General features: G+C 39.2%; 1 protein-coding gene across 3 annotated transcripts; it reads right to left on the reverse strand.

Moving 5' to 3' along the window:
- Window positions 1-3,825: 3,825 nt before the first annotated feature.
- LOC108878550 (EGF-like repeat and discoidin I-like domain-containing protein 3) lies at window positions 3,826-106,118 on the reverse strand. Of its 3 annotated transcripts, none has more exons than XM_018669380.2 (10): window positions 105,682-106,118; window positions 79,681-79,707; window positions 70,510-70,638; window positions 49,846-49,959; window positions 41,100-41,281; window positions 32,457-32,612; window positions 31,185-31,329; window positions 30,775-30,959; window positions 14,698-14,853; window positions 3,826-7,104 (listed from the first exon to the last, which is right to left on the reverse strand). In XM_018669380.2, exons 1-10 carry the CDS (start codon window positions 105,746-105,748, stop codon window positions 6,955-6,957), a joined length of 1,311 nt encoding a protein of 436 aa, XP_018524896.1. In that variant the 5' UTR covers window positions 105,749-106,118; the 3' UTR covers window positions 3,826-6,954. The 3 variants fall into 3 exon arrangements, with proteins under 3 accessions (XP_018524896.1, XP_018524895.1, XP_050930903.1); XM_018669379.2 differs by having other exon boundaries at window positions 79,681-79,710; XM_051074946.1 differs by lacking the exon at window positions 79,681-79,707.
- Window positions 106,119-144,179: the final 38,061 nt, after the last annotated feature.

The raw sequence follows: 144,179 nt of genomic DNA on the forward strand, positions 1-144,179 counted from the left end.
TAAGTTATAAGTCATCCTTGATAAAGACTTTATTAATGGCTGACAAATTATTTACTAATGGTTAATAGATCTGTTAGAAGCCATACATGAAAACAACTTTAAGGTTATCAGGTTGTGAAAATCCCTCTGGCTGTTTCAAATCCCTCTTTAGCACGACCCTTGCTCTGTTTTCAGCTGTGTGTGTTTTTTTTTTTTTTTTTATCAGTTATGTTTTTGTAGCAATCTAGAAGCCCCCTCCCATGCACCGCTTGACTTATTTTCTGGAAAAAGGCTACAAGGCATCTGGACCAGAATCCTGAGTTGTTTATAAAAATGTTACAGCTATAGATCCATGCAGGGTGGTGTGGCAATTGGACAACTATACTGCAGACTGTCTAGTTGTCCAAAAATAGTTGTTGAATTCATTTGGTCAGGAAGCAAGACTTGTGTGATTAATTTAGTAAAGGGAGTTGGTGGTGAATGCACAGAGTTACAGTGCCTCAGTTAGTGCATCTCCATTTCTCTAGGCCACTGGTCAGAATGATACACTAACATCAGTGCTGGAATTCATTTTGTGTGTGCAGCATCTGTGGTGTGAGGCAGGGATCTGCCAATTGTAGCTGTGCAGTAAATCTTGTTAAGATAGCTGGCTTGACCAAATGAGCTGCATCAGTGAGACAATAAATTGACCCTCATCCCTCAGTACTGTATATTCATGTTAACACACCCCTAGACAGGAGAGGACTCATAATCACAAGCTCAGAAGCATCCAAAGCTGGATTTACAAATGAATGTAACCTATTATAGCATCAGCATAATGTTATCCATCATGGATCAGAGTTGGCTTATTCATCCTTGGCAGTGAATGGCAGATTGCAACACATACTGACATGGATCACAGCAAGTACAAGATTTTATAAGCCTGAATTCGTTCACAGTATAGTGCACATACAGTGATATGTACAGTATCTGTTGTGCAGTATCTGCCTGACTAATATAAGACAAGAAGAGCTAGAGCTTTCAATCAGATCACAGTTTTCATCAGTCAATGGATATTCCCCAGTTGTTAAACTCTCCATTATCTCATTGTTATTCTGTTATTTTGCCTAGAATAATGTGAAGAATATCTAGAACTTTCTGTTACACTGAGCAAACTTAAAACATTGCAATACAGTCAAAAGCAGTGGGAAGTAAGTGGATGTTGAGTTGACATTATTTTGTCAAAATAATTCAGTTTTTCTCTTGCCCAAAATAACAAAAACTGACTTAATAAAAGACAGAGATGTAGAAATCGTTTCAAAACAGAATATTTTCAAAACATTTTCTCCATCTGATCTGTTTTCTGTATAGGAAGAAGGGTATGCTCCTGTTACACTTCCCCTTAGCCTCCTTTGCCAATCCTGTCAGTCAGTTACACATTGGAACAGCAGAGGAGCATTTAATGTGATCCAAGCCCTTGTCATTTCTGCTCACTTGATAATGCAGTGTTTACAGCATAGGGGGTGGACACGGTCCTGATGGGAAGAAGACCTCTAATCGCGACACGTTTCTTCAAATAGCTTTTTGTGCATTCTATAGACGAGGCAGTCAGGGAGACCCCAGTTTACACTGCACTCTCTGTGAACATTTTTTCCCTCGCTCTTTGAGCACCGCCTTTTAAAAATAACCTCTCTACACCATTACATGCTACTCTTAATATATCCCGTATATCGTATGCAGCATCAGATATAGATAGATAGATAGATAGATAGATAGATACTTTATTAATCCTAAAGGAAATTTAAGAAACATGTATCATGCTTTCACTTTAAAAAATCAGAGAGAAAAGACTGTTACATATTTGATATTAAGTTCTATGATTCCACTGTGCGATATTTGGACACTGTTTTGTTGTCTTAAGTTTGGTATCTGTGAAGTAATTTTTAAGTGAAGCACCACCACTCTGTAACAGTAACATTGCTTATAGTTAATACAGATATCCATCTATTGATAGAATAAGATAAAGAACAACAATCTCTCACTCATACAAGGAGCTGGTCTCAAGTTTTAAAGAATTTGCTACTCTTAAAAAAAAAAAAAAAAGGAGCACAGTTAAACCATCAAATTTTTTTATCTCGGTGAGAAGAAAAAAGAAGCCTTTCCTCACAGACAGCCTTTTTGTAAATGACTGTGTCTTAGCCTCCTTCCACCTCAGGTTTACACAGTGCAGTGATGCTTTAATCTGGAGACTCATTTCATCAGTTTGCAAGGCTAAATTTAATCAGTGAGTCACCAGAATAAATATGACTTCCCTTTTGATTGTGGTAATAGAATTATGCTCCTTGCATGAGAAAAGATAAAAGAAGTGAAATTGGAAAGGGAATGAAAAGGTCAAGGAATACAGAGGAGTCCAAACAGCTACACAAATGTTGAAATTAAGATGGCAAACAGCGTGGCTGCTTTATTATAGACAGAGCCTCTCACATAAAAATGACAGCTTCTTGCAACCAGATGAAGATACCAGGAAATGCTGTAGATGTATAGATTGGGGGTGAAGTGGGAGGTGAGAAAACAAAGAAGAAATGAAAATTATAACAAAGTGTTGAAACTGATCACGAAGACATTTCTTAGCCAGGTCCTCAGCATGTGTGCAGCAACAGATAGCAAAATATATTAATAATATTGCAAGTATTGGTATAATATATTGCTATATATTATTATCTTAGTGTTTATTATAAGTACTTTTTAGGGTGGAGATTCTGTTCTAACATCTTCATGTCTTCCTGTCACTTTCCTTTGTTCTGCAGGCTCTATTGAATGTAATGAAAACCTCTGCACATAGATAACACTAATAATTCCAGTCTAACTGCTTTGAATACAGTATCTCTTATCTCTTCTGTCTTGGCAGCTGTACCAATTACAGTCCAATTTAACAAAGTCAATAATATTATGTTTGTATAATTTGCATCATTGGAGTTGGAGGGAATTACCACACCTTACTGAAATGGTGCTGTAAAGTGAGATAAAAAAGTTCCAGAGTGTTTAAAAGACTCATGCAACTTATTTAATCAGACACAATGAGCAGATCACGGTGTGTGACAGAAAATCTATATCGAAATGCCTTGTGTTCTGCATTGATTTGATGCAGGTAAAATACCACCTATAGGAAACATCCATTTAAAGAGGGAACAATCCTTAACCAAAAAGTGGTTGCTCTCGCTTTGAATGTGGAATCTTTGCTGATCAAGCTTTAATGGAAAGGACAAAAAGACTAAACTGATTGTTTTCTAATTAGCTTTTAATTGCCAAGTAACTTCATTCATTCATTCACCTGAATTACGAGGAAATTGCTTACCCCTGCACGGCCACTTTGATAACAGAATCATTAATGGACATTTCATCTGCCACCGTTGTGAGTCGGCCCCCGTGACTCACTTTGATCCCCCGCCACAACCATAAAAACTCACCTGAGAGACACAAACTCTGGCAATGGAAGGAATGCGGCGGCCCTGAAGGTCAATGTACAGCTGCATTTTACAAATCACAACAACATTTTGAAAATTTGTTTTGGCCTTCAGGGCCACTGTACAGGACAAAGAAAACTGATGAAAGCAACTTAATGTGGTAAAACTATGTTGACTCTGAGCCAAGCTTGATGGAGTAGAAGGCCAAACCCTGCAACATCATCTTTATCTGGTTAATTAATTAAAACCCAAAGTCACAATGTATTATAATATGCATATTGTAATTATAGCTGTTTGAACATGATGGAAAATAAATCTGTGTCCATGTTAAAGCTCAGGTTATACAACCTGTATCCATATGTTTCATACAGAAGTATTAACAAAAGAAAACAAGGCAACCATGTCATTTTCACAGATATGTTTTTATTTGTCAAACTGAAAGAGCTTTTGTTTGAAGCAACATCTTTTTTGACTATACACAGTTTCTCACTCTCCTCTGCAGGCTCCAACCTAACCAGCATTATAATAGGTACGTTTTCTAGATAGTGATTGACACTCAGACGAAGGAGGTAAGAAATAATTTGTGAACAGCTGACGCAGAAATACAAAGACAGAATGAGTTCCCACTTTGCACCCCCTGTTTAACCCGTGAGATGAAGTTTTACAACGCACAAGACAGATCGATGGTGAGTACAAAGTAAAGGCTATTAGATCTTTATGATATGCAAGAACATAATGTGCCTGTGGACATCTTTGTTATACTGTACTGTTCAAACTCATACATCATGCAGACTTCCTCAAAGCTTTGTAGCCAGCCTGCACTGTGATAAGCACTCACAGGAAGCAAACCACTAAGATCAATCGGAGCAGATGCTGGCCAAGATAAAGCTATTTGGCAAGAAACAATTGAAAAAATGTTCAGTACAAACATTCCGTGAGAAATGATCTATTTATGTTTATCCTGTGTCCATGAACATATGGAATGACAGTTCACTGATTCACACCAATGACAATTTTCACATATTTGTAATCTACAGCAAAGTGTTTCACTGTAACTTACACTGAAGTACAGACTGAGTTTGGCAATAACACAGGTACACTTCTCCAGGATATCCCTATCTTCATACACATCAGGGCTGTTATAGTATACTATATCATATACTGTATATTATACAGTAATTTGCCAAACCGGAATACAATTGGCTATACTCAGTTCCAGTTACCCAGATACCGATCAAAACTTTTCTTTTGTTTTCAGACATCATACGGTTACTTGTCAACTACAACAACAACCATGTCCATGGCATGACAGCTGAAAATGCCCTGGAATGCAACAAAACAAAGTAAGCTCCAAAATATTTGGATGGTGATACATTTCTTGATGTTTTCTTGCTGTGCTTTTTATCAGTTAGTAATTCCAAAAATGTTTGATTCCAATACATTTTTTATTCATTAAATATAAAGTGATGAAAATAACAGTGGCCCGCTTTTGTTTCCAGTCTGGTCAGGCAACCAAACCTGAAAAAGCTAAATATGGTTTTCCTGTAAATGTCTTACTTTCTCTTTCAAGCTGTGCTGTGATCTCAGAACAAGAATACTCCTACAAGTAATCCTACAATATGAAATGACTGGTTAGTTAAGTGACTGAAAGCTGACAAGTCATAAGTGAAGCATGAAGCATAAAAGTGGACATGGCTCCTTTCAGCTCTTATTGGAGCACTTGAGAGCTTTGGGGAAACTAGTCAAGAGTGAAACCCAGCAGAGTAATCCAGGCCTCTTTTTTTAAGATGTGTCAAGCGGGCTGTAAGGTTTGACACTGCTGCAATACCTCAGGTACTTGTTTACTTCTATTTATTTTAACCAGCCAAGCATCGCTGTTCATTTACTGCAGGATGCAGCCAACAGCAGGAGCCATACAGTGAAAAACCGCATTAACTGAATGTTTGGATGCGATTAGCATAACGACATCTTTATCCCCCGTAACCTTATTGTGGCTAAATATTTTTACCACCGTGAAACCATTTGAACACGCAGTGGGCTGCTGTCATGTCATGTGAAAATACCCAAAAGTTCTTTAAAATTTCATTACTATATTATTTTAATCCATTATTATCCCCAGAAAAAAGACGTTCATATTTAATTTACAGCTCTGTACTGTACTGGTTCATCATCATTGGAGATTTGAGATAATGACACGTTAATATATTATTAATCTTCGACATCTGCTCTCTTTTGAAAATAAAGAAATTAATTATCATTTATCACGTCAAAGGGATTCAAGAAAATAAAAATCTGCCTTCAGTATTTGAATTATGCATATGTGGATATTATTTAAATAACTGCTCTCATTCATTTGACATTTTCTTTAAATAATACACAGAAATCTTTAAATAGGTGGCCAAAAAGTATACATTTGTGGGATACTATAAATGACATCTATCCTGAGCTTTTTAATTGATTCAACTTAGATCTCCAAGACAACACTAAGACATTAAACATACATTTGTATGCATCTGACAGCTGAGGCTGACAAATCTAAATAAATTAAAAAAAAGCACAAACAGTAATTCCAAATATCTTAGAAAAGGTGAAGCGATAATCAAATAGATACAAAATAAAAAAATGGAAATTCCTTATGAGAGCATTAAGACATTTCAACTAGAGACAGCCTCTAAGCCTCAGTGTCAGTGCTGCAGTACCACTTTTAACTGCAGTGCTTGTTTATTGTCTCACATATCAGTCATCTTCAGTAAGCTTTTGCAGTGTGTGTTAATGTTTCAGAACGATTTAAAAATGCACATAAAAATAGGTCCCTAAATCAAAGCCATTTGCTCTCAGGGCTAGAGGTTTTAAATGATTTGTCATAGTATACATTTATAATTCACGCACCATGCAATTTCTTAGTCTTTTACATATAATACAAGAGCATTAATAGTGTTTTGATTGATGTAATAATGCCAGTGTCCATTAGGGTAAAAGCATGGCTTGAGGAAGTGTAGTAATCCAAGTAAAAATATATTCAATAATGTGATAACATGTGATCTCTACGTTGTATTTTAGACACTTTAGTTATGGTATGAAGTTGGTTAATCATGTCCAATGAAGCACGGCAGACAGATTTCACATCTTTGTTAAAAAGTGACACTGTACAATAGCTTCCATGGCAACAAGTTAAAACCACAGTGAGACCCCCCTTTTTGGACTCCACCCCCTAACCCCACCCCTCCCATATATATTACAGAAGTTCATTCCAAACAGGATGGTAAATCTTGAAGAATAAAAAGACAAAGATCACGCTTTAAAGAGGAAAACTAAAAGACAAAAAGTGGACTGGGGCGGGGGGCAGGTTTTAAATCATTGTACAAAAGAACAAACAGCAACCCACCACAACCGAACACTTATTCTTGAAAAATCCATTGGAAATCGATTTTCTTTTTACAGGTTGCACAGTTTATTTTTGAAATACTGGGTAAGATACTCCAGTACGCCAAGGGACAGGGGGACGATGGCAAGAAAGATGGAGGAAAGGGCTTCACTCTTCTTCTGTGCATCCGAGTATTTCTGCGCGCAAAGTGATCCTGCCATACCATGACCAGGGAAGGATCCTGATGAGCCGGGCATAGATGGGTGGGTCTATCACGTTCTTTCTGTGCGTGTCGTTGTCAAAGTTCCCTTGGAAAACCTGGAAAAGCAGCAGCATGGAGGAATTAGTTTTTTCACACAACAAAAACAGAAACTAGAGTCAAACCACCTTGAGAGCCCATTCATTAGAAAATCTAGCAATATCCAAGGGCTATTAAAACACAAAAAGGCAACTAAATGCCTCAGCAGTCAACATGTTGTAGAAAAATATCCTCAGTGAAAAACCACAGAAACTAACATCTGATTTCTTTTTACAGGGAAGCAGGTGTAGAACATTGCCGGTGCATTTCTTGCCTGATTTCTCTAGACTCTAGTTACCTTGAAGGCCTCATGCCTGAACAGGTTAATGAAGTGTAGCCAATCACAGCTTCAATTCAAATGCTGCCAATAAAAAGTGCATTCTCTGAACTCAGCCCCGTTTTTGGTACTTTTCTTTTTATGTGCCACACATGTGAGCACATCAGCGGTTTCCCCCTGGAGAAAAACTGTGTGTTGTTAGTGCAGGCACAGCTGGAAGTCCCCACCTTCACAATTAGTGACAGACGCCTTGTGTTGTTTTCTCCTGCTCACTGAGTGCTGCTATTAACATGCACCCTGTGCTTGTTGGTCTTGTTTTCTTTCAATTTTGTCATTCATTTTCTGGAATTTCTCACCTCAGCATTTAAAAGAGAGGCCTTGGTGGATGCCAGAAATCTTGCTATTAAAAAAAGCACCTGTTTCTTTAGTGTTGGCTCAGTAAAACTCATACATACAAACTCAACATATTGTACTATGTTACAGACTAATGCTTGATCTGGATTAACTCACCTACTCTGTTATCATGTAGCCACTGACATGTTTGCACCACTTTTGTACTAATTCAGTGACATTTAAGAGCGTTTAGATAAGCATTGAAATTAACCAGCTGCCACATACAAACAAACGTAATTGTCATACTGGGACGAATGCTCTGTTGTTGATTATTAGAAGCTTCCTGTTGGTGTGTGCTTAATAGAGAGTAGAAAGACGTATATTAGGAAGAAATGTATCTACAGGGACTGCTTCATTGAAGGATATGATCATTTAAATTAAACTGACATGATTATGCCTGTGTAATTGGGATGTAATGGGATTCACTGTTGTGTAGAATGGAAAATTAGCAGGCTAAATCCAAGCAGGTAATGGAGATGAGGGGGTTGACCTTTTTTTTTGTGTGTAAAGCTCCAACTAATGCCCTTTCAAATCATTGTAGGTGTCCTGAATTTAGACAGTCAAAACATGACCTCAGTTTTATTATAATAAGTGCTACATGAATGGCCATGTGCCAACAATCACATGAAGGAATTTGAAGAAAGCTCAAACTTTGTGTGGTTTGGCCATAATTTTCAGACAATATATAGCAATTTATATCCTAAAATAAAACGTCACAGAAGAGATTAGAAGATTTAAGTTTTAAGCCACCCAGCCTCTGTGTTTGGGGAGGGACACCATTCACCTAAGCCTCCCAGTAAAAGCAGGATAATAGAAACTGACAGTAGGAGTTGGTCAAACAAATTGCATTAATACCTCATTTACACTTACAGAGTTTAACAACAGAGATGGAACAGGAATTCTTCCATTGTGAACTGAACCTTGAAAAACATGCTCACGGCACTCATTGCAACTTAAAACTCAAAAGGTGCAGTGTGCAAAGGCAGAGGAACATTCAGCTTTGTTAAAATGTTCTCTGCAAGTGACAAGCTATTGTGCTTTTTCTGGCCTATTGTGCTCCACTTAATTAGATAAAAATAACTTCAAACAAAAGGGATGAACATCGTTGATTGAAACATGTAATAAAATGTACTATTGTATTTACTGTACTTATACAAAAAATTTTGATAAATTTGTCCATAGACGACCAGAATAACCAGAATGTTTGAGACTGGTAAATCCTCCTTTTAAATGGCCTATGTAAACATAATTTTAAGCATTTCATAGATTCATTTGCACAACTAATATTCACCCAATCTTCTGCATTTTAATGAACATGCACGTCCCATATTCACACATATATAATGGCTTCTCTAGAAGCTATGGCATAAAACATATAGTTTACATGTGTAGTAGAGGCTTTCGAGAGCTGTTTGGCTATCTGGTAGCAGCTGTACATATAAAATGTAATTGTCCCTGATCAATATTCAGTAATTTGACAAGATACCAACTCTCTGCCTCCTCTCCCTAGCATGTGTCTGTGTTTCTATCAATATGACTATTACTGTGTACTCATGTTGTTGTTGTTAGTGCTTTTGTGAGTTACTCTTACTGAGGACCAAAGCTGAAATCATGTGACAGGTGTACACTTTCATTACTCTCCGTATTTCACATGTCTAACACAAACGAGGAGGCCACCTTTTCATCCGGCATTCTTTTTCATCATTCTCTTCCTGCAGTGAAAGCCATTTTTTCCCCAGTCTTTCTCATCTATATTGTAGCATGAAGCTTAGACTAGTCAGACAAGGTTTGTATCTACAGACACGCAAACAACGCTACATCACATGCCCTCTCTGGCATCTCTCCTTCTTCCTCTGTATGCCCTAGCTTTAATCCCCATGAAAGTACTTAATAATCAGAGAAAAATCATGCAATATTTGTTTCCTTATCTTGAAATTCTGTGCTTTTCATATATTTCTATATATGTACAGTTACTACGTGACAGTTAATTTAATACATGTTTTTAATGCTGATGAATATGAACCTGTATACAACGTTACGCCAACTACAACTCACAGAATGTAATGAAAAGACTTTATAACCGGCTCTGAGTTTCCCTAACCCTGTGTTATAATAGACTGTTATAACGTCAACACATTTTTGAATAAACAACAACTAGCTCTAGCAATTAAACTAATAAATAACTGCAACAAATAAGAGCTTACAGCTCTGATGAAGTCATGTGCAGTGTGGTTAGCCTCTCCTATTTGCTCTAGCCCACACCTGTTTAAGTGCTTTTTGATAGTCACTCCCAACAGCATACTTCCTTACATTGATGCTTGATAAAATAATGAATCTACACTGAAGAAAGTCAGTTTTGAAAGCTAGGACTCCCACTCTCCCATTTTCTAAAGCATTCTGTGCATACCTCTTCTTTTCACCTTCTAGTGTTCCTCTGAACAATACTATAAACATTTGACATTGGAGAGAGAGAGAGAGAGAGAGAGAAATGTGTCAATTCCTGGAGTGTTGCCACAACTGTAATGTGATAACCAAGGCACATGACAGCACAATATAAAAGGCAGGACAGGGAGGCCATAAAAGTGGCAGCTGATTGAAATATGACAAGAACCTCCTCTAGACTGTCTGGGGACCTGCACAGTGTCAGAGGCAGTGTGTCTAAAATCAACTGTCTGGAAACAGGAAGTGTGAAGAATCTCAATAAAAGAACAAATAATTTTGGGAAGAAAAGAAAAAAAAGAAAGAAAAGGGATTAGCAAGGTGATGAAAGTATCCTAAAGAAAAACATAGATCATCAAATAACTTCCAGTGTATTAAATAATTCAGAGAATTAAAACAGGAAAATAAGAATCCATTTATTCACCAGGTGTGGACCAGAGTTGTTTGTAAAAATATGCCAAAATGATACATTTTTCAGAAATCGTAATGTTTACTTATTATTCCAGCTTTTGCTTTGGCCATTTAAAACTTAATGGAAACAGACTGGGTTTTCACATTCAGTGACTTAACTGGACCAGAATCAAATTACTGTAACTACATTTAGGTTTCATTAAGCAGAGGAAATAATAGATTTTATTTGTGTCCCAATACAGCCATGAGAAAATAAAAGACAGATAGAGCAGAGTACAAATGAGGCAACTCCTGCAGCTGAAGCCCAGCCTGCTGTGTCTGACCTGTGGTCAGTCTGCCTGACTCTAGGAAAACCAAGGAAGAGCCTTTGACAACTGACAGGTGGAGGATCTGTGCTAGCTGCCAACTACTGGCAACTGAAATACTGTAAGGTAGTTTTTCCACTTTAAATTGTAGTTTAAGTTTAAGCACCACTAATGGTTTCATAGAAAAAAGCCCTGCACTTGAGAGCCAGCAGCAACTGCACAATAAGCCCATTGGCTATTTAGAAACACACACGTCCTAGGTGTTTTTACATCTTTACAGATTGAATTTTTACTCAAATATGTGAGAGCTAGTTGGGGATAGTTTTCACTTCATTGCCTCCAAGTATCAAGAATAATTATATTATCCAATAGTCAAGACACAAACATGCAGGGTGCAATTCTCTGTCTGTCTTCAGACTGACCCAGGAGCCACAACTCTGCTCCCAACTATTGATTTTCCAGCCTGGTAGAGTCACCGGTGCGCATTACTTAGGTCGGCTCCTGTGTGCCCCTGGAGATACAACACTGCCTGTACTCCATTATTCAAACCTGCTGCATGGGTCAAGGGAGCAGGTCGCTCAGATCTCTTTGCTCTCTGCCCTTTTGTTGCCTGAGCCGGCTGCAGCAATACTAGGAAAACTCGGCCAGTGTCTTCATTGAAAGGTCAAGGGTGGCGTGCCAGCTTAGAGGAGGCCGTTACACTCAATCAAGCTGAAACGCACAACCAGTCACTTCTTCTGAGAGGCCGGACAAATGTCATCTAGTTCTGTGAAAATATTGTCTGCGAGGTTAGAAAAACAAAGACTGTAGAAAAAGGAAATATGACTACTAGTGGTTAATCTTAAAATGATTGTATTCACAGCTATCTGACATTCAGTTACCCTCTGACCTAGAGGGAATTTAAAGCTCTAATGGCTAATTAACCCTGTGTCACCTGAGTGAAACACTATTAAACATAAATCAATTACTTTTGTGCTTGATTGCCCCCATTCAACTGTGTTAATATTGACACCCAGGAAAGACCAGAGGTACAGGAGTAGGCAACGTAGTGACCCAGGTGTGGAAAACCTCTTCAAGTGGGAATGCAGCCGAGCCAATCTGTATAATTATGGAATGTATCCCAGTTTAATTATGTTTAAACAAAGGACTTTGCTGTTACTTGTCAGTTAGAAGTGCAATATAATGGTATATGGGATTTGTGTGTGAAGACATGGCACTCTATGGATTTTGTAGAGGGATACTGTGATGTGTGTGTGTCACCGGCCCCGCTTTGACAACATCTGTATTCTGACAGAGCCTCCTCTCTCAATCTAGATCTAACTGCCTGCAGCCTCTGCCACACAGGAGCTGGAGGGGGGAGCTGAGAAGAATACTTACAAGCCTCTACCACTGTGCCCGAACCAGACACCCAGACATACAGACACACACACACACACACACACACACACACACACACACAGTATATCCCTGCCAAGTCAAGCATTGTGGTGTGGCAGGAGGACCCTCGGGAGTCCAACAGCCAAATGTGTCCTCTAGCATTAATGGCTGCTTCAGCTGACTGAAGGGGGAAAACACCTTGAAGAATCATACATCTGAACAGCCCCTTGGCTCCGTCTAGGGACAAACTGATTGACATTTTCAGAAGCCTTGCTAAATACGCCTGCCCTCTAATACAGAGCACACACGCACTCTGATTGACTGCCTATCTGTGGTTCTGCTCTGAATTACACATGGGGAAGGCAATAGATGATCAGAGAAATAGCTTATGTCTGGTATAATTTTTAAACTCACTTGTAGCTGGATGATCCTGAAAATGAGATTTAAAGATAAAACATAATAGATTTCTTGAGATGTTACCAGTACTTCTCTCTCCTTCCTGTTGCTATCTCAGATGATGCTTGCCAGGCCTTTGGAAGCTATCCCAGTGCTCAGTATTGAGACTGCTTGAGTGAAAATCATGCTGAGTCCGCAGTGGCCCGCATCCAAAGATCGTCATGGTTGTTGAAATTATAAACTCCTCAAGCAAGGAATTTGACTGCATAAATGGAAAAATATTTCCGACCATCGACTGCTGCACTGGCTCCGCAACAAGGATAAGGACGTAAATTGATATCTGGCTGTTGAGGGGTATTATTTGCTTTAACAAGGTACTGTCATATTTCAGTGTTGGATCTACCTCACAGAGCCAAACAAAATAAAAATCTTATTTTGGAATGGCAGTTGGAGTTACCACATAACCTCTCCAAACTGCTCAGTTTTTATGAGAAAGCCAGGCTTCACAGTTGATGCTTTTACGTGCACAGACTACTGGGCATGGACTATAGTAGCACTATGAAATCAGGTATGACAGAAAATTAGCCACACAAGGATTTTAAGCAGTTGGAAACTTATTCACAAATGTTTTCTTACGGGACTATTATTATTTATAAATGCGTGGAAGAAATTTGCATAAATAAATGAATGTGTACCAATATGAATTAAAGACTAAATCAACCTATCTTCAATTACTAATCAAATATTATGCCAAACATGGGCCTAAACTTGCACTCATATTCTCACATGTAATTGTTAAAAGTTAGTAGTTGCTCAGCCACAAGAAAGGTTGCACTCAAGCATGAAGATGTTCTCTCTGGATCTCAATATCTTACAAGCACTGAGTTTGAATTATCTGTGCAAACTTCTCCATGTGCTTACAAAATATTATGCACAACTACAAATCTTTCAGAAATGGAATGACTTTTACACATTCAAACAGTTACATTTTGTTTCAGGAGATCTTTTACATGCACTCACTGTTATTTATTCATGCAAATGTCTTCCACAAGTTTAAAAATTACACTATAAGGCATTCCTCATGATCATATTTTTGTTTCTTCAAGACATAGATGAAGAACAGAACATATACAATAGACTATTTTCCATGCTCTCAGTTTATAACTGATTTCAACCACCTCTGCACTATTTGCTTTTTTGTGCAATATGCATGTATGAATTCTGTTGGATCTCTGCCTCTTGATTTTCCATAGTCAACACATCACCAGTACATGAATAAGAAGAAGATGTAGGGCTTATCTTTCAATAACACAGCAAGAGAGAAAAGTAAACACTACCTCTCTTTGCCACCGGTATTTGAAAGACAAGGGGCTTCAGCTTTAGCTATAACCTGGTGCCTGCAGCTCTCCTGATATCAGCAGAGAAAGCTGCTGCAGCCCCGCACCGTTTCTGTTGTCGTGGGCGATTGGAATGGACATGTGTACTCTGTTGAAGGGCCGTAAACAAGATTTTCAGCACAGCACTAGCCAGGCCAGGTTGACAGCACAGTCTTATCTGATCCCAAACCAGAGAGAGGCAAAAGGACAGACCAGGCAAGCTCAGTTTGAGCCACAGATAAGGAGATGCTAAAGGGAAGTGGAGAGGGTAAACAGGCAGGTACCAAAACTGACATTTTCACACTTAATACTTGTCTTTTTGACATTTGCTGTTTGTATCTTTGACTGCTTCAGGTTCTCTGTCCTTTCCGTGTGTTTTTCTGTTGACGCTATTTCTCTCTACTCAGAAATGCCCCTTGCCTTTGTGGTGTGATATATAATTCAAAACTTCAGTACTCACAGTACCCATAGGCATGCATTTGTGATTCGCACAGTATTTTTTAAATATATTTCCTTTGTGTACTTGACAGTAAAAGTGTGTTTTATCTGGAAACGCAATCTTTTCCATCAATATGTTGATAGACCTGTTTAACTTTGTGTTTGTAATCCTAGTCATTATGTGGTGTGAAGGAAACTTACCTTGTCCTTTCCCTGTTTCTCATCTTGATATACATTCCACCGCTCTCCATCATTACTGTAAGCCACTTTGTATGAGCCAACAAACTGGACGTGGCCAAAGTCTTTTGCTCCCTGGGTGATGATACCTGTGACCTTGGTTGGCACAAGCAAGTCCACCTGGGGAGGGTGCAGGAGAGAAACAGAGAGAAAGAGAGTAGGATCATGAATTTCATTCCTCAAGAAACTTTACTGGTGAAAACGTTTCAGAGATGCAAAATTTTAAGAATCTAGTCAGCATCTTTTTTTTTTCCCCTTTAGATGTTATTAGAGGATTTATTGTATAAAGACAGAAGGCCCAAGAAGTCAGTTTCAATTATTCACAGAATATTGAACAACAAGGCTAAGTCCACAGCCTCGCCTCAGCAAAACAGAAATCACATGCTGCAGCAGCTTCCGAGACCCAGGCTGCACCATTTGGGTTAATTTTTAATATGTTCTCATTTGTTGCAAACTATTTGCAGCATAAGGGTGCTAGGCAATCGACACACAAACTTGTTATTTTTATTGACATTTTAGCGTTCAATTATGCTTCATTATTTAGAAAGGTGCGCTACACTGTTGGGATGAGATTAAGCTGAACCCCAAAATGCATGACGACAAGAATAAACATTACAGCTCCACCACAGTTACGCAGCTCAGTCCGCTTCAGCAAAAAAATGTTCTGCAGTTATGATTAAACAGGCAAAGCCTTTTCTGACTACAACTTTACCACTGTGTTAATTACGTCAAATGAATAATGTATGTCAACAATCTGAAGTAGATGTTAAAAAGGAGGTGGTGCTCACTAACATGGGCAGTGCAAAAATATAGCTCCTATCGTGAAGGAAGATTAAGGGTAGTATTATAGAATAAGTCACTCCCACTGTTTTTTCATAAGCATAAAGCAGTGGGTGTTTTGTAATGTGAGAGTTCATTCAACATAATGGAAGCTGTGCAGAAACTACCTTTTATAGCTCAGTAGCACATTCAGCAAAATGTTTATTGTTGTTTTGTAAACAATAACTTTCTTTAAAAGAACATGTTGTCTTCTAATAATGGAAAAAGATGTAAATAATGGATAGCACTGTTCTGTGTATATCTAAATCTTCAAAATGCTAATAGCCAAAATATCAGTATAAAACTGTCTCACACATTCAACTATGCAGCCCCGATTCGCAGTCAATACAGGATGAAAAACAGGGTACGCATTTTGCTGTCACATCGGAAGACGGTGGCAAAATTTAGAAGTGCAGAGAGAGCAAGAGAGAGGAACATAAGCATGCAGATTTATTTCTTCTGCTGAATATACACAACATTGAGACAACCATACATCACACTAATTGGCCTGGTCATAGGCCAACATATACTGTGTCAGACTGGTCTGACAAAACAAAATAGGGCCCTGTGTAGATTAAACAAATGAGCAAACAAACTATATAGATATATATAGATGGATATGGCTAGAATTTCATTCTACCTCCTGGTCTTGACACAATGCGAAACACCACGGTGCATCTCGGCACATTGCACCACACTTTTATTGCCTGCAATATGTCACAAACCCTGAAACAATTTGTTTTTTTTTTCACGAGTTGCGATGTGAATGGGCTCACTCAAGAGTTTTCATCTTTCATAAGGTTTCAATGCTGCTCGAGAGCTTCTCTTTCCTCCCAGCTACTTTAAGACTGAGGACTGTTCCCTGGGTATTAGAGTGGGCCCTCTTAAATACAGACCCCCTGCTGTGTACATTTGCAGGCATAGACCTGGGTCCTGACACACATGTAGACAAAGCCAGGCCTTAGTGCCTACCAAGCATACTCTTGGCTCTCTAAAAAGCATCCAAGTGGATAAATTCCCAGTTCTCCATTTGTGAGATGTTAAGCTAATGAAAGTAGGACAAAAAGCACTGAAGTTTGCGTGCAGACATAATTCAACTTTTAACAATGCTGTGGTTACAGGTATGCAATTATGCAGATGCTGCACACAAATGTATGCATGCTTCATTTGTTGTGAATACACTATTCATGAAGTTTCTTTTTCAAATGGAAGCTGCCACTGGCTCCCCTTTTTGTATAATGTAGTGCTCATTTCTGTTTCTGAATGCGGCCATGTGAGGAATATTTTCCTGTGATATACATGAATACCTTTAAATAACAGCTCTGTTATAATGACAATAATGCCACAACAACCCCCTGGTTAAAGGGGCCAGAAAGAAACAGTGGCATGGGCTGTTTGGTTGATTTAGAGGGGCATGACACCTCGCTTTGTGAGGTTTTGATTATGCTCCAGTTGCAGAACGTTGAGGTAATCTCGTTCTACCCAAGCAGTCAAGTCTGCCACCAAAACAAAGGCATGCTTGAAGGGGGAACCTGTAATTGCTGTCACAGGTAGCGGTCAAAAAATACGACCGCCCCTAGCGACGTCAGCTCTCAACACTTTGATGGACCAAACTGAATTAGGTAGCGAGATAAGCTTGTTAAAGGCCTCTCCTCCAGCCCCCCTGCCTTCTGTTCTTTTTCCATCACACTCTCAACCCCATTCTCTCCTCCATGAGCTGTTAACCCTGACAAACTAGGGAGTGTGTGAAGTCTCTGAATGCTTGTGGCGTAGATGTTCCATAGAAATAAAACACGAGAATCAATTTTAGGATTTTTGCTTGCTTGCGTCTGAGATTAAAAAATAAGATTCATGTAGCTCTAATCTAAGATTGCCAACAGTACAGCTGCTCATGGAAAATGGAGACAGGGTCAATTACTTATTTGTACTTCTCTTTGATGGCAGCGTGTAAAGGGGTGTGACATTTGTGCATCTCCCCTTGCTCATTAAGACAAGAGTTGGTGTGTAAATCTCATGTCCCCATTTGAAGTGGCTTTGTCATCGCAGGATAAAGAGATTAATGTAGTGAGAGGCAGCTTTATAAGGAGCCAAATGAGGCCCAGTTTCCTATTATACGAATACAGCACATGCATACATAGCATCCTGTTGACATTCTCCCTCCAACTGGGCTAATTTAACTATATGTGTTGAAGACTCACTTAATCTTTGCAGCCTGCCTGCGTGTTTGTGTGATCCATACTTTGTGTATACTCTCCTCGGAGGTCACAGTGCAGAATTCAGAATTGCGCGCACACAACTCACAAAGCCATGAGGACGACGCTACGGCCCATTAACCCCACAGCGGGGCAGCTATCATTAACGCTGGCGTGAGAGCTGCTCGTCTCTCTTCAGGAAGTCTTGAAAAACCTATAGCGGGTCATTTTCTTTATCACACACTGAAACCCTAAAACATGCTAAAAATCTTAACAATTTAAACTTCATATAGTATTGCTTAAAATGAAATAAAATGCTGCCCCATATCAGATGACACTGACATTGTCATGCTGAATGTAAAAGCACAAGGTCTGGTTAAGGCTCCTAAGAGGAGACCATGTTGGCATCAAAAGGCTTGAAAGGAAGTCTGCATTAAAAACTGGATATGGGTTTTGAAAGAAGTGGGCAATTTAGGCGGTATAGGGAGAGTCTCCTCTGCCTCCTCTGCTTTGATTTTGACCTTCTTTTTTAAAAATCTACCTTGTGTGTCCCTTTAACTTTATGCAACTGAAATGCTAAATCATTGTAGAGATATCCATATACAGTTACAGTGTATTTTGTGAGATTCATTCGCAGCGTGCATAATAAACAGACTAGACACTAAAACTCAAGTGAATGTTCACACACCATCACAACTGTTGGTTGACATGGAGGGGAAAGCCACAGCAGCCCCTCAGTGTGTCTCTGGCCTTAGGAGAAGTGACCTAACTCTGATTCTGACTCCCATGTGCATGGACCTTTACATGACATGTCAGATCTGCCTGCTATCTGAACATAGTATTACTTGTCACATACCAAAGCAACAATATTCTGTGCTGCTGCTGCAACCCTACCATCTCCAGTAAAACCCCTTAACCCGAAAAGCAAACTGAAAATGACAAGAAAAGAGGGATGAGGCTGACTGAGTACATCTCCTCTCTACTGAGTGCAAAGAAAAGCTGGTTTGTGTCGTGACACCTTTCTGAGTTTAAAAGTGTGCCATTCCACACACAGGCGATTTGCTGAGCCAATTCTATATGATGAACCAGCTTTCAGTCTCACTGAGCTTAAAAGGTTGTCATGGTATGTTTTTTTCTGTCTCAAAGCACATTGTCCCGGTACCATGAAAGTAAAAATGAAGAGATGTGCAATGGTGTGCAGCATACTTAAAGCTGTACTCAGCAATCACATTGGCCCAAATGAATTAGACTGAAACTTGTATTCATTAATTTTGTTTGTTTTGTTCATTACTGCAGCAAATAAATAGCCTGTAGCCTTTCGTAAACTCAGCCTGTTGGACAAAGAACCCTAATGACTTATTAAAATGGAAAATCTAGAGTGCTGATTATAAATAGCTGCAAGTCAAAATGAAAAAAAGAGAGAGAGATAGAGAGAGAAAAGTTTTTAAAAGCTAACAGCTTGTTCATGGCCAAATCTAGATATTCTGAGAAAGCACACCTTTACACCTTCAGTTAGCCTGTAACATGAGGCAGCGCTGAGCATGTTTGCTAACACTCGGGAAACTGTTGTAAGCTGAAAATCCACACATCCCACCTGACCCAGATAAAGATTATTTCTTCAAACTGTTAAAAAACAAACAAACAAACAAAAAACAAAAAACAAATATAAAACACATCTTAAGATTCCACAGCAAATAGGTTTATGACTCAACATGATACAATATTTTTGTGTGCCTCAGGTTACAAGTTAATTACATGGTATAAATGAGCACAGTGTTTGGAAATGTACAGCTTAATTTTAGGATAGAATGATGATGTTTAAATAAATAAATAAATAATAAATTTCACTTACTGTTGTTGTCACCACAGATTATATCATTTAATTATACTGTTCGACTAAACACAACCTAAACCTTCACATACCCTTCTGTTTACGTTGTCTAAGCGAGGAGTCCCACCCTTCACCGCAACATTATGACTCATTCTCTCTTGCTGTATCTCAGGGATACACCCACCCACACACAAACTCTCAATAAACTTTATCAACAATTCTCTTCTTGTTTCCTCTTCTACAGTACAGTGTGATTTATTATTTTTTGTGTTTCTGTAGCTACCTACCTCACTCATGGTTTTTTATGTTGTGTTGGACAACATGTTAACAGGCGGTAACACACAGTGAAAGACCCGTGTTTGACATTAATGTTAAGTCCTCTTTTTAATTGGCTCTTATGTAGCACACACATGTTGCAGGCACACGCACGCGCACAGAATGAATCTCCTTTCTGACACTTTTTGTGACCGGTGTATACACATGGGGTAGCAGAATGTCAGAAGGTATAAATGCCTGCTGAGTGCTCACACAGTGAAAGGAAGGTGTGTAGACAGTCTGAAGTGTGACTCAGTTGCCTGGGAGCACTGAGGATAGTAAAGGCAATGTCATAGAGAAAAAATGCCATACTGTGTTAGACTGGTCAGTCTGTGACCACATACCAGCATCAACTTAAACCTTTTCTCTTTGAAATTTGACTTGTGTACAGCATTTTTTTTTAAAAAGCTACTAAAATGTAGAATGTGAGTCAAACACACTGCTGAAAGAAACATCTCCATGTGGAATGAGCTGTCCTGACATGAGGATAGATGTCTTTGTTACAGAGCAAGATGACTTATTTTGGCAGTGCATTACAGAGTCAGCTGGTTGGCTGGTCAAGGCTCATCTTACAGCCAAAATGCTGGAGATATAAATAAGGGGAAAGCACTGTGCAGTGACTGATAGTGAATTGCAAAATGGTGGCAGGCACACAAATTTGTCAATAGTTTTACATGGCATGAACATTGCTATGCATTAAACATCCTCTCCTCTCCCCTGTACTCTAGTCTTCGTGCCAGCACACTTGTATGAAGCAATGTTGCATGAAACTGAAATACAATTCTTTCTTATTCTCTCTAAAAATGTCTACAGTTTCCATCTTCACAGTATGCCTATTTAAACACATAGTGAATAACATCTGCATGTACATAACTACAAGCAATCTGCAAAGACCAGAATGCATTTCTTTCAAAAACAGGATGCTCACAGTTCAAACATACAGATGGTTTGGCAATGAAAATTAGAGCAGATATTTGTGGTGCCCAGAGGATGAATTCTACTGATTTTAGTTGATCCCCTGACTTGTCATCTCCAAGTCCTTATTTTCATTAAGCTAGTGTAATATCTCAGTATTTACTAGTACAGTTGTTTTTTTGGGGGCATTCATGGTCCCAAGAAGATGTATCCTAATTACACTGGTTATCCCCTGACTTTTCCTCTAGTGCCTCTGTGTGGTTGACATTTGGGGTTTTGCGTGAAATGCCTTTGTAGCTGTTACTGTTGTGAAATTGGTACAGACATTTGTGCTCCCAAGTGAATGAACTGTAAAATCGTTAGTTATCCCAGGACAAAGTTTCTGCTCTCCAGCACTTTGGTTTATGACCAAGTACCTTCAAAACAAATGACATTACCATGAACCTCAGACGTAGTTTGTCTTAAGTGCTACTTAGCAAATGTTAGCATGTAAGCACACTAAAACAAATGGTGAACATGGTATACACTATACCTGCTAAAGATCAACATATCAGCATTGCCATTGTGAATATGTTAGCATGCATTTAACTCACAGCACTGCTGTTTCTAAGCATAGCATCACAGAGCGGTTAGCATGGCTGTGGATCTATGGCCTGTTTATTAGTAAATCATACAAACCAGCGTCCTTAACAAATGCTGCTTGTTCAATCCCACTGATATGAACTGGTAGAAGAAGTACAAAAAATTAATTGGTGAGGCTGTATTATGTGCGGCTATAAATGCTAAAATTTTACTGTCATACAGCCTTGATTCAAAAGTGACCCTTTCATTTAACAGTATACAACACAGACACCTGCACGGTCAATTTTGTTTTGTAGACATCTTTGTCCCATTCATAATTTAATACTATAACTTGAGTGCTTTGAAATAGAAAGTGCACATTACAGTGTTATTTAATTCCTATTTCTTCCCTCCAAAACAAAGGCAGCCCTTCATCAAACCCAGTGTATTAAAGCACAAACATCACTACCTGAAATTCTAATAGGCCACTCAAGAGCACACAGCCATAAAACAGATGGAGGAGCCTCAGTTCAGCATGTCAAGTTAAGTCTAAATGGTAACAGGAACCAAGAAAGGGAATTGGCCATGGCAAAAGGAACAGGAAGGAAATCAACCATGGTGGTCTGGATCATTTAGGGCTATTAGAGCAAGGAGAACAGCATCTGTAGGACCAGCGAGTTGCATACTGTGTCAGTATGAGTGAAGTGAGGGATTCAGATCCATATGCGTAAAAAATGGGCTTGACGCTGCACTAGTAAGGGACTTGGGGGATTTCACACTCTGTTTAATGTTCAGTGTGACTAGACATGTGATGGACACTAACTGATAAAATCTAAAGTAGTCTGTCTCTCTGTGATCTTGTCTGGAATCAAATCTGTAATTCATGCTGGAGGAGAAAAAAAAAACTCCTTTCTGTTGGAATATTAAGCAAGTGTAAAATGGGAAATGGTTTAATGATCTACAGTCTGGTGCTTCTATTCTAACAATGATGGTACAGGTTTTTAAAAGGTCCTACAAAATAGGTGAGTTAAAAATAAAATCTTTCACGACACTGGCAACTGCACTACACAGCTCATCATACCACCTCGCTCCTCTCTCCCCTCTCCTGCTTCTCACATGGTATATAAAATATTCATATCAAATTCTCACACGTGTGCGCTCTCACACACACACACACACACACACGAGCGTGCTCTACACAAAAAACATGGTGTGCTTCACATGCAATAAAAAACCTAACCATAAAATTACAAAACAGATAGCAATTAAGGACATGAATGGTCTCTGCACGACAATACTCATCCTGGAATGAAGTAACGTCCAGTTTCTCTCACAGAGCCTTAGCTTAACTTTGGACTATTCTGAATTAATCATAATACTATAGCATGTAGCAGTGCAGTCCATTCCCCCCCCGGGGGGCATAACATAAAGATGTATGATTTAAACCTATGGAAGTGAGTGGGGGATACCCTGCTTGTCAAGAGTTGGCTTAGAGACACTCTGAAACCACAAGATACACATGCAGAACACATTGGAACCAATCTCTGCTGCACTGATTTAAGCTTTGCCGCCTTCACTTCTGACAATTCCTGCAGATCCCACGATTAGAGCTGGCGCTGCTGCAGACTCATGAATCAATCATACCAAGATAAAACAGATAAATGCATCCTATGTTAGCTGAGAGGGGGGAAGAGAGAGAGGAGACAGAGGTGGAAAGAGAGGGAGATGGGGATCAGGATGTGGTGTTGAAGGATAAGATGGCTTCCTTGGATAATGAAAACAAAAGAGTGCCATTACAGAGGTTCCAAGCAAACCTGTACATTTAAGGATATAGTTGGAGGGAGGGGACACTTAAAACCACCCGATTGAATCAGGGAAGCAGACGGATTTATCATCCCTCCCCTAACTTCATTTGGAAGCTAATTGAATCAGCATACTAGCTGCAGGGAAATTGAATAAAATAGAGCAAAGAAAGAGCCATATTGGACAGAATTAAAATGAGGCTCTGACGATAATGCCTTAATGAAATTTACATCAGCCATGTTTTCAAATTAGTGTGAATTCTTTCTAAGTTCTTCTTGAATTCTTGGATAATGTTTCCAAGATGATTGAATTAGCAATAGCTGTGGGCAGAATTTTTCAGGCATCACACTGTATTCATATCTATTCAATAAGAATAAATTTTGTAACATGACAGTCCAGTCTCTAACTGGGTAACAGGCATTTAGATATCTGGTATCAGACGGGCCCCATCTGACATGCTTCTCCATCGAAGACCAATAATTACCCAAAACAATCCCTCTTAATGTGATCCTCCATATTCTAAAAGCTTTCCAAGTCTTATCATCATGCCCACTGTACATGGATACATAATGCAAATTTGATCTCGTCTTTCTGAAACTGGACTGGCACATCTGTAAAAGCAAGTGCTGGCTGAGGAATTAGCAGCCGTGGTTACATCTGTTATCTCGGCTTCCAAGTTTTGTATCAGTGCGCTGTGCCACCGCTCAGATCTTGTCAACAAAGACATAGCTTTATATCTGATAACTGAAGGAAGCAGGGATGTGATGTGGTGTTAAAACTACAAAACTGATTCTTGTTTTTATTTACACTGGCAAATTGTTAGCTCAGCTGAAAATGCCTAAATCACAAAATGTTATTGCCTGTGAAGGTTGAATCAAGATGAAATTTACATGTACAGAAGTGTAGTTGCAGCCTGACAGATTAGAAGGTACACTCAAGCTAGTGTTTCATACATTTCATACTTTTTTCAGTATCACAGCTGTGGCTAAATGCTTGTGTGCTTCTCACTGATTGCAACAGAAACCACCTGGAGACGTTGTCCCTCTAACATTCTGTTTCTATAATTAGTTCAGCCAGAAAACTTGGCTGCAGGTGCTGTTCTTATTGATTCAGCTGTGTGTAGAGTGGTAGGACAAATAATGATAAAACACTGAGCAGCCAGTAGAATAAAGCATGTATTTACCATGATAAGAACTTTGAATAGTCAGATCTGCAGGGACAATTTTAGCCTTTATCTATTTTCAACCAGATCAATATGGCAGGACAGTAATAAAAATGCTGGATTTAAGATGATACCCTCTGTACCCTCCCTAACAATTCATGGTTGTAAGGACTGTGTTCTCCGTTGGGGCGGGGGGGGGATCATGCTTGAAGGATACAGAAAATGGCTCACCCTTGAAAGTTCTTACAGTCCATTTTCCCATGCAAGTAATTTCAACAAAGTACTAGTCTCTTGTTCTTGAAATAAAGACATGATCATTGCCTTTCCAGATGATCAAAATCCCTCTTAAATCCTTTCGTGCAACAATGCCATTACACTCTCCGAGGCAGCCTTTCTGTTTTTAGAAAGGATGCGCTTCATCTCTGCAGCATAAACACTCAAGAAGAGATGATAGTTTCAATGGGACAAATTAAAGCCATTCTTCTCCGTGGATGGATGAAGCAAACACCCAGCTAATTCTATTGATTAAAAGAAATAAGAGTTTGTTGTCAGCAGTGCTGTATTTGAGGTAGCAATTTGATTAGGAAGCTGTGCTTGGCAAATTTCGTGTAATGGTAATACCCAGTTTGATTACAATAAATGCATGCTCGCTGGCACTGAGTGGGAATCAATCTCGCATTACGTCTACTTATTGTTCTTTCTAGCCTGTACTCCACATGGAACAATGCTCTATGTGAAGTGTGAACATGCACTAAACCTTTAGTAACCATTGGCAAACAGCTGAGGTAATTTACATCTTTAGTTTATTAATTTATGCAATTTGAATGACATTAAACAATTACAGTTTTTGTAGCCATGACTGACACTATCAAATAAAATATACATGAAAATGCTTAGAGTGTGATTAACTCTTTCTAACACAATTAACAATAAACACAATTAATCCCAACTGCAGAAAAGCAAATTATGAAATGCATTTGAAACACGGCTGATACTGAAACTGTTTTGCCATTTTAGCTATGAATAATAATTTCTATGACAAGATTATATTGTTTCAAATTTACCATATTTTTATTACTTGAAACTTCACACAATTATTTTCGGTCGTAATTATTCCAATAATTACTGTTTCTGAGGCAAATTTAATGATGTTCAGATACATCAATGTGATAAAACAGATTCTATGTTACATATTTAAGTAAAATAAAGACAGACTAAATGGCTCTTGGGTGCTCCCCCCCCTCCTGAAATGTAGTATTTATTTGATCTAACTCATTATCGTTTCAAATCTCAGGAACTGTCAGCACAGTAAAAGCTACAGCTACACGTGAAATCCATTAACACTGCTTTATTCAAAATTGATTTCATTTAAGATTTGCTCTCTGCAAAATGAATTTGACTGACTTTAACTGAGCTCTAGAATTCTGCTCCTGTCTCTGCATCGACCCATGCCTTTCCTCAACAAAGGGAATCACTGATGTCCACACATTCCAGTGCCTCACCTCCGGCTGTCACTCATTAGTTCATTGCTGGTCATTTGCTGGGCTGTTACATGTGCTCTGATTCGTTCTCCTACCTATGCTGCTGTATCTTAGTCTGCATTTACTCAAGCTCTTGTAATTCTACTGATCTGAGTTCAGATGAGGGCTTATCAAACTGAACTATCACCTGCTCCCTAGTGTTTCTTTACAATGTTGTTTAAAATGTATGTACATTTCATATACCTATTTAAGGCTAGTCAGCAGACACAAATCTACTTCACTCAGTTAATCAAAATCAACCACTCATAAGCTGCTGTGAGTAAATCACTAAATCAGATGTTGGGTGGCATCTGTCCTGTGCTGCTTGTATTGTGTCCAGTCTGAACATTACAAGCCTTTGCCAGTCTATACTGGTTAAATGCTTGTGTGAGCGTAACTGCTATTTGTATGAGTATTTTCCCTTGTCTCTGTGACCTTGAGGGATCACACAATAAAGATCAAAAAAGACTGAGCACTATTTCCCATAGACAGGTCTCTCAAGACATGTATTGTTACAGATGTTTTAAAAACTATAACCATTGAGAACCACCTGCTGTTTATCTCCTCAACAACAAGCTCCTGCAGGACACCACCATCCTCACAAAGTTTGACTTGTGCATGTCTATCATCTCATACTCGGGGAATAAGTGGGTGATGACATTTAAACTAAGTGATGCCATCTGCTGTAGAATCTCTTACCTTCCTGCTGTGTTCAAACCTCTGAACAACATGAACATGTTCTAAATCTCTGCCTTTTCTGCAGACCCCTTCAAGACCAGGCTCAACGTGTCTCCAAGGTCCTTCAGTGGTGGAGAATCAGTTCTTTTTTTTTTTTTTTTGATCAAAGCCACAAAGTATTAATTCAGTGCTTCAACCACCTCCCTGCTGGGCTACAGCCAGGTACTGGACAAATGGATTTTCCTGAAGTCAGGAAACAAATGGCCGCAACCCAGTTCTGTCACAGTTTTCTGAAGATTGCCAGCTTCTACCAGCTTCCTACACCTTACTCGCATTATTCACAGGGATTCGTGAGGTCAATACAGTGTGTCTCTAGGGCTCAGGCAAAGTTTCATCATACCACCTTCTGTTTATTGATCCACCCTGACCAACATGTTGGGGGGGGCTCAGGCTCAGGCTCCATTACTTTGCAATTGGCTCTAACCAACTGTCACCAGTGGAAAGAAACTATGATACTGGCAGTCAAGAAATGCATGTAGGTAAACTGGCGCTAGAGTAATAACACTGGCAGGAGCTTGTCGAGGTCTCTTACCAGTGTTATTACAGCAACAACTGTGATAGGCCTCATTACTTATGTCTCCCCACTTGTCTTTGTCTCCCCTGTCTTAGGTTATGGTCTCCTGCTGTGCCTTCTCCTTAGCCCTGTGTGTTCCAGCAGAGAGACACTTTTTTTTCCCCCCCGATGTGCAGTGCTTTACCTGCTAAGCTGCTACAGTTTACCTCATCAGCATCTGCCTCTGCAAACCTCCCCTCTCACAGTAGTCATTTACTTAATTGTTATGTGTGCTCTGCTCTACATTTGTTAGTCTACATATACTCAAGTTCCTGGGATCCTGTGATTTTACTGCTCTGCCTTCAATAAAAAAAAAAAAAAAAAAAAAAAAAAGCTAAATTCTAATCCTGCCTGCAGCTGGGTTAGGGTTTCCTTTTGGGTTCCAACTCAGCTTCAAAACCAAACAGTGACAATAATATTACTGTTTGTAGAACATGAAAAATGTTATATAACAATAGAAAACCCCAGAATCCCTGAATTTGTGTTCTAGCATCCACAGATCCGACAACACGGGTAAAGTTGTATGTAAAAAAACACCATGTGCAGGCCTTCGGTTTATTTATCCATGATGATTTACATTACCTAGTCAGGCATATAAATGACTTGTCAGAAAAAAAGGATGTTATCTTAAAGCTGCATTACCGCCAGATTGTGCACTGATGTGTGACGATGACTAGAAGCTTTAGCTTTTAACATTAACACCAATGTACCATTTGCACAAGGTCTACTGTAGTTCTTTGAAAGTTTTCATGTGGAGGTTTTAGCTCACTCTGCATCATCAGAGGCAGAGGTGATTATCAGGGTGCCACAGTCACACACCACACATATTTATCACTTTAAGAAGATAATTGGGTGTGAAAACCTTGGAGACGGGGGATAACAAATGAACCACCAGAATGGAATTACTTTCATAGCTTGTTTTGTAACCTTTGCAGGCCACAAATAAATATAACAAGTTGCAAATGAGGTGACGAATGATCAGTGTCTACACAAGGCCATGTCTACACAACACCATACATTAGTACATTGCATGTTGGGATGTTAGAACATGTCATTGTAGTGGTACCACATTACACTTATAAAAAAGATGTAGGATGTAATTTCATTAATTTTTATAAATTTTGTTTCAGATAGTTGAATAAAGATGGCCTCAAAAATCATGCATCAATGTAACAATCTGGCCAATAAGTGGTACTTATCTGTATCACAAAGCATGGCAAAATGAGAGGACGTGGGAGTCTAGGTGTATCAGACTAGAGTACTTGTTCTCTGCAGTTTAGTAGACAACACGAGACAAGATCAATTTCAAGTTGTCCTACTCGTCACTTTCTATCAGTGGAGATACCACCTGGAACCTACCTACACCTGCAGGAGAATTAAGAGACATGCTCACTCTACTAAAACTTTCTTTGTTACTTTGTCTCAGGATTTCTTTATCATAAGCGACAAAAAAAAAGAAAAAAAAAAAATCTTGCCACAGTCCCGGAACAGTACTTGTCAGAAAATTTGCAGCACACATGTTGGATTGACAAGGACACAGTGAAACTGAAAAGTAGTTACAGTCTCTCTCGCAATTTCTCTTTGCTACGTGGACATGTTAATGTGCACAATTAACTAATCAGCCTGGAACACTTGGCAGTTTGGTCTGACAGCTTCAGCTCCTCTCTTGAAAACATCTTGAAAGATTCTGGTTGGGCCTCCCTCTGTGTAATTTTATTTCCTGCCTGGCTAGAGTGACTTGCAGCTTGGACACTCCAGAAACAGGTCCAAAATTTCAATTCTGAGGTATGTCCTCAACATGTTAATCAAAATAAAAAGATTTGAGCTGTCAGTTGCTATGATAGACATAATTGCTCTATGGAGAAATTACAATTAAAAAAGAATGCACAGTCAATGTCTTGTCAAATATACATGCTTAGTGTCTGTCAGTCTAAAATGTCATGGGATTACTGTGACAAAAAAACATAAAATACGTAAAATGTATATTCTAGCAAACACATAAATACAACAAAAAATTAAAACACAGGATATAGAGAGGGAAAATCCTACTTGATAACATGTTCAGCCCAAGCAAAGACAGGTTCTGTGCATGACTGCTATAGATCTTGCCTAGTCCTATGCATCAGAGAAATCCAGTTTAATATTTGGTGTCTGTAAAGAACTTCCCACTGCTTCCGCTCAGAGCAGTTGTCTTGATTAATAGGAATACTTAATTTGTCATTAAGGCTGATTAATTCCATTAATCTGTAAGGTTTAAAGTCATTCAGTAATGTCACTGAGAATCAATTATTTGCCATGGCAACCATTATAAGGAAGACACTGATTGTGGGAGTTTAACAAATGCATATAAGATGATCACTAAATATATAAAAACTGGTCAGTTCCAACAGCTGTATCAATATAAATGTGAAACAGCACTTTACAGTATATAACTCTTAATGTCTGGTTTTCAGTAGCCAGATATTGTATATGCCTCTGTGTGCAGAAATGGGCCTTGGCAGTGCAAGCCATTGATTTTCTCACTGCCTCTGTATAGCATCTCCCCTTTCCTGCCGGCACAGCATGTAATATGAGACCACAAGTTTTCCTTTACCCACAGCAATCAATTTTGCTTAGCCGAACTCCCTCGCCTGGATGGGGCCTGGCTAAGTACCTGTCTCCTCCGACACACAACCCTGCATACACTCACCTTCTGCAAAAAGCTTTCAGCGTAATAAAAAACATATCTGACTCAAGACCCGACCAATCTAATAACGGGCCAGACAAGTCAGTGTGACTACACAGCGCCAACTGTGTCACTGCTAGGGAGGCGGTGTGCGTGGAGCACGGGGTGCAGGAGAAAGGCCAAGAAATCAAAGAAATCACTCTGATCTTCAATTCCCTGAGAAGATGATCCACATCACAATTTTCTTCAATGCTATCAGTTTTACAGCTTGAAGTAAGACATGATTTTTCACTCTAAGAGCAAAGAGCATTTATCGCCTTTTATCTTAAAAGAAAAATCCAATATATGATATATACGTGAGGGCACACTGGGCATGGCTGAGTCTGATTGATATGTATCTTAAACTCCCTCAGCCTCTATCAGTCTCACATATTGTTAAGCAGTAAGACTGGGGAGTAAACGTTCACTTAGAGACGTGCCTTGTCCCTTTCAGGAAACATTTTCAGCCATCAGTTACTGTAATGAAAACAAATGGATTGGCTGGTTTCATAGAGATAGAAAGTCTGGGCTGTGGCCAAAGATAATAGGGCTAAACTCTTCCAACAGGCAGGCAGCGTGGGTGTTGGTTTCGAAGAGACTGGCATGGAAAAAAATAGGAGATGACTACCTATTACTGACTGTTTCTAAGAATGACTGAGAGCTAGCTAATAGATGTAGGATTTTAATTCCATTCACAACGGACACTGCACCCAGTAATGAAGTCTTTTGCTATAAAATATAATTGAATCTACTGGCATGCCTTACCATGTACACACCATCAATTACTATGCCAGGGAGGTAAGAGCTAATCCTTTAGCAGAGTGATGTCAGCTATCTGCAAGAAGATTGTTCTTTTCCCTGCTAATATATCAATGTGATCTCTACAGTAACTATACAGATAACAGATTTAGGTCAGATAACATCTCACCTGTAGCCACTGTGATTGGTCACTGTGTCCAGCTGTCCAAGCATTGACCTTGCCCTGTTTGTCCAAACGGGCTTTCCCTGGCTCCCAAGTGAACATGTCCATGTTGAGCGTCCTGAAGATGCTGGAGGCTGTGACCTGGTAGTCCTGGATGTGGCCTGACTTCATTCCCAGTGGTTCAGAACAGCCTGGTAACAACAAAAACAAATGTGCTCTAACCGTACTGACTGTAAAAAAAAAAAAAAAATAATAAAATAAAAAAAAAAGTAAAAAAATATTTTCAGTTCTGATGCCACAGAAAAAATGCAGCATGAAATAACCGTGCAGGAGGAATACTGCAGTGGATTTTCACATCATTTTATAATGAATTTGTGTACACAGTTGGATGAAACAACAAACTCCGGCTCACTCACCTGTTAGCTCACAGCCGAGCAGCTCCATGCGTAAGGTACAGTGCCTCCTGCAGACTTGGGGGTAAATGCGCACGTACTGGGCTTCAATGGGAGGGGTGAAGGAGTTGGCTGAGGGAGCGTTGTTATCGACATTTCCTCTGAAAATCTGTTGCAAGGGATGAAATAACAGCAGATGGGGGCGGGGAGGATGGTGAAGCAGATCAGTTTTGCCATAATGTAGCAGTCTATCTGGCGCTGTCTCTAGTGTCTACTCCACACTCAACAAATTGCTGTCATTCAAGGTCAATGAGCTAGAATTGCAGGGAAAAATAGACAATTTCCCGCACCATTTGAGCCCGTAATTCATAAGAACAGTGGTGTGTTTTAAATTAGTCCTTCAATTATATCACCATACCTTCTGGAGTGTTTTATCCAAATGACCTGAGATAGTCTGACAGAAACTCTCTGATATGAGTGACTGATGTACTGCATGTGCGAGGTGCAGAGAGAGGGGATAGAGGCAGAGGAAAGAAGCGAGGGATAGAGTGGTGCGTTCATGCGATACAGGAAATAGGAGCTGTCACTGGGTGACAACAGGTCAAAGTGGAAAAAAAAAACAAAACGTATATATGGTCAAGGATCAGGGTGCATAACTGCTTCAAACATACTGACAGGTCCTATTATATAGGTTTGTCCCAGTCTGCTCGTACAGTTAGAACTTTCACCTACAAGACTACTATATACAAATTTACACTCAGTCATGCTTTCTGTGTGCCAAATTTTGACTGACAACTACATGCTAAAAAAGGCAAAATACGAGACAGATAAAAAATGAAGACAAGCTCACAGAATATTCCAGTCCAGGTTTATTCTTCTGTGTAATAAATTTGGGAAGAAGTTTGGAAGTCAGGGTCATTCGGAGCTCGGCCAAATGGAGGACAGCCGTGGTTTGCTGTCAGGAATGATAGAACACTGTGTGGCCTATTTGGTGGCTGTTCATCCCCAAATAGTATAAAAATTCAATCTAGAAGTCATAAAAGTGGAGGGGGTAAGGGGCAGCAAGATGGGCCCGGTGTGTGCTAGCTAATTAAAAAGCCATCTCATCACGTCCTCCACCCTGCCCTTGACTGAGTGAACAGTCTCTCGTCGCCGCGTGCGCATGTGTACGAGTGCGTGTGTTTGTGTGTTACACCGTGAGACGCTACAGGGAAAGGGCGGAGAGATGACAATGGGTGTGCGTGCCTGTGTTTGCGCGACCATGTATGTGTGTGTGTGTGTGTGTGTGTGTCTCACCATATCCTCATCTTTGCCCTTGACTTTGTACGTTCTCCAGGTCTTCCCGTCATCACTGTAGGCTACTTTGTAAGACTTGACGTACTCTGGGCTGCCGATGCGCTTTGCACCCTGGGTAATTAGGCCTGTGACCCTCATTCTCCTCTGCAGGTTTATCTGTGGAGTCCCAAGAAAAAAAAAATCAAGAAATTATTTTTCATACAAATCATTTTCAGACAATATAAATGTGTGCATTTGTGTCTGTCTGTGTGCAGGAGCAGTGTGCGTATGCAAGTCATGGGAATCAATTCACCCCCTTGTATCTCTTCTGTCAGGGCCATCCATCTTATTCAGAAAGTCTGTGATCACATAGAACATTTAATCAATCCTCACGCTCCAGATCCATTCTGTCAACCTCGTGCAGACTGTCAATATGGTGCCAATGTAAAGCGGCTTGAAGAGCCAAGACGAAAAGAGAGAGCTTAGAAAGAGGAAAGTGATGAATGTTTCGATAGATCCTGTTTAGCACGCACATCGCAGGATCATTATTATCTAAGCATGGTGGATGTGTTACACAATCATTGTTATGGTTTGCTTTGACACGCTTTTCACTGACAGGTCACTTTGACAGAATACATTCTAGCAAAATTGCAGCTTCCCTACATATTTCCCTCTGAATTATTTGGTTCTTAAAATGCAAAAAAAACACTTTAATATTGCATACTTGCTTTTATTGCTTTATATCTTTAAACTGAGTGGGCACCATACTGTATGGTCAAAATTGAAGTCAGTGCCAAAGAGTCAAATCACTAATGGCAGCTACAAAATGACTCCTAAAGGCTCCTTCCATAAAGGGCCAACATCTCTCCCAAAGCTCATTAAATTGCAGAGGACACAATGATCTCAATGACTAGTTTCACGTCTCCAAACATATGTATTTGTTGCAATTTAAAAATAATGTCAAAGTTCAAAGACTGATATATTTAGAAGTCGTCTTCCTTGAGTGACAGGAGTCTCAGCCTATCACAGTCATAGTAGTTGGTGCTTCATCAGTCTCATTCATCCTCCCACATATCTGGGCAAAATTCTAGTAACAGGATCGCAGCAAAACTTCAGAGACCTACAAGTAATATTCTACGTGCCACATCCATGTTTTTCTTTTTTCAAAAGTGCCTCTCTTGCCCTGTAATTCTGGTGAACTTGTTTAAAAAGAGAGAGAGAGAGAAGTCCCCAGAGTTATTTTGTTATTTTTCTTAACAGCTGATGGCAGCTGACGACAGCTTCACAGACAGATTCACTTCACTGGGACGACATGAAGAAGCCTGAGGTGACTAAGGAGTAGTGCTGTGTTGGGTTACTCACACACTGTATTCATAGGCGCACACACACATGCAACACACACGCACAGAGTTTTTTGTTTGTTTTTAACAGTGAATTTTAATAATAATATTGATTTTAAAAAAAGTAGGGCAGGATAACACAAGGCAGTTTTAGAATAATAATACTGCAGTGCACCTTTGATAGTCTGTGACAAATAAGATGAAGCAAATAAATGCTGATGACAATTATTCATTAATCATTTTGGCACTGCATTCAGACCAAGCTGCTTCATTTTCAGGGGGAAAAAAGACAGTTTGGCTCATCTTGCTCACCCTCTGACAAAATATAAAAAGCCAGCTGCCTATTCCTCTGTAGCTGCAGAACAGAGGGGCAGCAGTAATACAGTACAGAGTAAGTATTAAGCAAAGGACTATTAATCTGAAATGGACAAATCCAAAAAGGCAATGCAGAGTAAAACAGAATTAGAATTATTCCTATGACCTGTACTAGTCTGGCTCAGGGTCGCACTTTTTCTCAGTTTCATTTTTAACATCATGCCCTCTTGACAAAAGAATCCGTAACTTAATGTGATATTGCAAACAAACAAGTCTATATTTCTGTTCATGTTTGTGAAGCTGAAGTGAGTTTCTATTTAAGAACATGAACCAGAATGTGAACCAAAGCTGATCCACGAGAAATGAAAGTCTTAACTTCACCGACAATGTTACCACATTCAGGATGGCATTCCGGGGGCTTGAGCTCATTTTCCGGTACAGAAATGGTGGCATTACTATGAAATAAGGCAATTTACAAGTAAAATATTTGAGAGCAAAAGCTCAGAAAGATAGGCAGAGCCCACTAAGTTATACTCTCCTTTTCTGTTAATGAAAAAACTCTAAGCTGTGTCTCCTGTGGACATTAGAGATTAGAGTATTGGCTCTAACGGATCCAGCACAAGAAAAGAACTGTTTATGTTCACTAACCTTGTCTGAACTGTCAAGAAATTACTTGAGTAATGTATAATAATTCTATTGCAACATAACTTTCCTTTCTAATTTCCATTTGTAGCATCAGGACTTGTTCGTGCATATTTTGTCACCATACTTAAAACCAATGTTATCAAGTTAATTATACATAAGGACTCCTCTTAGAGCCTCAGAGCTGCAATGACCCACTCTTTCTCATTCACAGCATTTCTTTGCTCTTCTCAGTTTTCTCCATAGAGATAGATACTTCTTGCACTAATTAGAGGCCCTGTCACTAAAAGGCCACTGCCTGGGTAATTGGGGTGATCCCTCACATTTTTAATGACCACTCAGAAACACATCTCTGTCACTTCAGTGCTAATAGTGATGCATTTATTTGTTTGAGTGAGGCATCTTTGGAAACATCCTCAGTTTGCAGACCTTTGTCTATAGAGTTATATGTGTCAGTGTGAAGGAAAATGCCTCAGCGTGAGAGACAATTAACCTAAATTGCTTGAAACACACACAGGGGTGTACAAAGACACTGACAAATAACACCACAACAAATTTAGTAACATAAAATTATTGTGAAAAAGTTAGGAATTTGTTTCTTGATTTATCATTTTCCTAAAATGATTTCACAAAATCTGGCATTATTATTCGATGTATTGTGCAGTTATTGTTCAAATTTAGATGACACAAGCACCTCTATATAATTGCCCTATATATAGAGCAATTACAGGGTGGTAATGAGACCAGCTCATTTCAGATTTTGCACAATCCACCCTCATACAAAGACGTAAAATGGCCATGCTTCAGACATTTTTCCAAAATCAGCATTATGTTGTCTACCAATGTCTGTGTATTCTGAAGCATCAAGGTTTTTTTTTTTCTATTATTACAAAACAAGTAAAAAACAAAACAAACACAAAGTTGCAGAAGTTTGTGTCCTTAGGAAACATGCACTCTCGCAGTTTGGTTTAGAGATTTTGGGCTAAAGGGAGTTAAAAAGAACACCGTAAAGATAAAACTGCAAGGCAAAGTTTAGAGTGAACTCTTACCCTTTCACCATTTCACCCTCTTCCTTTTTCCACACACACACGCACACACACACAGTATCTTGTGTCTGAAGTGCTCTGGGTAAAACGCATGAGCCTCCGAAAAAAATGAACTTCTACATCAAACCGTTTCTGTTCTCGAACTCCATTTGTAACACAAAGAAAATACCATTTGTTTGCATGGTGCGATTTAACCTGTTTTTTCTCTGAAAAACATTCTCAGTTGTGAGGAATTGTTCAGCGTGTAACCATCGGCAGCATCCTGGAACTGACTATATCCTGTAGCTGTAATTCACACACTACCTTCAGGAAACAATTTTGAGGCTTTCTTGATATTTGTGGAACTGTTTATTACTTTAGGCCATGGTGCTATTGACAAATATATCTTTGATTTCCCATTGGTCCTTTGAGATCACAGGTATGGTTATACTATTAGCAGCAAAAAATAACTGTAAGAAGGCAGATTGTGAGTTACAGTGAACAAAGCTGCAGGCTGCGTTAAGATGGCAAGAGGATCCTGATTTTAACATTGCTTTTGGTCTTTGATTTGTACTTTGATTTATGTTTTCATCTAGAGCCCATTACCATGAGAAATGTACACCAGAAGCAAATCTGACTTATGCATCATACCCATAACTGAAACAAGAAGTCAGTTAATGGCAATCAATTAATCATTTCAGTCAGTGTTCAAGCAAAAATGCTAAAAATTCTCTGGTTGCAGATGTGGGGATGTGTTGTTTTTCTTTATCATAAATGATCATTAAGTAACTATTTCAAGATTTTTGGATTGTTGGGTCTGACAAACCATGCTATTTGGTCACCTTCAGCTCTGAGGAATCATATGGCCATTTTTCACTATTTTCTGACATTTTGTAGATAAATTGGCTAAGTGATTATTTGATAAAATGACCAACATTATAATCGCTGATGAAAATAATCATTAGTTTCAGCCCTAATCTTGTCTAAAGTGTGTAATTGTGATCTTGAATGCTTATTGTTCTGTGGTGCTGCTGTTAGGGACTGCTTCGCAATCTTGTGCCATATTACAGAAAATCTGAACATGAAAGCCCCCCACTAAATAATGAAGAACCACGTGAAATAACTTTCTTACACTTTCCATTAAATGCTCTCAACGGCTCATTAGGCTCTATTTAAACAGAAGAAAACACATTTATTTACAGCAACACCCAACGGGTGAAAATGGAACTGACTGCACACACAGTGGCCAGCTTCCAGTCATTTGTATTGCTACGACCACTAATGATTACCAAATATAATCATACCGACAAGCAAGACCTCACATGCACACATATACAAAGGTCAAGAACATATAAAATGAAAAGATAGCCTGTGTGATTGCACACAGATCAAAACTGTTAAGGGAATTACAGCAGTAATATAACAATTAGACTGTCCTTGAAACTACCAAAGAGCCCTGTGGCACTAAAAAATTGCGTTTGAGTACATTTTGCACACACACACACACACACTTAAAGAGTCTCTCATTGTGCTCTCTTCATTCATTACACATATGTAATTATTCCAGTATTCTGTTTTTCTTTTGTTTTTCATTGATTTATACTCTGTTTGGTGTATCGAAGTAATCAAACCATATACTCTGCATATTGTACCTAACCACAGTCACATGTCAGAGAAAGCCTGAGATAAACGTGACTCTGTAAGAGTGGCCACTCAACCAATATCCCTCCTAGAGTGCAACATAAAAATAATCCAGACAGTGTCACAACCTCGGATATGCAAGCATGTTATCCTTGTGTTTGGTCAAAGTAGCACTGCAAACGTCTCGATGATTTTAAATGGTATGAACAAAAAGCCCAAATCCAAACCCCACTGACATGTTGTGGCAGGACCAGAAAAAGGCAGGCCCACCACTGTCAGCGATTTGAAGCAGTTCTGCCTGGGAATAGATGGCCACCACAGCGATGTTAGAGACGCATATATTACTCACAGTAGGCATCGGTTTATAGCTCTTGGTGCTAAAGGTACTGCATTAAGTTTAGGACTCATTATTATCTAAGAATAACTTTTGGTGGGAAATGTGAAAGCGTCAAGTCCAAAAAAGTCCTGCAAAAATACAGAAAACACTTTTTATATTGCAGTGTATGTATCCAAAGGCTTTATTCAATTACGGTTGATTACTGTCATGCTGTGATTATAAAATAAACTGTGATGGAAAGACATCTGTCGGGGTCACATCCCAACCACATAACAGACAGTAGAATGTTTTAATAACTAAGGTTACACACTGGAGTGAGAAGGGAAAAAGCTCCCTAGGCAGACACAGAATTAAAGTCTAAGCTAGTTTTATAAATACATATGTGGCACATCCCAGCAAATGTGAGCAAACTGACGGGGATCTGCATCTGAACATTATGTTGTTAACTGTTTAGCTTCCATTAAATTATGTATAGACCCTCTTAGCCTTCACTAGTGATTTGGATTGTTTCATTCTCTCCAACACAGCCGGCTGCAGCTATATTTTGCTGATAGTGGTCAGACCAGCAGCATATTTCCCTTGAGTGTTCAAATGCAATTTTATGTGTGAGCTAGAAGTGGCGAGGGCTGTGGAAAAATGATATTCTCGCAGTACATAGATGTGTGAACAGTGGCGAGCTGGCACGCGCACACCATTCACACACACACACAAACTGACATAAACACAAACAAACACATTTACAGTGTTTGTATGCTTTGTCTGCAACTCTGTGATGTATTATTCAAAGTATGTTGCTCTATGTTTGATTCATTTGTTGGGGTTTAGCGGGAGGGGAAAGAACTGAAGCTGGCTGATATCCAAAGTTACATACTGCGCAGGAGAAAACCTTACAGATAGCCAGGCAAATCTGATCACGATCCCGATAGGGTTGTCATCTGTCAGTGTAACCTGTTTCACACGACAGACATGCAAACACAGTCACGCCACATCACATCACTCCGCACTACAAAAAGCACACCACTGTCTCCTTAGCATAATCCCAAAACACTGACATGACTGTACACCTCTGTACTCACGTCCCAATTATCTAGGCCCTCTGTAGAAACACACAATGCCTACAGCCTCCCGCGCAACATCCCACATGGCATCATTAAAGTCAAACAAACCGCCTGAATGTTTTATGTTCCGTTCTCTTCACCCGCTCCATGTGCCAGGCTCCTTTTCTCTCACTCATGTCGGCTGTTTCTTTCTCTCTCTTTCTGTTTTCCCTTTTTTACAAATCCATTTTGCCCTGTCTTACTATTCTCTTGTTGTTAGGTACAACCTCACTGTCTCCATCACGCTGTCACTGTGTAGTATGCTTTTCTATTATATTTTGTTCACGGTTCACTGTCTGTGTATCATGTATCTGATAACAGCTTGCTTCAAAGGTTGCTGTCAGCATTTCTGTCATCAGAAATGACTTAAGAGTGAGGGAAATATAAACAGATGAAAAAACATGATTTATGTAAGTGTTAATTAATCAATCAGATACAAAATGAATAACTATAATTAATATTTATTATTACATTTTTCTATTTGGAATACAGTGGAATCTATGGGACAGGACCATGCCTTGGAAGAGAACTGGAGTTGAGGGTAAATTTATATAACATAGCTATACATCATCTGAGAGTTGTTTTATATGCCACAGCCGTTTCAGCACAGGGTCTTGATGTATGACTATTTGCTGAACATAAATCCAGAAAATCAGTTCTACACAGGTCTGTGTTCATACAGTGGAGCCACATCATTTCAGATGAGGGAGGTGCAGAGGCTTCAACATTATCATTTAAATCATTACCTAATGCAATGAGACTTACTACACACCTAGGATTGAAAATCTGTAATACTGCCCATGGAAAATAATCATTTGGGATTAAAATAGGTCCATAGCACTTGGATATTAGAAGGACAGGGTTGGCAAGGACAGATGCTTGTAAAGTGATTGAAGTTATAATTCTAGACCACCAGGCAATCTATGGCATTGATCTGTCTATGTAGGTCTTTGACAATAAGCACCAATAATGGCACAGCAAGACTTTAACAAAACCTAAGTAAGAGGCGAGTTGAAAATATTATTGCTTTGCTGCTATGAGCATCTAATTTCTTTTCATTTCAAAATTCATAGGTTGTTACAGATGAAGGCCCCTGGGTGATCACTTAAGTACTATTTTACAAAAGGACAAGAGGAGGCACTGAATTGTTAAGCTGAATTCAATCTTTTTTTATGAATAACAGGGTGATTACTGTTAATAGTACTGTTAAGTGTAGCGTAAGAGTGTTGTCAGAAAGCGTCAGTGCATTGAATAATTACAATAATTTGCACCATAGTTTTGTTGCTAGGGAACCTCTTTTGCCAAACTCCAATTATGACACAAAATACAGCATGCATACCAATGCAGTTACGACTGTGGGCATGTCACAATTAAACGCGAAAACAAGAGACACGGTTGAGTAACTGTTAGCAATTCATCATTGCAAAGTGAGACACACCAGGCACTAGCTGAAAATAGTTATGCCCTTTCACATTGTTCCTCACAGTTGACTACACCTGCATCTGTTCTACCCCCAGCTTACACTTTTATGGCTCTTTATTACCTGTACGTGAGCCATTAATTTTACAGTATGTGTAATTAATTCTAAAGTTAAAACTGATGCGTTTTCACAGTCAACAGTTCACAAACTACACAGCAAAATCGCCAGTGGTAAATTAACACTAGAAAAGTGTCTATATGTTTCCACTGTTTTCAGTGTTAAATGAGCACTTTTAAAAGTGTTCATTTAACTAAATATTTATCTAAATTTTTTTAACACTCACGCTGGGTTATTTCAGCACTGTAAGAGTTGAAAAATTAACACTGGCAGTTTTTGCTGTGTATGGGCAATTTAGAGTCACCAATTAACCTAACATACATGTCTTTGGACAGTGGGAGGAAGCCGATGTACCCGGAGAGAACCCACGCAGGCACAGGGTGAACATGAAAACTCCACACAGAAAAGCCCCGGGGGAACCGGAGCTCGAACTGGAGCCTTCTTGCTGTGAGGTGACAGTGCTAACCACTGCACCACCGTGCCGCCTGTGTGGACATACCAAGATCCACACCATCCACACACTTTCAGGAATTTACTCTAGGGGTGTTAGTTTTGATAAATCAATTGTGAAAATAACATTGAGCACCATTTATATCAATAAACACTGAAAATTTAACACTGGCGATTTTGCTGTGTACAAACTGTCAACTGCAACGTTATATGGTAGGTAGCTTTGTATCTGGCCCTGGCCTGGCTGTGCGTGCTGTCTGTCCTGTGACTGTGACTTTACCTGGATCCACGGCCATCTGTCATTTTCGGCAGCAGTCCAAGCATTGACCAGGCCCTTTTTGTTCAGGCGTGCAAAGTACGGGTACCACTTCTGCAAGCCGAAGAGGGCGCGGTGTGTGGAAGAGGCTGTTATCTGTTGGTTGGAAATTATACCGCCCTCCATGCCCAGTGGTCCAGAGCATTCTGAGTGAAGAGAGGGGAAAAAAAGACAGATGACCCTCCATATCATTCCAGCATTAAAAATTGTGTGCAACTCAGTCTATGGAATGCATATAGATGTTCAAAAATGCCACAAAGACCACATTTTGTAATGCCATTTTGTCCTCCACATCTTTTTTTTCATTTTTCTCTTCAGTGTCTCCACATCAGAGTCAATGTCCTTGTTTGTCTCTGTAGCATGAAAACTTCAATCTCCTCTACTTGTACTATGACCAGTCACGCTCATGAAATCCCTCTGTTATATCTTTGTGATGACCTTCTATGGAAACCTTTTCTTTGAGGTCATCATCATTTCTTCACCCTGACTCCTTTCTCTCTTACTATAATTGTTGTTTTCATTCATCACAGGAAAACACCTAATATTTCCTTTATGGAAAAATCCCTTTTGAGTCACAGCCATCAGCGAGAGGGCTCCCCTCTGCCTTCATGCTGGCCACATCTGAGGTACTAACAGGTTGCTCCTCCATCAGTGTCAGAGCCCTCAGGCTTCCTCCCAAGGAGCCGTGGCCACTTCTGGACAGCACCATCCCCAAAGTCAAAAAGCTTTTCTAACAGCTTTAAATATCCTACAGGCTGCAGCCTTCAAGTGAGGAGGCATAACAGCAACTGAAATGCACTGTCCTTTCATCTTTAAGAGGCTTGTTTTCCACTTTTAATCCTAATTTGTATGTCCAGGCACATCAAGAGCATTTTAATAGACATACCTGTGGTGAAAGGAATTCTGGCAATGTTTATCCAATAGAGAATTTATTGTTCTGCAAAACAAATACTTCTTTGTCTTTCCATAAAAAAAAGCCAAGTGGGAAATCAAATAATAATAGAAAACATGTGAGAAGGTAAACACAATGTTGAAACAGATGGGAAGGGAACATATATACAAATATGGTATGTGAGATAAATATAGTACATACCATAATATATACTTATATTGCATAAAATTGAAAGTCTAAAGAAGTTGCCATTGCTCCCCAAATGAGATTTTCCTAATTGCTCATTTACACACAAAACATCTGGTTTTCTATCAAAACATTTTGTGAGATTTAGCCAGCACCAGGATGGATTCAATTAGGACGTGAAATGTATGCAAATTGTATACTTTGCCTCTGCAATTATAAGATAACTCAGCCTGTAGAAAAGCATCATCACTGAGGACTCAGGTGTGCCAACAAAACAACCTAAACATTTCAACTGTGGTTGTTCAAATTGTTGTCCCAAACAGCTGTGGGATATTGCCACCGAAAATGAATCGGATGTGATTGCAGGTCTTCAGGATCCTTCAGCCTGAATAAATTGTGCTACAGAGTTGTGCAGCTACAATGAAATTGTCTCTCCATTGGATATAATTCAGACCTTAAGTTGTAATATGCAACTTGTTCACAGAAAAATAGCTTAGAAAGTGCTTTCCCATGCTGTGCAATTTGAGGAAAACAGCTGAGAGGTGACACAAAGATGTTTTGAGTTCTGCTCAGCAGTCAGGTTGCAAAGACCCCCGCATCATTACATTTCTTCTTGCCCACAGTGACTTTTAAACACAAACAGCACTGCAGCTGTATTGAATATGTGCTAAATTAGTTATGACAGATGCTTGAATTTTAATTAGTCCTTAAGTCAAGCATATAGTATATACATAAATGCAAGGAAATACAGCTGTTTTTTTTCAAACATCTTTCCTAATTGAACATGATGGCAATGAATACTGTCTAAGTCTGCAGCTACCACCTTCTCAACTACAGTACTTTTTTTTTACTGTGTGAGGAAAAGTGGCTTGACAGTATTTCAGTTATTTATGGTCTAACCCAAAAAAGAGTATATCTGCACTGCACTTCCCACTTACAGTGGCTAAATAGCCTAACTAGTCTGAAGAATAATACTCAATGTTTACTGCATGTCTTGACGTCCTCATTAATGACAGGGCAGTGTGTGTTACACAGGGAAACCACCTGAATCTCCAGTTTCAGGGGGGCATTTGATTCTCTATCAGAATTTATAGTCATGAGGTTAAACATAAACCTCAAATGTGTAGCAAAATTATTTCCAACTGCTTTTCTTATTGTGTAAGTAAATTGTGCAGTAAACAGGAAGGGATTCCACCCCCTCTGTTCTTGGTGTTTATTTCTCATGACAACAGGGATAAAAGTGATGAGCGCAATAAACCAGAGGACACACAAAATTTATTATACTTCTTTTTGTGAACACTGGTGGATCTGATTAAAATTTAACCAGCCCATTTGACTTCTCCTGTTAGCGTATGTCTGGTTACAGATGATGAAATAGCTGTGTGTAAGAGCCTAAAAACCACAATGTAGGGAAGGCACAGGGAACTTGGAAGTGCCCCAAAAGAATGAGGACATATCAAGTGAAGAGTTCAGCCAGAGGCACTGCTTGCTCACGCCGCCTGAACTGTAAGTATCCGTGTAAACCAGCCTTCGGGGGAAGCCTGGAGCAATGGTCACCAGAAGGCTGTGATGCCATCTTCGCCATTTAAGCAAAACACCTAAGCATCTCAAACCCCAGCACTGACATGCAGACAGACAAGTCACACGCACACATAGCAGCAGACAATGAAACTGGCAGTGCTGAGAGCTCCAAGATGACTTTTACCACACAATAAAGCAAAGAGTGAGAGAAGAATGGTACAATGAAAACAACCCTAGCACGACTTATCCAGCTGCTAAAACAGTGGGGTTCTAGTCAACAGGGAGCCAGGGAGACAGTGAGTAATGTCTGAGGACAGTCCAGGGGGATCGACTCGAGGAGAGAAAAGAGCAAAGAGTAGCTGTGTGTGTGTGTACTGACAGAGATGTGTTTATATATTCCACTATGGTAAATCAATCCTGCTTCACTAGTTTTTCCTTGTGTGTGACTCACCACTTCCAGACTGATGAGAGGATGGTGTAGGTGGATGCGGTATCCTACTGCTGAAGCTAAAAGAAGCTTCTGAATTTCCATTATCTGATGGATGAACTTAATTTGGTCATCTTAAAAAGTCTTACAGAGGATAAACAGCTTTTATCACAAGAGATGGTAAACCACTTTAAACCAAAGGCTTGGAAGAGAGAGTGTGAGATTGGGACTTTCCAAAATGACCTAGTGTGATTGATATATCGTGTGATCCCGGTGGCATTTTCATTTTAGCACTGTAGTCCTACTCCTTGTAATTCAGAGCTGATGGATATCTCTGTATCTAAGTGTCTTTTTCTGCTTAACATGGAGTAAAAAATGTGCCACAGCTGAGGAGGTTTGTTGGTCAGCAAGATATGAATGGACATCCACAAAATTGGACAAACACATTCATCTCTCCTGCTGAAATGACACTATAAGCTGAATATGATTCCTTTTTGTGTCCTCATATAAAGCAAGATTAAGAGTCTACAATTGTGCTAGTGGTTCTTTAAGGCTGTACACAGTGGTGCTTCAAGCTAATGCTAATGCCAGCATGTTAAAATGCTCAAATGTCAATGCTAACATGCTGACCTGTTGATGGACCTGGAGAAAAGGCCGTGGGGTCACCAAAGTCACTGAGATTTGTCCTCTGGGGACCATGAATATCCATGCAAAATTGCATGGTAATGCATCAAATAATTGTTGTGATACTTACAGTTTGGCGGTAGACTAAAAGACAGCCTGACATAGCCTTCCCTATAGAACCATGTTATTAGTATGGGTAAAAACATGTTTCAATCCACAGAGAGCAACATATGATTGAAATATCATCACATTTCCCTAATATGACTGACATAATTAAAATATTTTTTTGTGCAATTGGTCAGACCCATACATGACTAATTTAAGGAGTGTGATATGTCCTGATGAAATGTAGAGGATGTAGAGAGAGCAAATCAATAATTTAAGTTTGTTAGGGACCCTGTACAGTTACACATGCTATTCTAGTACAAGCACCAAATGCCATATCACCCTGATTTAACCCCTGAGGGTGAAATGGAATCAACTTTTTCCTCATTACAACCTGACGTTAAGGCCGAGGTGCAATGTTGCAACAACACACTATCATATTTGTCTAGATGTTGTACTTCTTGGGCAGGCATCTTGTAAGATATTCTATGTGGATGTTGTGGTGAGACACTGTTGCAAAGCCGTGGTCCCTCTCACCTTGTGGCAATGATGGGCCACTCTTAACGAGCTGCCTGCCAGTCGTCCGTCAGAGCAGCAGAGGCAGCCAGCCCCCGGGCCTTGGCCTGCTGGCCCCTGAGCATACATCAGCCCTGCGACAGCGCACATCACTAACACCAGCACTACCATGATGTGACAGCTGAATCCATCTCCCACAAGCCCTACCTACAGCCTAAACAAATTAGAGGCCCACTGAAATTAATGCCAGTACAACAATACTAATGAGCATGCGGTGGAAAGAGGGGATGAGGAAAAGAATAATAAACACACAAGATAGACGTCAGCCATACAACAGAGGCTCCACAGGTGACAAATGAGGCTGAATTAAATGCACCTGTATGTATAATATGAGGTGTCTGAGTGCTCCAGGGTATGTCTGTCCACATGTTCATGTGCAGTTAGTTTAAATATGTGCAAAACAGCAATCAGAGTCTGGTTGGTCTACGGCATACTAAATAAATAGTGCAAGCATGTGCTTGAATAACAAGAACAGTCAAAACTGGGTGCATTAAGTGTGCTGAAATATTTCTTTACATTTGTGTACACAATGCAGAGCTATTGTAGAGTGAATCTTACATTACGGTATCCCTCATGGTCAAAAATTAAAATTGCAAGTGCCAATGGCAAGACATTTTTGAACAGTCTACTATTCCAACAGGATTTTATCTGACCCTTTCCATGTGTTGAACTCTGAGTATGTGCTAATGAACTATGGAAGGAGGTACAGGGTCCCTCTGTGTAAGCACAGCTGCTATGAAAATGAATTTGTACTTCTGTCAGTTCAACTTATATGTGTGTAAATGAGCGGTGTGTTACTGTAAAAGTTATGTCTGCAAATGTGTGCCTAATCTTGAGAGTATTTCACATTTTTATTGTAATGTTTGCAGTGTTTGTTTGATGCAGCACCTTAATAAATCAAAGCACCATGATAACACCAAATATAGATTTATGCTACAATATGTATAACATTTGTATAAAAAGCTCATGGTTGCCAGTTGTTGAGGCAATGCACTGCATGCCATACAAGTGTTCTGGATACACAGCAGTCAGAGACAGTGACTGTCAGGAGAAGTGATGGAAAGATGGAGGTATGCTTAAGATGTTGTTGTACTTGGATCGATTTAGCTTCTGCTCAACTCAAGGCAGATGTTTCTACAATCATTTTAGCTTTAAGATACTTTTGGGAAATGGGGCCCTGAACAGCTACCACCTTTCCTTAATACTGGATCTTTAACTGACCATTTAAACTACATTAGTGTCTGTAAGTGTGGATGTAACGCTTATAGCAGTAACAATCCCAAATTAGTTCCAGCAGAGTGGCTGAGGCAGCTTGTTCCATGTGTTATCGCACTGTATTTCATGCTTTCTTGTGTGTTTTGCTGGGACTCATGTTGGCAAGTGACAGATATGATTCTTCCTCTCACTTCTCACTTTCCAATGGATCATGGGAATCAATACTGAAAGCACTATAATTATTTCGGTAAAACAGGATAATCGCTGAACACGCAGGCAATGCCCAAAACCTCACTACTGCTTTCACATAATATTCTCACACTGATTTCAGGTATAGTACAGTATAGCTAGGAAAAGTACAGCTGCTTAATCTGCAACAGCCAGTGTGTGTGTGAGACTTGCCCACACACACAATGTGGGCTGAAGGAACAAGTCAGAGGAGATGAAGAGTCCTTGCATAGAGGTGCATTCCAGGCTTTCTACGTTTCTCTGTGTGTGCTACATTCACTGGGGACCTGACTGTACTTCTCATGATAAGACTGCAGCATATTCACCAAATAATGTATTTAAATATCTTAAGTCTAGATTCAAATTTAAAGGGGTAGTCCACTGCTTTTATACACAAATATCTGTTTACTCATCACAATGAGCTCTGGGGTGCTGGAGAAGCTTTGTCAAATTTAGAAAAAAAAACAAAAAAACAAACAAAACAGAGTGATATCACAGAGATGGCATCAGAGTTACCTAAGTTTGGAATTGAAGACAACAGATTTTTAGCAGAACATCTGCACAAATGAGCATGTTACTCTAAGTTTCCAAGGTGGTGGCCACCTTTACCTGGCAGGGAGGGTGTATGCATTTAGCAGCACTATAGGAAATGTAGGTTTCAATGTTTTTGGAACCTGAATCAAAAATCTGGATATCTAGGCCTGTGCTGCTTCAATTTTGACAATCATTTTGTCATACATAATGATACGAATGATGGTTATCATCAGTGTCATTATTTATTGTTTATTCCTACTCTCTCTTGACACTGTATTACTTTTCCACCTCTGTATTGCAACTGGTGCACAGCAATTTCCCTCGGGTTAAATAAAGCTTCTTGAATCTTGAATCTTGATTTGTCCACTTCAGAAATGTAACTGCAATTTCATCACGTGGAGTATTTGTCTTTGTAATGTTTTCAGATTCTCCTTCCTCTTCCTATCCAGTGAACCGGTCTCTTGTTTCTGGCTGTTTTTTTCTTCCTGCCTTCAGCAGGCTTATCAAAAAATACATACATTAGGACTATGGTGTGTCTGGCTCTACCCCAACACACTTTATTTAAAAAAAAAAAAAAAAAAAAAAAACATAAAAAAAAAAACAACCAAACAAAAAAACAACAACAACAAGGTTATAGTGGTTATAGTGCTGACTTTTAGCTTTAGGATTGTATGGGGTTGCTAACATCTATGTTAGGGTAGGCATAGATGTTAGGGCCCTTTTTTTCCTTTGGGGGTATGTATAAAAAGGGCTAAAATTCCACACAGTTCATCTGCTGCAGATGTACACACCATCAAGTTAAAAGTGAGAGTCAGCACTTTCAAAACATGGTCATTGTTTAATTTCCAATCTAATGTGTTGAGGTATAGAGCCAACCGTTCTAATACTTGCACTGCACTGCAACAAGCTGAGTTAATAGTTGTCTAATATACTGTACAAATATTGAATTTAAATGAGGAAATGGGAAAATGAGCATCATTAAACAAATAATGAAGCTTAGCATATGTTCAACCAGCAAGACTAAATCTTTCTTCTTATGAATGAGTGTTTCACTCACTACACAAACCTAATCAGTCAGGCTGTGCCTCTTGACTCTTTAAGTCACAAATTTCCCTCTGCTTTCTGTTATTCAGTTTTTTTTAAGCAACTACCTAAACATAGTCAGAATTTCTGACTGTAGAGGTCTAGTCTGTTGCAGAGCAACTCTGCTGCACCTCAGATAGAAAAATCTGATGAATTCATTTGTGAGTAGCAGTGGAGGGGTGGCTCAGGGCTCCGTGTCCACTGATACATTAATCCTAATATGTTCACTGACTGAGCAGACAAAATCCCCACAATAGCATAATAAACACATGAAGCCCCTTTGAGCTCTCCAGCGTCTTGCAAAAATGAACGCCAAGTCTGATAAAACAGAGGTTCTCTCTCTGTTTCCATAAAGCCACTGGCAAAAAAAATGAAATGAAGACTTGCATGTGCAAAGTGACTTCTCAGCATTCACGTGTTGACTTTTGTTTTTTATTATTGTTACTATTGTGCTTTAGGGTTGTTTTTGTCTGAACATGCAGCATTTGAGCACTTTTTCTTGTTATTCATGTTTTCTATTAAACTCATATAAGGAAAATATTGGATTTACTTTAATTAATGAAATTTGAATGAATGGACTGTGCGTACTTGTGCATAACTTACATTACCTATGATGCATTTAATTCAGACAGCATGAACATTGTGTGAAATGTAAAGATTCCAGGTATTCAAGTTTAAAAAAAAAAAAAAAAAACACAATAACTTAGCAGGCTCCTCTAGCTATATCCAAAAATATACAGAGATGAATTTCAGTTTATGTGTGTACTTTGCATGGAATCCGTCCTGTCCACTATCAGATAAGATCAGCTCATAAACCATTATGTATTTTCAGATAGAATTGAGGAAGAATTATTTAATAAAAGCTCAAGATTTTCCTTTATTCATTACAGAAAACCTTGAACTATGTACTAAAACAAACAAATTTATAATGTAATGTGCAGTTTTCTTATGGCATCATTCAGAACATCTAGATATATGAACAAGATAAGATCAATTGTGGGTTACATGTTAAAAATAAAATAAAATCAATCTAATAATAACAACTGATATGATGAAACATATCCAAAAGCAAAAAAATGTCCTCAAGACTTAATAAATTTGTTTAAACTCTGTAAAGTTTTCATCAGTGCACTATCCACTGAAGCATGGTTGGATATTCTTTATGGGAATTACCTGCAAACTGTCTGTGATCGATCAGTTTGCTTGGCTAACACTGCCCCCTGGGGAATTACCTGTGGCAACAGGTATGTTGTTAAAAATCAGCGGGAAGTTGTAAAGGAGTTGAAAGACAAACATAAAAAAGATACATGAGCACTTACTGTATTGACAGTTCCTCCCCATGTACTCCCCCGGGCATTCGCAGGAATAGTTGGCAACCTGATCTGTGCAAATGCCCCCGTTCTTGCATGGGTCCCTTTCGCATTCGTTAATATCTATAAGAGCCAAGAAAAAAAGAAAAGAAAAGGTGCATTAATTTATTTGAGGCAGACATGTAGGCAATTAGAAAGACCTCATCCTCATTAGAATGCATTGGTAGGGAGCATATATTGAATTTTCCCTGAGCGTTACTTGATTCTGTCTGCCCATAGAAGCTCTCACAAAGACACTGGCTTCTTGAAACTAATAAATCAAATAGCTCCTTTAGAGGCCATTAATGCTGAAACACAGGCCTAAGTTCTCAAATGTTAAGAACAATTAACCTAGTGTACTTTCTTTGTAGTTAAAAAAAAATTATCATACTTTCCAGTGTGATTTCCAGTGTGTAAAGTGCACAGAAGTTATGTTTGCTCAATTTTAAGTGTTTTTGTTGATGTTGGCAAGTTTCCAGAAATGCTAACTTAATGTTAATGGTAAATTAATGATGTGTTAAGAATTCAAATTGCAGTATTGATGGTACTTATTGGGGTATTTACTCTGGGGTTGGAACCCTCTTATGTATGCTGAATCAGTCAAATAGCAATTGTTAAACAAAGGGCTACTCCGGGACTAAAAACAGTCAGTTAAAAATCTGCTAAGTTGGCCTATTTGATTCTTTATCTGTTTACACCAAATCTTGCCAAAGCAGTTGAAAAATCAAATATCTTTAATACGCATTATTCATAAAATCAGACCATTTGAATTTTTTTTTGCCAACATTATGTTCTTTAACTAATATTTCCTCACAGACAATGTTTGGTGTACAAGGAAAAAATAGGTTCTGTTTATTAATATTCCAAGTTCAGCAGCTGAAGAGACTTATTTTTTGTGCCTCCTTACTTTCCAGACATGAGCAAGTCTTAACCAGCCAGCATCATATTTATTGTATTTCACCATTATTTAGTCACACTTGTGTAAATCAGATGCAGAAGCTGGAGTCACCTACATCTGTAGTGTCAGTGAATACCTATATTAAATGAAAGATGCAATGACACACATTTTGCACCACTGACAGTAATTTCTACTTAATTTGTGAAAAGTAAAAATCCTCACTCTCTTCATTCAAGTATTACAGAAACACAGACAAGAGCAGGAGAGACAATCATTATGACAAATTGTCACAGAATTATTAGCTACTGTACAGCCACCTTTGCTCTGTAATTGCTCTCTGAAACAGCTCTTCTCTGATTGATTCATCTAACAGATTACAGAAGGTGACAGACCCCAACCCCACCCATCACACCAATTTTCACACTGTTATATTATAGATACAGTTAAGGGAGAAAGAGATTATGGGGGTGGTTTAGAAGGGCAGGGAGGAAACAGGGTGAACTTTTGAGCAATTTTCAAACAAATTTCTAATGATTTCCAAACTTGCCTATGGCAGCTACAAGACTTTTAATCCTCTAAAACATACCCTGAGTCATCTGAGACTCATAGGTATATTTTGCCCTCATGAATATGTAACTAGGCTTGAGATTTGGAAAGCTTAAGAAAGTGAAACATGATTAAAGTAAGTCTGTTACGGTGCTTTATCTCTCTGAGGTTTTATCTATAAAATCTATAATAGTCACTTGGGCACATTCGTAATATCTCAAAATATATCTTTTTTCTGTGAATGTCTTATGAGAAAGTATCCAGAGAAAGTTATGGTCTTCACACATAATGGTCACTGAGGTACTGTGACTGGAGCAGTAGCATGTTTAATCTGCAGCAGAGCAGAATACTAAAAAATAAATGAATGAAAAGAGTGAAATAAAAGAGAGGAAGAGAGGCACAGAGAGAAATAAGAAACATTTTGTGATTCACCTAAAAAAAAAACATCCACGGGGGACCCGCATGACAACTATATTTGGGTGAAAAGATTTTTGATGAAATTGAGCTGTAAAACGTTTCCCAAAAGACAATAAAAAAAAGTCACGCAGGTTGAACCTGAAACACACCTCTATTTTGTTTTCATTTATCTGGCATGCATGAGGAGACATTTTGTTTGTGTGCCAACCTGTATGTGTGGAATTGTATATAATCATGAATACAGTCTAAAACTGTGTTTCTATTTATTCATCTATTTGTTTATTTTTTGTGTGAGCATGTAGCTTGCGCATTTCAAGACGAGGCCATGCTGTGTCTTGTAATGTGAGGGAAGATCCTGATAAATCAAATGTAATGTAGGTGAAATAAATAGGTTAAATAAAGCAAAATACCAATGCTGCGAATGTGCTGCAGCTCATTTTGTGTATTTGCAACATTTTTGGAGGGACCGAAAAAAACCAAACAAAAAAAAACAACTTTTACTCGCCAGCATGTCATCTTGTGTCTCACAGAGCACAACAAAAGGGCTGATTTTCACAGTTGGCACTAAAAACGCTACTCTTGAAAGACAGAATGCATCAACACACGAATATGCTGGACACACAGTAGGTTGATCAAATGAAAAACTGCAGGGTCCACTCATGTTTGATTATGGTGGAGAGAAGTGAAACATATTTACACAATTACTTTGACTGTCAAGCTGTGAGAATTCATGCATGTGGCATTTGTTACGACGGGTGTTGCATTATTTTTGCATTATGCCATTGCACAGATGGTTTGTGACTATTTGACTGTCTGTGCATGTCTACGTGAGGCTGTTTTTCAGGGTCTGTTCTCCAAGACATTTTCAAAGCCATTTAATACAAAGCCATTAAAGCCCCAATTCGCAGTTGGTGCACAGTCCCAACCTCCCCAAAATCACATCAGCGTTAGATCAGAATTTGTCTACAGTCCGCCGGGGACCATGTTGTTGAGTCTACGTGGTTTGCATCATAGAGACTCAACCTATATGTAAAGGCTGGAGAGATGTGTTGTATAGTGAATGTGGACTGGGGCTTCATTCTGAAGCTTAGACAGGGACAGAAACAATCTCATGATCTTACTCAAACAACAAGAATTCCATGACATTTTCAAAATCATTACAAAAATGGAGTACGAAAGGAAGAAAAGAAGTTTTTAAAACCACTTTGAGGAGCTTAAAACAGGTCTGAATTTGGATGAAAAATTGTTTCGTTAGGTATTTGTTATGATCTAAATCCTGCCTGATTGGTGCATGTAAGAGAACTATCACTCAAAGACTCCAGGTCTGTCATTAATGGGGTGGATTTGGATGCTTTTGGGTGTTCTGCAAACTTCTAATCGCTTTGCTATAATCAGATGCAATCTATTCAGTAATCAGCTGTTATTATCCTGTACTTCTCCATAGCTAATTCCACTAACTATCATATTTCACATGTGATTCGGAATCACATTTAAAGCCATTTTCCACACGTTTGCCTGTGTTTTTTTTTTCTTTCTTCCACTTCCGCTTTGGCTGTAACTGTGCTTTGATGGGATAGCACAAGACAATCTGAGATAATTACAAATCTAATAACAGCCAGCATGACTAATATGAGAAACTAGCCTCCTACTGACAGCACGTTATTAGCAATAAGATGAACAAACAAGCACTTGTCAGAAGGAAACATCTTGATTATGGGAGGTTACTGCAATCAAGGGGGATTATGCTTTAATTAATTCCAGTTTGAGGGGCCTTACAATCCCGTTAAGGACTATTACCCTGAAAAATGCCAACTAGAGTCCGCCTCTTAAAGAACAAGAATGGGCAATCCTCATTCGACAATTGTGCTTTTCAGTTATTTGAATGGCTGTAATCCTCAAGAACCACTAATTGTTGGCAGCTATGAAAACAATAAAATACTAATGCAGTTATTAATCAGGGGTACAGCATGCCCATATGAAACATCATTCATGCACTTCACAGCAGAGTAAATTGTATAGGGAATATTTGGTCTTCACTAATTGCCTTAGTGGAACACTCAAATGGAAATATGATTTTATGGCCACTTGTGAATGTTGAGATATAACAAATTCAATTCATTAACTGAACTGTAGATCCATCTGTGAGCAAATGCTGCTGCATTAATAGGAAAACTGAATGAAAATAGAAATGAAATAATGCTGCTTTAGATTTTATTAACAGCTTTCTCTTGAGTATAAGTGAGCAATATGTCCTCTATAGAAGCTGTTTATTTAAATCTCAATGGGGCAAAAAGCATATAGAAACAGGTATGCAGCAGATAAAGGAAAACACATAACAATTATTCTGCTCACATCACAATCTACTGTTATTTCACCACCGCAATCACACCACTTAGGTAAGTAATGCTGTTGTTACCCTTTCAGTTCATATCCTGCTTTGCTGTCACCAGTAGGTTCAAATGTAGAGGTGAGCCTAATGGGCAAGTGACTCAAATAGCCTGGAGCACAACATACCATAGAGAGACGAAAACACAGGCAGCCCATCTTACGATTCGCCTCCCTTTTATGAGAGGCCATCAGCCCCTGGGAGATCAGCGCAGGGAAAGTGAGACTTAAAAGCGGTGTATTGCCAGTAAATCAGGTGGGAGAAAGGGGATTACTTCAGGGGATGCAGTTAATCCACTTGGTAAAAACTAGAGAAGGGAGAGGAGAAGCATAGAGAGGATGGGAGAGAGAGTGAGAGAGAAGCTGCGAAAGTAAGAGAAGAGAGGGTGGAAGAACTATACAGAGAAAGAAAGATGTGCTAGCCCTGTGGTCAGGTAAATAAACTCTGTTTACACAACTTCTTTAACACAGTCACAGCTACAGGCATGAATCCAAAAGAGTTCCCCTTACTGATAACAGTCCAAGACTACCATTATACATTTAAATGTCATTAAGGCCTTAAACATTGTAAAACAACATTTTGTAACTGATGGCTTCAGTTTAATGAGGATGGTGCTATCTTGGTTATGACGATTTAACAAGCCACTTTGAGTAAAGATTTCTACAGTGAACGGAGACAATAAAACTACCAGGCGTTTTAATGCAATCCAACACACTGGCTCTTTAATAACACTACTTAAGTGATGCTTTTAATGTCCAGTTTTTGTTGAAATAGTGCCAGAATGATGAGGTTGGTTTTTTACGGCATTCCACTGGATTGTAACACTCAAGGTGTTTGTGTTATTTTGTTCACTCATTGTACATACACTGATTGGCAAAATGGAATGCAGATCAATAGGTAATAGAACTGAATTAAATTTGATCTCAACAGAAACTGAGCAGAATCATCAAACGTACTTCAGAATGACTGTTGGTTTCATATCATCTATCCCCTGTATTTTAGTTCTACATTGATTAATTTATTGTACGTCACTGAGAAATTTTAATTGGCTGTTCATGTGAGACATATTAAGATTAATAAAAAGATCATGACATTAACTAGACTCAGTGAGTTATCATCATTACCGTCATCAATCTCTTACTCTTGCACAATGCCTCCCCTAAAACTAAGGCTCTCCCAAAATATATTCCTCCAGTTTCTGGCCAGACTCCCACTCTCACCGGTCCACTGGAACGTCTTGCTCCCTGGCTTTGCCCCTCTACTGCTCTCTAAAAAGTGTCTCAGCCGGACAATAATGAGAGCAATGAATAGTGCTATGTGTCAGGAACTGATACTGGCTGTGAGCGCTAAATTGGCTATGGTGTGTCCAGGGAGCAGGAACAAGGCCTGCAAAGGGAGGGGTCACCTGTGCCCTCTCCACTGGGCTGCGCTGACCTCTACAGCGCCTGCACCTGCTACAGCCACACAAAACGTACCGTCTGATGAATCCGCTTTCCAGTTCATTCAACAGTAGAGGTATTGTGTCAAAAAGATATAAATATGTCATATATATATTATTATATGTCATATAAAGTTAAGGCAAACAAAGTGTTTAAGAAATTGTGCCATAGTAGCAAACTGACACCAAACAAAATTACAAAACAGGCACAGAACAATTTAGCATCTAAAGTGACTGGTGCTGACATCTGTAGATATGTTTTTATGTTGTTCAAGCTGCTAGAGCTTAAATCTAGCCTGCAGAATGAGGTCTACCAGTACACTTTTCCCTTGTGGATGTTTGTTTGCTGGCTTGTTCAACAAGCCAAGGTGCAAAACAAGACATGTGTCAATGCTTGTAGATAAGAAAGAGACATTACAGCTTGGCTTGTCATGCTGCAAGGTGAACATTTGTGTGCACTCTAGAGGAGGTTTTCTTTAAGGACCTCTCTGTATTTGGCTGCATTCATCCTTCTATCAGTTCCAGTCTCTTGGTCCCTGCCACTGAGAAACCTCCATCCCATAGCATGCTGCTGCCACCATCATGCTTCACCAAAGGGACGGTATTAGCGGTAGATTTTTCCCATGTCTGCAAGGGACTTCTGAAGTCCAGTTAGAGTGATTGTTGGGTTCTTGGTCACTTCCCGGGCCAAGTTCCTTCTTGCCTGGTTACTAAGTTACTCTAAGAAGACTCCTAACTTAACTCCAAGCTTTAGGAAATGGTTTAAAACCCTTACCCTGATCTTTGCCTCCCTGCAGTGGCTGAGGTCTACAGATAGTTCCTTGAACTGCATGGCTTGGGTTTTTTTTTTTTTTTAAATGTGAACTGTGGGCCATTATATACACAGGTGAGCGTCTTTCTAAACTATGTCCAGTCAATACAATTTGCCACAAGTGGACTTGCTAAAACTTTGCAACAGCAAAGGGCCTGAATAGACAGAGAGATTTCCATTTTTTTTATTTTTAATTATTTGCATTCTACATTCTAAAAACATGTTTTCACTTATTTTTACTATACTGGATACTGACTGTAGACTGAAAAAAACAATAAAAGCTTTAAAAGAAAAAAAACAAGAACAAAAACTAAATGCACATTCCCTATCCGTGGTACTGGTTGTTGTCCTCAATAAAGAACAAGGTGAATTTAATTTAGAGAGTGGGTTTATATTTAAATAAGAACTGTGATTTCAGTTGGACTTGAATATACAGTATATACAGTCACATCAGCCTAAGCCTAAACTGGCCCCAAACAACAACATAAATCACACAAATCACTGAAATGAATGCATGCTAATAGCTTGTAATCCTCTCACACTTGTAAAGCCCCCCAAACTTAATTAGTGGAATGAAAGGTAATGTCCCAGCAGTATTGCCCCCACATCTCACCCACTTCCTTCATTAAATTACAGTCAGATGTTGGGTAAAACTGGTTAAAGCCTTCTTTTTTCTCTGCCAAGACACTGTAAGCCACACAATTGGAGGTTAGACAAGACTTTGCTTTCAAGAGGAGATGGTGTCATCGTGTTACATCTCTGCATCTGGATTTGATTTAGCACTCATGCGGTTTTCCCCAGGGGAAGTTTCATCTTATCTTACCTGTTTTTATGTCAGAGCCAGCAGACCTACAAATGTGTGGTACGCAAGCTGATGCTCTTGACCCCTCTATCTAGGCAAAGGGCAGTGGTCTGACCTATACGGTCAGTGATCGACAGGAATGAAGTGGACAACCGGTTGTTTATGCCTACCACATAATTAACCCCTGACCCTAAACTAATCATCTTTTTTTTTTAATACAGCTGTTATGCTTTCCCCTAGGACACACTGCTGCTGCTGATGCCCTGTGCTTCATGGTAGTCCTGCAGATGCTGGATTTGATACTGAAAAAAGACTGCAATCTGTGGGCACATAGAATGAGGTCATGTGGGGGAAAATGAATCATTTACATTACTTGGATGCTACTCTGAGTAGAATATATATCATTAGCTTATAAACTCAGTGACAGTGCACTTTATTAAGGAAGTTATGAGATCAAGAATTTATGAGAATTCCATATGGGAGGATAAAGATCATTTGGTATATTTATATTGGGTCCACCTCAAGGACATAATATACAATAGTTCTAGGGTAATATACACTGTACATACTCAACAGCATATGGTGTTATTATTCAGTGACCACCCAGACACATCTAAGGGAGTAAAACATTACAAACGACTGAATGTTTTTCATGCTCAAAAACAGCATAAAAAACACAGCACAGTGTGTTTTGCTGCACATACCACATCATACACGTAACACTGTATTAACACCATGGGGAGATATAAACACATGTTCAGCCAATGACAGAGTTGCTGTTTTGATAAGAAGAGCTTATATCATGCTGTCCTGTCTTCCATTCCCTCTGTGATTAGTGTGCTCATCAATCTTGTGATACAATCCTTGAGCTTATTTATTTCTTTTGTGAATATTACTTTCCCCCACTCATTTTTTTGGCAGTTTTGATGTAACACAGCACCCTCTTGAAGGAGGCGGAGATAAAAGAGCCATCTGCTCATATCTCAGTGGGAAAGACAGGACATCTCAGTAGGTTGTGTGGACTGAGTGAGGGTTTTATTCCCAGTAAAAGTCAAGATGCATGCTATGTTTTTTTTTTCCACCTGCATTTCATCACGTCATATCTAATCTCATATCCCCTGTACATACAGTATCTATGAGGAATACATTATTGCTTGCCTATATAAATTCCAGTCAGGTTACTTCTATAAAGCTACTGTACTTCAAGAAGTGCTGACATGCTCTCAGAGCAGCATCTTTGTATGGGCGATCAGCCTTGGATGTTGTGTTTGACAGGTCCTGGTGCAGTGAAATGTGTCTAGTCCACGCTACACATGGCCAAGACAAGCCCTGTCTCTCCAGGTTGAGTCAGAGATGGAAGATGGAACAAGGAAGTGCCTGTCTCCACTGTCAGTCTACCATGTCAGTCTATCCTTGTCTTACCCATGCCACTGAAGTGACTATCACCACATAAGGCAGGATTCCTATTCACTGTCTGATGAAGTCACACAACCAGTCGAAAGAGAGATTTAACATTACCCGATGTGCCCTTGAAATGGGTTTTCACAGTGATATATCTAAGCCTCGGTCATACGCATCTAGGCTTAGCATGAGCATTGATTTTATTGATCTCCTTTACAGAATTTCTCAAATCTCATCTCACATGCAGGTTCGTTTTCACAGCGGTACATGCTGTATGTTTCAAGGGATATGATGATGCATGAAGCTGTGAATGCAGGATTAAGAATAGTGTATTCCAAGGACATGCTTTTTGAAGTGGGATTAGCCCACTGAGAAGTTATTCACAGCTGCACTCCAGAAGCCCTTGGAAAGGTATCTTAGGATGCATTGCAGAGAGGTTTGACTATCGGAGAAGCAAAACACTCATCATTTTGAAAACATGGAGACCGGGCGGCTTCGCCGAAGCTGGGATGTGCAGAATGTGAAGAGCCTTCAGTTCGGAGGCAGAATGGCACTCGGAGGAAACCCTTAAGTGTCATTTTAAGCTTACAGATGGAGGCTCCACAGCAGGTGTGTGAGGGGAATACTGATCCAGCTTGGAACAACAGAGTCTGATCCACAAGCTCTGTAACATCACTGAGGTACACTTACTAGAATATTTAAATGGAATGCAGATAGAAAGCGGAAGGGAGGTGATGGAGAAAGAGCAAGCGAGGACTTGATTTGGGGGAAAATAAGGATAACAAGAGTCATCAACATTCGAGTAAACAATGTTTTTAATCAAATATCAATAAAATATGTTGGTTTATACGTTACTGACAGACTAGTTACATTCAAGTGAAAAATGTCAACAAGGTGGTAGTATGACCTAACCAAACCCAGGTGCAGCACTGAAATCTGTTTACCATTTTAAATTAGTGTGATAGCACTAAACACAAATTGTAGCTGTCTTTCATTAGACTGCTAGTAGTTTTGTAGTTTTTAAGTCATACGCCATTGGACAAAAAGAAATGTTGACTTGATTATGGCAAAATTGGGCCAAAGTTATTAAAATTCTCCTGCCAGTAAACATGAATGTATTTTCCAAATTTCATGGCAATCAGTCCAACAGTTGTTGAGATATTTCAATAACAACAAAATGTCAATCCTGTGGTGGCCTTTGAGAAAAAGTCAGGGAATGACCAAAGTCATTGGAGTATGTCATCTAAGGACCATAAATGTCTGTGATAAATTTTGTGCCAATCCATGATGCACATGTACATGTTTGACCTGATGGTAGTGCTCAAGGAAAGGATAATCAAAGACATTAGAATATTTCATCAAGGGAACATGGATAACTGTACCAAATTTAATGGAAATCCACCCAATAATTTCAAGATGTCTCTAGAGCCAAAGTCAGGGAATCACCAAAGTCAGTAGGATTCATCCTCTGGGGACAATCTGTCTGCACAGGATTTAATCACAGTCAAGCCACAAGTTTTGAGATTCTTAAGTCTGGAAGGTAGTGGACTGATTGACCAGTATTGTAGCCCAAAAGAAAAAAAAAGTCATATCGTGATGTCACTCTAGGGCATGGCATGAAAAAAGCAGGCATAAACGATTTATTTAAAAACATAACATCTGAAGAAATAGTTGCATCATGACCAAATATTTAAAATCATATTCACTAAAAGGAAATGGTCTTGATTAAGGTCAAATTCTGAATGACTCAAGCCAAGTTTAATATTGATAGTGCTGCCAAATTAAGATGCATCAGTGGTTTCAGCAGAGAGTAATTTCACACTGATTTTATTAATTCATTTCCTTGCCGACCCTCTCTCTGAACTACCCTTTTCTGTGTCTAATAAAGACAAGAGGAAATTCCATGAAAATACTAAAGTGCTATCATTCACCCATCTATATCATTTCTTCCATGCTGAGTCATATTTATGATTAAATCATAGGTGAAATAATGATATACACAAACATCTCCCTGCTAGGCACCAGCCAAAATCCTATGTCATGGTTTACAAACTGCGCATTCCCATCACCATCAACCTTATTCTCTTTTTTTTTTTCTGTCACACCAAATGAACTCAGTTTGTAGTAAAACAACAATGATACTAATTTGGCCACACACTGACCATCCTGAATTAATGCAGCTCTGTGTAGTCAAGCTGAACATTTATCAGTGTTCTGTTTTTGCTTGCAGTGCCGGCCAAAAGCCCTGGGCAGGACTGAGTCTAACTCTTTTTCCGCCACCTGGGATTTGGAAATGCATCTCTATTTATGCTTTGGCCATCTGCCAACTGGTCCATCCTTACTGCAGAGGCCAGGAGGTGACAGCGCAGCTCAAGTGACCGAAGGGGCCTTACACAATTAGGCCCTGGTAACAGCTTGTTCCCTACGACTCCTCCACAGGAAGGATAAACCAGGTGACTGGGTGCTCAGGGACTGGGAACAAGGGGGGAGGTTTAAAAAAAAAAAACACTTAAGTGAACAAATATAGGCTACTTTTTTGGCAATTCTCATTTCATTATTTTCTTACTGTTTTTCTACATAACATCTTTTGTTTCTTGTCATTTTCTCTTTTAATCTCAACAAATATAACTGAAGAAATCCAGGCACTAGCAAAACCTCTTCTGAAGCACTTCTGCACATTCAGACTCTTTCAAAAGTGCTGGCCTTTCCCTAGAAGACTATGTTTTGCTAACAAGATTGCAGACTGCCCGTCTGCCCATTTCATATAGCTTCAAATTCCTGAAGGAATTATGTGCCATTATTATTGGTTTTAACAGCAATGTTGCATTGCAAAAAAAAAAAAAAAAGTGTCTCGTCTGTAATTTTGCTAGGAAAGCACCACATTGCCAAAGACAAAAGGTCATCATAAAGTATGTTTCTACAGCAGTTTTTATTTGGCAGGATTTGCAGAACTGAGTGCTTACTGAAGGCATATGAAAAGGTGACATTCATATATATTCACTTTCATATTATATATGTCTGTTGTCATTCTTTGTTTTCAATAAACTTGAGAACAAAAAGGTCAGTTTTTATCGGTCAGGCAAAAGGCTCCACCTAAAAGGCTAAATAAAATATCCATGTCAGTGGCACAGAAAAAGTGGCCCTAAACACCTTGATTCTAGCTTGTTTCCCTGGCTTGTTATCCTAAATGCCCTCTAACAGAGGTGAGATAGGGTCACCTCCTCCTGGGATGGCGAAAGGAGCAGCAGGATACTCGAGAAAATATTTGAAGTACAACACTGATCTTTGACCAGGTCTCCTTCACTTTGTAGATGCGTATATACACTTACATGCACACAAAGATGCACACACAGACACCGAAAGCAAACAAAGCCATATAAAGCTGGTAAGATATATTGATATTAATAAAATATTGTATAATTATTATAGTCTACTTTACCATACTGTGAACTGCAGGTGGGTCTAGTTCAGGCTGGTTCAGCTACTGTCCAGTGCCTTTATGCGTTCTTTATTCTCAAGTAAACAACAAGTTTTTAAGGCAGATTCAGCCGACTGAACAGGGGAGTATTCTAAACTATCGCTGCCTCTTATTAAGACCAAATGTCTTTATGTAAAAGACATAAAGAGACATAAAAAGTAAAAGGACGAAAAATTTAACTTGCATATAAATTTGGACCCATGTCATTGCACCTTATCTACAGGATTACCATAGGATTTGACCTATTGTCAATACAAAGCTGAATTCTCTACTGTGTATACAGTACAGGGTACCTGTTACTCAAACCATCTTTTCAAAAATCCACGAGACAATTTGCAAGGAGACATGAACAAAGTAGTGTAAGAGAACTAAGACTTTAAAATGAGACGGCATATATGTATATACACATAGGATGTCAAGCACTGCTAGATGCAAGTGCTGCTACATCAAGCCAATTTGTCAGGTGCTCCCACAGTGTTGCCAGACACTAAGACTGAATCAAAGTGGCTGCACATGCCAACCAAAAGGATGCAGCTGACTGGAAAAGGTAGGTGGTCATCCCTCGTCTGGGACCACAGATTTACTGACGTCCATCTGGGGAATAATTAAACTTTATCTGCAGGTGGAAACACCAGCGTAGCTGCCTGAGAAATGAAGTGTAAATGTGGATGGGGCAGACAAAATGGCAGTGATGCATATCACAGTAAAAGTGGCACCATGCCACAATGCCTGTGATGCCACCATGCCACAGATAAAAGAAACCCTAACACCTCCTTCAGCGACACACAGGCACCCATGTAGGCCCGCTGTTCAACATCCAGAATCTAGGTCAGAAATTCAGGCCTTTGACCATGAAGCCTTTGTGCATGCGACATGTTACTCTTTGTTAGGGCAACACGCCAGACACACCTTTACTAGTCTCTCCGAGCCAGAAAGGAGCTGAAAACTGTCAACAACACACCACAGTCAGTGTGGGCGAGAGCTTCCTCCACACTCTGGATTCAACTGAAGCCTCCTTGCTTGCAGAGTACATATCCCATGTCAGAGTAATATGCCAGATATGCCTTCACTAGCCCAACAATGGAAATAATTATGCATCTGTCAGGTAACCCAGTGCTGGCTACATTCTGCAAACAGCAGACATCTGCTTCTACTACATCATTTTTCACAGAAGCCCTGAAAGTAGCCAACTAACCAGCCACCCTGAGAAACAGCTGTAGCATTCAGTAAGCCTAAGAGAGAGCTAGAGTCTACTGCAGGCTTGCAGGCTCACACGCACACACGCACACACACACATCCATTTAACCCTGCTCTTTTGGAATGATGTAAACAAGTTCCTTTATACCATCACCTCACAGGCAGTTTGTCTTAATCATCACCTAACCCAGACTTCTGCTCCTTTAGCATCCTCACAATCATAAAGTGCTCTAATAAACTGACTTGCTTTGATTATAAAATGAGAAATACTTTGCCTAAAGAACTAACCAAACTAACCCAATGAGACAATTTGGTAAAATTAAATCATTTCTCAGTTGTTTGAAAGCTTTTTCATTTTTTTTAAATTCTTTCCCATAATTGTTTCCTTCCTCAAATATATTGACGCTCTGTGTAGCCAACAGAGAAAGTAGCTGAAATGAGTGGTAAAGCAATTAATGAAGTATGTTAAGTAAGTATGGATGTTATATCCCATCCCATGATGTCTTCAAGCTGTTTTTAGACACAGATCTCTATTTCTGCACATACTGCAGATAAAGATGGCAAAAACATAAACCTCAACTTAAGGTTGGATTGACTGACCAGATTATAACTAAACCACCACATAAAGAGGTACTCTGCTGTTTCCAGTGAGAGGAATGTGTGGTGCTTTGAAGGAAGAAAGGACCAAATGTGCAGTGAGCTAAAACAACATGACTGCTGGCCCACAAGCATATCCATCTTTCAATTTTGATCTGAAGAGACTCCTGTGAGACAAAAAGAGAACGCAGCAGACACACTCAGTGTGTCCCCCACCCCCACCCCCACCCCGAGCTGCTGATCATTGGCGTCTGTCGGTTTTGGCCGTGTGATTGTGGTGGCTTCTTTGGATGTTTGGTGGACTGTGGACCCCTTTCCCCCAGGATTCTCTATACTCATCTCTTCCTGTAAATGCAGCTTTCTAGCCACAGACTGCGAGCAGTGGGTGGGCTGTGGGATTGTGAACGTAATGTTGAGAGGGTGTGTGGAAATGGCCCTGTCCTCCACACAGCTCTACATCACAGTAATGGTGCAGCAGGGAAAGCCTTGAGGCTGCCACTATTCATAATAATTCTGGGGCCACTTCAGGTAGTGGGCCACATTTTTAGATCTGTGATACAATGATGACCTTGGGAAACTATAGCAGGAGCTAATCTATACTTGCGAGATAAATAATGTTTTTTTGTTTGTTTGTTTTTTAATAATTTCACAAAATACCACACTGTGAAGTACAGTGGAGGCTCTTGAGTTGCCGTATTGACATGCTACTACACACTGTTACAATGCTACAAAATCAGCAGGTATATGCAAGTTTCATTATTCTGAGAAAACAAACCAAGGCTAAGTTATTCATGCTAATTTATGCATATAAAAATAAAACTGGTGAGCAGATTAGCATAATTTCAGTAAAACTTCTCAACTCTTGTAACCCAGAGGTTGTTTAGACAAGACAGATTTATACCTACAAGAACAGACCTCAGGCGCTATGACTAAACTGATGCCTCTTGTTTATTTTGAAAATAGGTTGCTTTTCCGTGGACACAGTACTCATTCTGCCTGTTTACCAGTGAAAAGTTTTTACTTTACCAAACTTTTTCACTAACTTTTAGAGGTGCTTAAATCTATCTTAATCCATTTAGCTAAGCCTGCCCCCAAAGCTTAATTTTTTTCTAATACTCAAAGTGAAAATCTGCCCTAAAACAAAATTCTGCTATACTGTGCATATGATCTAAGACAGTTAGTGGATTTCTGTACATGAACAACTTAACCCCAGAGCTATGAGAAAAATAGCAACAGCACTTCTGTGGAGCTTTAGTACTAATATGAATAGGAAGCTACTTTTGTGGACACAGTAACAATTTGCAAGATTGTTTGTTGGAAATATGGGTCCATTTTCTGGGCCGGAACTATTATTGTTTGACAAAACATTCACTGTGGACAGAAGGAGCAAACAAACACTCATTTAGTCCACGTGTTCACCTTTCTGTTTACTGTCAGAGGAGAAGCTGTAGGATAGCGATAGCGCTAACATTGTTGATGAGGTGTAAACTCCTGGCGTTATGTATATATAAACATATGCATAGGTCTGGCAAAAAAAAAAAACTGATCTTGATGCATGCTCATATGTATTATTTTATCAATTTAATTTAATTAATTTTTTTAGGAGTGATATATCTATGTTTAAAACATATAAGAATGCTGTCTAAAAAATCACTACATTGTTAGAAAAGAAAATTTCTACTACTAACTGGGAGGATCTAGGATTTTTAGGCCCTGGTGAGATGCCCTTAATGTTTAAGAACAGCTACAAAAGGAGGAGAAAGTCTTCATGCTTCATCGTGATCTTTGCTGGGGTTACTTTAACAGTGCAGCCTCACAGTAAGAAGGAGATAACAACTGCTTCAGTCATGGTGAGAGGGAGCATAAAACCACAAGCCCACCAGTCTCTCTCCATCTCACCCACTGTCCTCTCTTGGTGGCCTCCATGGGAGGAGTGGAGGATATGCCGGCTAACAAGCGCTGTCCCCCCCCCCCGGATATCATAACATCCTGAAGATCTGCTGTAGTCTCCTCCTGTGCTGCAGTGGCTGGTTTGAGAAGGGCGAGTCTTTTTTCGCTTGAAGAGGTGCAGGTAACCGCTCAGAGGTGCACTGCTAAAGTAAAGTGCTGGGTGTTCACGGGGGCGTGAGGGTTGCTGTGAGAAACTGTCGGACCTCTGCCTCTGCCTTGTGCCTCACTAATAGAGTCTATTGTTGTAGTCAGATGTTTGAGGGTAAAGACATCCTTTTGATACTCAATAGTCATGCTGCCTTGGACTGTAGTCCTGTTGTCTATGCTATCATCTTGCTCTTAAGCAGTAAATTGAGCACAACAAAGAGATGAGAGTGGAAAATAAAGCAAATCTCTAATTTTTTTGCTCACTGAATATCATAAAAATCATCATAAAAATCCATGCGAAGGCGAGGAGTCAGATGGCCTTATGGAAAAAAAAAAATAAACAAGAAAAGGAAGTGCCACTGGATATCTTCTTACCAACCGCAAAATACACTTAACAGGTCACTAATGCAGCTCTAACTGTGGTACCAAAGAGTAAGCACAGAGAAAGTCCTCATGGAGTCTCTTTCTTTCTCTTGTGCTGATGAAAAGCAGTCTGTGATCTCCCCCCGGTGAATTGACTAACAGTAATGGCTCCTTGTGGCTTTACATCAGGCCGCAGTCATAAACACTGGCTGATTATCCCGCGGTAAGATGCTGTGGAGGCAGCAGGGCTAATACGGCATCATAGTGACTGTCAATACATGATCAAATACAGGGGCCACGCTTTAAAAAAATCTCACACATCCTACATTTAGCCTCAATCAATGCTGCCCTGCTGGTGTGTTTCAGAAAGAAAGGCAAAGACGTGTATTGATCAAAGAGCAAGATGGAATCTGTTCAAAGAATCTGCAGACCATGGAAGGATGGAAAGAGACTGAGTTAGAAAATGAACACCAGTTATATAGGAGATAATTTAGCCAAATGAACTTGTTAATTTGGGAAATTAACTTGTTCATTTGGCTAGTGCAGATATTTGTTTCTGCACAAATAACCATCAGCCTGAACACACTGGTTTATACTATTTGGAAACATTTTTTTTTTTTTTTTACTCGCTTTAATTTTCTCTTTGATTTGCAGTCAGCTCCGCATACAGCATCACGTCTGAGTGAGAACGTAGAGAGAGAGTGAGGAAGAATAAACAGCAGTAACTTCTCATCAAGCTCCACTATTCAAGGAGAAAAGAGGGCAACATATCGTCATCTGATCTGACACCTTTCCAAGATAGGATGTAGTATTATTGCATCAGATTAAATTATGTTGTTCATATCAGCCTCAACACAAGGTGGGCCTGTTACACAAGGCTGTTTATGCTGAGATAAGAGTAAAATGCAGTGTAGAGAAATAAAACACTTCCCCATTGAAAATCCCAAGAGTTTATACTTCGTTTGTTCTTGATAGACTGAGAACATGTGACCTAAAAATGACGACTGAGGCAATCAGTCCCAATCTTCACACTGTGACAGTTCATTACAATGTTTGGCTACTCGCCCAATAACGTGGCTCTTGTTCTCCTGTCACCACAGGGACGTGACGCCACACTATTCAGAAGATGGATGACTTTGTGATAATAAGGGCTCTAATAATAAAAGCAGTGACACCTGACCCTGGTTTTCCGAGGTGGTCTTGAAAGTTAGACCTGGTGCAACTAATTTAAAATGGGTTTAAAACTGTTTCAAACAGTGTTTCTGAGTAACAATTCAAAAGTAAAAATGTAAAATTACATTTTATATTACGAATGCAAAGTGCAAAAGACACATTAAGACTTTAACAATTAAGTGTTCTTTAAAAAGCCTGAAACACGATACTGTGAGATTTAATTGCATATAAATATAAAGTTGCATATTAAGTGGCTGAGGGAAATCAGACTTAAACAGAAAAACTTTCACTTCAATGAACTCTTGCTGTGACTGTGCACTGCTGTCACCTTCAGCTGTGATTGTCTGACATCTGCTCTGAATGTGGAAATATCAACACCTCACGTTGAGTCATTGACAGCTGCGTTCCAAAAAAAAAAAAAAAAGTAAGAAACATTAAGTACTTACAGTACCTGCCCATCAAAGAAGTCTGAAATAGCTTGTACTTATCCTAGCTGTCCATGTGCGACATCACTCCTGGCTGTGCTTCATAAAACTGGTCTAACAAGCAGGATATGTAGTGCATGTATTTAGGATAACGTTCAAAGGTGTGAAATTGGATTTAGCTCTGACTGAGCGAGGAGATAGTAAGAGCAAGAGTAAAAAAAGCCAGGGCTGGCCTACACATATTTTATGCTACATCTGTATAGTACACAGTATACAGAGCTAAACAGCAGTCAGTCTGGGGCCAACACTGATTTAAAACACTGGATTAGATATCACATAAGCTTAAAGATAATCCTCCATCACAATACCATCCTAAATCCAGCACCCTGAATCCAACTTGAAAAACTTACTATAAATATGCTGAGTGGAGGGTTTGTTCTCTTAAGTATTTGGTTTAATATTTTACAATAGATAGAAATATAACAGCAGACATCCATTCTGTTGCAACAGCTGTGAGCTTATTAAAACAAAGACTAATGAATGTATTGATGAATTTATAGTATCGGCAGATGCAATACTTAAAAGTTATGTGACAGTTTGAACTGTCATCAGCAGTGAAAAGGCTTACATCATCATCTACCCACACAACAGGGTGATATTCATTAAAATAACATATTGATTATAAGACAGATTGTTAAGCAAGACCGCCTTGTTTCTGTTGTTTCTTGTATCTTACAGAATTCCCAGCTTAAACTTGCAATCCATCCAACTGCCAACATCGTTCCACAACAAAGCCAGCTAAGCTGTCATCCTAAAAGAACGATTATTTATGTCCCTTTATCATTTAATTGCAGGAATTATCCAGACGCTAGATTTGATTATTAACATACAGAATTCTCCCTCTCTCTCTCACCCACTCTCTTCCATTCAACTGTAATGACCGTGAGGGAAATTGGCAGACATTAATGTGTATTCAGCCTATATCGAATCAGTTTCTTGCCACCCTAAGGGCTTAATAGGAAACAATAACTGAATTATGACATGAATGCTAGCCAGTTGCTCACAATTCTGGCTGGAGACACACACAATGACATAGTGTTGATATAGTGACTTGCTCCATTTCCTTTTATGTTTTGTCCATTTTAATAAAATAGGGGGAAAAAACAGCGACGTGGAAGCAAATAAATGACTGACGCTGTCCCCCAAAAAAGGGCATTTCTTATTTTTATTTCCTTGTTTAACCTTGGTGTAAATGTGGCAGAGTCATGAAACAGATACAAATGGTTTGTGTTGTGTATTGGTTAACGTCTCTCTCGCTCTCTCCTTCTGCCTCTATCCCTCTTTTTCTTTCAAACCAGTAAGGATCCATCTCACCGCACAGTTTGCAACGTGACACATTAAATCCATTACTTAGAAGCACACCTGCGATGAAGGACAACTGTGTTGTGCAGGCTAATGCAATGCTCAGCCAAGCACACACATGCAGGGTAGCCACAGGCCTTGGCCCATATATTATACTGCAGGATTAGCAAGATTTAGCAGTTGACGACACAGCTACATGCTATTTCCAACTCCTGGGATTCATTCAAAAGACAGGATATGAATGTATAGGTTTAATGCTATACTTGTGTATTTCTACTGCTGGCTAGTTAATGTTGATCCCACCTATTATATGATAAGTATACACTGAGTAGGTTTCACTTCCTGACAGTATACAGCAGACTTTTTTGGTTAGTGGTGCTGCAAGTAATACTGACACAGCAAGGCCTTGAAAGCATCTAGTATTTGCTGTGAAAGTGACTTCCAAATGGCTGAGAACAGTAACTACTCCAGTTTACTACTTAAAAGAAAAAAAAAAAAAGTAACTTTCTGAAACATCAAAACAGCTCACTGCTCACTGCTCCTCGTTGTTGCTGTGAACAGTTATGAAACTGAGCAGCACAGTTGTTGTTGTGGAATATAAGGAGAAAGGACGGAGAAATCATTTGACATTTTTTGTTGTTTTCAGAAGAGCGACATTATGCTGGCTACACACAATTGAAACGTTTCCCATGTCCACATTTTTATAGGTGCCGACGTTGGTTGCACCCCCATGTGCTCGTACCACACGTTTACATTAGTGATTACCCCTGTGTCCAGTTTCGAGGCATCAGAGGCTTTAGAGTTCAGAGAATCAGTTTAAAGATAGAGGATAAATTGTACTGGGGTTGAGAACAATGCTCCTGGACTAACAGAGAGTATTATTTCATAGGCAGCAAAAACCCTCTGACACTAACCTTTATTAAGAGCGTGCTCAACAAAAGAAAGCGAATTCAGCACTTCTTTTCTCTACCAAACCCACTATCATTTTGCTGAACTTGTCTTTTCAACAGCGATTTACCTCCTGTCGCCTGCTCAACTTTTATTCACTGCTCAAGGTCGTTATTTGTGTCAGAAAATCTTTCAGATCAGACAGACAAATCATACTTGATGGAAATGTATAAAAAGAGGTGCATAGGTTTTCCACCACCTTTCAAACTCTTTCATCTAATATTTTATTCATTGAGAATATAAGTGTTTTTAAGGTTCCCTAGAGAAACAAGGAAGAGAGAGAGGTACAGCTTACTGTGCTGGCAGTGAACTCCACTGAAGCCTGGTGGACACTTGCAGACATAACCAATGAAGGTGTCTCCCCTGTAGGTCTCACTGATCTCACATGTTCCTCTGTTGTGGCAGGGGTTTGGATGGCAAGGGCCTGTGTGGAAAAGGAGGAACACAGTGTTAAGAAGTCTGTTTTGTGCTATTACAACAGTGAGACACTGATAATGGGCTGCATCTTTTACTTTCTAATTTACTGTGTATACAAGAACAGTGTTCTAGGTAATAGATTCAGTCCGGTGTAGCGCACTGCTTTTCCAGTGTGTGCATGAATAAAATGAAAATCACCATGCCAACTGTGACAAAAAACACTCTCACAAAACCTTACCCAGCCGGTGATTTAGGAAAGTAAACAAATCAGAAGCGTGTATTGGCTGCGCATTTGAAAACATTTACTGTGAAAAAAGTTTGAATGAATAAATTACACCGAGTTGGACCATGTGAGATGGTGTGCAAGTGAAACAGCTTGACAGGCAAAACTGAGGATGACAGGAGAGCGAGGGAGAGGCTGGCTTTTCGGTGGCTGCTGCTGGTCTCTGTGGTCTGGAGGGCAGCCCACGGCGCCGTCTAAAAATCATTGAATATGTCCCCTCCAGGAAGGCAACACTTCATCCTTGCAGTGCCAAGTGGAGAGCACAGACTATAGCTCCAAGGGAGAGCACTTTTACCTGGCATATGCACCGAAAAGTATTTACGCCAATGCACATGTGCATATATCAAAACGCTTACACATGAGAGTGCAGGGGGAGAGTGACGTGCTGAATTCTAAGTGGGGCAAAATAAATTTGAAGAAACAAACAATGATATCAACAAAGCCTACCTACAAATAAGCAGGCAGAACAACATTTCCATAATACACACTTTGGAAAAAATAAAAATAAAAGTGGATACTTATTATGCATAATTCACCAGTTAAACAGGCCAAATTGCTTGGTTTTGTCCTTTGCATCCCCTATTTATGAAGCCAATTATCAATATTGTACTGTATTTATATTCCACAGTGCAAAACATTTGTCTCTGCAACAGTGTTTGCTTGAGTGATTGCATAGACTTTTCCTGCTCCACTGGACGTGAGGCACAGGCTTGCTGGATAATTAATAACTGACCTTCTGCCATCAGTGCTGCTATTCATTTTTTGAATAACAGAAGGTGCCAGTGTTGCAAAAGACCCTGGACACTGCAGAGAGCTATCACGCCAGTATTTGATTTTTTTTTTTGGGACATCAGTCTGGATAAATAAAAATTCCAAAGACAACATTTCAAGGGTAAATGAAGAAATAAATCAATATCAGCTGGATTACAGAAACATTCAATAGAACTCTTAAGATATTGTATATGTGTATATGAGACACAGTATTTTGAGAGTGTTTAACTAGTGTATAGCCTCTGTGTGATTAGCAAATACACATGCTCACTGCAAATCCTTTCATTTTATATGATTTTTTTCTCTGGCATTTCATTAAATTTGTCCATTTATTGAGAAACCTCATTAAGTAGCCAATCATACACAGTCTGAATGTAATAATAAGCTTACTTTATGAGGAAGGCTTGCCCCTGATCGCTTTCAGTCACATGTAAATGTATCAATTTTAATTATTAATTAAATAGTTATAGTTTTGGTGTATTCAGAAACTCTGATTACTGTGAATCCTGGCCTTTGCAAAAGTTTCCACATGTTGCCGCTCCACACCAAAGTGATTACAACAGTTCAGTATTCCTACTGAAAATCAAAGGGTGCTTATGCTGTGCCCTGTCCGAGGGTCAGCACAGCTCGGTACAGAAAAGGCCCTTGTTCTCCAAACACTAATTTGCAAGGGAATTCATATTCATAGCCTCTACACACGTGTTTTTGCTGTGTACGCAATGCTCCATTCATCATTACCATTGTTTAGTCTTCAATATTTGGGTGTAGTGAACATGGGGAAACTTTGCAGACACTAGTGAATTCACGCTTTGAGGGTTTAAGACACAAAGGAATTTCAATCCAAAAAAAAAAACAAAAAACAAAAAAGGAGAAAAGTTATGCTGGAAATGATTAATAACAAAGTTGGAGCTCTTTTGCTTCATTTTAATTTTTTCAGTTCATGCTCATTATGTTATTTCTTTGGGACCAAGAATGATAACCAAGGCCCTAATTCAAAGTTATTATAACTAAATGCACAGGACAAAGCAATTTATTACTTCATTGGCATTGCCCACAACACAGTGCCATATTACTGCCATCTAAAATCTCCTACCTAACCTGCAGTGTGGGGCCGAATGTAAATAACAAGCCTTTGGGCCCATGGTTATTGGTTTCATAACTCAAGGGCCTGCCAATAGCTGTCTCATCTTTTAAACATCGAGTTGTACAACTGCACTGAGGCTGTCAAAACTTTGTGGATTGAGATTGGATGGGAAAACTTTGGAAGTCTCCCCTTTGGATATTAATGCAAACTTGGCTGAAGCTCAGCACGCGATGAACATTAGAAGATCAGTGCAAAAAGAAAGTCAGGTGGTTTCTGTCATAACTTGTGGTTAGTCCAAAGCTTGTAAAAGTCTGTTGACATAAGAACCTGAGGAAGTGAAACTAATTTGTTTGCATGAGCTGCTTCCTGCCTCTTTTTATTCTAGTGTTTTTATAGTCATAGCTTACCGTTGACAGGTAAACTGGGCTTTGACAGGTCTCTTATTTCATTTTAAGTGATAAGCAACAAGAAGAAGTCTCAAGGGTGAGACTATCATGCCCTCTTAAGTTGACAAATGAACAGCCATGAGAACGAAATTTGACAATGTCACGCAAACGGGTGCGGCCTTGAATTGTATTCCACATCATCTGCTCAAGCATGTAAGACTAGCCCCAGCCTCTTTACATACAGTCTTTGGCCCCAACCCAGAACACGCATGGGTTTAAAATGAACTCAGTATAGAAAATAAATAAATAAACACCACTTGCAAGCTTATTATTGTTCTCTCGTTGGAATTAGCAGGCCTCTGGATATGAATTACAAACAAGGTAATCCTATCGAAGTCATGCCATTTCAAAGCCAGGACCTGTATCAGTAATAATGAGAGCGGTGGCTAATCAGTTGAACAGAGGAACGTATAATAGCTTTCACAGAGGCCCTGCTCTCTGTGGGAGAGAAGGGGTGGGGGGATGGGGGTGACAGGTTTCAGGGCTGTTTTGACGTGACGATCTATAGTCGCACCAAAGCGTACTGACAGCCTCCCTAATGGAGAGAGCATAAAGTGGAAAAAAAAAAAAGCAGGGAGGAAAGGAGGTGGAGGGAGGGAGAGTCAAAGTGAGCTTGTGAGAGAGATAGAGAGAGAGTGTTCTGTATGACATCTACGTTTGAGTCAAAAATGTGGTTTTTTTTTCTTTTCTTTTTTTGGATATAAAAGGCACAGAAACATTACAAAGCAATATTTCAAAAATATCGATTCACCGATACTTTGATTTATGAAGCTGGGTGACAATTCTGAAGCGAGCATACTTCAAGGTGAGGGAAACACTGCCTATTTTCATACCCTGTGTGTTGAAAAAGTGTCAAAACTTGATGGACTGTGACAATGTTGTGAGTCAGGATCAGATGCCACAGTCACATTATCACACACACAAAAGATCTGACATTTACTCAGCATATTATATCCAAAAATATTCCACTAGGAGGACTCAAACTAGTCCTGTTAAATGGGAAAACACCACGTCTAATTCCTAATTGCTATTGCTACTATCATGTCATCAGTGGGTTAAGATTTGCTAAATTCTTCTAAAACCTATTTGACAAATAAACAAATACCAAACAATATATATATACATTTGCAGCTGCTGGACTACAAAAGTCTTCTTGCTTCACAATAGCACAATATTTTCCATTCATGTATTTCCACTTTGGGAAAGTGTTTTAAGGAAATAAATTCACTCACTCACTGCACCGACTGACCATCTTTAGTAAAGCATGGATGCATAGATGAAAGACAGGTGCAATAGGAGCAGCAGGGAGGAATGGGCACAACACATCTAAGAGAAAACAAGCAACTTTCTCTTGGAAAGCCAAGGAAACATGACTTTGTGTGTCATCTGAGAAGATCTCATCAGGTTGTCAGCGGATGCTCACTTCACCCTGCGTTCAAGTTGTGCGATGCGTGTCCAGAGGAAACATTGGCAGCTTTTCTTGTGTGAATGTCAGCTGCTGCTCTGCTGTACGAGCCAAGGGCTTGCTCTGTGATTGATGTGAGCCTCTGTTGTGTCCGGCACGCGCGCGCACACGGCTGTGATTTCTTTTCTGGCTGCAAAGAGAAGCCAATCAATCAGCTGTGGAAACCTGACCAATGGTTAAACACGGGAAAGCATCCTTTGTTTCCCTGCAGATCAATCACAAAAATGGCCTGACATTTTCAGCGTTAAGACTACGTACTGTAAGTGCTCTTACATCTTTGCTGACAGCTGTCACAAACATTGTAGGAGAAGGATAATGTTGTGTGTTCTGTATAACTTATAATAAAGCCCCTTACATAAATGATATCATTTACAACACTAAATTTTACAATGCATCACTGAAGCTTAGAGGCTTGAGGTATTAAGACTCACTTGACTTTGTAAGAGGGATGTAATTAAATACTGAGCCTCTTGGTCACTCTGTTTTTCTATTATAGAGACTCAGAGAAAACACTTCTCTGTAAAAACAATGTGAGCAGTATATTACAGCTATTTCACAAACAATTAAATGCAGGGGAAGAAGTCTTGCTACCCCCCCCCCCCCCGTTCACTTAATCTGAATTGTGTTTCTTTAACATGATTGTGTGGGGGGTCATGAGGAGGTCAGACAAAGCATTACTGACTGCTCCTTGATTAAGATTTCTGCTGATCCAAGTGAAGTGGGTCATGTTGTGGGGCCAGCTGGCCATTTACTGTACAGCAGCAGCAGAGGGAGTGCCTTTAATCTAATAGTCGTACTAACCACAAACAAGCATCTGCACACAGGTTTTGATCCTCCACTGACTGCTGCGCTGGGACAACATTCCCCCAGTCACAGCCACTACCTTTATTTTAAAAAGCCTTTATTTCAAGGAGATTCAGTAGGATAAGCTGAAATGACGGTCAGCGACAGTTCTGAAAATGAATTTCAGCCCTAATTTCTCCATCTTACACAGGACTTATCAGGAGAAGTTAACAGCGACAAGCAGACCCATCAACCACCTTGTTAACCTTTCATAAAATTTTCAAAAAAACACATATTTTACCTGCCTCATGAGTGCGAAATTTACATTCTATCTCCCCAGCTCTGAATGTACAACCACCCAGCCACATCATAGAGAAATCTGACATGGCCTAATTGTGTCAAATCTATTTTAACCCAGCCTCATTTTTTTTTCTTTCCGTGATGGCTTCACTGGTTCAAGGAGCTCATGGTCACTGCACCCATCCTTCACCTCGACTGATGAAAGCTGGCACCGTACCACCACTATTACATCAGTGCTCTCAGCGTGAGCCGCCGTAAGGGTTGGTGCTTTCAGTCGAGTCCTTGGCCTCCTATCCTCCTGTGCCCTTCCCCGCTATGGCATTTCGGCCGATCAGCATTCAACGATGTCAGGCAAATGCACTTAGAGTCAAAAGCAGTAAGAATCACGCAGGAACAAAATGGATTTGGAATACGTCAAATAAATATCCGAAAGGGAAGAGGTCACGCTGAAGATCAGCAGCATTCCAGGAAGATTCAGAGAAAGGCCGAAATGGAGGTTGTCTTGTCAGAGTCGAAATGCCATGAAAATGTCAAAGCAGTGTCCCTGCCTCCCAAAGGTCTTGTCTCAAAAAGGCATTTTCCTGATTCTAATGGTCGTGGGCAATGACAAATTGTATACAGTAAAAGGAATCAGCATTAATCTAGTTAAATTCCACATAATCAGACAGAGGCTGTCTCTGTCCTGTTCAATGAAGGACTATTGTTCTCTGTTCTATTTGGAGATTTAGATATCCACTTAACCTCAAGGCTTAATATGATCTGCAGTATTTTGAGTGCTTATGGCCCAGAGCTGTCACACTTACAGTGGCACTCAGTTGAAATTCATTTCAGAAAGTGTATATTTCCTGATTACCTCATCCCTGACCTTTTGTAACAAAATGACTGCATATATTTGTGAGAAGTGCAGCCTCTGCAATGGGCTTTGTGAAGTTTTCATCTGTGGCTGGCGTGCAGAGACCAGAGCCTGCCCTTCATGGAGCCTCCTGAAAGAACTGAACCCTGCATACCACAGATGCCACTGTAAACATAAAACAAGCTTTGCTTTATCAATACCAGGAACAGCGTGGGTCTGATGGACTGATGTTAGGCCAAACATTTGATAAAAAAAAAAAAAAAAACGAGCTTGTGAAGCACATTTCACACTAACAAAGAAAGCCACAACAAAGTGACCCTTAATTTTATCCTATTTCAAGCAGACAATTGAGCAGTTGAGATGTTCATTTACTCTTTCATTCAGTGTACGATTAAAACATGCCTTGATGATAGAAATTCAGTCTAAACGTAAGTTAGCATGTATGGCAGGTATGTGTGATATGTGCATGAAGCATTAACTATAGTATATTGGAAAATACAATAACAATATATGAAAACACACCAAGCTTTTAAAAAAAATGTAAAATTGACAGTGGGTTTTAGAAGAAATGGTTCTCATTTCTCGGATGATTACTCAAGTACATGACACCAAACTATCATAGCACTCTCTTTCTCTTTGTCTATAATTTTTACACCCGGATACATTGTCTTGGCCACATGATGAGCTCATCTACTGGTGCTGAGAGCCCCTGAAGAGTTAAGAGCACCTGACAATCTGAGAAGACCGGTTGGTGAAGGGGACCATTTTTCTTGATGTGGTTATGTGAGTGTCTTTCAGTCACCTTTCATCTTTCAGTGTCTTTACACATAATAAAAGACCAGTGCCCATTAAAAATCAGAGAGAAAGACGGGAATTTTAAAAGTACTTCGACCATGCCGAATTATTTATCAAACACCAATAAGAAAAGATGCTAATTTAAGATCACATTTAATAATCAATCAAACATAACCAAATGGGCAAAAATGTAACTAAGTACAGTAATATGAAATTTTGAACACAAAAACAAACAAAAAAGGGTCACACTCAGCTCACTCCATCAGTTTTTTTGCAGTAAAAACACTCATGTCCTTTGAATTTTTATTGTCATCAAGAATTTTCTATCTAATATTAATAGACTTTCCTATAAAGAGAGAATCCTACCTTATGTAGATAAAATAACCAATTTCCTGATTTTAATATTCCACTGGTGTGGCAGACAAAATAAAATCTAATATTCTGTCAAGGTTAGCACGCTAAGCATATATTCTCTCCCCAGCTCAAACTTTCAATTTCAATAGTAGCCATGTGGACAGTTGGCAATACTGTCGGCTATACTACAATATAGTCAAATTAGCATGGGCATTCAACAGTCATACAGATGGGAGTTAAAGAAACACATGCCAAATGTGTTGAAGAGTAGTCGCCTTTATATGAGCTCCAGACAAAAGGGTGTGAATATGGAGATTAAAGATATGGAGGCTGTGAAATAGCAGCCGATATGCTAAATCCTTCAAACCTGTCACAAGCAATTTGGCCTTACACATCACCCTGTCCTATTTTCTCTCCAAGTCCAGTTCCAGGTCAGTGGTCACAAGTCACACCTAATTCAGGTCATTTTCAGATCCGATAATTATTTCTTGTTCTGTTTGCTGCATTCTCTCTGTTATCTGAAGTGTGTACAGTACATAGGGAAACAAAAGACTTGAAAAGACTATGTTAACAGAACTTACTGCACTTATTCTTGTTATCAAGTATATTGAAGTGCTTTATTTAGACTAAATAGTACATTAAAAATAACTACCTTTGCATTTTCAATCAATTACTTTGCTAAAATAAAATTCAATATAAAATTTCAATATTCACTTTCAGTTTAATTGAAAAAGTGAGTGTTGCAGTAAATGTATATTCAAGTTTATGTGCATGTGTGTGTGTATGTGTGTCTATTTTCTGTCTACCTGATTAGAGACTGAGATTACACTGTACTTAGCATTACAGCAACAAACTTGTTTTGATTTCTGGGGGTATTATGTCTTATCCAAATAAATCATTCTTGTTTTAACCCATCTGATCTCAAATAATCCAGCAGAGATTAATATTAATGAAAGAAGCATAGGCAAAGACAATTAGATGCTGAGGATGCACTTAGAACTAGGAAGTTTGTATTCAGTTGCAGTGCTTCCCCAGGATGTGAAGTGACATTTTAATTGCATCACTGATGAAGATAAATCAGGGTCTTGTTTACTGTTGTCCTCTGTGGTCTTGCTTTTGTAATAAAACTCTCGTTACATTAGTTCTTTCAATAATGAGAAGCAGTACTTCTGAATACCAAATATGGTCTCAAATAAGATGATTTTAAAAAGGACTGTCTGTATGATAATTCACAGGTCTTTATTTTACTACCTATTATATGCAAAAACTAAGAGCCGCACAAAACACACCCAATGCACTCTTCAGGGACTGGATGCACTGTATATTCAGATTGATATTAATGGCACACATTAATATACAATACACTGTACTCTAGATAAAAGACAGTCACGTTTTGAGATATAGAAATTGCTATAGGTTAATGTGACTCTTAGGTTAATGGATTTCTAAAGTGAACGCTCGCACGCACTAGGACTCATTTTCAAAAACAGCCATAGAGATGATGCTAAATACTCATGTTTACTGGAGATTTCATGATGGAATGCAATCATGCAAAAGCAATCAAGGGACTGAATTGGACTGTGAAGTTCTGAAAACAATCTCAAAACTCTGTACCAGACAAAGACAAGACATTTCTCATGAGTCACACTATTAGAGGAGGTTTAAATAGGGCTGCCTTATGAACTGAACTACCAAATGATATAATCATAAGTGCTGCTGACCAGGCATGATCAGTGAGACGATGCAGGAATTAGACTGGGTAGTAATGAAGAAAGGAAGGGGCATGGTGAAGATTAAGAAACTGAAAAAGCTCTCTCCCTCCCTCTCTCTATCACTCACACACACACACACACACACACTCACAGACATACACAAATGAAGGGAAATCACGTTACCAAGCATAAAAATTTCCCACCTGCTGAAGTTGGTTCCTCACCATCTGCTGCTGTTGAGACACAGATCAGGAAAAAGAAGGAGGAGGGGAAGAGAGAAAAATTATATTAGCTTTATCACAACAAAGTCACAGTGTTCAGTGCTGCAGCTGCATGCAACACTGCTGATTCAACTAGATTATTAACTGCGCTGTACGCTACCATGTGTGCAACAACATTTGACATGTAATCGGAGGTAGCATAAAGCCAGACACACCTGCTACCTGTAGGGTAAACCATCCTGCCAACAGAAACGTGCCCCCGCCGCTGTCACGAAACAGAACCTGGCACAGTGTCAGAGCCCATCCCCCCACATTTATACACTGCTACTATGCTACATCCTGGTCGGTGGCCTTTGACTAATACGTGTTCATCATTCTGGACCAGCGTAGGATTAGCCCCTGTGACATACATCCTCGCATGCTGCATCCTTGGCTGCCGAGCCCCCTGTCCAGCTCCGTGGCTGAGATTTGGCCTGTCTGCCATCATTACCACAGCCCTCTATCTCCATCATCACTTGTAAAATTGCTTCAAAAAATGTGCCGGAAAGCTGGAAGCAGTTATAGAGGCAGAAGAACAAGGGCATCAAATGCACGGGATGACAAATAAAATTGCCACTGTTGTTGGGGATGAAATGTGTTACAGCTTGAACCAACTCTCTTGGCACAGGCTGATGGATGGATGGATGGATGGATGGATAGATAGACAAACAAGGACTGAATGTTTTGGGATTTGGTGCTTCACATTCAATATGCACGTTATTTCTCAATAGCTAATGATACTGCCTACCAATGAGCATGCTCACTTAATTAAAGTATGATTCAATGTCATGTACATGTTTTCATCCACAACGTCGAATACTAATTAGGTATTAGCATATGGAGAGGGTTAAGGCCAAATAGATCATGAGGCAGACAGGGAGACAGTTATGGATGCCAGCATTTCACGCAGCTGCAAATGCATCCAAATCCATCATAGAAAACTAATCAAGTCTCATTTCCAATCAGAACACAGAGAAACATGCACAGAGTAGATTTTTCTCCTCCTCACAAACCAAACATCAGCACTCTGTCAGCCTGCGTTCCCTGTGGTGTTTTTGGATGTGAAAATAAAATCGCTCCGGAAAGTGCTCTCAGAGGGTTTTCAAAACTTTTATATTGCCAATCTAATTTAATGTGGTACCTTATTTCTGGGAGTAGAGGGGGTGGGCTGTAGTCAGTGTATCTACTAAATGTCTAGCAAGACAAGCTGTACTGACAAACTTAAGACACCCTTGGAACGTATGATTTCAACTCAGACAGCAGCCGCGGATGTATTGTCGGCAGCGGCAAAACTGAAAGAGAAAATGAGTCACTCAGACACCATTGTGATAAACAGATGGAATTAAAGAGCGAAACTCCTTTGCCTTTGACCGCTGCTTTAAATGTGAGAGGAAGCTTTAATTCAAGTCATAAGGAGGCAAAGTCAAGCACTTTCCCAACCTCTCATCTTTTTGGCAGCAGAAGCTCCCCTTTGTGTTTTCCTGTGCACATGAGCCAATGTAATCCCAAAACCAAGCACATTCCACGCTTCACTTAGTGCGGTTTTCTTTCTTCCATTTCCTCTCTCCTCTCTCACCACTGGGGTCAAGACACACACATGCAATCCCGCAGATGTGTACTGTGTATAGCGTGCACACAATTACACACTCACAAAGAAAGCAGAAAAAAAGCAACAACATATGCCTCTGAGTGCTGACAACTATTCACACCCACACATAAATACACATGCTGAGAAGACATAGATACATAAAAGTAAAATTTTTTTTGTTTATCCAAGTGTTGGAATGGTGAATCATAAGAGTGCATAAAACACTGAGTGTTAGTTGTACAATACAGTGGGCAGATGAAATATATGTCTTTATGTCTCGGTTGTTGATGTTCCCTAGATGAGTCAAAAACCTCATGCCATTTGCATCACATGGCCTATTTCCCACGGAAATAAACACCACTGATTAGGTATCATTGTCTGAGAACAGACAATGTATTCCCCACTTAACAAATAAATAATAAAAATGTCAGAAGATGAGGAGCATGTTTGGCTTTACTGGAATAGTGAAACAGCAAACTTGTAACTACTCAACCAATCACAAGTACTGGATAAATGCCAAGGTATTTGCGGACAAAACTGGCTTAATCTCACATACAGTATAAGAATGTGATGGGGAGTAGGCCAATCAGAGGTGTGAGAGACCGTCATCATTAAAACAACAGCAGCGGTCATTCATTCCCTTAAATTACTGATGTTTATGCTTTCCTGGCAAATGACCTTTTGTGGTCAGGGAGAGTACTTACTGTCCTCTCTAAGTAGCAAAAAGAAAAGACAAGTGACATATCTGGCTGATGAGGTATGAAGAATTTTTTAAAGTTTGATGCGGCGAAGGTTTAGTTTAAAAGTGGGTATACTTAAGGGGCTATGTTTTCATTTAACAACACCCAGTTTTAACTATTAAAAAAAAAAAAATCTTACTACTCTGTTAAGATACATACTGGATTTACTAACAACCATGCTTTGTAGAAAGGATGCAGAGTAGGATACTGTTCGGTGAATCAATAAATGGCTTCACAGACTGGTTTTGTACTTACTGCTGAAGCCATGTGTGCCCTATTCCTATCTTTGAGAATCCTGCAAATCTAACAGATCTTAAAACTTTCCCTCCCCATAAAAGTTGTCATCAAAGCTAACCCAACACTTTTCCCTCAGCAGTGGGACTATAAACACATTTATAATGAATCTTGAAACAATCATGATTTACCACTGATGTGTGCTTGCGTCATACTGAATCTCAAACAAATGGGATGACATAAAAACTAACATTAAGTAGCCAGTTCAGCTTATGGTCCATCATGAAAAAGTGGTGAAAACTAAACCCCATCCACACATTTGAGCAGAGACAATACAGAACATCAAACAAGTCAATCTTCTCCTATATTTAGTAACATATGTATTCTGCTAACCAACAAGCTATAATTGAGTCTATATAATCCTTTAAATACTATTAACTACTATTGGCTAGAGTTTAAGACAATGTAATTTTGCGGTTATAGTCCTAATATTATTAAGATAGACAGATTAACAGACAGACAAGAACATTGCATAACATGTTGTTCCATTTTGTGCAACAAATACTTGACACTTGGATACACCTTCAGACTGCACTAATAAATTTGTAAAACATGGTGGGTTGCGGAGATGACTTATTTAAATGGCCCCTCCTCCTTCACAGGAGAGGGTCCTCTCTGTTGCACGATAAGCCTCCATCCTGGGACATATTGGTTTAATCTGACTGACAGCCAGGAGGCAGTAATAACCATCCATAATCTAAATGGGAACCATCCACCCTGTCCAGCACAGGGCTGATATGACCTCAAGGTGTGCAGCGAAGATAGAGGGGCCGGCACGTAGGACGAACAAGTGCAAAACCGATAGAAAACACACCTGCAGTACACACACACAAACACACACAGTGAGGAGGATATGTATGCATATATTTAAGTATATAGATGATGGTGTTCACATAGCTGTAACATGACAAACAAATGTGTTAATATAATCTTTCCTTTCAGTCACCATTAGCAGCAGTTTTAACTTTGTTTGGACAAAGGACTGAAACCAATGGACCATTTCTGTCAATATACATGGCAATGACACACTATGGGCATGACCCTCAACAGTAACAACCTGTTGTTAAATGTATTGACCAATAGCATCTTATTATCTGCTTGTCTTCCCCAATAGTGTCTTGGGCTTCATTTATAAAACCAATGTCACCAAAAAAAAAGTCCCTTTATATGAATCTGATCAAACAGTTTGGTTTTTATCAGTCACAGTGAGCTTAAAATGGTGTGCAACCCCATCCTATTGACCATAAATGGTTAATTAATAAATGAGTACCAACATGCATATCACTCAGCTCATTGGTTCAGTTTTAAAATGTGGGGTAGAGGTATTTCTTGTTGAGATTGAGGCCACATTATGAACTGGTCATACTGCTGATATGACAAGTCAGTGAAAATCTGTTATGAGGCTTGTAACGGAAGTGAACTCTGCCAACTGAGAGAGCTGAAATTAAGAAGAAATGGTTGGACATCAGAAGTGACAACAAAAGTGCATCACTCCATCCCTTTAATTTAAGACTGCATCTTCAGTGGTGCTGTTTCTGAGACATGGGGTGACAGACCTGCAATAGATTCTCCCTGTGCATCAAACACAGGAATCATCTAGTTCCAATTTATATCAACAATGAGTGACTCACTGTGAAGACCAGGAGGGATACTGAGGAAACAACTGAGTTGGCTGAGGCTGGCCTCAAAATCCAAATACAAGGTTATATACAGTTATATACTGTATATACTATGGGTTTTACCAACAACCCATAGTAAGGGATAGCTGTTCAAGATGTTGAACTGAAGAGTATGAGGTTCGCAGTGAAATCTGGCTTAACAGAAATATCTCGACTTAGTTAAGGTTGATCAGCAGGGCACAGACCATAGCCAGTGATCTGATTTCCTCAATCAAGCCTCTGATATCAATATCAATTTAGTACAAAACTGAACTAGAATTTCAGTAAAACTAGAAAATAAAGATCCCTACCCTCTGTACAAACCTAATGCGTGTCACGTACATGTCACATACTGCACTTCAAGATGCCATTTAAAGACAGAGTGAATAACAAGCTTGCTATTAATGTATCACAGGTGAACTGGAGATTCATAGAGTTGATGACGGATGTGATATATTTGTATGAGGTGCCAAGGGTAAAAGTGGCACAGTTGAAGTGAATGAGAGTGTGAAATGCATTTGGATTACCTCTGATAAACCATGTGATCACAGTTTCACAAGCTGACAGACACCTAGAAATGGAATTTGGGGCGGGGGGCGGAATGACACGAAAGAAGCCTACAGTACTCTATCCATTAGTTCATCACTTAGAACTTACATGACAGACATTCTGCTCTCTATGATTTTCACAATAAAGTGCTTTTGTCTGGCCTGGATCTGTTCATTTTTTTTTTTACTCTTTAATGTGGCAATCTTAAATTTTAACAAGTGAAAACTCAGCCCTACTTAAATTCCTGACAGCTGCGAGTGTCATAGCAAACACTGTAAGTGTAAATGATTTTTCCAGCAGTGAATACCGACGACAAAATGTCTACTTTTCTCTCAACATCACTTGTGGAGATGACAAAAGGTTTGGACTAGAAAGATTTTTTTTTTTTTTTTTTTTTTAGGAAACTTGTTACTTGCCTAAAATACCAATATAACAGGAAGGCTGAGTGATGAGATAGTGTGAACACTGCAAAGAGCAAAGTTAGTAATGTGAAGGTTTTATAAAATATCTGTGGATGGATGATTAACACTGTGCTGTTGTCAATTTTCATTAAAGAGAAAAATATGTAGAGTTTTAAGAAGTAACTGTCCATTAGGCTTAATGTGATGAGGAATACATTTGGATGGCTTTGAGTGGGACGAGGTTGCATGGAATATTTTACGTACTTTTATCACTGTTGTTTCCTTAGCATTAGCATTAACCCTATAACCCTGTAAGGCTTTCATAATGAAGACGAAAGTGTTGTTTTGATGTATCAACATTTGGCGGGGTGCGGGGGTCAACACAATGATTGCAATAATTGTAATTATGACAGCAGTCCATTACACAGTCGTGGGAGCTAGCATCTGTGTGTTTGATGACATTGACCTGGTGGATGTTTTGTACTAAGGCTATGAAGGAACTTTAATGTTTAGTTATTTACAAGAACATGCTCTTGCTGATCATTAGGTGGTGTGAGTGGTGTGAGCAATTGTTCACGACATTTTCATATAAATACATTATCGAGTCTGTACTGCAGTTGCTAAAATTACTTTGCTTATGGCACCATCACAGACATTTCAGACAGATCGATACCTCGAAATACTTTAAGACGATACTGCTCTTTTTTTTACGGACAAGTCAAATTGTCTGCACACAAAATAACCAGAATAAAGTAAAATTTAAACTAATAACCTTATATTGTGACCAGCACATGTAGGTGTTACCTGCAGTCAACTTCTTTGAATTGATAATTTTGGCAAAAAATAGTGATTAGTTGGGATTTAACAACTGAAAATCCCCACCAATATTAGCTGGACAGCAACAAAACTCCCTCTGACTTGATAGCTCTGCAAAGCTTATCACTCTTACCTTCATGGCCAGTGGGCCTATGACAAAGTCAAAAACAATCCCGGTAATGGATCGTATTCCCATTTAGCAGTTGGGCTGTCACTGCTAATGCTGGCAGCCCAGACACCACTCGCTGGGGCTGACAAATCCTGTTTGTGTCTGTCAAGTGTCTCTTGTTATGAATCTCAAGCAGTGAAACTTTTTTTTTTTCGTTGGGAGTTTTCATGTTCCTTTCCCAGAATTTGGTGGAGAGTGGGAGATATGAGCTGTTTTAATCAGGATACAGTAGTTTGAAAGAAACTGAATCCAAGAAATTATCACAAGAACTGGTTTAATTTGCCACAGGACTGCATTTAATTACCATGTGATTCAAGTCACAGTTTAAAATGTTCCATGTGTTCTCAGCCATAAATGAGCAGTATTAATTATCACTATCAATTTGCCAGGCAGCTGCAGAATAAGAATGACACAAATTGTAATAGACTGGTTGAAATGGTAATTCTAAGTAAGAGTTGCCATCAATATAAGTGACACAATTCAGCAAATCAGCATTTACACTGACAGAAAGTTTAAATGCCACTCATATGACATGGTCAGAATATTTGGGAGAGCAGACTGGACTGTTGAAATTGCACTAACACTGTTTGGTTAAAGACAGTTACAGAACTCAGTCCAGCTGGCAATAAACACTGTCAGAATTTAGATTTTTTTCTGACAAGAAAATAGAAAACAATGTCTGAACTGGTTTATTGCAAATGAGGATTTTGTTAGCTGCACTGTGGCACATATGGCAATCTGTGTAGATGTGCTACATTAGCACCACAGATATCACCTTTCCTTGTACCCCCAACCCACCCACTCACACGCTCACTCTCCAACCTCCAGCAGATGCTCACCGCACATCTATCTCCCACATAACATCACCCTTAAAAGTGTGTGTTCCATCATAGCAGTGCTTATTAACATTAAATCATCTTGCTATGGAGTGGGTGGCTAACTGTGAAATGACTCACAAACACAATACCAACAATAATTAGGGAGGCATTGTTGATGTTCCTCCAACTAATGACAAGGAAGTGCAGCAGCACATCCCTTTTTATCAAGTGGAGTGGTAAACATTATCTCTCTGTAAGTAAATAACCCATCCATCCTCATTTTACTTTTTTTGTCAGCAGAGCAGGAGTGCAGGGTAAAGTCCTTTATTAATGAGTGGCTCTTGACATGTGGTTTAAGAAGACAAAAAAAGAAGAAGAAGAAGAAAAAAACCCTCCACACACTCCAGAATGAGATCAAGGATTTCTGGTTTTAAGTATGTAATAAAACATGAAACAGGCTGTACAGTATGAAAAAACAACAACATCTTGTTGCAATTCTCCTGACAAATACTACAAACTGCGGTAATAATATTTTTTGCTTTAGAGCTGTAATTCCTAATGCGGTGGTGAAAACACTGCCAAAACAGTTTACAATGGGAATAAACATGGCACTCTATGAAGCAGTGATGGATGACATGAGTTTCAAAATCCTGATATTAGTTTATTAAATTTTAAAATTGGCTGTAGTAGAGTCAGCCGAATAATGTGCACTTTATTCTGGAGGACATGTTAAATAATGCCAAATCATTGTAGTTTCTATAGTGCTGTCAACAGCAAATAAAACTTTATTCTTTTGCAGGCATGTGGTAAATAAAACAAGTATGAAAAATGACTCCTGTCTTTTCTGCAAAACGCATTAAACCATTGTAATATATCAAATTATATAACAGAATATATGACAATATAATATTTATCTTTGTTATTTACATGTCTTTTAGGCTGTATCTCATCCTGTACTAGTTTCACTACCAGTCAAAAATAAAACAACACCAAATGGGGAAATTAAATCAGTATTCACTAGGAGTCTTTGCTAGCATTTAAAACAAATGATAACATAGTCAGAACATTCATATTATAGCCTTTGAGTACATATTGTACATATTGAGTTATTCTGTCACAACAGCAACATGAATTTAACTGACTGATCTGAGCTGAAACAGAACAGTGATCTTAGAGTAATTTTTGTTTCACAAGAGTGCCCGAGTCAAACAAAAGAAACCATAAAACTGTTTAAAATCCATAACATCACAGACTGTATACTGTATGTGATTGTTTTTGAAGGGGATGTTCAGTCAAATAGAGCATCAAATTGCTATTCCAAGCATAACATAAAAGAGAAACCCATTGGCTCAGGCTGTTGACAAGGAAGTGTTTTTGTAATGTGGTCAATACAGACTGGAGACATATCCAAAGCCTGATTCATACTGTGTTTTCGACACACAATCAATATGTTTTTGAAAGTCTGCTCTTAAGTGTCAGAGTGCAAAACCAAGTGTCAGCAAATAATATATGTTCTCAACGGTGCTATGGTCAGTATTGATCACCAATACCCTATAGGAGGCTACCTCAAGAATACAGAAGCAGACAAAATTGACAATTTTACCAGCAAGTGTCGATAAAATGCGAGATCTGATGCTAGTAACTGAAATTGTGTACATATACTGAGATTTAATAGACTACTCAGGCAACGGACAGAAAACTCAAACATGCTGCACTCCATCCAGTCTGATAACAAAACAATTCATTTACAGATTAATTATTGCTATTCTTCCAGAGATAATTCCAAACTGAATAACGGTTGTTCTCTCTGTTTAATGAGCAACGACCAGATGCCTTGGCAAAGAGGCTGATATGCATGGCAGTGTGTGTGCAAGTGTTCCTTTTCAGCAAGGAGATGTTCTTTCTAAAGCATGTTTTTGCTTTGCATTCTACTGTGCTGCAGAAATTATCTCATAAACCTGATATTTTGGTTTATAAATATTGCATACAAATGTCTTACACCTGTCTCTTTACTCAGATAGGCAGGGTCATCTGGGTGAGTCTAAGGGGACAAAGAATTTACAACAACTTGCTGGATTGAAAGTATTGTGTTTCCTGAATTTTGAAAAATGGAAGCCCACATGAGCAGTTAAAAGAGCATTATTGCTGAAATCACAAAAAAAGTTCTCATAAAAAAAGCAGTTTAAATATACAACCACCACACTTGCAATATGAACATGAGGTCAGATCAAAACCCTGGTTCCTCTGGTTTCAGATTTTGTGGCTTTTAAAACAGCAAACAGAACTTCAAGCAGAACAGTGGGTATATAGAGAGAAGGTAGGGAGGATCAGGAAGAATGTATATTTATTTGATCTTTGAATTCAAATGAATAATGCAAGTAGGGATTATAACTGCAACCATGTCAAGGAAAAGAAAAAATGAAGGAGGGAGGTACAGAAGAATGAAGGGAAAGACGAAGAACCAGCAGACTACAGGAGCGCAGGCCAAGCACAACAAAAGGCAGACTGCCACCATTTTAAAGGAACAGTTCACACCAAAATGAAAATGCTGTCATCATTACCTTCACCCTCATGGATGTAAGTAGGTCCAATTCTGCCGAAGTGTGTACGACCAGTAAACAAAAGCAAATAAGCTCCTGAGTGCTGGAGAACACTGACCCCATTATGCAGCACAAGCTGTTTCCAGAAATGTTATGGTAATTTTCCACCCCTTTTGGATCACAAACTGCAGTTTACTTCAATTATCTGAGAGGGAACTGTAAAGGTTAAGTCCTATTGTTTTAGAAAAAAAGAACTGCATATTGCATATATACACAGGTTCAATTGACATAATGAGCATTTACATTTTTCATCCTTGGGTCATCTGCAAAACAGGAAAACTTTATCACATGTAAACCCATACAATATTACACCAAACTGTTGTTGTCAAAAAAGCTCCATCTTTATAATTTGTGGCACAGAAAGCTGCTGTCACAGGCGTTGGATGCACTTAACGCAAACACCTACCAGAGCTGCCATCTGTTCTGGAAGATTTAGTTCTCACTTCACTACTTGACACTGACAGTATGATATACAGAACTGGTGGTAAAAAGATTTAACTTTCATTCCATTTCTTCCATCAATACTGACTGTAGTAACAGTGATGGTATGGGTCTCATAGCTTTTAGGTACTTTATTTCTGAGGTGCACTTAAGATGTTTTAGAAGAATGAAATCCTCAGGGTGTTAAGGTTTTTCCTGGGCCAAGGATTTTGCATAAGACAGAGGTTTAAAGGTCATCATGAATGCTCTACCAATATGCAGCTCTGCTTTATATTCAGTTGAAGGGCCCCTGAAGACAGAGGAACTGTTCATGCAGAGATTTGGCTCATATACATGTTATGTGAAAAGAAGAAAAACCAAGGGAAACCACATCACTGTAAATCAGCATAACTGACATGATTACTATCAGAACAGCTGATACTGTTCACGGAGGGGCTGGAAAAAGTGCTTCAGGGCTTAGCAATATGGTGATCACAGTGTGTGACCAGTAAAAAACATAACGCACAGCTCCTGAATATATACATTTATTTATACTGTCATGATACAAATCCAATTTTTGAAATCCAAAATGAAAAACAATGGCTGAAATGAAAGAAGGCATCAATCCACATCAAGTGATCACTTCTTCCATTGTGTATCTTGTTGTTCCCCAAATGACAAAGAATCCAAACTTAAAAGGGTAAACTGGATCTTTGTTTTCTTGCCAAGTGAGCATCTGAAGTGTAATTTGTTCACATCAAAGAAGTGAAGAGAAAACCCTGACTCATTCCACTGTATTCCACATTGTTAGTGCAGAAAGGGAGGAGGGGTGAAACTCTCACTCCTCCTAATTGGATGTAATAGCTAGAGGGAATAAGCTCACTTTGGCCTCTGGGAGGGGAAAGCAAGAGGAGAGAAAAGATGTTTAGAGAGGGCTGAAAATGCTAAACATCTATGGAAGACTAGAAAGACAGACAGTGTGGTCCTAGTGAGCAGGATATATACACAGTCTACTGTTGAGAAACAGCTCTGTGAAAATAACAGAAGAAAAAAAGAACACAGAGGAATGTGGACTAGAATTAAAAGGCACCAGAAAGTTGAGAAACCGAAGAAAGAGATTTTGAAAAACACATCAAACTGACGAAATGGGTATTGATAACAGAGAGCATGCTGGCCGTTAAGCCTATGAAAGCCTTTGAGAGGACCTGGTCCAGAGAGAAGAGATCTAGGTCTTAGTTGCAGGGACATTTGAAGATGAAAGAAACCTTAGGTGCTCCTATGAAGTCAGTCAATTGCTGAGGGCAGTCCTTTAAACTTCCCCCCTCATTGAGTTGAACAGATTTCTACAGCTAGTGGAACTGAGGCAGAATGGGTGTCAGAGCATCACAATGGGTATCAGTGTTTAGAGACGTACAACCAGTGATTTTCTCATTTCAAACAAGTCAAAATCTAAGGGCTCAGTCAGACCAGCATTTTAATAACGGAAATTTCAGAATTAAGTCATTTTACTGTGGTGGAACTCACTGCCATCAGTCATTTTGCTCATGGCTGCAAAATCAATCTGTGCTGAGCTTTCGTGGTGAGATCAGTTTTGGTCAACTTTGTTATGCAAATTGGAGCTGCTGACTTGATTACAAACTGACATGACAGTGCTGACGTTTGAAGGACCGATGACCAGAGAGTCCAAAATGAGAGAAAACTATAATATTAGCTCTGTAAAATCATCTGATTTCACGTAATTCTACAATGTTGGGACTATAAACAGCTCCTAAAAAGAGATGTGGCATGGTTTGTTGTAAGTTGAGAGACATGAGTGGATGGCCAGTTTGCTTAGTGCAGAGACCGGCAGTGCTGGGGGGTGGGGTGGCAGATAAAACCACAATATGTCATCTCCAGGCATCATTTTATTACATTGTGCTTTAGAGGATGCAGGTATACAGGTTTTTGTTACATTTGAACAGAACCAGGCAAGCTTCAATCTTTTTCCAGTCTTTATGCTAAGCTAAGCTAACCGAGTTAATGCTATTCATGTATTATTGGACAACAAAACAAACTTTTTCTTTCAATTCCATCGCTGCTCCCACCACCGTACAATATGACGTAATCTCTGGGCAAGCTCAACCAAAACCTACAGCTGTCATGGACCAGAATCAGCACCCATAATCAGTATGTTGTGGTTGAGCTTCGGTCACAGTGAGGTTAGAGGCTTCACCCAACGTAATCTTAACCTCAAAGGCTTGCACACACAAAGTCCTCCCTTTGGAGTCCTTGTCATAAAAACAACTTCTGTTGCCACAAAAGCCTCAGACCATAGCACTCAAAGGAGTGGGGATCTTTCTTCCCAGTCAGAGGTATCCTACCCTCTTAGGTCTGGGTAAGCTCAAACCACTTTCTCTGAGAAATGCTTTTAATCGTTTAAGACCACCTCCACTGCTCCTCTGACTTCATACTGGGAGTAAACTAAATTTGCTTTTCAGATGGTCTGGGCTGCAATACATTCCCACAGGAGTCCTAAATTCCAGATAACACCATCAAGGCTACAGTGCATGACGTGGTTAAGACCTAAACTGTGCTCGAAGAAAAAAAGAAGAAAGTGGCTTGAAGGGAGGGATTGAAGAAAAAACAAACTGCCCAGCTAGAATCTTTCTTTTCCTTAGTGTAAAGGTCTCCATCCTTGTTAGGAATAAGCTGGTCCCCCATTCTGCCCTCTATTGCTCTCATTACTGTGCATCCTGCCTCAGCCAACTCTAAGCCCTGCAGAGGTGCGCAGAGGGCTTTTGTCTGAGGATAAGATCGATACTTCTCCTCATCATGGGCCAGGGGCAGTGATAATGCACTCAGCCCAGGGCCTGGAGGGTTCACAGGATTTTGCAACAACCTGGGACCAAGGACTCTAGCTCTCCTGGTGTGAAACTTACCCCTGTCTAGTATGAAACATGAAGTCACTATGGAATAAAAATGTGCAATGATTTCAAAACTATGGTGACATTTTAGGCACACATATTTTAAGAGACTTATATCAAGGATTTTGTTAATCCACAATGAGATTAAAAGAGACATTACACCATGCTGCCTTTATAAATCGCTATAAAACACAATCAGATGCAGCAGCACCAGCTAATATAAATGTTAAAAGGTTACTCATTCACTGGCTGCATCACGCCTCTTTCATGAATGCCTAATACATCTAGTAGGATTCAGCCACCTTTGACACCCAGTCTCCACAAGGCAAAGCCCAGGTGGTCCAACCATGCAGATCCAACACAATACAAGGTACCAGAGTGTTTTTCTTTCACACCCAGCATCCTGCCATAACATTGCAGGCTCAATAAAATTTACTATCATGTAAGTCTCTAACCACCAATACAAATCTGAGACATAAGTTAGCTAACCTTTGACCATCCTTAGTAAAATACATTCCTGTAAAACCATTGTAAAACCATTTATTTTATGTGATAGCCTCAGCAGGTAACTGATAAAAACTGCTCAGGGGCAAGTTAACTGCAGGGGCAGTATTTCTTTTAGCTTTACTATCCCTTCAGGCCTATAGCATGGAGTAATTAATGGTGATTATTAAACTGTATATATTGTTGCATATGTATGTGATGCAAGTTTTTTAGGTGTGGCTTGAATACTGAGTTGACGGATGCAACTCCCCCACAACCTAATGAAGAAAAGATATATACTAACATAAATAATGGAATTACAGTGTATCCCACACTATGAAAATATTTTAAGAAAGTCTAAAACATAAACATGCCTTGAAATTCTTATCTGTACACACTTTTACTAATTTAGCTGCTTCTAAAACAGATAATATAAAACTATGGTCAGACACTCACACCACTCCTATTTTTAAACAGAAAAACAACCAGAACAAATTAATACTGTCTGAATCCCTGTGCTGTTGTAAATCATATACTGGCAGGAAAACATAACATCAAGGCCATATGATGAATGTTGTTAATTAATATAATTCATAAACATCCTATTTCAGGTTGTTGCTCATTAAGAGCTAACAAAGCTCACTGGGTTTAGTAGACATTTTACTGGATTCACAATATTATTTTCAATACCCTAATTACATTAGAAGAGTAATATCATTTAGGTAGTGCGGTGACATTCAGTCTTAAATGGTCATATTTGTCAGATTATGGCTGTGATGTTTGCAGAACATTAAATTACAAAAACAGTGTAAGTGCCTGTGCAAAGCTGTGTTGAACAAATTACAGATTTCCTCATCCTAAATAATGGACACATGTTCAAAATGTTCTGTTAACCTCCTGTTTATAATAGTGTTTGTGCTTTCTTCCCCTGATGAGCATTGCTGGATCTTTCACCATCCATCTAAAGTTCTTGTGATAATTATGTATGTCATTTTAAAAAATCAAGTTAGCTGAGTTTCTGGGAAAACACACACTGTAGGTCTGAAGGGAGTGGTAATGATCAAATTCACTCAGTATTTCTGGTAGAGTGGGACCTATGATTGACACCTCCTTCGTCCTAACATCCACTGGGCAGCTGATGTTGCCGCTTGTGGCTCAGTTCATGATCACAACATGCTTTCTCCCACTCCGTTTTTCTCTGCCCCCACCCCCCACCCCCTCTCTGCACGCTCATTACAGATGCCCTAGTTTGCTTGTGAGCCAGGAGAGCCTTGCTAGCCTCATTACAAACTTGGACACCTCCCATCTTTTGTACCTTTTTTCCAGACAACATCTCCCACATTCATGCTTGTATCCCAGAAGTAGCATAAAGAGATTCATCAAACATGTATAAAGAAGTGGAGCTCACATCTCATCTGAATCTTACACAGTAACCGCTGAAGAGGAAGGTGTCTGTGATGGAAACGTGCCGCTACAGATTAATGGGCGAGGAAATAAAAATGGGAGAAGGGAAAATACATTTTAGTAGAAAACTGTGTCACTAATTCACAGGATTAATGCATATTCAGCAGCACATGAATGCATTTCTCTGACCCTGTTCGTTAAATGTTTACCTCATTAGCTCTCTTGTTGTCATGATGTTTTCCATGTGGCATTTTGGATGAAAGGGAAATTATGCCACACAAATACACTCAGTGACTGAGCAACCCTCTGATTCAAAATTCACAAAGGATGCCACTAATACGGCAAATTCAAATGTTTAGTCTTTTTTTTTGCTGTTTTTGCGAATGTGTGTAGGAGACAGGGAGACAGAGATAGCTCCAAAGAACCCATCACAATTTTGATAAAGTCAGGAAAAGCATTTCACTGAATGTTTCCTTTTTTTTTTTTTCTTGATCACTTCACTGAAGGAAACATTTGTGGAAATATGCTTGTTTGCTTTCTTTTCAGAAGATACAAAAGAAGATCAATACAACTCTCATATCTGTCTGTTCGATGTGTAAATTAGCTGGAGCTAGCAGTCAGTTATCTTAGCATAAACGTTGGGGACAGAGGGAAACATGTTACATCTTGTTTGTTTAATCTGTACAAAATCGTGTAAAAATTTCAGCTTACTGTTTTACAGGAGGTTATGTGCCGGACTATCTATAAAAGCAATAACTTTCTGGAATCTCTGTTTTTAAATGTTGTTTTCTACAGATTAAACTAATGACAGATATGAGAATGGCATCTAATGCTCATCAACAAAATGAATGAAAGTGTATTGCCCCAAAGTGTTAAACTATTCCTGCAAAATGCATTCTGAATGTCATCTCATACATAACATGTTACCTAAGGCTACAGTATGTACATTTTTCTGTTATATTTTAGTTAAATATGCTCCAAAACGTATCTTAATGTGGAGAGGTACTGTCAAAGGCCTCTGTGACCCAGAATTTAACCAACCAATTTACCCAATCAAAGAAGGCCAAAATCAGGGGAAGGAGCTCATGACTGTCAATCTGTGACTGTGTGATTGTGCTTCTGGCCCCTACTCCTCTTGTACCAAGGCTTCAGGCTAGCACTGGCTAACGCTAACAAAACACTGATTTCCAGAACCACAGCTACCATCCCAGGTAGTCAAAGGCACACTGGGTTTACCTGACCAACAGCAGCTCTTTCTACTGTTTTATTAAGTTTGTACTTACAATTTCAACTGTGAAAAATGTTAGTGAAGTGGTACATGATGTTGCTCTACTGTACATGCACGTTAGAAGAACATGAGGAAGTAGTTACAAACGATCCTCTGATCCATGTTCCACTCTGCTTCCACTATACTTCACACCCGCTGGCTTAAGCCGTGCATTGTGTGTACTGAAAAGGGCAGGCCTTGACAAATTGAATTTTTTCATCCTGCTTACTCCTTGGTCAGTGAATTTCATGTAGCAGGCACTACTTATTCAAAGAGCCTCAGTGCTGAGCAAGACAAGGCTCAGTGTGCAGTAGTTTTATCAGTGATAACGCACAGTCATGGGTGATTACTGAACATCAACATATTATACTGTAGCTGCTTTACAGTGATTGTTTTGTGTCTGTTTAAATAAGCACTCAGTTAATATCAGCTCTAGAAGCAAAACTGACCTGGAGAATGCAAATAAATTATCAGAGACTTGATCTTTACACACATATTGGAAGTGAGGAACTGACTTATGACTAATTCAAACACAAACAAACAGGTATATACCTGCAAAATAAGCACATGCTCCACAATTCAACACAGGAGTCCAGTGCACAGTGAGGGGACAATCCAAACAATAGATTTATTCATAACAACACACCAAATCGTTGCCCTGCTGCAGCAGCCACCCAACAGAAATAGTTTGATGTGTTATAATTATAACTTCTAGGGTTTTTGTGTCTGTGAGAGAGAGAGAAAGACAGTCCCAGAGAGTGTGAGATATCCCACAAAGACTCCTCTTCAATGCACTGAACCTGGTTAAAAATACACACACTGTGATTTAAACTTCTGAACTTCTTCTGCTGCTAATTTAACTTGTCACATTCTTCACAGCTCCAACACTAAATTCAGTACAAGATTTACAAGCACCGCGTTCACAGTGTATTTCAGCATGATTTTGCCTGCAACTGCAGTGCAGCACACCTACCTAGAACAGCTGAGACAGGTTATAAAGATCACACTGGTAAATATTTCATGCACCTCAAACAGTGGTGAATAATAGAGAGACCATACCATCAAACTACTGGGTTTAGAAGCAAAAAAAAAAAGAAGTAAGTTCAGCATGGTGAAAGATGTCAGGGGAATTAGTTTGGATGTAAGATGGAAACAAAACAAAGTGTGAGCAATATTTCTTTAAACAAAACCTGTAGAGACACAGCAAATAAGGTCTGTGCAGTTGTACAGTTCGTGGATCCTCCTCCTGGAGTTTCAAGGGTTTCCATAGTGCATTGTGAATGACACATTCACAACATCCGTTATTAAGATTTCACTTGTCACATTTAAAAAAAAGTGACACATATAAATCAAAAAATTACAATTCATTACTACCTGATTGCCAGAAGGCAGGAATGTATGTCTATCTATCTTTAAGTGTGTTGGTCCTGTGACAGACAATCTGTCCAGGTTGTACCATAACTCATGCCCAATGCATGCTGGGGCCTCCACAAGACAGGCAGACATAGGAAATCGGTCAATGGGTGGATCCCCCACTTTAGGCAAACATGGGCTTTGCTGTCATGGAGAGGAGTCTTTCTGGAAATGCAGAAGGCATTATTATCTTTTAATATAGTGACATAAAAGGACCTTATCAGCTGTTGGTTCATTTTTAATAAACCCTCCACTCCTTTTAACTGATGTCCCACTGACATCATGAACTGAGGAAAAGAAGCTTCACAGCAGAAAAATACAGGCTGAATAAAGGCCATTGCTAAACCACATCACTGTCTGTTGGCATTAAGTTGAATTCAACTTCTCCCTGTCACCAAGTCTGGGAGACCACCAATCGTACTGCTCTTTGTCACTTCCTGTCTGTCAGTGCTCATCTGAAACTAGTGACTATGGGGCTGCCTTGTCACTTGTTGTCACTGCCTCCGACTCAGAGAAACTTAATTGCACATATTCCAATTTGTCAGCTGCCTTGTGATTGCCCTTCTCCTCCTAAAAAGAAGAATTTGGAGAAAAAAGTGCATCTAATCATCAGTTTCATACCTGCACCCAACAATTACCAAAATGGCGCAACTTGCTGCAACCCTTGCCCTTTTTATATGTGACAATAGACCATGATTACACGGTGGGGAAGATAATTCTTTCTCAGTTTTCTAATGGGCTTTGCTTTGAAGTTTGAAGGTGAGTGGCTGCTGTTCACTGAACTTCACATTAAAGGGGATTTTCATTCTGGCTCTTGGTTCTCTCTTTCTCTTCTTCCCTCTCTCTCTCTACCCATGTCTGGTACTGCACGCCCCAAGGGTAATCTAAAACATCTGGGCTGGTGATATTCCACTTTAAAAAATTGCACTTCAGTTCTCAATGGATGGCATATACTTTATGCCATTACCTCAAATAACCCTTCTGAAAAGTACTTGGCGATAGTCCAGGGCAGTTTGTTCATATTTGAATTGAAGCACAGGCTTTCAGTTGAAATTGGGCGTGCACAGACTGATGATATCAAAGAACATATCAAGAACTTTTTTTTTGTTGTTGTTGTTTTACTATTCCTTTTAACCAATACACCCCTTCTTGTTCTCAATCAATCACTCACCAAACACCCCCTTGTTGGCATTCAACACAATTTAGCATAAAAGCAGGCTGGCTGACATGATAAATAAAGGGTTGCTGTTTTTTGGCAAATGAGTGAAGTCTGGCTGCACATCCACACTTTGCAAAAGAGCCAGAATTGCTGCCTAGACTTTGTGCAGTGACATTTCTGGGTTACCTCTCCGAGCTTCGAGCACACAACCCCATACATCTGTGCACCCACCAACGCCGGTAAAGCATACAGTGCACTCGGTGCAGGTACTGACATAATCAAATATACGTTAAAGCGCTGTAAACTACAGAGCTGATGATGAGTCTGGGAATGAGATGAAATGCACAAACAAATCCTCAGATCGGGCCTGTGTCTACTACTCATTACCTGAGTGAGAGGTAAATGAAAGAGATTATCAGAAAGACAGATGGATGGATAGAGAACAGTAAAAGATGGATGGCACCTGGTGCAATAAAGTTTTAGATATGAGTATGAATTGTCAACCAGTGACCACTTTTTAATTAATTTAGGTGAACAGGTATCTCTTTTTAGCTCCTGTGGCATCATTTGCTGTACATTCATGCAAAAGAGGAAAGGGGTTAATGATTCAATTTAACTTTATAACCCTGGTGAGTAGACTGTCAGATGAGGCTCATGATTTAAGCATTTCTCCAGAATAGGAATGAGTAGCCTACATCTCCTTAGGGCTTGTTGGAAATAAGAACTTAAGCCACCTGCACCCATCTGATCTCAAATAAGTAGATTGGGCTTATTGAAAATGTGGTTGTGTTCCAGAGCCCAATGGAGAGACTTTATCAGACCAAAGCAAAGCTCATTACTTTAACTCTCCAATCATATTTTGACTAAAGCAGGCTTAACTTTAGCCTGGAACAACTAAAGCATGTTCATCCAATAAATACAAGCAGAAATGTTGCATGCTTTGGGTTTACTTGAAAAATTACCCGCAAAACCTTACCCAATTACAGACTTAATATGAGCCTGGGTGGCCTACACACACCTGACTTCGCAATAAAACTGAAAGCATTACACTCATATTGTTAGGACAGAGTCTTTGAGAGGTGGAAAAACTATATAAATTACAAGCACACACTCAAACACTGAACATAAAAGAGATTTTATATCCTCACAGAGAGCAGATATTACATCGCAAAAATGTGTCAGGAGCTGGCTTTTTGTGTAAAGATAAAACGCTCAAACATTCAAAGGTCTATGTATCATTCATCCGCCCATGTTCAGGCATTAAACTCACGGGAAAAAAAAAGACACTTCAATTTTAATCTCACTGTCTTAAAGCTTTGGTCTCACAATAAAGTCTAAACGAGTTGAAACTGCTCACACCTCCTCAGATTTTACAGGCTGCTGCAGTGCCACACATAATCCAAAATAATGTATTCTGCTTATTGATCTGCTGTGGAGAGGTGGACTCTTTCACTCATGGCCCCAACACTGATAATGAATAGCTGTTGCTGTTCTGACACCTTCCTGACAAGTATGGGTGGGGTCCAGAGGCCTCAGTGGCCACTCCCACAACAATACAAAAATTGTGTTTGGCTCGCATTAGGAATGCACTGAAAATCCACCCTGGTGCTTGTCAGTGAGTTTTGCATTCCTGCTTCCCAGCTCCCTTCCTACACACACACACACACACACACACACACACACACACACAAACATGTACAAGCCATCTAAGCGATATCTTAAGAGGCTGACTCACTTTTCATCTGTATAGCCAGGTGTTTAAAAAAACAAACAAAAGAATTAAAGAAGCAAAATAGATTCATTTATACAGTAAATTACATGGCCCTGTTGTTGGAGCTGACTGCAGGCTATAACTCGAGGTGCTATATTGTTTGTTTGCAGTAAGCACAGCTATTGAGTTCATGAGGTATGAAGTGAAGCATAACCTAACATTTTTCTAATGCGATTAGCAAAATACACCCTGACCACCTCAGATATTTTGATTATTTTGGAGAAAACTAGAAGCTACAATACATAACATACACTTACTACAATAAGCATTATAAAAAATATTGTGGTATTGACACTGTAATTTGAAATCATTCAGGTCTAATGAGAAATTACTCTGGCCTCTATATTAGGCAATTGCGCCACACTGTGATAAATGTATATAATCATATTACATAGCAACATTTTTGAAAAGGTTATAATAACTTCAGAATAATTTCAGCCATATTACCCAGGTTCAGCCAGCAGCAAATGTATGTGAGTAAATTAAAATGTGCAGCTCATTATCTACATAGCTAATAGTCCTTTCAGTTGAGTAACTGTGTAATCATTAGCTTTGACTTTTTGGTATCAAGATGAATTTCAAAGAATGCTGCTACATGCCAGAAGTTGAATTTATCAGGACTTTTATTTCAACACCCTATTAAAGTCAATTTGTTCAGACACATACCATTGCCTCAGTAAGTTATGTAACTTGTTATCTTCCTGTGGTGGTAAAGCTTTCATACTGCAATTAAGATGCAAAGGATGCTGGGTAATATGCATATTTTCTTATATTCATCACAATACATCTGCTGACAGTAAGGTCAGCTGCTAGCATCTGATATTAACACACCTTAAAATGTAACTGCATTATTGTAATGCCAAACAATAATTTAATTCCAGCTAGGCCTCTTCTTCTTTTCTATTTACCTAATATTTCTTTTAAAAAAAAGAAAAAAAAAAGACCTGAGTCAAGAAAGTAGTGAGCCTAAGCAAACTCCTCCAAACAGTATGTTACAAGACATCACACAACTTCATCATCTGCTATTTTTTTGCCACACACGCACTGTGGGTTTGCACTGTGGGCTTGCTTGTGCCTCCAAAAGTTGAGTCATTAATCGTGACCCAGTGGGATTACTTAAAAACAGCATGCGGTCTTATGAATGTTCAGACTATGAAAGAATGGGCTGCTGCTTGTTCTTAGCTGAAAAAGTGAAGCACACTCAACATGAACTGACACTACAAACGCAATATTCATATAATCTTTATCTGTTTCAGAGGGCTCTCTCTGCTCCTTCTTCTTCTGTTTTTTTTCCCCTGGCACAGTCACAGTCTGAATTTTTTGACACTGGCATTAATAGGATGCTAAGAAGATCACTGCTTAAGCCAGTCTTCATAACATTACATGCTGCTTTTAGTAAATGATAGACCTTTAACATGTCTGGGAAAAACTGGAATCAATGTTTCCAGAGTTTTGTGAATAGAAACATCAGACATCGATTTAAGGATTAGGGAAAAACGGAGAAAGTCTTGTGTGAAAGCAGGCTATTTTTACTGCTGATAAGTCTTTGTATTCTGTGTGATGTGTTTAAGCACTGTTCTTTTTCACTCCCTGATGTACCAATGCAGAGTTGATAAGCCTGAAGTCACCTTGAAAATCTAGAACTTGGCCTAAAGCACAGTTGCCAACCACAATACCTGAGCTGAATGAGAGAGATACGACTACACCGATACAAAGACATAACACAACAACACGGACACATTTATTTTGTCTCTGTCTGAAAGCTTATATGACTGTGCACAAGCTCAAACAACTTATTTTACCACTGTGCTGCCCAACCTCATCTCAGGGCCATATTAAAGTTCTTTTGTAAGCACTTCCTCAACGTGTGTCCTTGCAACCTCTATAACCGTCCCTCTAGTGCCCTCCCAATAAGTCAAGCATGAAATGCAGACAGGACAACAGAGGCCCGACTACAGCAAAGACAAATAGCACTGTATCCATTAACTTGTCAGCACAGGAGACAAATGAACTCTCCTTCAAGTATTAATGGGATTACGGAGCATCTGCACTGACAATGAATAGGCCAATCAAGTTCTGCAAACATAAAAAAAAAAATAAAATAAAATAAAGACAGTAGCCAATGTCACCACAGCAGCGGGAGAAGGCTCTGTGGATATACTGATCCTATGTTCTGATATCCTATGTTGCATTTCCTCATGCTTGAGTCGTCGTCCATTGAGTTGCTTTGATTCCATTTGGTTATCATGGATGCTCATCTGACAGAGGTCTGACCCCTCTCCACTGATTGAAGACTCTGCCATTTAAAACCAGAGTGAAGGGCACTGTAGAGGTAGGTTGCAAGCCATTGTTATTAAAAGTCACCTGCACATCAACCATAACCTTCAAAGGCTTGAATGTAATGAGCTTATAGATGGATCGCTATCATCTGCATGCACTTAAGGAGAACATCTTTCATTAATAGCTCCAGCTGTTTGAAAACACAACCTTTGACTTTAAATAATTTAAAGTAAATCAAGGACATTTTAAGAATTAATTCAGTCATGTATAGCATATTCCTGTATACTTCCAAGAGTTTTTTAGACTTTTGCAGAAAAGGCCAAAACTAGGGCTGCAACCAATGATTATTTTTATTATCTATTAATCTGCAAATCATTTTCTCAATTAACTGTTTTGTCTACAAAATTCAAGTAAGTAGTGAAGGGTCCCTGACATAATTCCCCAAATCATCACATTTGAGAAGCTTTAGCCAGTGAATACTTGGAATTTTTCCTTGACAGACATTAACCATCAACCATCATCAAAATACTTGTTGATTAATTTTCTGTTGTTTGACTAATAAATTTACTCTCACAATTTCTGATACTGCACTGCTACAGTAATCTGTCTACAAATCTGACATTGTTTATCTGTAATGATCAATATACCAGAAAATTCATGACCATTCTTGCCCATTGTGCATCCTGTAGTAAAGTGATGCATTCCAGGGAAATTTAAGTGAATCAGGTGTTCCATGGCCCCATGATATCCCCAGCAGTATTAAGTTACATCCAGCCAACATTTGCATCCCTGTCATTCCCAGCCAGGTCTTTTGTTTATCCAAATGTACCAGATGTCATTCCTGCTAGCAAGGAATTAGCCTTCTGTCAGTCGTTCCCTCAAGTTTTAAACGGACAAATCTACAGTCTGTGAGCATGATGAGCAGCTGATGAAGTCCATCTCAAGCCACAATCATTCTAGGAACAACAAAGTTTAACAATCAGTTGTGTGTTTTCCGAACTGCTTCAAATGCTTTAAGCTGGCGAAAATCTTTGAGCGAAATCAACAATGACCAACGACATTAACACTAATCATTATTCACCAATAACGGACAATCACATTGTCTCTCCAGATCGCTGTCCATTTGCCTGAAAAGCTCTAACTGTGCAGCCATTATATCAAGACTGAGACTAAAATTAAGATGCATAAAATCCATTAAAGCCAACTCTCAACACAAGCACAAAAGCATCTTACATTTCCATACAGAGGGGCCCACGAGTGCAGTCATGTGCTTTGTCCGGGCGGACAGGCGGGATCCCAAACAATGTGTGAGAGTCAGCACCAGTAACCAACCAGAGGAAGTGATGTATTGCACACTGACTTGGAACAATGCAGTCTGTTTTACCTGAAGGCGAATGTTTCTACCCCATCAATTTGTTTCAGTGGAGAGAGGAGCCCTGTGACATCCTCAATAGAGTGTTTGTTAGCAGCTGTCTCTGAAGACACCTGCTACCTTTGAGCAACCAGAAAAGGTAAGTAGAATGTAGCTTTTGTAGAAGTCAAACAGATTTCTAACAATCACAATACATTATTTCCATCTCTTTCTTTGTGGCAGGGAGTTTGAAGGCTTTGAAGCCATTTTTAGCCTGACTCTGGGATGTTTTTTTTTTTTTTTGGTTTTCTCCAGAAATCCCAGAGTCAGACTGATGAAGCTGTTTCGTTGCTAAAATAGCTGCCTGGGTGACCAATATGGCTTTAAGCATGCTCGCACACAGATCAAATATTGTTAACACCCTCCTTCTCCTTCTCCTCCTCAAACCAGCTCCTCGCTGTGGATGAGGTTACAGCTGCACTCAGTTTCAGAACAGATGGAGAAAAAAAAATCCCATTACAATACCACAAATTTAACTGGGATATGATTAATTGGGGGACTAGTTCAGGGGTGTATTTTTAACTCGCTGAGCCTTGAAACAAGCCGACCCACAGCACCACGGCTCCCTGCCTTTTTCCTCTGCATTCATTATGCCAGCCTACCGGGGAGTATTATGTCTTCTAACCGCTGACTGTGAGTTGACACTGCGAGGCTTAGGGAGCCTTAGAAACTCTGCTTAAGGCGCACTCCTGGTGTAGAGACTGAGGTCTGTCTGACATGTGTGACTCCTGAGGCAAGCATGTTGCTAAATGAGTAGAGACAGGGAGGATGGCATGACCCACTTCCATAAGGGCTACACTGCTTTCTTTAAACAAATCCCACAGGTACTGCTCTGCACTGTTCATGGAAAATATAACGGTGGGGCAAAAGCTTAAATATTCCTATCACCACCAGACAAATGGAAGGGCAAAAGAGGGGAGGGTGTGAAATGATTTGAATGCTGATTCACTGTGTCAGGTGAATCTATAAGCTTTCAACAATCTCCCCTCTACATAAAACAGTCTGACAGTTTCTGGAAGGACTACATTAGACTTGGCAATGCGCAATTAACCTTCTCGTGATGTCATCCTAGTCAATAATGTTACCGCCATGCAACTAATACAGGAATCTCTCTGGCATATCTCCTTTCAGCGATAGCATCTGGGTCTGCCTATAGCCCGCTTTTTCCTAATTCAGTTTGTTAAAGAGGGAAAAGTGGTGTCCTTCCTGTCTTAATCGAACGGAGCCATACCTGGACTGGACTCAGAGCTTCTGTTTTTTTTTTTTTTTTTTTTTTTTTTTTTTTGCTGTGGAAGCATCAGAGAGGAGCGAGGCAAAAAACAGCCGAGGGTGATCACTGCGAGGGCGCACAGAATACTGGAGCAGAGCACATTTCCACCTTAAACGCGCGCTTGCTGCACGGACCGATCCCCCCCTCCCTTATCATAGAGAAATTACGCACGGATAAGACATTCAATCATCCGTTCGATCGACTCGAACAAGTGCCATTTTAACATAAGGAAACCAATTAACTGACGAGTCGTGCACGTACATTACAGGCGGTAGTTTTCTGTTGCCAAAGCGTGCTGATGGATTGCTCGTATTCCGCAAAAACACACAGCTTCTCCATAGACGCGCAGTACATTTTGCTCAGCATATGGGCTTCTCTCTTTTCCTTTTTCTTTTTAATAATCTATTCCCTTGGTCACTTTTAAAATGTCTGGATGCTCCGCTTGCTGTTGATCAGTTTGTGGTGTTCCCACGCAAAAGGGCTACAGTCGTGAAAAAAATGTTTTGACAGCCAGTCACTTTTCCACTCACCTTTCACATGCTGCGGGACAGCGGCGCTCAGACACAGGGCGATGGAAAGGAGTAGTAGCGGTCCCATCCTCTCTCTCTCGCACCGAACAGGTCTGACTTCCAAGGTTACACGGAGATGTGGTAAAAGAAGAAAAAAAAATAGCCAAAAGTTCTCCCTCCTTCGCTCTCGCTGAGCTGCAGGGTGGCCCCCGGGAGCTGTTGTTATATGTCCTCTCTGGTAAAGTCCTCCTCTGTGATAAAAGTCGAGAGAGACACACTCGCCACCTGGATTTTAGTCGCGCAGGAACAAGTGAACTGTGCCTATCGGGTCCCTCTCTCTCCCTCTCTTTTTCTTGTTCTCTCGCTCTCTCTCTCTCTCTCTCTCGCTCTCTCTCTGTGTTTTCGCTGCTGCTGCCTTCTCCGCTCCTACCGCAGTGGTGCGATATAGTGGAGAGAGCGACGTGTGCGCTCAATGGTACCGGACAACTACTGTCAAGCCAATAGGAGTTAGAAAAGCCACAACTTCCTGCTCTGACTTCCAAAATAAAACCCGATAATTAATCATTTTTATAACTAAAAAATACGCCACGTCTTATTCTACAGAAAATTAAGCTAATTTTTATGTTTTTTATGGTGCACGAATGTACTTTATTTTCCTTACAGTCTTTTGAATGCACACATTGCAATGCCATGAGTGTGAAGGTGTTTCACTCTGTTTATTTTTTAATTTAATTTCTAGGAATGAAATCATCGTCTGCAAATTCCACAAAGTAACAGCTCTCATTTTTTTCTTTTCGAAGAAAATAAACAGATATATGGTACGGTGTTGTTTTGAAGCTACAATCACTCAACATCCTGTTAGGCAGTGTGAATTGACACAGCTTCCAGGACATTTATCACCGGGGGATGTGCGCTCCACCGTCGGTCACAGCAAAACCGACTGGGGCGCTGTCTCGCTGATAGAGACAAGTCTTCCTCCTCCCTCTTTCACCTCCTCCTGAAGAGCACTTCTTCCAAAAAGCCTGCCGGGTTGGGACTTTAAATTGTGTATAATCAGCCACTTCAGCCTTTCCTTAACCTCTTTTTTTCATTCCCAATGGTTCACCTTTTCAAGCCTTAGGAAGTTTGAAAGCTCACTGATGAATTTAGCTGTTTCAAGTACCTTTTCCCTGGAAGCCTTGTTGAGTTTTAAAGTACAGATACTCAACCAGCTTCCCAATGCCAAGGGGAAAATTTTACAATTATGTAATGTCAGCTGGGTCTTGGCTAAAATAGCACTGTGATGCTTAACAAAAGTTACTTACAAACAACATTCATAAATACATTTCACTGTGAGCTGTAGGTCTCAGGTGTAAAAGGCCTTTAAAGAGTGGTGGTATGTGATGATCACCAAAACACAGTGTAACAATATGTGAGTTGCCTTGATTTCAAGGACATTAAATGTAATACGTGTGTCCACATGGCAACATGCTTCTTCTGTAACCATGAATGGCAATAAGACCATTGTAGACAATTTCACAGCCTAGACTTTGCTTTTCTAGTTGGAGTTACTTCAGATACATCCATTCAGACACTATAGACAAGGCACTGATGAACTAAACTAGAATGTAAACTGCTGTAAGTATCTCACTGGGCTGTGGCATTTTAGAAATTAGATTATTTTACACAAGGGTGGTGCCCCACTGATTGTTCTCATTCCATGTGTGATATTTCAATCACTACTGATAGGATTTTGATGGAAACTGGAGTTAAATGAATCTGACAATTACACTTTAAAATCTAACCTGATTACCATGATGGGGACAATGATTCTAGGCCCAATCAAGTGCTCATCTTCACTATGCTTTTTTTTTTGGCATATTTATAATAATATTTCATATTCCATGAACTGATCAATATAATATTAAAACAGGAGGGTAGAAAAGTTGTTTAACTGTGCTCAAAATGTTGAGATGTTGGTCAGAACAATGTTCTCCATTTGCTAGGACACACACGCTTGGATTTGAATGTTCTCCTCAAGTAACATTTACTGTGGGTCAATAATTGGTACATCGAGGGAATGCGTTATCTTTAGGGGATGTTATGCATTCTGTCTAACGCCATACTTGTGAGTTCTGCTTCTGTTCCCACACATTTTAGTGAGACTTTTTTCCACAACTAAAGAGAGAAAAAGGGACAAGGCTCAGACTTTAAGCTGATGTCATCATCCGGACATCCCACAGTTATCAGTCTGACCTTGAGGCGTTTCCGAGCTCCTCATCATGAATCATGAAAGATATCAAGTGTCTTATGGTTTAATGTAGATAGAGACCTATAACTGTATGCACTTGGTCAAGACTCATAAATCATCTGCAGTAGCGGATTACACCACCTCTCATTGTTTCAGGGTTACCAGGCACCATATCCACAGCAGATCATTCCTAGTATTAAATGCGATCTCTTTAAAATGTATTATCATTAAGGAGGATTATTAATGAGAAGAAAACAACTGTGCCCTGAAATATCTTTAACAGTATTAGCTACAACTTATGAATCCACCACGGATATCTTGCGCTAATCCCGCATATCAAGACATCAATAAATTGGTATTATTTCAGTATTATCTTTTGTTTGGAAGTGGATTAAGAATGTGCTCTTTGAATCGCATAAACATAATAATACCCTTTCTTCATTTGACTGGCTGGTGTCCATTTTCAATGCTAAAACTCCAAAAGAGTCCTCATTAGGCTTCAGTTTCATCTCTACCAGAGAGAGATAGAGACATATCAAACAACAGAGATGATCAGAGAGAATTGGCCACCAGCATCGAGGCTTGCTGGTAAATCTGTACACTAAGCACAGGCCCTTTGACCTCCCCTCAGTTTCCGCTGCCAGCCTACACACTGAACACAGCTTCTACAACTCTATTCCGTAAATCCTCCACAGTAGTACGTCTAAACCTCCGCCACCGCCAGGCCTTCATTGAACTCAACTCCTCTCGCACTCTTTTTGCCCTTGTCTTTCCCCTGGCTTGTCGAGAAGGCTGAGCTCAGACCAGCGAATCCTCCTCAGCCCACATCCATCCTCATTTAGACCACAGGGACCCATTTAGGATGAGCAACGGGCTGGAAAACACAGTGACCTTCTCATATTTGACTCATTTATTGCTGTTTTTATTTCAGCCACTAAAAGTGGGCACCATGTTTTTTTATTTCTAGCAAAAGTTACATAGTTGGAGAGGAGTGGTCACCGTTTCCTTCCAGCAATAATCCACACCTTCAAGGTCACAGAGATTTTATCCTTTTTTTCCAAATGGACCTTTAGGACACAGAAATAATCTCAAATAGAAACATAATGGGGGGGAAGGATCTATGAATTCAGACTGAACATGTACTACTGGCATGAGGCTTTATTATCTATCATGCCCTCAGCATTTTCATAACCACCATTTTAATGAGGTTAACCTCTTTAAAATGGTGGATAAGGGGATAACCACTTTTTTCCTCCTCATCTGTCTGTGTTTCAATCAGTGTGCTCCCTCTCCTCTCCAATTCTCTCTGTCTCTTGAAGGGGTGGGGAGGGGAGAAGAGGTTTTTTTCATATCCACTCGCTCCCTCCTCCTCTCATCTCCCTTGTCTCCAGGTTCTTGCGCTCTCCATCCCAATCAGACTGCTTGAGTCGTGTTCAAGCCCCCCCACCCCCACGCCTTCCTTCGCCACAAAGACGAGTCTAACAAAGGCCTACGGCGGAGAGGGAATGAACGAGAGACAGCAAAGGGAAAGAGGTGGCAATGGTGGTTAGAAGGGTGGTGGCGGCGGTTGTACAAGTTGGGTTGGGGGTGGTGGTGGTGGTGGGGGGGGGGCTCAAAGCAGGATAGAAACAGCAAGAGTAGTAAAGGAGATGGATGAAGAAAGTGGGAGAGACAGAAAGAGCGAGGGGCAGACTAAGACAGTAAGGAAGGCAAGCAACACTAAATTAGATGCTCTTGGAGAAGAGACAGTGAATTAATTCCAAAGAGAATATTGCATTGTATCTTCTTTTCCCTTCCTCTCTCAGCACTGGGACATAGAGCAGAGTTATGTTCCCCCAGCAGGCTTCTCTATTTCTCTCTCCTCTCTTCTTTCAGTCCCAGGCCGTTGATACCACTGGCATCAGCTCGTGCTTTCCCTCTCTTTGTCATTCTGCTTATTATTATACTTTTTTTCCTGCAGCAAATACACTGTGCTAACATTACAAATGCGATGAAAATGAGATTTTGATTGAGCCATGATTGTAATGGTCAATGTAAAACTACTTTGAGCATTTTGTCATTGAAAATCAGACAAATTGCACAACAGCACACAATAGCACCAAGTATTTAATCTCTAAATAATAAAAAAGAAGAAAGAAACAGCTGTCAAGATATTGCATTCACATCAAAGGTATTCCTTTCCTTCTCTTACAATGTCATCCACTGATTTTTTTTTCTTTAGTTTTCCAGAGTGAATGAACCATGATACATCGCCTCACAAGAAACATTTTCCATAACTCGCCCTGACTGTGTGACCATAATAACAATGATCTGCCACTGTGCACCCCATCCCATCTGTTTCCACTACAAATACGTCCAAGGCAACAATCTGGTGGTTGCCTGAAACACTGGCCTGAACCCCCACATTCACAAACCTGCATTTCTTATTCAAACTACAGTTGGAAATCATAATATTTGGCTGGGTTTGCTGAGTAGTGGGATATGCTCCACTGACGTTCCACTCTACAGCATTTTTGTCAGTTTGTGCTGAATACATAATGGAGTGACATATATCAGGTTTAGCTGGATGAATGACATGAGCTTTCACACTGTTCTAAACTTTCCCTCTTATAACATATTACCATTGTTTAATTACTGAGTCATTTTTAGATGTGTGACAGAAATGACTTAATGAGTAGCATGCAAGAAACCCTATGCTTCATTCACTGTTTCCAAGTCTTTAATTCAGTACCGATAATCACCAAATTTAGGATGTGAAATTAAGTGTTTCAAACAAACAATCAATTATTCTTTGTCTAGCTCAGCGAGGCTCCTTTTAACTAAACTCCACAAGAAGAAGAAGAAGACTTAGCAGGTTGTTATTTTAACAGACTCAAACTTCTTGTTGAGCTTTATTCAAGCATTTAATTACAGACATCTTTGTTTATTCAGACATTCAGGATTCAGTTTTGATTATAGTTTGCTGACAGGTATCGCTTGAGTCTTGACACATTCCAGATTTTGTTCAAGTTACATAATTGCTGGGATGAAGGGGGAGAATTTTACCAGCCTGCCAGTCGAAGACTTATAGTTTGTACTCGCAGATTGAGCAAATATTTTCTTCACCAGCTGAGGCTCGGGACTAAAGAACAATTTATAGAGATGGCACTCAGCCCTTTACTGAGGACTTAACTTCAAAGCCTGCATAAGCGCACACTGCTATCATGACACACAAAACTGCAAGAACTGCTATACTTCAATACAAACACACAAAATGGCTAATGGTTAAAAGCATGGTTATGTTGAGGAGTGTTTTTTACACCACAATGCCACATATCATCAAAGGCAAATGGCTCAGAGGGACTATAATTCTTGTGCAAAGATCACTATGCTGTTTATCTTGTATGTAGCAATGTGAATTGTGGGGAAGTCCTCCCACCCCCCTCCTCCACACCGTCATCATCAAAGACCTGCATGACCCGACCCAACAATACCCACCCTTTCCCTCCTCCTGTCGCCCTTGTTCACTATTAGAACCAGAACCAGCAAAATGCCCACTGAAAGGTATCATACAGGCCAAAGAGGAGTCTTTACTGATCAAAAGGGCAACTTCATTTTGTAGGAATCTGGAGTGAATTGAGTTAATTACAACTTGTTTGGCTTGATCTGATTAGTATTTCAGTCATTCAACTGTTCCATTGCTGGCAGGTTGATCAAATCAACAGCCACAATATACTGAGATACTTGGCGCTGCTCTGTTCTGCAGGTATAAATTTAGAGAATAAGAGCTAGGATGAGTGATAAACATTTAGCAGTAATGTGTTTATTTGATATAAAGGCTCTTTCATAGCAGGTTTGCAAATGACATTGCTGTATGTTCCGTAACAAAGCAGGAAGACAAATTTAGTTATTCCTGGTAAGTATCCTGTTTGACAAGAGTGATTAAAGGCGGTATTTTTTCAGTGTCAGCAGTGATGATAAATCTTGTTTGAAGTTTGCTTTTCAGCAATAAGCAGTCACAGCAGGCCCTTGTTTGCCCTCTACACTAACCTCAGTCTAGACAAGCCTCTTAAAATCTACTCAACCAAGACCAAGAATATCTGGCGAAAATTTGACTCACAAGAAAATTGGGTTTTGATTTGGACTTTTCTAATGTTGGCGCTCCCAAGGGTTTACTATGAAGCCCTTGTCTACAGGACATAGACACATGTGTGACTCACTGTCTTTGAAGAGTGAGAACAGATATTTTAGCCGAGGTAATAGAATCAGGGGAATCATTGGTCTGTGCCACCATTGCCTGAAAATAAATTGTATCAGTGGTAATATGTGTGGGATAATGGTGAGGGGTTTCAGGTAAGGAGACATCATGCTTCAGTGAACTGCTTATAAAACCATTTACTGAGGCTACTTAAGGCCTCTGTTCCAGTGGAACCATGGAAAGTATTTACTGACACCCAGAGGGTCTCACATATTATCAGTCTGCACACAAAAGGCATTTGGGAATCGCAAGAAGGAGTATTTGTGTTTTTATTGCTTGTTGCATAAGTGTGTGTGTGGATTATTTGCTTGTGAATGTGTTTGTGTGGTATTTAAAGTGTCACGAAAAGGGCAGATAGAAAACAAAGTATTCTGTTTTATGGCAGTCTGTCAATACTGCATAGAATGCGTCGAGTACATATTTAACCAATATGGTTGACTACCTAAGCTGTCTATGTAAAATGCATTTACATACATGATAACATCTCTTGGTCTCATCTGCACACCTTGTCTGAGTTTTTACGCTTCACTGTTTTTCAAATTTGTGAGCTTACAGATCCTGGCCGGTGGATTTTGTCCCCTTATTTCTCATATTTTCCAAAATGTCTAACACTTTAACATGAAATAAATAAATGCCACCAAAGATTTCCTATTTACAGTATGTTGCTTGTTTTACTCAGCTTGTGACTTTATTTAACAAGGTTAGTGAGCATCAAATTTTACAGATGTTTCGCTACTGAAAGAGCTTTTTCATACTTCTCTCAAAGGTTTCTCAGGGATTCTAAAGGCAACAGCACTGAAAACACACTGTAGTTGGAGGTAATGAGGTTTTTTTTTCTGAAAATAAAGAGAATACCTGGGTCTGGATTGTGTGCAACTTAAGTCATTCATTTCCAATGATATTTTAAACCTTTGACTCAAAGTATGACTAAATGTTTTTGTGCCTCTGAGCATTCTTTTTTTTTTTTTTTACCCACAGCCCAGACACGATGATGATGGTGATGATGATGATGATACATCTTAAGCCAAAGCACACACAGTCACTCTGTGGGTGGAAAAGGAAGAGATGAAAGAGAGAAACAAGAGGTGACACTTCATTCGAGGCTTCCAGTATGGCAGTGTTTACTTACTCACATTTGAAAACTTTATTTTTTTTCTAAATTGAATTATTGACTAACTTGAGGAAGGTGTTGACAAACTGCAATGTCACAGCTTACTCAGTGTCAGTTCTGTTGTTATCTTAATTTCATTGTTAAATTATTTGTGGGATGGTGTTCAGTTCAGATCAACTTATTCTTACAAACATTTGAGCAACTCAAAACTAATGTACACTGCAAACTGTATTATTGAACAACTTGCAAGCTGTATATTTAATTAAGTCAATAACTTACAAAAGAAGCTGTGTTGGCATGTGCCTTGAAAAATACAACAGACAGGACTCAGAAAAGGAAAGAAACAGAGAACAGTCCAAGGTTATATTCTCTTTTTGACGTGCATCCCAAACTAAGGACCCCATTTATAATGGAAACAAACGCCTGGGTATGTTCAACAATCCAATGCTCTTGTATTAGCAGGCTACAGAGACATTCCTTTAACTGGTATTGACAGAGAACAGTGCCCTGGAGACCAGCTTCCTTGAAAAGCTGCCCAGAACAGATTTCTTTGTATTCAACTTTGAATTTTGTCCCCCAAAAAAGTAAACCAATTTTGGTTTGAAACCAATTAAAAACACAATAATCTCAAATTATACAATCCTCAGGTTTATTCATAGAGATAGCAGGAGTGTAGGCATTAAGGATGAATCCCTGCATCACCATTGACTGCCATGGCAAAAACTATTAAATGATCTATAAGTTAAGCAGAGCCAGGGTGGCCACCGAGACAACAGCACTATTGGCCCTGGGTTACAATCAATATATCGACCCCGCCTGCGGATACTGTCCCCCTTTCTCTGTGGACTCTCCCACCATCATGTGGTCTGAGGCTGAACACCATAATGTGATAGCTGTCAAGGAATGTTTGTGTCCATTCTCACCCAGCCTGGCATATAACAGTACTGTTTATACACCCCCACCAGAATATGTAAATAATTCAGAGGTTATGCAAGGGATTGTCTGGACTGTGCCTGTGTCAGGCAGTGAGAAACTCTCTCCTAGGCGAAGGAGGATTTTCAATTTTCTCACCCCCTCTCTCCCCACCCTCTTTACAAAGCAATACACTTGACATTTTTTCCATTCCAATTCAAGAGCCATCTTTGAGCGGCATAAGCCTTCCAAAATTTGTGTCTTTTTCCCTTAGAGATCTGGAAAACAGCGGTGGGAACCAAGAACGCTGCGGGGTAATCAGCACGCTGCTGGTGGAAGTGAAGCTGGCGATAGGAAATCCGCTTTTCCTCATCGATAAGGAGATTTCAGGCTCTCATGAGACTTCTGAAATTGCCAAGTTACAATACAAAGACTATTATTTCTAATGAATTTGGATACAGTTCAGTTAGGCTCAGCCCAGCACTGTAAAATGTAAAAATAAAAATAAATAAAATTAAGACAAACTGTCCACAGGAATGTACAGTATTTGCTGCCAAAGCTTTAATGCCCCAGAAAACTTTTCTGTCATTGCTGGTTTCAAATTTGATTTGTACATTCTCTTCATTTGGATCATATTGCTGAATGTCAGCAAACACAACAAAAACATCAAATATGTCATTTAAAAGAGACACAGTGCCAATTTGACTTAATGAAGATGTTCAAATGAACTCAAAGTACCACACTCTGCAGAGATACTCACTTTCAAACTCTCTCACAAAAAAGTTCTTAACATCAGAGCCTGAGTCAACTTAAGACTCAAGAAGACCTGCACTCAGGCTTGACTGACAAAATTATTAATGCAGTGCATAATAACACAGGGGCTTTGAATTAACACAAGGGCTTTGAATTAATATCCGAATCCAGGCTCTGAATGATCATTTTACAATGCTATACACATTACCTACTCTGAATCAAAGCTGGTCCGTCTGTATAACAGAATCTGTGCAGGTGAAAGGGTCTCCCCTGAGTCCCCACTACTACCACCCACATAGGTCTCCATAGAAACTATGAATCTCAGGGGGTGTGAATGAGATAAACAGACAAACAAATACATGTCTTTAGTTGTGTACTGCATCTTTACCACAGATAATTACACACATGTGGATTACAGTATTTCTCCAGATGTCCATGGCTGATATTTACCCATTTAAATATTTTATCAGAAAATCAGTTAGAAAGGTGTGAACACACACACATGTTCTTACAAACACACACAGACATGTAGGTACAAGCTGTGAATCTTCCTTAATGTCAGTTCTAGGTCAACAAATGATCAGGAGCACAAAAAAGGTGCTTTGATCTGAATCTGACGTCAGTAGTCTGACAAAAGAATGCCTTTGAAACCCCAACCTAGACAATACAATCAGTTACTGTATAACAATTCTGAATGGTTCAAATAAAGGACACTCAGTGTGCATAATTAAATAGAAAGCCAAAAAAAAAAAAAAAAAAAAAAAAAAAAAAAAAGAATTTAATTCAAAACATATGGTGAAGTGCCTCCTTATTTTCCAGAGACAATAAAATCACTGAACTGGCAAAAGCTCTGACTGTAACAAACCAGAATGCAAAATACAGAATTTTGAGAAAGCACAGAATCAAGTTGATTGTATTTTGTAATCCACACACATTTTTTCATGCCAAAATTAAATACAATCAACTGTCTAATCACAGGTCCGGTCAGGCAAAGAGTTCAAGAATGTCCGAGACTGTAAAAGAGTACATCTCAAGATTCATTCTTTGCAGACCGGAGAGCCTTGTTGGCAGTCCAGATCCTACTCGACTCAGAAATCACAGTCGTTCTGAAGTTTCGTTCAAAATGGGGGCTAGAATTCAAACAGTGCTCTGAGCTCTTTAGGGCTGATCGAATGTGACATCGGCTTTCGGGGGCCACACCTTCAGGCCTAATCCCAAGTAAAGGATTAGATTGTTGATTTTATTTCTTTCCTGCAGCATGAAAAAGACCGCCACAAGAATCAGCTCAATGCCACTTCTTGCCAAATTGCAATCATTACCTCCACCAAGGAGGTTATGTTTTTACTGAGTGTATTTTGTTTTGGTTGTTTGTTTGCTAATTTGTCAGCAGGATTACGGACAAAGTATATTACCAATTTGAGCCAAACTTGGTGAAGGGATAGGGCATGGGCCAGGGAAGCACCCATTAAATATTGGGACAGATCTGGTTAAAGGGGCAGGCATTAATTGTTTACATCCAAGTGTTAGAACTGTCACTTTTTCCCTCATTCACACATCCAACTTTTTCTCTTCTTGTTGTGACATAAAATGTTGCCGCAAAATGAAATGAAATATGAATATGAAATTTCTCAAAACTGAACTGAACTTAACCTCATTAATGTTCTGTTGAACTAGAACAACAACCAAGTGAATGGACATTAACATGAGGTACGTGGCATTGAGGTTCACTCATGTATGTGGAAGCACTGTAGAGTGACCGGCACAATGAGAACCACTGACCTGAGACAAACTGTACTTTACATGCAACAAAACTATGCAGGCCTCCACATGTTTGGACCTCTCTCCTTGTTTTTTTCAGCAAGTTGTTGGCAGCGCTTGCGTACATGAGACTTTGGGGAGTTACACTTCCCAAATGGTCTGGGTGTTTTTGTAGCATCTGAGGAATTGCAGCTGTTTTCCATTCAAGAGTGAGTCTACTTGGCTTTTGGGAATTTGCAAGGGGGTTTGTTTTTGGTATCAGACGTCCTGCTGACATATGAGCGTGTGAGCGTGTTTAAGTGCATAATTTTATTAGATAAGGAGAGGAAGAGAGATATTCTTGGCATAGCAACTTACTGTAGAATTCATAAGCGGCACAGTCTATAGGGCAGGGATCACATTCTGATGCATTTAATAGCTTATCATTCACTACTAATTACTGTAGGCATTAAATGGATTATTTGTTAATGTACATGTGATAATTGGAATAAACATTTGGGAACAAAACTCTTAATAGGATGAAAGGTAGTTTTGATAACAACAGTTTGGACTGCAGATCACTGCTCTAAGCACATCAGAGACTCAGAGAAGAGCATATATTCATCTAAATCCCCAAAGGTTTTTTGAGAAAATGAATTAATTGTTGAACACACAACACCTCACTGTTGTCACAACTGATGAGTAACTGGTTACCCCTGAACCTCTATTTGAGTGCTCAACATTTTGTCTAAAATAAAGCACAATTTTCAAGACTAGCTGATGAGTCTGAGTCTTGTTTACAGAATCCTACCTTCTCATGATCACACACCCCCCTCCCCCAGTAGATTTCTGTCTGACTGATCTTCTGTCGCTTCTGCCTCACTCACACAGTACACACATACATACACACATCTAATACTGAAGACAATTGAGCCCCTTCTCTCGTTTTCTGTCAGTGCATCTGTCACAGTCGCTCTTTTAAGTGTTTCTGTCATGCAGGAGGGATCCTGCACGTGTTGCAGGTCAGACTACACGTGAGCATGTACTATTTGGAAGAAAAAACAAAACACAAAATACAGAGCTACTCGATATGTCAGTCACCTAACAGATCATGGGGTCACAGTGGAGGTACTGTATACTCCATGTATGACTACATGGGGCAAAAGACAAGGTTCATCTGTGGTAAAAATGCATGGATGCATTTAGAGTGTCTACTGTTCACTCCTTTTAGTTTGTCTGATGTATGGATGTATGGCACTGAAAGGATGAATAATGACTGGGTCTTGCTGCGGTTTAGGTTATTCCCACCTGGGCTATCATATGATTTTCAAGACCTGTGTCAAAATGATGAGAGTTATGTACAATGAACCCAACTCTCCTTACATGGTTGTTACAGCTGTGCTTCAGTTTTGTGATTATAGGAATGGAGTTACACAGCTACTCTTTGAGATTATTGTTTACTCAACAGAGGACATGTAACTGCATCATACTATGCATATCATATATCATAATAAAACTGTTAAAATGTACAGTACAGTTAAAATGAAGGGAAAACCATAAAACATTATACAACCATGCTCATATATACAAATCCTTCTGGCAAGCATAAAGGAAATGTGCATGCCTGCAGAGAAAATTAAAGTGGTTGGAAATGACTTAAATTATGTCTTTAGGCTGGAGGTATTTGTGAGTTTCGAAATTCACAGCAAGTCCTCTGACATAAAGTACCATAAAGGTCAATTGTCCCTACCTTCGGATATGATTCATAGGAATGTACCAGTAGCATTCAATTCAATTCAATTCAATTCAATTTTATTTATATAGCGCCATATCACAACAACAGTCATCTCAAGGCACTTTTCATATAGAGCAGGTCTAGACCGTACTCTTTAAAATAGGTATTTACAGAGAGAGACCAAACAAATCCCACCATGAGCAAGCACTAGGTGACAGTGGCAAGGAAAAACTTCCTTTTAAGAGGCAGAAACCTCGAGCAGAACCGGACTCAGGCATACAGGACCTTCATTGTCATGGCAACAATAATAAACATGCAGTTAAGCTTGTTGGTTTGGTTAGGTTTCACACAAAAACAAACAGCGGTCTCTGCTCTGCATCACCTAACTTCCTCCTGTGCTCCTGTCATAATTAGTACGGCCACTAGGTCGCCTAGCTATAAAGCAAACTATGGGTCGTAATAAGCTGCTTGCACAGACGACTTATTGTGTTGTTTTGTATGCTAGTTTTGTACAGGAGGACAGTCTCAAAATTCAACATGAAGAAACAAAAATGAAAGGGATTTTTTTTTTTTTTTTGGCTAATCCAACGTTAAGATAGCAAGTGAATATCCTGTATTTTGTAGTTGTGCTCCTGAAGACTGTTTACATGTCTTTCGGATAACTCTTGCATGTTGATATATTATGAATAGCTCCAGAGCATTGCAATGGTTTCTAACAATTTTAAAGAATAGGTCTAATGTATTCAAAATACACCAAAAGCTGTATCAGCCTCAGCCAAAAAAAAAAAAAAGACATGAATTCACATATGTAAGGGAATGAGAGAAACTTTTTTGGTGTATGCAATATGTGAGCAACACTGGAATGAATGAGCAGCCATGTTTGAGAGCCACATTCATTCTGTAATAGATTCATGTATCTACTTCAATCCAAACCCGCCATCAGATCTGGCAGCAATGTCTGTACATGGCTTCAAGAAGGCTCGTCAAGGGAATGAAGTGGCACTCGTGACTGAGTGCCACTTCAAACCCTGGAAACTGGTATTTTCCTGCCCACTTCATCTTCCGTATGGGTGGCTTATTTCCAGGGGGTCTGCATGCATAATGTCACATCACTACTGAGCATGTTGGAAATCCAGCCCTAATTTTCTGTCTCAAACGCAGCAGACTGATAAGTCACCGGCACCAGTCTCATTCGTATAGGTGCCCCGTGGCTTCGTTGTTTCCTCACCTTGAGAACAAGAACACCAGATCCCCCAGCTGCCAGACAAAATTCAGTGTCCAGGCGATTCAGGGGCTGGAACCAGACTAGTTTAGTGCCACTTGTGCTTATCAACATTTAGTTCTGTCAAAGTTAATGCACCGTGCACAAAGTTTTTTTAATTGCATTTTTATCTCACCAGGTGCCAGTCATGCCTTTTGGGGCTTCATCACAATAGCAGTACATGTATTAGAGGGACTTTCTTGGCCTAAGTTAAGACTCTCAGACTGCACTTAGTCTCATGCTATGAGCTTGCTGGGGGAACTAGACAGCCTGAGAGGAAGTGCTGCCTTAGAGGCTTGACTCAGGGCACAAAACTTGTCTTTGCAGTACATGCCAGATTAGCAAAGACATTTGATATGAACCTAACAAGAATGTAAACAATTTCATGGCATAAAGATAGAAATGAAAGGTGACATTTTGATAGTAGTTTAAAACTCAGTATGTTTACATATTGCAAATCAGACATAGAAATAAAACTCATTTGACAGGCAAACATGCCAGTGTTTAGTCAATACCCATCGTACCTAGCTGGGAACTGGAAAAAAAAAGACTGCGTCCTGAGTGTATCTTAATTTTTAGATAGTGAAGGAACAGTTTTTTTTGATGGAATATCTTTTATATCATTGCATATTAAAAACCAACTAACATGTATTGAGCAATCCAGTTATTCAAGGTCATCTCATGATATCCACAAACACTCCTGCAGCACATAAAGATTTTTTTCATCTGAATTTCTTCTGATCTGAAATTCTGATTTTCTTTTCTTTTCTTTCTTTTTTTCAGTTTACATATGCAACCACTTGGGATGATCCATATTGTGTTCAAAGATGTACAGTAATCTCAGTTGCCACCAATGGTCAGCGATATCCAGAAAGCAGTGGGCACTCTGGCCATACACATGGTTTTATCTCTACAGGCAGAATATTTTGTATGCTCCAGGCTACTGTTGCAGTATCCTGTCTTGTGGGGGTTGTTGACAAACACTAGAGGGACTACGGTGTGTCTCTGAAGGTAACTCTGGAGAAATACTATAAGGTTACAAGCAATATAATTCACTTAAGCATAATCATTGATTGTGCTGTAATCATGACCATGGAACGCATACTAACTTGACATATGATTCAGCTATGTGTTGTGGGTTTGGGGGATTAATTGCAATGCTCTGTGCTTATTGCCTACATGCACATGATTACAGCAGAGAGGCTTTGTGATTTAATCTATAGAGAGATGTCAGTGATACCATGCCACAGCACTACCTTTGTTGTCACAGAACACAGTGATTGACTTTAATATTTTCTGTAGCCTACCTTTCAAAGCATGTCCAATCACATTACAGATAACCCTGACTACACTATAATTAAGTCTGTATTGGGTTTTCTTTAGCATGGATTAAGAGGAATAGTTTGACATTTAGGAAAATATTTGTTCCCATGCTGAGAGTTGGATGAAAAGATTCATACCACTCTCATGTCTCTGTGGCAGCTGATTATCTTAGCTTTGCACAAAGACTGAAAATAGGAGAAAACACCTGGTTCTGTCCAAAGGTAGCAAAATCCACCAACCAGTATCTCTTAAGAAAATTCTTAAATCCAAATCCAAAATCCAAACTACTCTTTCAAAGTTGTAAAAACCATCCATTCCAAGTATTAGTAGTATCTTAATTTGCTGTATGAGGTGGTTGAGTCTCTTATTTACATAATTTCAAATGCATTCACTTTTCTGCTTCAGCTCCAGGTTGCAAAATGTTTTTAAGTCAGTTATTATGATATATTTATCAAAGTGTGCACATCTGCAGTTCCCATGTTCCTTCCATGTAATTACAGCATGTAAGGGGGGAAATAACTGAACCTTCACAAAGAATGGTGCCCATGGCTAGAAGCAAATGTCACACACTAAAGATACATGCTGTAATTAATATGTTGTAGTAAATACAAGTTAAAGCACTTGAACCTAGACTGAACATTACTCAGAGTTAGGGCAAATATATTCTGTCTCAGCAGGGAGAAATGCAGTGGAACAGACTCCTAATGAGTTCATGTATAAATCTTGGAAATGGTCCCCGTTATCCTTTTCTGACCTTGGCATGATATAGCTCGATGACAGATACACAGCCACTTGTTGTATGGATATGAAAAGCAATTACATCATTGTCCTTTTCATTCATTAGACCTTGAAGACACAAATATGGAACGGTTACTGGCCACCTTTTTACTGCGCAATGTAATTCCCCCATCTCTGAACACTGTGTTTTGTTTGTGCTCTCTTTTCTCACTCCTCGCTCACAGCTTCTCACTCCGGGGACATCATGTGAACAGCACAAGAAGCTGGTGGTGGGTGTCAGGAGAGTTGTTGCTGGTGATGTGCACAGTGTCCCTGTGCTGTGTGTGTGTGTATGTACATGTGTGTGTGTGTACAAGTGTGCTGCCGTGTGTTTCTGCTGTTTACATCAGTGATATGTAGAGCGAGACAAAGCATGAACAACGTGTGTGTGTGTGTGTGGGTGTGCGTGTGTCGCTGTGCTGGTGCACAAGTGTGTCTTTCTATTTGTTAATTACAGTGAGTGTGTGTGGTTACCCATGACTGGGTGTGCAGGGGTTACCATAGATGCTATTTGTTTTTCTGTCTAGTATGTACCTTTGTACAAGCTCTTGTGTTAACTGCATAATCGTTTATTCTTAACCAGGGCCTTATTTTCTTTTTACTATGGATGAGGTGAAGACTCTTCTTTTAGTTTTTAATATTTTATTTTATTTGGCACCTTGGAATTAAGCTGAAATTATAACAGCATAATCACTGTATTCATGAAATCGTTGTCAAAGTCATTTTTCAAGCAAAATTTTGAAAATTAGCAATTATTTCTTGAAAAGTCTGTGTTTTACATCACTGTAAATTCAGTATCTTTGGATTTTGGACATTTGGTGGAACAAAACAAGACATTTGAAGATGTCATGTTATTGTTTTTTTAATATATATTTCGGATGACGACATTGGTTAATAACAAATAAAAAAATAATCTGATTAATCAAACTACTTATCTGTTAGTTTCAGTCTTAAACTGGGTAATTATTCTTATACCATGGTCAAAACCAAAAGCAACAGCTGTGTTAAAATGCTCCAATTCAAATGTAACAATGATTTGTTGTTGTGGTGGTGGTGTTGTAGCGCAAAATGGAAGTATTGTTACTAAAATCCAACTGTGATGTTGGGTATAACCAAGTTGAACCATTTAACCCTTAGAGGTGAATGGAGCAATGCATTTCCTCCACAACAGATTTAGCGAGGCATTGCTCTTTAAGAGCTTTGCAAACTTGCCACTGTGAACCTTAAGACCTTAGGAGGGATGGATCTCTAAAGCAAGTGGCCCCTGCTGCTGGGTATTTTATCACAGTCAATTTAATGTTTCCGTTGAGACTGGCCTATATGAGTATTTTAAGCCCATATCACCACTACTCCACCGACTGTAAACCACTGTAACAGTTTTTTTTTTCTTTCTTTTCCTCCATGATATACAGCACAGAGCTTCAGGCTTTGAAGCAGTGACTGTTCAAAGCTGTCCTTATGTCTATACTGCAACTCGTCTAGCACACTGCATGTAATATTTTTTTTCTTTTAGTGTTGATCTTATCAATGCCCTGTACCATATAATGAAAACTAACATTGCCTCTTGCAAACACATCGCTGTGTCCCTCAAAAACACAAGTGTCCCGTATAATCCAGCACATCAGGCAAAGCCGAAATGCTGAGTCCAAGAAACCTGCTTTCTGCAAACCGTGCTGCCTCCCGTTGCCTTTTCTGCTTACTCCTACACTTTTATCTGCATGCAATATTTACCCAAGACATAGGCCTTCACTACACAGACAAGAAGATGCTGGCCCCTGGCTCCCGATTTCTCGGTTTCCTGTTGGATCTGAGCTTGATTAATATTGCTCGCCCATTGAAAAACCTATCCATAAAGTTGTCTTTGATGATAAATGGGAGCCGTGTAAACAGGAGACGTGGGATATGTAAATGACTTTGTCTTTGGTGTGCTGCTTGGTCCCCAGTCAGATATCACATGGGAGGATTTGCCATGTCTTGGATACAGAAGAGAGGGAGCTTGATATGAAAACGGTTCTTGGGGGTTTGTGCTCATGCAAGCATGTTACAGTGGGAATTAGCTCTCCAACTGATGCACACAGTTGTTCTATCAAAGGAGACTGTAAAATGAACCCAATATATGATACTCAGATATGACTTGATCACTGATGTCTTAGATTTGCAGCAGAGGCTTCTTTTATTTGTAAGGAAGGAGAGACTATAAGATCTCTTTTTACGACTTTGGCATTTACGCAGATTGGGTAGTAGCTGATGCAGTGCTGAAAGAATGATCATAATAAGCAAAATTGAGATTTATTCAGATTAAAAGCAAATGGTGCCTGAAGATATCAATAGCTGGGTGGCTGCCAGTGGAGATAAAAATAACATGTCACAATGAAATTGTGACAAATTGTTAAAGAATTTACTGCATCATAATGTATATTTCTCTGGTTTATATGCATTTCTATTAGTTATACCTCACCTCCCTTATGACATAATGTCATCTTCAAAACTTACAAATTGAAAAAGACTGAAAAAGTAGTACATGTATGCTGTTTCAAAAGTAAATATCAGTATCGGTTTGGTAGTGGTATAACACAAATACAATTTAGCAGTAAACAGACCAAGACCACTTTAAAAGCTATCTGAATGCAACCACTCAGGCCTGTTTGCTTTTAATGTCCAACCTCAAGGTTGTGTGGGTTTGTCTTAGCCGCTCAGTTATCTCCAACATCACTGTTATGCACATCCATTTTATTAACAGCATAACTTGGCTGACCCTGATCAAAGCTCAACTGAGACAACGTCAAACGACAGAGCATCCAACATGACTCCTGGGGGGACAATGTCCATTCCATGTCACACAGCTCTGTCTCCTCACTGAGATAGTTTACAGTCACACCGCGTGGGGGTGGTGTGGTGGGAACCTATTGATTCCTAAAGGGACATTTGCAGGAATTCACAGCCCACTGCAGACCAGGCAAGAATCCTCAAGATATGAGAGTAAAATTTATCTGTTGTGGACAGTGCTGAAACCAGGTAAAGACTTTGATTAACTGTGAGGTGTCATACGGTCAGGATGAAAAGGGTCCAGATGGGGAAATGAGCCAAGTTCATAAAACTGACAGATCCCCTGAGTGGGGTGGGGTGGGGGGTGAGGATCATGCTTGTAAATATTTCATGCACTGTAGTTTATGCATCGTACATGTAAAGGTATTTTGCAATGTAAAGTAAAACTGATTCTGGTATTCTGTGAGCAAAGAAAAACTGCACTGGGGAATTCTGGTGTTTTTATTTAGAAAACTCCATCTTGATTGAAATTCAAACCAGTGTGAGGTCAGATATACAGTATTCATGCTACGGTCATCCTTTTAATATGCAGGACTGGCCGAAAGATTTGATTGCTACAAAGAAAAAAGAGAGAAGGAACAGGGCTGTTAGAAAAGAGAGAGCATTTTAATGGTTCAGAGAGATGAGCTGTTGTTGTAAGCACTGACATAACTTGGACGATCACTGAGCGAGTTTGGCTTATTTGGAATAAGCTCTCTATCTACTATCTGGCAGGAAGACAGTCACTCATCATTTCCAGGAGGCCATCTTGTCAAAGGGCCTTTATTTATTTCTCTATGTGGGGGCTGTGTAATAGTTGGAGGGGGCCAGACAAACATAAAGCACTAAACCTTTGAAACTTCCTCTCTCCTTTACTGATAAAGTGACGCGCTTGCCTCCCTCTTTTATTTTAGATCTGAACAGATTTATCGTCACTACCTCACAGGGTCACTTCCAGACTGGTACCAGTAAATCAAGCTCAGCTTTATCTCTGCGTTCAACGCCCCTTTGTGCACAAATAGGGAGAGAGGAAAAAAATGAATATGTAGTTCTGGCAGAGACCGGCTGTAGGAACATCCAACGTATCAATTTTAAGGAGAATGGAGGATGTCTATGATGTGTGGATGTTAGTGTATTCATGATTTATTCATTTCCTTCCTCTGGCTTCACATGCCAAAGGCATTTTGCTTTGGCTATCTCCAGGCACAAGCGGATGTCTGTCAGTCAGCAAAGCAAAATTGGAGAACCAAACAGACTGTTCACCTACTGTCTACCTCTGCAGGGAAGATAACACCAATGCTGGCGTGCACTCTCACATAGACACTCACATGCCCTGTATTACATCCAACACACAGAGACACAGATTCTTATTTTGTTGACTGCAGAAGATTCTATGCTAAATATAGGATGCAGTATTGCAGCAATGTGCATAATGCAGGAACATTTTTTCAGTTTATACAGCATTAGGGCCTTTAATGTGACTGCACTTTCCTTCAAAACAGACGTAAGAGGTATCATTTACCTTTTCTGACCCACTTTTCTGTTTGTATTTCAGTGAAAGACAGTTCTGTGTTAGAGATAACTACTTCAGTGTCAAGTTCAGGGATGATATTTGAATAAAAAAACTGATGATTATGATGATTTTTCTTGTCTAAAAACAGCATGAATGAATGATGATGACCATGAATTTAAAAAGGAGTAAAAACTCCAGATAGAGATTGTAGCCTTTAAAATAACGTTCAGACAGACACACAACAGGTTAAACACAGACAGCTAATCATCCAGGCAAACTGAATTTACTTTTGGTGTTGTAAAAATCTCACTACACTCACTACAGCGGCTGTGTCTGTGGCTCGATGATCTGCCATCTGTGAGTCTTGAAACTACTTTTGTACAAAATTTATAAGTGGAGATCAAGTCACCAACGGTTTGGTACCGTGCCAGGGCTGGGGGACGCTGGCAGAAAAGTAGCCAAACACTACATGATTGAATGATGATTGGCTCAAGCAGCAGCAGTGTGAGGAAAACCTCTTATCATGTCTGAGCAGACTTCCAATACTTCACTGCCTAATACAGCATTAGTGTGCCAGGCCAACATTTCATTGTTTTGCCAGTGTGACTTACATTATATTACAGAGAATGAATTCAACACAATTGACTACAGCTCCTCGGCCAGTCTGACTCAACCGTAATTAAGTGAATAAATGATGTGGTACACTGTTGTGCAAACAGCGATCATAAAACAGAATAAAAGATCTTGTTCAATATCTCCAAAAATTGTGCAAAAATATATAGTGATGGATAATTATTGCAGGGACAGAAGCTACATTAACTCACAGTGTATGAGCTACTAAATTAAACTGTTAATTAATTCATTTGCATATTGACAAAACAAAGAAAGCTTGTTTGCTTAATTTCATCACATAGCTTATTTGTATCTCATATTTAAAAAGTCAGACACCCTATCACAACCTGAGGCTCATCCCCAAAGTCACTGACCTGTACAGTATATAAACAAGGCATCGAGCAAAACAAACATACAGTAATAACTAAACAAAAATGATATGCCATGTGATTTGCCTTTAAGTATGAGACTGGTCATACAACAATGAATCATCATCCCAACCTGAAGGCTTCTCTCCACTCAGAACTTCCATTAATATTGCATGCTACACTTTTACAGCAGCCTATTTGTCATGTGTCATGAAACTGCAGACACTCTCACATTTATAATATTTGTAATACCAGGGAGGCAGACACGCACGGAACCATAGCCCACAATGCTGTAAAATTCCAACTGGTTATGTGTTGACTGAAGAGTGACAATTTGAAGGCACTCTCATCTGACTGAGGTCTTTTTTTTTTTTTTTAATGCTTAGCATAACATAGTTCATGTAGTATATGATTATGCCCTTATGTATTCCTGAATAGCTTCACTATAGAGCAACAGTAACTGATATGGATTTACACAAACAGGAAAGCAAAGTAATGCAGCAGTGGGATCTTTATGAACATTTCTCACAACTGTGAATTTATTTGGAAAACTGATGAAAGCTGATGAAAGTTTAAATAAATAAAATTACCAGTGTTTCTACAACCTCACTGAGACTTTCGCTATAAAAGTTAAGAGTTTCGGAGTTGGCTATAAAATTCAAAAACTCAATAACAGCAACCAGCTTGAGTTTAGACTACTCAGAGTGCTGCAGGTCACGGCAGCTCAGAAGAATTTTCTGCTTAGGAAGATTAAAATATAAAGGCACATGTGCTCTTGCTTAATCCTACCCTTACGATTAAATAAATACATTTTAATTGTGTGACACTTTGCAGTCATTGACTGTCTACAGACATTATTCCCAGCACTATTAAAAAGTCATGTTGAAGCCCTTGCCCAAAACCAACCATTAATCCCTGGTCTTCCTTAGTAAAGTTCTTAAGAAATATGCCTTTGGTCTCTGCCATAGTTTGAGTCTTTAAGAAAAGCCTCTCTGTGTCCACTCTAAATACTGCTGGCAGCAGGGAATGAGTGAGTGAGTCAACGAATGCATGCACCTACAAATAAAACTGGTACTGGCCCCACATGTAAAATTTATAAAGCTGGCCTCGCAAGGGCAAATGTCCGTGTGCTCCAGGGCCAGAGTATGCACATCTTCAGCACAGCCACACTCTGCACTGTTCTGAATACTTGTCTATGGTGCATAAACTTTGCTTTCCATTGCACATAGTCGAAGAGGCACTCAAGCTTAGATACACATGTTTAAATGCATGCATGCACAGAAGGCTGTACTCTGGCTGTGGAATGGCCAAGGTTGCTAGAGTTACAAATCTGGTGCTGACCCCCTGGGGAGGCGTGCCTCACAGTTTGAAAACCTCTGGTCTACAGAGTGTTTGGATGCACCATAAAACAAAAAACCTGATTTTTCTCCTGCAGAGATCTACTGTATGTAATGGTAATGACAATCTGTCACTTACTCTAACTTATATATATATATATATTAAAAGCTACATTACATCATTAATGGCAGTGTCTTTACTTTTTTTTATTTTAGCTCAAGTGAATCTTTACAAACTTCATTTTCAAGTATACCCTTTTGTCATGCCCTCTTCACCATCTCTGCAACAGGGGTTCAAATGTATCATTACATTTTATGGCATGATCATAAACCAAACAGACAATAAACATAAATATGACACATGCAGAGAGGGCCCTAACATCATATTGGCACCTGGGCCTGTTTATTGCAAAACACCTGAAATGCTTTAAAATGGAAATTGAATTTACTCCCTTGGAGATTTTTGATGAAAGGATCTTAGCTGGAAATCGAAGTGCTTATCAAATAGACAGTGTGGCTGGCAGCTGCTACAGAAGTTAGATTTGGGATGACCTCATAGATTCCCATGGCTCAACACTTGGCTGGAAATAAGAGATGATGATAGATGGGCAGATGGGCAAGGAGACAGGGCACTGCAGTGACACAGAGGCAGGGAACAAAGCTAATATCAAGAGAGAAAAGTCATAACCAAGGGAGAGACAGCCTTATTTATTATTTTTTTTTTTTTACAATGGAAGCAAACTGCGATAGAAAGATTAAAAGAGAGAATTTCCTAAATCTTTTATTGGTGTCAACACAACAAGACACCAAATATAAAGGTTCAACACATGAATTCTCAAATATGTGTATGTATATTAAGCATTATTTTCTAAGACTTTAGGTGTCTGTTGTCATCCCTAATGGCAATAAATTAGACTTTCAAAGAAAAGGTAAAATAACTGAAATGTACGTAGTGAGTTATGTGCAGCAAGGCTTTGCTATATATTACATTATTGTATTTGGATAGATTACATTCTACAGTTGGACAATGACTAATTGACTAATGGCCAATACTTGTGAACTCTTTATCACTAAATTGATACAATGATACTGCAGATGTGCTGACCATATGCTTGAAATTAACCTTGTGGCCTGTACAATATAGCCAATATATAAGTGAAAAGCGAACTTGTTGATAGGACAAGGACTGACAGAGATGAAACACTGTTAACCTGAGGAAGTTATTTTTAAAGCAATCATTGTGTTTACATGACAAGAGGTTAAGATATGTCCTCTGAGCAACGCTACTTCTTCATATTCTCATGTTGCACTGAGGATAGACTCTATAATGACTCACCATCACAAAGTGGTGTTCCAAGATGGGATGGGGCTAGCTGGTTAGCATGCTAACTTCAGTAGAAGAGAAGAAGTGATAGAAATAGAGGCAAAACAAAAGTTAACATTGCCTTTGCTTTCATCTGCTGGAGACAGCTCTTGGCATGTAAAGGAATGTAAACGTATGATGCTGAACTCATTTCTCTAACTATGGCTCTGTAAACTTATATACAGCACTATTTAAGGACAAGAAGTGAACAGAACTTACAAAAAGCACATCTGTAATTCCATTAATCAGGAAGTAGTGGTCTTCAGGCAACTCTCTGTAAGATGCATCATAAAAGGGTAGCTTGACACTGCTGTCATAAAAAGAAATCTGTAACATAATTTTCTGTGTCTTCTAATAGGCACTGGGCCCATCCATTTATTCAAGGGCAACACAAAAGGTAGCAACGACACATAAAATTATTGTGAGGGATCATCTTGGCACTTCATCATCCCTAATGCTTTTTTTTTTTTTTTCCAGAATCACCCACAATTCATCTGACATTATTTCTGCTTGTTGATGAGATTCTGTAACATCTCTGTCATGCTTTTCAAATCACTAGGTGAAAAGGGACGTTGTCATCCTGGAAAACACCATTCCCATCATGACAGAAATTCATCATGGAGTGGAAGCATTGCATTATAACAGTGCAGAAAAAACAGAGGCTTTTACCTATGGGAGACATCTGTGTAGCCATTAATGTGACTTCCCTTGCATGTACCAGAGCAAGATAATGAAAATGTATTGTAATGAAAATACCACTAGATATATCATATATAAGTATAATACTTATTTTATATATGTATATGTACATGTACTTATATATATATATACATACATACATATATAAATATATATATATATATATATATATATATATATATATAATCTTCTTTTTTTAACTTCATACGTCAAATTGGTATTCTGTGAATACACTTATATTGTATTTTTTTTTCCCACAATTCCTGTCTCCTTTAAGTGAGAATGTCTATATTCTAAAGAGTCACAGAAACACTCTCTAAACACACACACAACAGTGAGGGCCTGGAGAAATAAAAGGCTCTAGACTTTTTCCATAAACAATATTATCCTGTCCTTGAGCAGAGGCATTATTCCATTGAAAGCATACACTTTATATGTAAATGCCAGCAGTGATGATTATGTTATTCTAATCAAAATAGCCCTTTAATATTTTATAAGTTGTGGGTGGAAAGCAGAAAACAAACTGTGGCTGCAGCACTCAGCCCCTCACCATAAAGCCTGCTGTGACTGCTAACTGCTGCCTCTGTTTGTGTAGAGAGGTGTGGAGAACGCTATAAGCCATTTTTGATGTGACTTTTTTTGGCTCCAGATAAGTGACTGTTACACTTCTAAATTAGCATGTTTATTGCTTCTTGTTGCCCTGCCATGCCTGTTTGCATATCAAGCTCTTAGTCCATATACCCTCTGTCTGTTTGGTTTGAAGTTGTGGGATTGTTAGGCACACGTTAAGTGGAACTATCCCTGCTCTCAGAGTGACAATTGTTCAGCTGAAACACAGAGTTTCACATTATGCACTATTGATCCTCTCTCATATTTCATGTGCTCCCTTGGCCTCGTTACAAAAACTTTTAAAACCTTAAAAAGGGGTATGACTCAAAACTCAAAGCATTAACTTATTTTTTGGCCGCTTTGAGGCAGAGCAACAAGTTTATTTCATGTCTCAAATATCTTCAGCCACTCTTCAGCTGCTAAATGTTCCAGTTCCAAATATTCACAAGCTAGTTGCCTGCTTTGTCTGTTTGCCATGAGACACTGCAGGTAACATACACTGCTTTGCTTAAAACAGCTGCAATCGGCAGCAATGGAAGAAATGGTAGATGGAAGCAGTGAGTGAACCAAAAAGTGCAGGGCTGAAAACAAAAACAATAAACTTAAAGATGATAAAACACACCATAGAACTATTGGGTGAGGCAGAATTAGGTGATAATTCTCTCTGGGTTCAGCTTTCACATTACATGTTGCCATTTGTTGATATATAAAAAAAAAAATCATAACTGCAGCTTTAAAGTTTCATTTACATGCTAATAGCAAATCTGCAAATCACAAATCATCCATGTAAAATGCCACCTAGCATCTTAAAAAATGTTTTAGTGTTTTAATCATACTATTACCAAGTACTATTATAACGTACAAGTAGTGTTGTGAGATAAGGCATCATTTGAGGTGTAGCCAGAAGTTAGGTTACTGACCCCACTTTCAAGTAAACACACAAATATGACCCGCATCATACTCACAGGCAATCACTGAGTCATTATTTATTTTTTGGCTTTCAAAACAATGATAAACACAATATTTTGAAAGCTACACTAATAACATTGCAGCTTCACCACACAGAAACCAGATTTTGACCCATACTGACCTGCATTTTACCTCAGGTCATAAATATCCCTGTTCTCCAAGTTCTGTTTCTCTGCTGCAGTGCTTTCCCTCTGCATGAATATGAGACAGGGGGAGTTAAAGATGCTGCCGGGTCCCCCAGGTATAAGAAATTAGGTCATGTTTTACAGAGAGATGAGAGATTTCTGTGTACAATATACTGTAGTAATTTATGCAGGTTTTCAGGGTCTCTCTCCCCACAGACTTGGGTGTTCTATCTCAAGATCTTTTTTTTCCCCCCTCATCTCCACATGCCTAAAACAAATCAGTCACTTGAGTTTATTTTTGGCATAGCTGTGATACAGTTAATTAGAACAGAGGAACAATGCTTTCTCACAGCAACTGTATGAAACATGTTTTTGTTTTGAGGTCTAAGTTCCTGAGACAATGCTACATTATACATGAGCCCTACATCACATGTCATCCTGTTAGAGATAATGACACCCTGACACAAACGGTTTTCTTTTTTTTTTTCTGTTGTTGCTTTGTTTTAGCTGAAAATCTTCAGTGGGAGCCCGGGCTACACAGAGGAAAAACACTTGCTCATCACTGTAGCGAACCAGGTTCAATCCCTGGCTCTTACAAACAAAGTTGGCACTGTTCACCCCTTGGGAAGCTAGTAATGGTTGGTTAGGGCTGGGAAAATAACCTTCATAAATGAGGAGGAAAAAAGTAAGAAAATGCAACAAACATAATTTATAGCTTCTCTCAATAACTACAGAACAGAAAAAACAAACACCATAGATGCAGTAATATCAATAAAGTATCAATTACAGTCGTGTGTAATGATTTCCTTCTGTACTGAGACTCGTTTACTTAGCTGAAACAAAGCTATTTCAGAATAAGCAAACTGAATATATATATCACATATATCATGCTGAGAGACAAGTTAATATGACATGAAACAACTTCTAAATAAAAGAAAAAAATGTTTTGCAGTTATCTTGGTTTTTCACAGTGTTTCATACAAATATGTGCACTGCAGATTAAATGATAGCATCCTGAGTGCTTACAAAGAAAATGTCAGGTTTCCATTTCACCAAGGGCTGTTTTAAAACATAGCGAAACAATAATAAAATGCTATTTCCATTGCACAAAGTATTCCACAAACCACATATTGATTAAAAATGGTTTTGGTCTTGATAGAAATGGGAAGAGAGCTGTAATGTAGGTGGACTGTTATCAGATCAGTGTAAGCCTTCAGTCTAGACACCCTACTGTATATCTTCCTTTTTCTTTTTTGTTAATTTTATTTTCTTGCTGTAAAAAGAACATGACACAAAACTACTCTGGAGGGAGCAAATATTATTTTTCTTACAAGGTGATGCAGGTTATCTTTGAACTGTTCTATGTCTTTTTAAATTTCCTTTTGGGTGACTTCAGTCAGGGACAGTGGAATGAAAGGGTGAGGACACACATTTGACAGCAAGTATAAAACGATGTTGCCTAATGCCTAATGTTCCATTAAATATCGCTGAAATCCTCTGGCATTTTCTTTGAGATACAGTGCTAACTAACAAACAGGCTAAGCAGACCAAAAACAAACCCTCCATGGCAGGGGTTCCATTCACTGCTATGGGAGTTTATTTCTAATGGCATCCAAGGTTCTGACAGTAACTGAGGCATACAGAGTAACCACATTAGAAAACTGAAGCCTAGCCTCCCTGTCTGCACTGTCTGGAACATTCTGAAAATGGAAAGCAAAGTCAAACGGTCAAGCAGCCAGACAGAACCAATTTCAAGTTTCATAATGGACTTCCTCAATAGTTTTGGTCGCTTTGCTGGCTCACTATCACACAACAAAGAGCTGCCATTTTGATGCTATTGTTTTATGTCTCCTGTGGTCAAAGCAACTTTGTACTCCAATACTGTCAGGAGGTTTTTGACCCATAATGACAGCTACAGCGGCTCATAACTCACATCAGAGTACTTCAGTGATGAATGCTGTCTGCCCTCGAGTGAACCCTGATGCAGATTCCCTCAGCGGTCTAACTGGGGGTGGTGTTGATCATAGTGCTGCAGAACCATGCATTTCAAGCACCTCCCTAAGTCAGCTGTAGAATACAAACTCAATGTGTAGTTGAGGGAATTGGGGGGGAGTAGAAAAAAAAAATGCATCAACATATTGCTGAGTGTGCTAAAAAGAATCCCATCAACTGTGAAGCTGTCTGGAGTGGCTTATACTCACAAACACAAACACACGCACACACATAGGAATATGCACCGCTCATTAAGGCAAGCTATTGTTCGTTCTTTCTCAGGCTAGTGCGGTCATATTAACTTGAAACAGTTATGTAACAAGATAGTCTAAATGCATAACAGGGGACAAATCCCACAGCGAGACATTCACTGTCATGTAAGGAGACGTGGAAAATCCATAACAAATTGTCTACTGCAGCGTGTTTAAGAGTGGACTGTTGCCACATTGTTAAAACCCGAAAATAAACTCAGTCAATAATGTGCTTTACCAGATAGATTTATTTTACAAATGCTTCTGACACTTTTTAAAAAGGATATTCAGTTTTTGGTTCACTTGTGTTGCACACATGTTGCTTTGGATTCTGAAGAAAATCTTTCCCTATAGTCCTCTCTCCACTGTGGATGAATGTGGGCCTAATCTCTTTTTGGTTGAAATTCTTCAGAGCGCCTCCTCCTTTCTCTCTCCCTCTCTCTCCCTCTCTCTCTCTCCCTCCCTGCTGAGGTGAGCAAAGTGACTTAGATGTGGTGACAGTGAATGATTCCTCAGTGCAGCTGTACAGATGCAGGGAACAGCTCAAAGAGGCTTATGCATATTTAAGGATAGCGAAAAAAAAAAAAAAAAAAAACACTTTTACATTGGGACAGAAGGCTTGTGATCTGAACATTGGTTGATATCAGCATAAGTACCTTCGTGGTAATCCAACACCAACACATTTGTTCCGCGTGAGATAAACACTCTTGGCTCAAAAAAATGTAGCCATTATGTAACTCTCATGGAACTACCACTTTGTGTATGATATACAATGCCATAAGAACATGCAATAAGCAAGGCTGGATGTAAGCTGTGTCATGTATACCTAGTACGGCAATGACTATTAAACCTCAAACATATTCCACCTGCAGATTGTGTGATAAAACTGAGATTGATGACACCACATTAGTTATGTATAACCACCACCACCACCATCACTGTCTGTACTACTACTCTCTCTCTTTCTTTCTCTCGTATACACCCTTCTGGAGGACTTACTTACTGTAGATGTACTACTACTACACCATTACTCAATCCCCTCAGGCAAAACCTGTGTTCCAGGCCACCTGGCCCCAAAATTGCTCATGATCTTTCACCACTGGAAAAAGAGAAGGAAAAAAAAAAAACACAACTGGATGACTTATTTTTAGAGCTTCGGTGTGTGATGAATTGTTGTGTTCATGCACTTTTGCATTGGCAGCAGTTGCATTTGTATCTTAATGGTGGATGCCTGTATTATGTCATCCTTACATCTTACAACAGTGCACCATAAGCTTTTTAGTATATGCAGCTGCAATCCACACGTCGATTTTTTTTTTTCCTTTTTAATAATGGTATGATCTAATTTGATGATCCAGTGAGAGAGTTCAAAGAATGGCTATTTGATGAAATTAAACAAAGCCTTGAAAGCGAAATAATACAAGCCCTTATGGAATAAGGGCATTTACTTTGGAATCCTTGGGGGATGAAGAAGGGATCTTTTCCCAGTGAATTTATCACTGGTAGAATTCCTGGAGGTCTTATGGAGCCCTTGTAAATCATCATTTCGATTCTGGTGATGGATGGGCGTTGGGGCCCCGAAAGTTAAACTACAGCGCTTTGGGACTCGTCACATGTTAGGAAATGTGATTTTAACCAATTCTGGTGAGAAATGGCCTGCTGCTCATAATTCTTCCTTTCTCCCCTGTGCATAACAAGATCGCGTTTTTCTGCAAATGCATGTAAACAGGAGACAGAGGAGGGAAGGCTCTGAGAAGGTGACTATATGTGGAACCCACCCACATATCTTTATTTGCTGGTTGTTTGGCGAACTGTGTTCTTCATTTCTATTATCTGTGCTCATTAGGGTGACAGAACTGTGAAATTCTCTCAACTTTAAGCTCTTAGGTGAATGATTCCTTTTAATCATAAAAAACTTAATTAACTCCACAAAAACATGTAATTTGCAAAGTTCTCTCAGCAATTAAAAGTCTGAGGTTTGCTCTGGTGTCAGAAGTCTGTCTCAGCTCTCTCTGTCTGTTTCCAACCTCATTTCAGAACTACAGTAATTGGTAACAAGACAAAGAAAACAAGTTTGGTTTGTTTGGAGTTGCACTGATTTGAACTAAAATTAACAAAACTTTAATAAACACATCCACACAAATGTGATCTCACTTGCTGTTTTCACTCTTCCCTAATGTATAGCCAGTAATAAACAAGTAATTGTACATCTGTGCCAGCATTGTTAAGATGTCATTATATAGAATTCTTACAGTACATATATACATATAGTTGTGGCCATTGGTTGTGTTTTGCACTCTCTGTACGTAACATTAGCCAACATTAGTTTTCATTATAAAATTGTTAGAGTGGAACTCTTTGCAACAAGATCTACTTTGTAGAGAGTACGGTTTCAGACACAGTTAATAAAGTTAATAAAAATGTAATAGAGCTGAGGCTAGCAGATTTTGAACAGCACAGACACTTTGTTTTGTTGATTTATAGGTGAAGTGATGTGAAGTTGTTGATTAAAACTGGTGACATTTTGAGTAAATGTTTTTTTAGACACCTATATAACGTACATATAACCATTGGTCAATGGATATTTTGATGACCACATTTTATCATATTGTGGCAGGTTGAACAGATTCCAGGTTTCTGGATAAGTATCAGTTAAAAAAAACATACATACCTTCCCATATGCTTTGATGTTATTGGGTGGATTTACAAGTGACATGCAACTGCAGTAATTGTACCATATTTGCCTCTCACTACTTCCCCAATTAGTCTGTACAGTCTGAGTGCACCTTCAAAGCAATAAAATGATTTCATCAAAATTATGCATGCCATTTCTTCATGTTAATCCTGTATCAATTAAACTGCATGTCACCATTTTACATGTTAAGTTTAATGCCTTTCAAAGAATGACAAATGGACAAATCTAATGAGTCCCTATGCTTGTCAACTAGGAATGAGAAGTGGCAGAAGAAAGCACGCTGGTTTCAGCACAGCTTAATTTAACATTCACACAGTAGTGTTTAATGACACCTGGAAGCAGCCCAACATATCTGCAGGTCTTTTTGCAGTTAGAAACTGAGCAGCTCTACTTCAGAAGCTGGAGGTTAAGTGCGCGGCTCAAGGGTATCTCTGAGGTACCTGGTGAGCCAAGGGAGAGAATGACTTATTTCAAGATCAGATTTCCAAAGTTGATCAAGGATTCAAGAATGTTTCTTTACTAGTCAGGCTGGTCTAACAAACAGAGACTTATTGAAATGGTTGTTTGACAGAATATACAGCAACTGAATCTTGGAAGGTTGTTCTTATGACTAATGGGGCAATTTCTTTTGCAGACAATGTATAATCACATTTAGTAGACATGTAACTCTTTGGTAAGGGTAAAAAATCAACAAATACAGTGTTGATCATCTGTATTTTAATATATCAGTGTTTATTGCTCTGCTGCAAGATTAATCATATTAAAATTGCAAACTCGATTCAGAGCTCTATGCGATCTCATTTCTAAATGACAACGATTCAGCGGCATTTTCATCACACACTCGCTGCATCAAAACAAATGCTCCTATCTCCCTCAGCCAAAAACAATGTGCCATTCCACCACGTGATTGAGAGCAGCAGAAACTCAAATAAACCTGGCGAGAGCAAGTGAGTAACAGCTGCTAATGACAGTGTGAGGCCAGACGTTGTGTTAAGACAAATGGCAAAATGAATCCAGAAGAAAACCCCACTAATGGCACTGTGCTCATGACGAAAAAAGATTAGCTAGTTAATACTACCACTTTCTCTTATTCAATTCTTTCTCTCTCTCCCTCTCAGCTCAACCAGGTATTCTGTAACTTTATAATATTTCAGCAGCAGCAGCCACTACAACATGTATATATAGTGAAAACACTGCAGACAGACACTGTCAGCCGGTTTTAACTCGTCTTATCACCAGTAGTTTCCGCTTTAGATATGCGGATTCTCGCGGCGGGCATGCAGCTGTCAGCAGGCAGGTAGAACTCACCTGACACTGGAGCGGAGAGAATCAGAGCGAGTCACACTGCCTGTATCGTCGTTCTGCCCTCCGTTTGCATGAAGTATCTAACTCTATAGTTAGTTTTGTGGTTTGGTCATTTTAAAGATTTGGTTGTAAAGTTTACAGCCAGTTACTCTGTTGCTCCTGCAGTGCTCTGTGTGTGAATTCTGAGGCATCTAAACAAAGGGCAAGGACTCGTCCACTGACATTCTGACAGTCATATCAGGGTACTCCTGACTAATGTATCAAATAGTTGCCATTTAGGGGGCAGCCTTATACAGTTTATTACCATACCTGACGAGCTCCCCTAGACACAAGGAAATTACAGACGCGATAAACTACCACTTAGCCAAACATTCATTTCAATTCAATTCATATTTATTTACATAGCGCCGAATCACAACAGAAGTTATCTCAAGGCACTTTTCATACAGAGCAGGTCTAGACTGTACTCTTTAAGATATGGCCTGTCCTATATCAGGAACCATTATACTTTCTGTTCTGCTTCCTCGGTGTAACGGGTAAATTAGTGCAAAAAACATATTGGAAAAAAATCGTGAGAGAGAATCATGATCTCAATTATCAGCAAAAAAAATCGTGATTCTCATTTTTTCCAGAATTGTGCAGCTCTACTCTATACTCAATCTTGAAAATATTGCTTTTTTAAGAATCATCCACTCATACACCATCACTTTTAGTTAACATTTACAACTGTATGTTAACAATGACCTGAATTAAAATCTGGCATCGTTTTCAGTAACCACGTTTTGCCTTTTTCACCTTTTTCATGCTGAAAAGTTGATAATAATCATGTTGATGTTATTCTTAACTACCAAAAAGAAATGAAAAGAATGACTAAAATGAGAGGAATGAAACAGTAACTAATAAACAGTGACTAAATAGACCTGTATTTAGAAATTTAGAAACACATGTTCCTCAGATTATTTATTTATTTCTACTTATTTTTGTATTTATCTGAATATAGTACCTTGTACCTTGTGGTACTAGAATGTATTTCATATACTGTATGCTAAAGTTGCACATGAATACTGTTAAATATGTCTTGTTACCCTGCAGTATTCCTAGGGTGCATAATTACTTTGACCAATTACAGCGCTGTACTGACTGGCATTAAAACACAACCTAAAGTTTCCAGTTAAGGTTCAAAAACTGCAAAGAAAATCCATAAGAACCTCATTGTATCATATAACCCAGTAACTATTCTATGCAATCCAGCAATCTTTTTTTCCATTACAGGCAGATAGTGAATAATAACTCTACAAAATAGAGGGGAAAATGAAATTCCTATTAGCTCTAATTACTTCTCCCATTTATCCTTGGGAATGACATGAAGATTAATGAAGCTCTCCACTATTTTAAGCAAGGTTATTTAAATGAGTGATTTTACTCTCCTTATATCATTGCATTAATCTTAACATAAGACAAGTATGTTTCACTTTTTATCTTTTTTTATTATCATTCAAGAGCCTTCTTAGTATTCTTTACCATGCCCTTTAAATAGCATCCACAGGAAAGTGACTTGAACTGAAATGGCAATAAATTGTCTGTTGGTGTTGGGTTTAATCCAAACGTCTTTTCCAAAATTTAAATTAGCATAATAGCTTTGGCCCCTATTCTTGTGATCAGAAGTATTTTGGATCAGCCTAGCGGGTTGTCCAAACTCATGTCATGGAAAGCAGACAACAAGAGTTGGCAAACTGCAAAACATATGCACAATATTTTGAAAAAAAAAAAAAAAAATCACAACTAATTACTAGGCACAAGTCAAGCAGGATTTAGTCACTTTAAAAATTCATATATATGCATTATACATTATGTAAAACTTGTTATTAAAGTCCCTGTTTAGTTTGTGTGAAATAACTGAAGTCAGCCGAGCACAATAAAGAAAATTTAACAGTAACTCAAGTAAGTGGTTTATAAGTTAGAGTGCTGAATGAAAATAAGCTTAACTGCATGCTGTGCTAAACTAACTTAAGAGGGAGCAAATGCATTAGTGGAAGTCCATTAGAACAAGTTATCTTCCTGTTAATCGTCCCTCTATGTTGCTCCTTCTCTATTATCTCTCTCAGTCTGCTTCTCTGTCTCTATTCTCACTGCCCCTGACTTTCATGTGCTTCCCTCCATCTCTGCTTTCTTGATGGGAACATTCACAAAGACAACAATCTTTGTGTTGTGTGGTAATGGAGCACAGTTGAGTGGAGCAGAGATGGCAGGGGAAAAGTGCCAACTGTGCCCTCCTACGCAATAATATTGTCATGTTAGATTACCCATCAGCCTGTTGGCACTGCCCTGCATCTCCTTGAACCCACAACCCTGCTGAAGAGCAGCCAACTGCTAATGGTGTTTTTCTACAGAGAGCTGTTGTCTGCATACAGTGCAGTGTGATATCACACTCACTCGTGCCTATTAAAGCTCTTCATTTTGAAGTATGTTTGCCAGTGTGCTTTAATGTGATCTATGCAGTGTATCACCACATTCACTGACTTTTTCTCGTCTGTCTTTATTTTAAACAGTGTTAAAATACCTTCATATATACATGTACATTTAATCATTGCAGGAGCAGCCACTTTACAGTGCCCCTGGAGCAGTTCTACTGGTTCAGTGCCTTGCTCAAGAGTACTTAAAACTGACATGAGTGCTATACATCACCAGCCAACCTTCATTTGCAACTCACAGCTGAAATACACCTGCCTGTCAACACTGGGTATCAAACCAGAACTCCATCTGAGACTTTCTGCCCCCAATAAAAATTGTATTAATGCTGGTTCAGGCTGTAAGTGACTAACTCACAGTTGTGCAATGTGTCAATTCTAAACTTGGTAAATGATGGCAATCTACTTTGTTGGTGCAATTACACTTGTGATCACATTTTTGGACAAGTTCAATATTACACGACCGGTGTGTACAAAGTGCGAAGAATCTTGTGCACACTGTCACAACACTGAGTCATAAATGTTACATTGTTTTATTAATAAGAGACAGACTGGATGACAGTGCCTCACAGCAAAGTTCTTCCTCTTCACCCACACTAAAGTGTGGTGGTGTCGGTCTACTGCACAACCACAGGGTTCCTTAACATTAATAGGTGATCAAATCCAGAATTGCCAATGTATTACAAAAAAAAAAAAGTCTACCACATAAATGTCTGGCTGGAAAATTACCAAGTTGCAACATGGTTGGTAGTTGTGATAAATTCAACCAAAGGACAGTTACTGTTTTCTAATTATAGTCATACTTCTTGTTCAGGGCATTAAAGGAATCTACACCAGCAAATAACAGCAATTTTGATAGTGAGAGCAGCAGCACATGTTTACACTATAAAAGATGAATTAATGAAAATTAATTCATCTTTAAAAAGATGAATTAATGAAAATTAATTCATCTTTTTAAATAGTTATTGGTCATATTTAGGACATAAACCACCCTTTACCATGCAGTTCGTAGCGTGCTATCAATAACCAGAGTAAGATAATAAGATCCGAGATGTCACGGAGAAGCTACACCAAGACAGAGGTGAAAACATTTTCTCTATTTCAGTTCATGTCTCTGTCTGATGAGCTGCTACAGTAGCTTCCTAGGATATCCTCATCCATAGGATCTGTAGATTAAGCTCGTATTACTAAATCTAATCACTACCAGTGAGTAACTCACACCCCCATTGTTTTTTGTTTTGTTTTAAATCCCAGACTGTCATGACTTTAGGATGGCACCTTTAAGGAATATTTACACTGTTTACATGATTTAAGGTGGATCTGAGCCCATGATATATGGATAAATGGCTATTTTACACTTCTTGCCTTTATATCTTTCCCTCAGAAAATTAGGAGACGACTCTAAAGGACGGCTAACCATAGAGTTTGCTCTACATTTTTACCCATATTTCCCTTACACTAAATAAATGTTATGTTGACTCTGGCTTGCTTAAAAAGGAAAGATTTAGCTTTATGCAGGTATAAAGTCTCTGTTAAAATGTCTTTATGTCCTTGTCAACATGCATTCCCTGTAGGTTGCTATATGCTGGCAATTCACTTTGTTCACAGCAATCTTTTGTGAGTGAAGAAAGAAAAAACTGAGGGGGCTGGTGTGTGAGAAAATGAGAACAGATATCTAAATGTGGTTGAGGAAAAAAGAAAAGTTAATTAGTAAGGCAGACATACAATTTACAGTATGTTAAATTTGCACACAGATTTGCAATTTATGAATAAAGAGTTGGTAAAGATAAAAAGGCTTGTCTGTCGAGAAATAGTTGATTCATGCAGTATTTTTACAGCTACAGTAAAGAGCTCGTGATCTTTCTTCCATCTTCCATTTACTTAAGAAAATATTTCTATATTTAGACAACAGCTTGAAACCATACATTTATTTGTTTATTTATTTTGCATGCCACTTGTAAAATCTCACACCACTGTATTGCAGTATTTTCAAAGCCACATTAACTGACAAGGGAAATTCAACACTAAAGTTTCTCATTGGCTATGAGCAGAACTACATCAGTCATGGAGGTAAAATATTTGTTGTATAGGTCATGACTTGTACCACCATTATCATGATAAGTATCATCATTTGTGAGTGTTACATACTGTAATTCATGAGACTGAGGAGGATAAGAAAACTGATTTTATAAGTATAATAAATGGGTTACAGTTGGAGTCTGTATGGAATGTATTTTAGCCCTGTTAACTTTTAAGTTAGCATGTAAGTAATTTTAGTATGAGTGGGTAACCCTACAGCACAAATCAAGATGTGTGTGTGTGTGTGTGTGTTTAAGCTGCAGGTCTGCATATTTATAATAGTAGGTATGCCACATGAAAAATGGCTTTGAGCCTTCAGTGTGCACCAGGCCACCTGTGGATCACCACAATGTGTGAGTTCAACATTGTACTGTATACTGAGCTGGTGTAGAGGAAATTCATAACGTTAGATTTGCCTTAACACTGACAGCTGGAGATGGCATCAGTGAAACAATATCCCTGAGGGACAGATGGATTGTGGCTTCCAATGAACAAAGCCCATTTAGGACAAACAGATTATGGGGTTTACTGTAATCTGCACATAATGCATTTTACTCCCTTCTTTATTTTCTGCATAATCCGCTACAATCCCATTTAATTTCATTGGCCTACAGATTATTCTGTCTTTAGAAATGTAATTGTCTGGCTCTAATGCAGTAGAATACATTACATGTATGTTTCTGTGAGGAAAGGGGAAAAAATTATATCTGTATTACTGCATTTTCTCTTGTATTAAATGTTGCTATACTGGATCACTCTTGCAACTTTGGCAGAAATTTCAGTAAATTCTAACAGTGAAACAAACAAGCACTGCCAAGTCCACAGCTATTCATTTCATTTTGTGGAGAAACTGAGAAGAAGTGCAGAATGTGGGCTGATTTAACTGTATAAATTAATTTCATCAGAGGGTCAGCCAGACAAGATCATTAACCATGGCAGGTCTTTGATTTACTCTCAGTGCCGTACAATGAGGACTTGTTCCCTTCATTGCTTCATATTCTTCTGATGAAGTCCAGCCCACTACCCTGTAAAAGTGACAGTGTTATTGTTTTATTTCCCTCACTCAATACATTTAATATCCGCTCCATGATGAATGCATTTTATATTGCTGTATTGGTTAGAGCAATGAAAGGTTCCAAAAAGAAAGGTCCTATCAGCATGGGGATTTGTGGGCATTGTTGAAATTACATCTTGAATACCAATTTCTTAAATGATTAACCTATTAACACATTTCCTGCATTTTACTTTGATGT

The sequence above is a fragment of the Lates calcarifer genome, linkage group LG13 (genome assembly GCF_001640805.2).
Source record: "Lates calcarifer isolate ASB-BC8 linkage group LG13, TLL_Latcal_v3, whole genome shotgun sequence".
NCBI classification, from domain to species: domain Eukaryota; kingdom Metazoa; phylum Chordata; class Actinopteri; family Centropomidae; genus Lates; species Lates calcarifer.

What these genes read in the sequence shown, in the direction of transcription:
- LOC108878550 (XM_018669379.2), bottom strand. Translation starts at nt 105,748, where the DNA reads ATGGGACCGCTACTACTCCTTTCCATCGCCCTGTGTCTGAGCGCCGCT. An exon ending in TGAGGAACCAACTTCAGCAG is followed by an intron (nt 70,639 to 79,680) that starts GTGGGAAATTTT and finishes TTTTCCACACAG; the next exon opens with GCCCTTGCCATCCAAACCCC. An exon ending in AGAAACAGGGAAAGGACAAG is followed by an intron (nt 7,105 to 14,697) that starts GTAAGTTTCCTT and finishes CTGCTTTTCCAG; the next exon opens with GTTTTCCAAGGGAACTTTGA.